This window comes from Dermacentor andersoni, chromosome 6, assembly GCF_023375885.2.
Source record: "Dermacentor andersoni chromosome 6, qqDerAnde1_hic_scaffold, whole genome shotgun sequence".
Taxonomy (NCBI): Eukaryota; Metazoa; Arthropoda; class Arachnida; order Ixodida; family Ixodidae; genus Dermacentor; species Dermacentor andersoni.
Genome location: NC_092819.1, coordinates 123,474,899 through 123,596,794, shown reverse-complemented (window position 1 = coordinate 123,596,794; position 121,896 = coordinate 123,474,899). Strand labels below are relative to the sequence as shown.

The following is a 121,896-nucleotide window of genomic DNA, read 5'->3' as shown; positions in this document are numbered from 1 at the left end:
TATCAGGTCGCTTGTATACCTGTACGCTGGACACACGCAGGCTCCATTATACAGGGCGCGACTGAAACACGGGAATAAAATCCGGTACCAGCTTTGATGCAGCATCGCTATGGTCTCCAGTCACCGATTTGTATTGCTTCGCACAGGTGCGGCGGCGGTCGCAATAATCACGGCGGTTATTTCTTTCTAGTAGATGATACCCTTTGTTCACGACACTCTGCTAAGAACCAAGTATTTCAGTTTGACTAATGTTATTGTACGTTACAAATTTGACTACGCATGACTCTTTCGGTGCAATTCCGCCACATGTGCGGCTGCCAGATGATTTCAACTGGTATACGCACGCGAAAGCTATGTGCAATGAGAACTACTGAATACGGACTAAATGGCACATCGTCCAACACATTTGTCTAGCTACCGCTGGGCGTTTACTTACTACGGCAAAATCAGTCAACATTCAACTACTTCTTTAAATCGTTCGTTAGTGCATTGAATCTCTTTCCTGTTTCGTTTCACGGCTCTCTTAGGTTTCGCGTACTTTCTTTGATCTCATATAGCTACGACGGAACTAGGCCAAATATGACTATAATGGCTCAGGTGTAGGGCTATTTTTCCCATGTAGTAATTTTCTGGCTGCTCAGCATAAACACTTTTGTAAAACAGCAAGTTCAGGTTTATGTCTTATTCGCGAGGCACGGTTCTTCACAGCAGATAAAAATGAGTCGTACAGACCATGTGGGTAAATGGGTAATTGCAGTGTGTAGCGGGGGGAGGGGGGAAGGGGGCTGCGCGCACTATTACTAACCAGAAGTTTTTGTTCACTTCACAGACTTCTCTTATTCCACACGATTGGCTGAGTGCTTCGCTTGTAGTGTAGTGTACAGGTAAGTTGCTTGAAAGAAACAAATTAGCGATGCTAATTCCCATTATAGGTGTGGCTAGGATTCGTTAAATATGAAATGCATTTTCTGGAATCTAATATTTTGAGAAATTCTTGTGATTTTAACAAGTATCCCTAATCATTCATCTGACCTTGAACAGTAGTACCAGTTTATTCTCAATTTCAGCCGGCCTTCTGCTACAGATTGTGCTATTTGACGGAAATGGTGCGCCCCTGAATTTACTCCTGAATTAGTTTTCAGGGCACGGATCTCAAACGGCTTATGAATCGAAAGTAGCCGCACTTGTTTTCATGACCATCCGGCTGCTCACATAATGTTAGTGCTTTCGGATGTAGTCGTGTTTAAATTTTTTTCACGATTCCCTTCGAGAAACGTATTTTTGTTTATATCGGCTATGGTTCTGGCTCACGTTTTTGGTTATTTTTCTTGTGGTTAGCCGCAGAACGTTTCAGTTGAGCAATTATATGCTTAATTCGCGTTCGCAGGTAATTACACTACGTAATTTATAACGCCAGAAAAAGAAAGACTGCATGTTTGTAACACGTGTAGCAGAATTTAAATGACATTTCACCATCAGCTGCTGCTGTTTCAGTCAGTAGGGCGAAGTCAATGTACAGTCAACCACAATAGTTTACGGACTACGGCATCTGAGAAATCATTGAAGTTCCGAGCATCCTGCAATAGGAGTCAGTAAAACCGAGCACCACAATGTTGTTCCCGTATAATAGTAGAGGCTGTAAATGCGAATACTACGCTGCTTTGTGAGGCTGCGGAGATATTCGACTTTTGCTCAGACTTAGTTTTTCGTAATATTTTGTAGTTGAGTGTAGGTCGCTTGTCGAGGGAAGAACAGTGGTGATAGGCGGATGCACAGAGAAGTGCGGCACAACTCTAAATACATTTAAGGCTTCCTACCCACTGTTCATAGCGGTACGTGCATCCTGGGATATTGGACCAGAAAGGGCACATACACGCACACACAAAGTGCCGATGTTATCTCTTCAGGAACATCAGCAGCGGCGCATGACCAGTGTCCCAAGTTGTTTATCCTGCCAAGTAGTTTCCAACAGGGACTTTGCTATTCGTGTACAGACCTAGTCGTTTCACTTGTCTACTCGGCAGGACAGCAGCTATCAGAGTCCTAGTGACCCAATTTTTAAAATATTTATTTTTATATATTCACAAATATATTCATCCATGAAACGAAGATAAACGCCAAGCCCCAAAGAAGAAGCAGAGAAAGCACTGCTTTGCAAATAATCTCCCTTTGAGATTTCGCTTTGAGTCAAGAGAAAAGACATCAAAACAGAGGAATCAAACGAGAACACAAGTTGGCCAAGTGCCACAGGCGCAAACGAAAAAGTCGAAGAAGGTTCAAGCAAGTGCTCAAAAAACCGAGAAGACGCAAACGCAATGTCGTGCTATTCTCGAAAGGCAACATCACCTCATACTAGCAAGATCGCTTCTCGAAATATGCGAAGTCGCGTATGGCGGAGACGACAAAATTAACGCTGATTCGCGAAAAGACTTATTCGCGGCGCACGTTGTCACTATAGTGGTAGATTTCCTTCAATATCTACTGACTGGTTGCTGTGACCGTTGAGGGTCAGAGTTATAGTAGTTACCGAATAATAAGAGAAAGAAAACGTTTATTTCTTGGCAGGCATGAAACAGCATCGTTCTATATATATGTCCAGTGAACACGAATACATCGGTGGTGAGGTGTTTGGCATCGCCCCTTGAATTCTTAGAAACTGGGACACTAGGCGAGGCCAGAGCGCTCCTGACCAACATCGCATTAAGCGGTGTCATGACCGCGCATCCTGCCAGGTACGTGGGGGTTACTCCTGGCGCGTTCCCACGTACTGCACCAGTCCCTGAGCAGGACGAGAGAAAATTATATTTAAACGATCGCTGTAGGGCCCATTAGTGGAAGTGGCCGAGCAGGCTTATTCATTTACCACAACATCTCCCACACAGATTCTTGGGAAAGTTTGACAAAGCGAGGCCACACTAACCGAACTAAAGGAGCCTACAGCGTAGATTAAAATTAAAATTTCTCGGTTTGACATCCCCAATCGGCAGAATGTCTAATGAAGGGCGTCGTAGTGGAAAGCTCTGGATAAATTTTGGGAACCTGTATTTCGTACCGAAAGCATGTGATAAGAGTATTTTTGCGTTCTATCTCCATCGGAATGTGGCCGCCGTGGACGGGTACCGAACACGAGACCTCATGCCTAGCAGCAGAACGTAATAGCCACTGATCTACCGCAGCGAGTGAGCACGGTTGGGTCCATGTGAGCTTCACCAAAAGGAGCAACATTCATCCCCTTATTAGAAGTAGAAGTTTATTTCATGTGCTCTTCAGAACATCTGGAGTGGGAGAAAAATCTGCTTTTAGGCAGCTTGACGAAGCTCTCACTCCTGTATCTTGGACATGGGTCAGCATTATGTCGCAGACCTAATTAATGGCACATCGCGTGGTGAACTACATACCATTAATTGAAATCACAAATGTGCAAGCTGTAATCACATTGAAAAGAAATACAAGAAATAAGTTACACAAGATATCTGGTATTTAATTTCACATGATTCATTTCATGGTACACAAATATCGACATGTTTGCACAGCGCAAATGACGAAGACTGAAGGAAGAGCACAACACAGGCGCTGACTTCAACTGATCTTTATTTGCGAAATCGCCAGAACTATATACATTTCCAAAAGTAATGAAAAAAAACCACTTTTAAATTATGTCACACATGAACCCCTATTGCATCGCAGCCAGATAGTTGATTTCGTCTTGGTGAGGGCTACAGACGGCAGGCTGATGAAAAGGTCACCCAGCCGATGTACATTGTCAGCCTCTATGATTTCACGTGTAAGCTGTTCTCGGTGTTTAGAAATTACGACGCAGTTATCAAATTCAGGGTCACCGTGGCAGTCTCTGCAGTGAATGCCAAGATGACCTTGCACGGCGGTATAAACATTGCGAAAATGCTCTCTCAATCACTCATTTAAACCTGTTTGGCCAACGTATTTCTTTCCGCAAGTCAAGAGAATCATGTAAACCACACCCAGGGCGCATGTTCCAAACCGATTCCTATGTTTAGCAGTGCAGATATTTCGTCGAGGCGCATGAGCATTCACACGCCTACAAAGCACTGATAATTTTTCCGGGGCAGAAAAAAAACACTTTAAAATCTACTTTACTGCCTATCTTCTTCAAGCTGTGCGATATCTTGTGCAAGTAAGGAAGTGCCGCGACTGGCTTATTGTCTCTGGCAGCGCTGTGAGCTGGTCTTTTGTCTCCCAGCTTGATTTTCTTTAATATCTTTTCTGCGACTGAAACTAACAAAAGCGCGGGGTACCCAGCAGATGTTAGGCGGTAGGCTTGCGTTTGGAGACTGGGCGTTAAAGAGTAGAAGCAAGACTTGTTTAGGGCATTTGTGAAGCAAAGATTGACAATGCCCCGTTTAACCAGCTTGAAATGGGCTGACCGATGAGACAAAAGGGGTTTGTTCCCTCTGGGTTCGTACATCCCGCACAATTGATCTGTATAGATCCTAAGTCGCATGTCTCAAAACCTTAACAAGTCATCTACCGGTAGTTCATGCGTCAGGACAAGTGGCGACAAACACTCGTTGAATTGGCTAAGTACATCTGAAACAGCAGGCTCAAAACCTTGACCTTCACACGCAAAATAGCAAGAAGTCATCCACAAAACGGAAAAAATTTAACAACCACTGTGTTATTGAGGCGGCTAGCAAGAAAGTTGGTACAGTAGTTTTTTCTGCCCTGGAAAAAGTATCAGTGCTCTGCAGGCGTGGGAATGCTCATGCCACACGACGAAATATTTGCACTACTAACCAAAGGAATCGATTTGGAGCATGTAGCTTGGTGTGGTATACATGATTCCATTGACTTGTGGATTGGCCAAACAGGCAGATGTTGAAATGAGCGATTGAGAGAGCATTTTTACAATATTTATACCACCGTGCAAGGTCATCTTGACATTCGCTGCAGAGACTGCCGTTGTGACCCTGAATTTGAGAACTGCGTCGTAATTTCCAAACACCGAGAACAGCTTACAAGTGAAATCATAGAGGCTGAGAAGGTGCAGCGGCTAGGTGACCTTTGCGTGAGCATGCCGTCTATTGCCCTTAACAAAAACGAAATCAAGTATCCGGCTCGGATGCAATAGGGGTTTATGTGTGACACAATGCAAAAGTTGTTTTTTCATTACTTTTGATCCCGTATATTTCTCTGGCGCTTTCGCAAATAAAGATCTGTTGAAGTGAGCGCCTGTGTTGGGTTCTTCCATCAGTCCTCGCCTTTTGCGCTGTGAAAACATGTTGATATTGAATCACCAACTCCCCCAAGCTTCCACCTTATCAAGGGACACAAATAACAAAAAAACAATTCCGCTTATCTCAGCATACGAAACTGTGCACACACAAGGAGCATACAAAATAAAATAGAATACAGTATAAAATGAGCGCTGCATATAATACTGCTTAAATTGGTCGAATGTGAAATACTCCAAATTTAAATTTTGTTCATAAAAATCATTTAACAGTCGAGAAACAGTGCAACATAACCTGTCTCCTCTATAGTTAGTTCTGGTGGGACGCACTTCGCAGCACTAGAAATCTCTTGTGTTTTGTGTATGCGTCTTTGCGTTTAGGTGAATTTCGTTTCAGATAAATTGGGAATATATGAGAAAAGATAGAGAAAAGGCGAGTAACGGTGTCGTATAAATTATAGAAGCAATATAACTACCTAGTTTTAGCAATAAACGCAGAAAAGACCCCCCATTTAAACAACCATCAAGGTAATCTGAACATGAAGTGGAAACTGTAAAGGAGTAATGGTACCAGCGTTAACGTTCGAAAATACCATTCCGTACGTAAAATCACGGTACCTGTCGGTGCTGGCATTGCCTGTCCACGGTAAAACCACCAATGAGGCAGTGTAGGGCGACATTGGTTGGGCCACTTTCGTAGTCAGTGAAGCGTAGAGCAAAATTATATTTCAAGATATAGTCAGGAACATGAATAGTGGGCGGTGAAGGTGAACAAATATCTCTACCTCAAAAGCGTGGCCACAGAACAGAGGAAGAGGCCCAGAAAGTTGGCAACAAAATACAGGGTAATTGAAAGTCTAAATAGACTACGCGTATAGTGATATGAGAGTGCAAGAAACAGAAAGAATAAAGTCCACGCAAAGTATCCAAACAAGGACGACCATGGAAATTTGTAATACGGAAAGAATAAAATCGAGGCGGGAAGTCTGTACGATAACAGGAGGGCAGTGCCTTGCTATGTTACGCCTGAGCTGGCTGTATGAGGACGAAAACACATTGGAACAAATATTTGCAACAGGATGCTGCGTGCGTCTGCTGCAGCAAAAGTCCGGAAGCGACTCAGCACATCCTAACGGCGTGCCAAGGTGTTCGTTCTCAACGTTCCTTGGGAAATGTAGCCGTTCCCGAACGGTTCGGATTCAAAGCGGATGGAAGCATAGAGTGGTGCGCAGTCAAAATAAGAGAGATACGTTACGAGTATTGGAGCAACAAAACAGAAAAAAGATCGGTAGAACCGTAGCCATTGCAACTTTTTATTGAAGAGGGAAAGATAGTAGGCTGGTTAGTTGGTTCAGCATACTAAGGCGGCAGCGTAGTGAAATGAGGACTCAAGAAATGTGAAAAACACGTTTTTGAAGTTTGTAAAGTCTTTCCTGCGCTTCTGACGCAGACTGAGAGAGAAAAGGTCAATGAGAGATAGGCAATATGCTAGACATCAATAGATGTATACATATACCTTAATAGCTCAAACAGGCTAACTGACCATGTGCTGACACGTCGTTTCGAAATCGATACCATAAGAAATCCTCTTCACAATAATAAGGAGGGCGTTGAAATGTTTTGTTTGTTAACCAGCGTGTTTTCCTTCACTTGTATAGCGGCCTGAAGAACGCCAAAAAAGGCACAAAAGAAAGACTTTCGCAGCTACCTATAAAGACTCGCAAATAGCTGCCTGTGGATACACACGGGCCAGAACAAGGTAAAATAAATTCGGAAGAGCTAATTTCAGCTCTCTACTTTGCTTCATTTCAACAACTAAGCAGGCGGTCTTATACTTGGGAGACACGAGATGGATAGGTGGGAATCATGTTCAAGCTCATTTCGCGGTTGAGCTAATAGAATTTGAGATATTACAAAGAAGATAACTGTGGGTACGGAGATTCGAAATATTTTCCACACAATAATGACTATAACTTCGAAATAAGGGAAAACACAATCGATATATTTCTCGAGAAATTCAAGAATTAGTTGCTTTAGCCTTTAAGCGCTGCTCCTACGGTGGTAAGCTCCGATGTGAATCAGTTTCGCACAGCTCATAAAGGTAACACAGCGAAGTTAACGACGGACGGAGTGAAATAAACATGGGTCCTGTGCTTCTTTCATCCCTTCCACCGTGTTTCTGGCGCTGTTACCATTACGAATTCTTACGAACTTCCCCACCTTTTACTTTAATCCGCACAACTCCAGCCTTCATGAACATATATGTGCAAATGTGCATGCTATTGAAAACTACGTAAAGCAATAAAAAAATATGGGGTATGCTGTATTGGAGACGCAGCCGCAGTGGGGGTACGTGAAAAGTCTTGTGTGGGGTGCGGAGCGTGTACGGGCTCTAGGGTACAAAAATTACACATACACAAGCGCAAGGGACATTTATTAATGCATTACAAAGCTTACATGCTTAACCTATGATACAGCCAGCGACGCTCTAATCTTTCATTCGTGCTCGCTCTCAATTCGTTGTGGGCCCGCCGTGGTAAAAGGCGGTGGTGGGTGAATTGGCATCCGTATGCCTCGAAGCCCGAGTCTCTTCACCTTATATCCGGACACTACGTGCCGAACGCGGGTACGGCATAAGAGAGCAAGCGGAAAGTTTCTTGTGGAAATTGCATACATGCAAGCCCCAAGTTCTGATATGCGCAGGTATGCATTTGATCAATTAGCAGAGTCGGCTGTCACAAACGTTACCACCCCCGCTTGGATCGAGAAACGTACTGCCGAGTTATTATGCATCTCTCAACGTAGAGTGAGAGGCTAAATTTAGCTCTAGTTGCACCATGCATGGCGCGACTCCGGCGCCATCTGTGCACGCGACTCCTGTGTGATTAAACAATGGCTTTTTTTTCCTCTGCACATCGATCCTAACGTAAGGCACGCGGGTCTTGCGCTTTCAGACATATAAGCGGTAACAGTGTTACGCGTTTCGGTTCAATAAGGTTTTTGCAAGCGACCTTAGGTGAGCGAACTGAAAGACGTGTCACGTCAAAAATTCACGAGACAAAAAAAAAAATGCTCCATTGCCCGCTTTCGAATACGAAAATCGCGGAACAAGAGCGATGTCACAACATGCGGCAATTATCAGGATAATCACTCGCCGCTGCAGCGCAGTGCGGCGTTTCGCTGCTTAGCTAGAGCTGATGAGATTAAACGCAGCTGCGCTGGCCGCTTTTTAATGGGGGCGAGATTCAAGAACGCTCGTGTACATTGTACTAGGCGCACGGGAAAGAACCCGAGGTGGTCAAAGTTATTTCTGTGTACACCCACCTCCGGTCCTTTTACAGGGTGCTTCATAATCAGATAATGGTTCGGGCACCTAAAGCTGCAGCATTTTATTTAATTTTTTGCATCAGGAACGCTAAACGAGTGACTCCAGCGAAGCAATTGACAATGCTGTAAACGAGCTCATTGACACGACATACTGAGCTTTCAATGAAGCGCTATATAGAGAAGGCCAGACTAAGACCGACCACACACGACACTTGTAAAAGCTGCTTGTATGTTAATACGCGCGCGACGACCTCAGAATTATTGTGACGAGATTGGGTTTGTTTAAGTGCGCCCGGAACACGGCACACTAGAGCGGTTTTGCAATTCCACTCCGCCGCGAAGCTGCACAGAAGCTGCAGCTGTAACCTTCTGCTAGGCTGCAGAAGGCTACATATCCACTGTGGTGGGTTCAATGACCTTTTCTGCGCAGCTATGGAGGCAGAAAAAAAAGGTGTAATCCCAGATAAGTTCTTAAATTAGCCGGCACTTCTTTTATAACGCTTTGTACTAAAAAAAAAAAAAAGAAGAGCGGTGGTCGCTTGCAACTTGCAAGACTGAAGAGCGAGAAAGGGAGAAAGCAGATCGCTATGATATATATATATATATATATATATATATATATATATATATATATATATATATATATATATATATAATTTTCCTACCTTCCCTTTCGCCCACATCCCGCGTGTTCTTCTCTGATCGATGGCATATTTCACGCCTCTTCCAGAAATTTTCACCTCGGTTCACCAAGGTTACTCGTTTATTCAACAACTTAGAGCGCCAGTAAACTACAATGATACGGTGAAAAGTGGAAGCCTCTTGAAGTAGGACCAATCGCACGCGCCTCGCTACGTTAGACGTTAGGTTCGCTATATATCTGCCCATGTCAGATACGAGCGTGCGTGCTGCAAGTGGCAAGCTGCACGCTTACATAACGTTGTGGGCATATAAACTTAAGGCACGCCTGCTGATTTAAGTTGATTTTGGCTTTGAGAGCATGTACGTACAAAGTTTTTGTGTTTCTCAATTAGAGAAAAATGCAGTATCCTTCGTCTTGACGAATGAAATGCCAGAAAAATCGCATAATCAAACTCGCAATTAGAATTCTTCAAACCAAAATGGTTCCGCCGAGAGCAACCTACAAGCAGCGTGCTACGCATGATGAAGCGCCCGCTTCGTGCGCCGTATCCTGGTCGCGCTTCCCTTCGTCACAAGCGTATGGACTCAAAATCTGTGAGCTGACGTGTACCCCTAGCCAGACGCCCATCCAGTACTCCGTGTAGGGTCGAGCCTTTATGCCACAGTGACACGCTCGCTTACGAGGACTATTAAAATCCGCGAACTGGCGCGAAGAAGCCATTTAAGAAAACGCGTTGCCATGACCATTGAAAGCGAGCGTTCGACGGCGGTATTTTTCAATCGTTGACGGGTGGTGGTAGCTCCGCGTTCCCAGTCATAGTTAGCATACGCCTAGAAAGTCGCAAAATTAAATAAGCGGCAGAATGTTTAACGTAAATAAAGCTAAACGAGTCCAGATGGACGAGCCCCTGTACAGGCGGTGCTTGTAAGCAGCAGAGACCCGAAAGCCAACAAGTGCAGCCTCGTTCACACGGTTTTTCACGAGCTATCAACGTGGCCCGTTCGCCCACTTCCCGCACCATATGCGCCACATGCCGGTGGCTCCCCTGGGGCGCCTTGGCCTACCAAAAATAAACATGATTGCTCTCAGCCTATGCCTCGCATATATAATGCGGAAACAGCGTCTGAGGCAAGGAGGACTTTAAAAAAAAGAAACAATTGGAAGAAGGCAATAAGGTCGCGTGCCATAGAGTTCTACAATGGTCTGACAGGCGCTGAGAGAAGAGAGTGACACTAAAGAAATTCAGGAGAATAAGACGCAATGGAACATCGTCGAACAAACTCGGCAACGATCACTAGGTCGAACACTACTAGGGTGGACACGCACGCAAGAAATACCGGGTGTCGCCGGGTCATTGCCCTGCTGGAACAATGGGCGATGGGGGGACAATTCTATAGGGTTGTTTCGGATGTGTGTAACGCGAAGCACAGATGATGGCACTAGCCGTGCTTACAACCACGAACGAAACCGGAAACTGAGAGCACGTCCCCTCTCCCAACCGCTATGAAGAAAAGCAGAATTGCCAGGTCACACTGCGGATCGCGCTTACGTCGCGAGCCCAGCGTGGGAGTCTTTGTCGAAACTGCACTGATGAAGGCGCGCGTTACCGTGGTCGTCGCAAGGGCATGCCGAGACTCTTTCAGCGCTCAGAAGACGTTCGGAAGACTCGCGTTGGCCTTATCGTATCCTTATTGTGCGCCTGGGATCTCAAGTACCCTTCCCCCACCCCGAGAAATGTTGAGTACCGTCCCACGTAAATCTCTGCCACCAAGTCTGTCTGTGCTCCGCCGTTCTCTTTACCCCAAACGCTCCTCGACCTCGGCGTGGGGTTAATGCTCATAGAGTGGCTCCGAGACCCTTGATATCCGATGTATAGCCTCTTAGAGTAACGGGCGCCTGAGGAGACATGACGCTATGCTGGAAAAGGGAAGAGAAAATGATGATGACGTAAGGGGGAATGTGCCTAAAGTGAGAATTGAGAGTCCTGTTTTTGTTTCGTCTGAGGACGTATGTTACAAGTACAACTGCGTTTTTGTAAATAGTGAACTCAAATTAGGTGCATACTAACAAAATAACGAAAATGGAGGGTAGGATTCCGGGTACAGAAAAAACCTATAGTACGACAGTTCTAAAACTTGGTATTCTTCTAAAGCAAACAAAGTCGCGCCGAGGGTAAGTCGCAGTATACAGTAAGTAGCACGATACTAGGCGTCCGTATAAGGCCTTACATACATACATGTACAATAGACATACATGGCTTGAAACAAAGAACTGCGTGAGAATTGCGTGGGGTGAGAAATATTAAACGCATCGCGATCATGAACTTGCTCTGATTCATTGAACTACGATATACACTCCCAACGACCTAAAGGTTGCCATTTCCCGCGTAAGCTGGCTGCAAGCTATGCCTAAGAAATTCTAATGTCTTAGCGCAATCATCTGCCAGCCAGTGCTGTGTTTCCTTTCCCTTGACACTGATCGTGTTTACCTTGTGGAGCAAGGTCGGCGCTCGCGGTATTATGTAGACTGCTAAACTTCATTTTAAATTTCTGTTTTTTCGTGCATGTTTGCACCATGTCAGCGAGGCGCGCCAAATAGGCGAGCGCCGTATGCGTCCTGACAAAGGTCAATGTTTCTTGCAGTGCATTAGACTGTTGGCGGTGAGGCAACAAAGGAATATATTAAAGAACCGCTGCTATTGTATATGCAGCTATTAAGGGGGATATTATCTCAAATAAATAATAAACCAGTCAGTATATATCTATAGCACAAATACAATTACATGACTTGCAGAAACTAGGATAAGAGATTTGACTTCGGACGAGTAAGAAAAACTCATGATCTCTTTAATGAAATTATCCTCCGCAAAATACTACTAATGCCGGTTGTAGAATCAGTAACTGTTTGAAAAGCCTGGTCGTGCCAACTGCACAAATAACTAAATAAAATGAACTAAATATAGCGCGACCATTTCTGCAAAGAAAAGAAAGAGAGATGCACGTTCTTCTCCACAGTGGTCGCAATAAGTAAGCTGTTCTTTTTTGTTAATTACTTCTATTGCTGCTTCTCCTTAGACCCACACTTTCACTCTCATATATATATATATTGTCACGGGGTCGTGACGTCAAAGAACACAGTAGCAGTACTGTGGAACACAAAACTAACTTTTATTGGGCGAACCTGTGCCCACAAAAGAGGCTACACTTATAGCACAACGATAGCGGCGAACACGGTCGGCGATCGTCGAAAATCTGATCAGCGGGTCAAGCGCGTCGGCTTTTATAGAGCAGTCATAGAATGTTCCAGACTAAACCTTGGGACCCGCATGCCTTCTACAAAGATCTATACCATTCGTGTCAAGCGATGAAATCAGATAACACAAGGTTCGGCGACAACAGACAGCGGATAGAAGCATCGATAACTTTCCAGAAACTTCGGATACATGCATGCGCGTCCCGCGCTGTGCGATAACATTTGTTAGGCGGCAAAACGTGTCGCCCGATAAAGACAAGTACATGTGTCAATATATACATATATATTGAAGAAACGGTCTGAATTGGCGCTTTCTTTTCTAGACAGTTTAAATACTCTATAAAATTGCCTCGTGTTAATAGCAAGGAAATATTATCATGAAGTGGCGACGTTCGTTTATGTAAAATTTGCGTTATTTATTAAAACTAGCACAGTTTAGCATGCCTGCATTGATCAATAGTAATGTTTTCCTATACTTCTTGTACGTTTTTGCGCATCTAACGCAATGTGACATCACTAAAGGAGAAATTGGCCCTCTTCTTTGGCGGCTTTCCTGCACCACAAGGCATCAAACTTTCTCCAGCCTGCTATTGTCCGGATGCTCAATTCCCTCGCGACGTCACAGGCTGTGAACGTACCACGCACATTTTACGTAACGTCGAGCGGCAGTGCGCCCTTCGCGGACAGATCACCGTGCGCGGGGGGAAAAACATCCGAAGCGAACCCCCGAAAAACTGCAAAAAAAGAACGCCCGCCGCTACATCTAAGCACCAGCCTCTTCGTCGCCACTTCTCGGAGGTGCAAGCTGAGAAGTTAGAAATGCAAAACAAACAGCTTGCAAGAGGAAAGCATCGCAGAGACAAGAACGAGTCGCGCGCATAACGAGTCTAACGTCGGCCGCTGAAACAAGGAGGAAGAAGAAGAGGAGGTCGGAGTGGCCTTGTCCCCTTCCCTCACCTTCCTCGCCACCGATCTCTTCCTCCTCTCTCACGGCGGTACTTCTCCGTTACACCGACCTCCCTCGCTCTTCCCCGCACCTTCCGAAGCCGTCGTCTTCGCGTATCGCGGCGCGCAGCGCGCCATTCAAAGCCAGGCCTGCGGGCATCGCCGACGCGTCTTCTTGTAAACGCGCCCCTCCGACGCTTCTCCTGCCCTTACCCAGCCAAAACCAGAACCAGCAGAGAGGCGTCGCTCGAAGCATCGGGCAGAAGTGCAGTAGACGCTCGCGCATATTGCTGCCTCCTCTTCCGTTCCTTGTAAGAGTATCCACCTCCGTTCCGCATACCACGCAGCGTACTGCGCGCGAAAACGGCATCGGATCGCCTTATTTGATTCGACCCCAACCCCGTGACCCGGAAAAGCCAGATTCGAGAAGAACAACGTCGAAACCCATTCCTTTCTTTGACAAGGTGGACACACGATCAGGCTGCCGTGGATAGTGCGGGAAATACCGGCGGCTACGTCGACTCAGCATCACCGGACGACGCTGCCTTAACATTTGCATAAGTGCACCGCGGCGCCATAAGTGCTCGTGGTGGGAGTGAGGTGTGTGCTGCAGCCCCCCATCACCGACCTGGTTACTCACGTCGACGTTCTCCTTCGAACTCCTACCGGCCTGATATGGACATTTGCCACGGTTGCTAAATAAGATCCACAAACAGGCATCCCTTAACAGGTGAGAAAGAGACGACGTCTTGTGTCTTGTACCTTGTACCTTGTACCTTTCCGTTTCTATGTAGTGTTGATGAGTTCTCCAATGTAATGCCGAAAATCACAGCATTGAGCAAGCAGGACATCCTTATAACGGAAAACTATGAAATACTTCTTAGTTAAGGTTAATTTAGTTTCGTTGGTGGAGCATATATGTGTTTTTTGCCATAAAAACGCAAATATCTGGCAAGGATTATTTCCCAACCTACTGGGAGGGGTGTCATATGGTACTCGTCTTGTAATAGGAATGAACGAGAAAATTTTTTGGCACATACTTCTGTCCCGGATCCCTGAAAAGTTATTAAAACAGGATTACCTAATACATGTGGCACACTTACAACACTATTCTAAGATGCTAGAGAAGAGGCGGACACTGCAATGCACCTGAGAGCAGCTGTTCGCAGAAACGAGTTGCATCTAGTTTCATCTAAACTGGAATCACAAACATTTAGCATATTTAATTCCGTAATTAGGCCAGTAGACAACGAGAGCAATTATGTGAAGCCCGTAATATTGTGCATAGGAGGGACCAGCGCACACATGTTAAATATGGCATTAAAATAATGGCGCCGATAGACATGATGTTGATTAATTTATAGATGTCATTCTTAGGTTTTTCGCGTCAAAACCGGGATCTGATTACGAGGCATGCCGGGGCGGGGATGAGAGGGGGGTTGAGGATTATTTTTGTCTACCTGGGGTTCAATAACGTGCACCCGATGCAGGGTACGCGAGTGCTTTTGCATATCGTTCCCATCGAAATGCGGCCACAGCTGCCGGGATCGAACCCACGACCTCAAGCTCAGCAGCCCGACGCCCTAGTCCCTGGGCTTGCGCGCCTGGTCATGGTGTCAGTCGCATGACCATACCCTCAATTGCTTTTGGTGCTCTACTTTTCCTGATTCCGCCAACCGGGGCGACTCATTGGTTATGTGTTTAATGCTCATTTGAATGAGCAATGCAATGGGAAGCAGAACACTCAAACACCCGTGTAGCGAACGTTGTTTGCATGCTTAATTGCGGTCTGAATGAAGCCGTAGCATTTTATAACGGAAAGCGTTTGTAGATAGTTGATACTCATCATCGAATTTTTTTCCACGTCCTGCTGAAGAGGAGGCTCGCGTGTAGAGAACAGCATTAGGATGCGAAGCCTTTACTGGTTGTGAGTGGGGTCGTCCATGAGCCGAGTAGCGAAAGAAAGAAAATAGACACAAAACCATTAATTTGAAGCAAAAAACATTGAACAAGACAGATACCAACAAAGAACTTGTCTCAAGAAGCGGTGCTGAAAAGAAACATTGTATTTCTGGATGACAGCGTTACTCTTGTTCACCGTTCTTTGGTGGAGTGACGCTGTGCTAACTGTCCCAGGCCTTAAGATAAACAAAATTCAGTGCCTATTTGTGCACATCTTTCCGAAGAGCATTAGCACTGGCTTTTGTGAGGTGTAGCAGAAATGGGTCACGTATGATGACAGATAAAATGACGCCACGGCATCATGGCTTCGTTTTATCTGTCCTCCTACGTGCTTTCCTTACGTTAAGCTTACCACAACAGGCGCCACTTTGTATATATGGTGCAAAGTACCCTTGACACGGTGTTCACCGCCGTGCGGCGCCCAACAGTACGTGGGTGGTGAAGCCCCTTTGCTTTGACGCTTGGCTGCGATGTCCATGCCTCGACTGTTTTCTCCTGCGTCAACTCTGTGCACTTCGGGCAGGATAAGTGCATTTGTGTGTCGGAATTACGACAGAAATGTCAACCTAATGCAGTACAGGGGCCGAATGCACAAAGGGATGTAATTTTCATTGGCTGGTTACCGTCGCTAATAATATGTCCAGCATCAGCATTGACTAGAACTTTCTCTTGCTACCGGCCTACCTTTATTGGCTTCGACCATGTGTATTACGCACCTGTTTAAAGGTTAGAGAAGGTGCTAGTAGCAGCAGGCTCGAACACCAGAGTCTGACTTCCACCTGTCCAATCTGCTACACGTTCATGCAAAGCGAAGTAATCTCTTCGCTTTTACTCTAAATCGGCATTTGCGTAGCACCTGTGAACCAGCTTGAAAACGCGTCATGATTCTATGTTTTGAAATGTTTAAATTTCTTTTTCTTCGGATTCACCCATCTCTTATTATACGTCTCGCGAAAGGGCCAGCAGTCGCCACAAGATGAGCGTGGCTTCTTGCTAGCCAATTGCGAACGCAGATGGAATGTAAAATTAAAATAACCTTTAGAAAATGTTGCCCTTGGTTGGTCAGCCTTCATCGAACACGAACCTGAATAAAATTCTTCGGACCGTTGGAAGCAAGTAACTTGATACACCGTTCGCGCATTGGCCCATTGTACAAGTGTCCATATGCAAAAAAAAGGAGGAACTGTCTTACGCAAGGATGTCTTACGCATAAATAGCAAAGGTCACTCGCAATCGCAAAGAGCACTTATGTAAAAGACTTATGGGAATCGCACCCAAGAAGTGCACTGCAACCACCACAGGCAGCTAAAACGCAAGGAACACAACAAGCTATTTAGGCAAGTCGTGATTCTAGTTCCACAATTTCGGTAGTTGTTCTCCATTTTCTTTCCCCTTATCTCCAATGTGATGGTAAGCGACGAATTGCTTAGCCTCTAGAATACTGCACTTTCTGTTGCGTACATGTTCTAAATTACAGTGACGTTCTCATTAACTGATTGTTTTTAGCGAACACAGAGCTATACTTCCTGTGCGTACACTGCGTTGTAATTTTCCATTGTGATTAGTGAACCCCAACCCGGCGCCATCGATAACTGCTCGCAGCGGGTTTGCTGATAAGGTGCGTGGTGGTGAGCTTGAGTGGTTCACAGAGCACGCTCTGCCGTACTGAACTTTTGATGCGAAGCAACACCGCGTTTGTTGTCTGCAGCTGCCTTTCTGAAACCCGATTCTAAGTAGTTTAACTGGGTGCCATACTCCGTCTCGAGACGCTCTCTTTAAATATGAACATTTAAGACAGAGAATCATGGGAAGGTGGAGACACAAAGTGGTCAACAGTGTTAGAACAAGGTTTGTCGTTTGAGCAAAAGTTTCAACACAGGAACTTGCATTCTCCTTGACGAAGTCAAGTCCCCTTGCCAAAACGTTAGCTGCAGTAACATGCTGACCATGTGATCATGCGCCTTGATTCATGTGACCATGCCTTTTCTGAGCAAGTGGTCATTCCTATTCTGGGATACTTGCCTCCATTTCAGTGACGCGTCCAAAGTCCGGTTGTGACACGCTACAGCTGTCTATACATGTGCATGCCCGTTGCCTCCTGGAGGTCAAAACGTTTCGTTTCATGAAAAAGGTAGTATTCTGGCTGGCGTCGCGCCTTCTAGCGATACCATTCATGACGCGACGCTGACAAACTTCAAAGCAAATTCAGAGGTCTGCACCCTTGCGTCTATTCCCTTGGAGTCTCCGGCTGGCTGACACGCATTTTTCCAAGTTCATGTTTGTGGTCACATTAATTTCTCCGCCTGCCCCCATGCGGCAGCATGGCGTGCACCACAGCCGACAGCGCGTGTCGTGTGCGTGTTGGGACACCACCATTTTCTCAGCTCATTTCTTTCTCGACTTCGCACGAAGCTTGGCTCATAGGCGATTATTGACGTAGCGCTTTGGCCGCATTTGGTTTTCCTCGTGTCACTTGCAACGCAGACCTGCACTTAGTTCACACTTAAGTGTACACACGACAATGAGACTAACTGTGCCATTCTATTCTCTGGCGGTGTTTATATTACTTCTGTTGCTGAAAAAGAGGAAAGAGGCTCTTGTACGCGGAAAGCACGTTGTGTTTTTACGACGACAGATCATATGTGCGCCTTCCATTTTAATGGTTCATTTCATTTCATTTGTTTCATCCTCAAAGTGCAGGACACGTTACAATGGTGGTTGTGGTAAAATATATAAGGGAAAGAAAATCTAGATGACTTACGAAAAAAATGAAACACCATAATCTTGCAAAGATGCATTAAATATGATGCTAAATGCAGAAACACGCAAAAAACGAAACTGCATATCTAGAAAGGTTGCGTATTTTTGTGCTCGCTGGTTTTAAAACCGCACCTTTCATCCTTGAAACGCTTACAGTTTCTGATATCTGCTAAGAGTCCATAAGGGCAGTTGTAACATTTGGGAATTTGGGTAAAAGAAAGAGGAAAAGCAACGTTTAAGCACATAGATCTAACATTGGGCCTCACTAGACAGTTTGACACCACGTCTTCCCGCAATTTTGCTCGAGTGCCCCCTTTTCCCTAATCCCATCCGGACTCAGTAAAAGTTTTACCTCTGTTCCTGTCTCTCTCGAATGACTGTCATCCTGTCATAGATCCACTGTGGAGAGAACATATCTCTGTGAACCGAATTTTAGTTATGCAAACCCTCTGAGTAGGAAGAAAACAAATTAGGCAAATTAACTATCTGCCGCTGCACAAGATGCTCCAACTGTTGCGCACTGTTTTTGAGAAGTAATACAGAATAAATAAGTTAAAAAGTATTACGCGCCAAAACCAGTATGAGACATGCCGTAGTGTGGAACTCCGGAATAATTTACATTTCAGGTCGGTGAACGTGAGCCTTAATCTTTGTAGACGAGCGTTTTGCACTTCCATCGAAATGCTGCCACCGCAGCCGGGAAGCAACCCGAGACTTCAGACTCAGTAGCACAGCGCCGTATCACCTAACCTACCAAGGTAGGCTTTTCATAGTACGTACAACTGATCTGCTTGTTTTCGTTTTGGCAAACTAGTGTCACAAGTATTAGGGACGTAGGGCACGCCAGGCGACGATGAGGCGGTGATGTTTAGAGTAAGGGACTAAGAAAGAGGTGCAAAGTATCAGTGGATCCCATGAATATATGGGGTTGACAATGGAAGTTGTTTGAAATGTTTATTGAAGTGTCTTACCTTCTCTTTCTTCAATTCTATTTACCTAGTTGAACACACCTAGCACAGTGCATGATCTGGTCACATATCACTTTCGACACATTCGACTGCTTCTGTTGCCAACCTTTTTCAAAACTTCATTATGGGCGACGCCTTCAATTTTCTGTGGAGGCTTCAAAACTTCTCACCTTTTGTGCTTTTTTCCCCTTTTGTTCTGCTTGTCTGTTAGGACACCTATACAGTGACAGACACCTATCGTGGATGATTGTAAAAAAATCTTCGTTTACACCGTGAAACGTGGCCAGTTACACATACCCTAGATATATACCGACGGCATACACCCCTGTATATACCCAGGGAATATATCAGTGAACCAACTTGGATACTTGGAAAGAAATCTGAAGTCAGTTACTGCAAGAGCGGGGAGAAGAGACCAAGAAAGCTTCGCTCTAGAATTGTGTCAAAATTTGAAGAATACAGTCCTGAAACTGTCTGAGGAAAGAATAGGGGATGATATTTGACTGATAGGCCTTAAAAAACACGATGCGTTATCGGCAATGGTAAATAACTAGAGGTTGGTGTTTGGCGTACGCTATACTACAAAGCGAAAAAAAAAACAAGACAAAATGCCAGAGAGCGGTTAATGGATTTTCTTGAGCAAACGAGCCACATTAGGTTGGTTAAATAATGTGACTATGAGCACTACTCTACCATTTCACCAGAACCCAGCCTTTCGTTTCGGGTGAACCCTAGACACACTCGGCCAAATTCACAAAAGTTTTTGTCCATAAGTACCGTTCTTAATTAGCTGATCGCCTTCGCTAATAATTTTTCTTACATCACTATTGGCTTGCACGAACGTCTTTAGCGTAAGAACGTTTCGTGAATACGGGCCCTGGTGCCGAATTCACAAAGATTTTCTTTCCTAAATGCTGTTTTTCATTGGCTGATCGCCTTCGCTAATAATATATAAGAAACCACTACTGGCTCGCATGAACGCTTCTAGCGTAAGAAAGTTTTGTGAATACTGGCCTTGGTGTGTATTTAGCGCACACGCGGAGCTGGTACTTTCCTAACTGTATTGCTTTAGCGCTAAATGCTTATCCGTATTGCTGCGTATTTCAGGTGAAAGGCGTTTGCGAGCCAAGGCATGTTATACGACGACTTGCGGATGACAAGACCGTCATCAGCAAGTTGCCGTATAACATATCCACAGAGCGAAAGCTATGGAGGAAAAGAAATTGCAGGAGATGCTACACGCCGAAATAATCCGACCTGCGGTATCACCTTTTGCCTTTCCCATAACAATTACACTGAAGGAAGATGGAACTTTCTGACTCTGCACAGTCTAGTGTCCTCTGTCGTCAGATAGAACTTATACCATTCTCAATGCCGAAGACAGACACGATTATAGATGAGACAGATGGTTTTCGACATTTTTCACATATTGAATAGTGCAAAGTTTCTGGGAGATCCCGCTAACCGAAGAAACAAAAATGTGCGCTGGTTTTATCGCACCCTTCGATCTGTACAAGTAAAAGTGCAGATTCCTGTCTTCTTGTTTGTTCCCTGTGTGCGTCTGTTTCTGGTTGTTTTTTCTTAGTACTGTACGAGTATAACCCGCTTCCTTTCGGCTGGAAGAAGTCGCCAGCATTGTTCCGGAATATCATGAACGAAGTCCGGAAGCCTCTCCTAGTGTCTTCTGTAACGTGTACACATACTATATTGTCTTCTCTAATGCAGAAGCTGTGCATGAAGAACACCTGTCTAAGGTATTAAATGTCTTGAGCTTGGCACACCTCAGGGTTAATCTTAAGAAAAGTTAATTCTTTAAAAAAAGAACTTGTTTTTTTTTGAAAGAGTAATTGATGGTACTACAAAAAGCACGAAACAAGAGTCTATTGAAAGGATCTCCCACCTGGTAGAACCATATATGTCCACCCATCGCGTGTGTTTTTGAGATTAGGAGGACATTTCAGACCTTTCATAAAATACTTTGCCGTCATAACTGGATGTCTCACGCGCCTAACGCAGAAAGAAGTTCAATTTGAGTGGGATGACGAATGTGAGAGAGTCTACCGTGATATAGTGCATAGAATCTCTGCTCACCCTATCCTACGCGCACCAGATATTAATTTACCCTTTGAACTCAATACCGACACCTCACACAATGCGACAGGTGCAGTCTTGCATAAGAAATCTCCAGAAGCATCCGGTCATGGAAAGCGACCCGTAGTAGGTTACTACAGCTACACACTCCAGCCGTCTTACGTTGACTACATCACTACTGAAAAGTACTTCCGTACTTACCTAGCAGGTATGATGTTCACTTTGTTCACCGATTTCCAGGCCCTCGCTCACCTCTTGAATATGACCCAACCTAAAGGATGTATCGCCAGATGGGCGAAACTACTTCCAGAAGTTTGACTTCACCGTCTCCCAGCGACCTGGGCCCATTCTGACTGATGCATATGCTTTGTCTAGACTCATGGTACAATGCAACAAACAGCAACCGGAAGGAAACAATGAGAAAAAATTGTGAGAAGGCACTGAACTGATTATTATTGAAGGTCGGTATCAAGTGCCACCAACGCTGGTTTCTACGGTGCTCTAAGCTTATGCTTATATACAACAAAGAAGAATCCGAAGAAGTCAAGGAACTAAAATTGTAGGAAGGTCGCTAATCTTTATTGAAGTCAGTATGAAGTACCGCCGACGCCTGTTCCCAGGGTGCTTTATGCTTATGCTTATATCCAAATGGTAACCACCTTTCTGGACTTGAAGACATGCCTTCAAACGCTTCGGGTACCACAAATTTAGTGACCGGCTTCTCAGCATTTAGAGAGCTTATAAGGGATGTCACCAGTAAATTCTGTTGCTCAATCTATTCTTGCTGTATCTGAAGAGCCTTCTCCAAAACCAGGTTTACGAGTTTTGCCGAGTTGAGTTCATGAGGTGGTTCCACTGGTTCACCTTGAGCTTGGTATCTCGAAAAAGTGTCTCTGCATAGGTCACCTCAAGGCAAAATGTCACCCGCATGTTGGAGTCAATGTCGGCTGCGCCAAAATAATGTAGCGTTCCTAAGTAAAACAACGCAATAGACTTAAATCTTTGCTGTGGAACTGGCGTCTATCTCGTCTACATTATTTCCAACTTCATCCTCCTTTTCTTACTTCCCCAAATTCCGGCGTGTCTTCATCTTCTATCCGAAGACTCATACCCCTTCAAGTACTGTTGCGCATTGCAGGTGAGATGCGTTTGTGGGCCAATACGGACCAGTCTCTCGAACATGGAGACATTATATGGTGGAATAGGCTTTCGAACACAACAATGCGGTTATTTTTTGAAGCGATATGCTCCACATATAACATGTATGTGCCTGTGCTGTTTGCATTGGTAAAACATGTCACGCAACAAGGTAATCTGTATAGCTTATAAAGGAGGATGCCACTGTTTCGACCCTCCACAACAAGCGTAAAATTCAGTCGACAGGTTTTCCTCGAAATTGTGAATGTGCACTAGAAGACATTCAAGGCGAAAATCATGCTTTCAATAGATTCTTGATATTGAAGTGGTCGGCCAGAGGTCACTATTCGCAAGTTTCGGCACATATGGCGTACAGCGTCACCCTGCAAATAATTCCTTCGTAGACGTCAGGTGGCTGTCTTCTCATTGAGTAACTGTAGTGAATACACAAACTTGTCCCCTCGGCTCATGGGAGCGATGAAACTATAGTTTTTGCGAATTGCGATTATGCCAGCGAAACCGCCATAATAATCTAGTCCACTGCTTTGCAGTTTTACGTTGAGCCTTGTAAACAAACATTGTCAATACGTACGCCACACAAGTTTGGAAGCTCACCGTAGTGGCAGTGCTGCAAGTTTTTGCTAGTTCCCCCCCAAAAAATTTCGTTGTAGCATTTTTTCGTTTGAAAATCGGGTGCCTGAACTGCTCGCAAAATATCAGTCGCTAGCACTTTCAACTACCACGCAACTACCAAACAAAGAAAACTATAACGCGCTACAAGCCGCATCACCACAAAGTCGTGCAGCTACCACAGGAATGCGAGAAGTAAACTCGGCAGCAGGAGCTAAACTTACAAAGTCAGTGATGCAGCAGCAGAGCGACATTAAGTGAAAACGTTTATTCTATGTGCCCTTAGTCCGCAACATCTAGAAACTCAGCGAAAAGAATCCGTAGTACACTAGCGAGGCAACAAATGTCGATCCGATGTTCGTGTACTCACATCGCTCCTACGGTGCTTAATGACATGGAGCACACCTGTGCCAAGTTTAGTAAAGTTCGTATAAAACTCTACAATCAATATCATCGGGGAACGTGACGACGCCAACCCACTTGCTTCACGACTAAGCTACATGCTGCCTTCATCAGTTTTCTTCTGTTTGTTTTCAAAGGTTTCCAATTGCAATGGGTGGTCGTAAGCAGCCGGCAGGTGCATCGCCTATCATCAGTCTTCTCTTCATCACAGCTTGCACTGGTCAGCAGCTGAATGCTGTAGGTAAGGTGCAAGAAATCAGTTTTGTACCGCACGCTCTTCTGAAATGATTTCACGGTTTTTTTCGTAGCTATCCCGAACAGCTATTCGAACAAAGCTATTGTCATAGGGAGGTGACCTGCAAGAGCAGGACACTATCGAACAGATGGAGACAACGGAATTGCCACAACTTACTTCAATCTAATAATATACTGTTAATTATTTCAATATTTTAACATCCTTCAAACCCACATAGAAGCAACTAAAGGAGCTATAGAAGTGCAAACAATGGCGGAGAGCTACTAGGTCGATGCTCTATGCACCGCATGGAGTATTTCTTACGTATACGTAATATATTCATTGTGTTGCACAGTGTGTCTGAAATGCTCGTGAACTTTTTATACAATGTGATGCGTGTTGCTTATACTATAATGCACATTGTGTGGGCTGTGCAAGTGTAAGTGACCCCAGTTCATGCATTGTTGGACATATATTAATGAAAGGCAATTTTTGGTGACCCAACTCCCGGTAGGCTTTGCATGATCCGTTTCTTTTTTGTAGTTTGAAGTGAGCTTCCTGAAATGTTTGCTAGTTATGTACACTGGTAGCTGCTGAGCCTAAACGAATGCCATTAAATTGACACAGAGTGAAAAACCACGAGGGTGACGGCCGATTTGCAACTCGACCACCGACACAGACAGGTTGCTCTGCAGAACATTAACGTAGTTCTAATAAAAATAATTGTGGCCCTGCGGCCGAACGTTTCTACTTCTTCCAGCCAAAAAAATTCAACTTTCGATTACTAGGACACATACACCACTGCATACCAGAAATGTAGACGCCACAAGAGTTGACGAACAGGTAGGGCGACCTTGAAACTGGCAATTTGTGCAGAATTATTGGCGAGAGAAGAAAATACTGAATGCCTGAATCTTTCTTTTTCTTTCGACAACAGGTCCCAATAGGTGCTGCAACCAGCTGTGCACTGTATGTGTTAAACAGAGCACACAGTAACAGAGCAGTGCATGTGTTAAAACGTGCGGAGCAGTGCCGCCAATTTAAGGAATAAGACCTACAGTTATTCAACATTTTCGTGGCAAGAAACGTTGACTAACAAAGTCGAGTGCTTAAAGGCCAGCAACATCCAAATTTTTCGCCGCGTGTAAAGCGTTGTTTAAGATAGTGTACATATAGAATAACCTGCGACAAAGCTGTAGGTTTGGAACACGAGTGGAAGCATAACAAAAAGCTCGGCGAAAATAGTCCTTATCGAATACCGAACTGGAAAAAATAATGTCATTACAGCACGCCGGATATGCCACATGGCCTAGTACGCGCAACTCTTCAGCATTACCTCCGAGATAAGCCTGCGCCCGCGGCTGCCCAAGCCGCGCTGAAAAATCTCGGACTACAACCTTGCGCGTGGGGCGCAAGGACTCATGCCGCAACCGCTGACCACTAGGTGCACGCTTATTGGTCAGCTCAGGTGCTGTTCAGGGCCTGGTAATAGAACAGTTATACAATTATCAACCTTGCGGCTTCGACTAGATCGCTCCATTTATCCGTATACTTATTTACAGCTTCTGAACTAAACATGTGCGAGGAAAATCTAGTTTCGAATTTCATGAAGTACTGGGAAACCTATCACTACGCTTTATTGTTCGATTTAAAACCTAATAAATGCCCCCGCACCACCGTCCCGCCCCCTTAGTTCTTATTCCCGTATTTGATCTCACACCCGTTCTTATGCTTCTTTTTTCAGAAACCAATGGAGTGTTCTTTTCAGGTAAGCTTTCGTAAGAAAACACATTGCATCAGAAGTAGCTGGGTGATGCACTATTCAGAACATAATATATTCATATAATAAAAGCTATACATTTTTGTAGAAACGGAGAGCACCGTGATAGGTACGTTGGATAATTACAAATGTCCAGGGCAATTACAAAAGTCCAAGTTTCATAAACGCTCCGTTTTGAACATCGCTGTGTATATCTTCCATAAAAGCCAAAAAAGTGTACGTCTGTGCTTAGACTGCACGCAAATTGACTCGAGAGATCTATAGGATTTTGCCACTCTTAGCCGCAGAGAACCCTGCGGCACCTAATTGGCTCGAATTTACGTTGCAATAGGTTGCGAAGTCATTGTTAGATTCGAGATCTCGAACTGAATGCAACACATTATGAAAACATTTTCATCATTGTGGCCAAGTTGCTGACCAGCCATCCTGTTAATAAGCAATGTTTCCATGCCAAAAAAAGAAGGCGCCATGGTGATTCCACGCACTATAATTTCAGTTTATTGAATTGCGCCCGTCGGTAAATTGTGGCTTTGTTGCGATGTGGTAAATCCACATAAAAACAATGTGTCTCTGTTTTCAGGACTCCCTAGAGCTCCATCGGAAATCAGTAAGTGAACCAAATCAAATACTCGCTTTTTGTCCCTTTTAACTTCACGTGCATACATTTTGTGAAGACACCTTCAAGAGATTCTCGTAGCTGGTGTCCTGTAAAAGAGCTCTGCTCAGGCTGTGGTCGGCAAAGCTGCTTCTCTGAATAAGCCGCCATCGCACTGCCCAGCTGTATCTTTTTTTTCATCTTGCCATTGAATATAAACTTGGTCAAACTGACTGTGATGAGCCGTCTCATTTTGCCTAACATAGTACGTGGAATATTCTTGTAGCAGTAGCCGTACTAACAGCACTTCGAACATGTAATATCACTTTATTAAGGCCTTAAGGAGCAAAGCATCAGGTTGGGAAAGCTGGAGCAACTTCTTCACTTACCGGCGAGTACACTCCTTATACCAGAAAAATTTCAACAGCAGCCACCACGGCTCCACTAGCTGTAGCTGGCCTTGCAAGCTTGAGCTAGATAGTACTCCATCCCACTGGTCCAAGGTAGGATTAGAATTAGCCCGTCAGCTGGTAACTTCTTCACTGGAGTAACTTCTTCAAGCTGGAGTAACTTCTTCACTTACCGGCGGGTACACTCCTTATACCAGAAAAATTTCAACAGCAGCCACCACGGCTCCACTAGCTGTAACTTCTTCACTGGAGTAACTTCTTCAAGCTGGAGTAACTTCTTCACTTACCGGCGGGTACACTCCTTATACCAGAAAAATTTCAACAGCAGCCACCACGGCTCCACTAGCTGTAACTTCTTCAAGCTGGAGTAACTTCTTCACTTACCGGCGGGTACACTCCTTATACCAGAAAAATTTCAACAGCAGCCACCACGGCTCCACTAGCTGTAACTTCTTCACTGGAGTAACTTCTTCAAGCTAGAGTAACTTCTTCACTTACCGGCGGGTACACTCCTTATACCAGAAAATTTTCAACAGCAGCCACCACGGCTCCACTAGCTGTAGCTGGCCTTGCAAGCTTGAGCTAGATAGTACTCCATCCCACTGGTCCAAGGTAGGATTAGAATTAGCCCGTCAGCTGGTAACTTCTTCACTGGAGTAACTTCTTCAAGCTGGAGTAACTTCTTCACTTACCGGCGGGTACACTCCTTATACCAGAAAAATTTCAACAGCAGCCACCACGGCTCCACTAGCTGTAACTTCTTCACTGGAGTAACTTCTTCAAGCTGGAGTAACTTCTTCACTTACCGGCGGGTACACTCCTTATACCAGAAAATTTTCAACAGCAGCCACCATGGCTCCACTAGCTGTAGCTGGCCTTGCAAGCTTGAGCTAGATAGTACTCCATCCCACTGGTCCAAGGCAGGATTAGAATTAGCCCGTCAGCTGGGAGCATCGTGATAACAGTTAAGTGCTCGAAATTGGGTTTACCTTGTCCATCCGTCCATTCTGTTGCTCTGATGACGACCGCTGCCACCGTAACGTCAGCACCGATCCACGAATTTATTTTTCAGTGGATCAAAATACATATAAAGAGAAAGAACGAAAAAGCGTTATACCTACAAGAGAAACACTTTCTTAAAAGAACGTCGTTTTATATATTCAAGCACAAGAGTAACTGGAAGGCGAATGCAGTTCTCCGCAAAGTTCTGGAATTATTGTCTCGAAATCTGTGTTAACATGAGAATCCATTTCAAGTGGGTCTGCCTTACAAAATGCACGGATAGAATTTGTATATTGCCACACGAGCCATAAGGTAATTAGTTAGAAAGTTAATTTGTTATTTTTGTCAATTACTAGATTATGTAGTTTAAATTTTTTCGCAAGTAGTGTCCGCCGCTTCGAGTAGACCACCTCATGAACTATAATTCAGCTATCTGTCACAGGCAACCTTTAAGAATTTTTGAAAGTGTTCACGTCAACAGCCTGTATAACTGAAAAGGATAGAAAGTTGGGCGAGTTGGTATGGTAACATATTCTTGGATACACAGACAGAGATTAGAAGCAGACCAGACGTCCTGTCTGCTTCTAGTCTCTGTCTGCTTCTAGACGCTCACTGGGGTTCTACTAGAAGCAGACAGGACGTCCTGTCTGCTTCTAGTCTCTATCTGTGTCACATTGCGCTACAATCCATGAATATGTTACTATATAATTCAATCGTTGCAGTGCTCCGTATACTACTGCGTACATTACCCTCAATGTTTCCCTTCCATGCAACGCAGACCTCAGGCCAGACTGCACCGACGCGAAGCGTCTTTTCTGTGTCGGTTGTGGCTGGGAGTTGCCTCCACGAAACCTTACTCAGCATTAATGGAATGGCTGGTAGCCCTGCATGTGATGTTGCGGATTCGAGGAGAACATTGGCCACTTATTGTGCCACTGTCTTCGATTGCAAGCAGAAAGACAATCTTTGTACAACACATTGACGAAACTAGATGATCGTCCTCTGAGTGGATAGACAGTACTAGAGTATATATAGACAGTAATATATATATATATATATATATATATATATATATTGAGAGAGAGAGAGAGAGAGAGCCTCAATGTTATTCAGTTCCGCGTGCGTAATTTACCAGCCCTGAATCCATCTTGAGAACTTTCGCATGTATACGAGCGCGAAGACCGCGCGCGTGTGTGTGAGCTTTCCGGAACTCTCACAGACAGGCGACGCCACCATTTGTATTCTACTCACAGTTATCCGACCACGCGTTACAGACCAGCGTTTCCGGGCGCAGCGTAGATACATCACACTCCAGAATAACCCACAAGCCATGACAACGCATTATGGATCGACACTCTACGAGCACTTCCCGGCTCGGCATTAGCGCTTGCGCACGAATCTCCGCGCATAAATTTCTGTTACACCGCCAACCTCGCTGTTGCAACATCGCAGCAAACATCATGCAAAAACACAGATGTGCAGCATGTATCTACACACATAAAAGACAGCACGCATTCGTGTTGCAGAGTCGCTCGCTTCCCACCTTGACCTTGCGTGTCGCTCCCGTAAACACGAGACCGCTGAATAGCGTATCACGCACGCTCGAGACGCAAATGGTTTCTTGAAGGAGAGGAGCTTCGGAGAGGGGCATGACCGCTCAGGTGCATCAAATTTCATGGACGCTGTGTTCCGCGACAGCGCGCTTGTCGCAAATATCGGACATGTATTTCATTTGCGGAGAAACAGGGCCGCGTTTTGTGCAGCTGAGAGATTGGATGTCTTACTGACGAATGTCAATATGTTATGTTATGCACATAACAAAACATAAAGCCTGCTTAAAGCCTGACATCCAGCTGGCACTATGTAATAAATAAATAAATAAATAAATAAATAAATAAATAAATAAATAAATAAATAAATAAATAAATAAATAAATTGTGGTCGTAAAGCGAATACGAGGAGGTTATATAGACTGATTGATTTTTTTTGTGTGGGTGTGTGCGGCTTACGCGCGGCATACCTGCCCTGAATCACAATGAGCAGTTGTAGTAACCTGCAACATGCTGTGGCCGTCTACTGGAGCACTCAAATTTTGGCCAAGCGTATGCGAAAATACCTTGTCCGAGTCACAGATAGCGATTTCGGGTCAATTCTACACCATCCCTCAGTGTCTTTTTTTTAATGCCATCGATGCGGCTTTTACAGATGGGAGCGCTTGGTGTTGGAGTGGCACCAGTACTTCCTGGAAGCATCAATCGGTGTATGCGTTAACTGCCAACGCGATAACCCCGAAATATCTCTTGCGCCCCTGCAGAGAAGTGAAAATTCTGAGGGCTTTTGTATGGCCATAAGAAAAAACAGGTTTTATTTATTCCTAAGGACAAAACCAAATATCTCGTGAAAGATTAAAAAATGATATACGAGCAAAGCAATAATACTTCTGTGCCTCAGATAAATACTCCAAAATGGTCGAGCAAATTGTTTGATGTATCGTACTAAACAACGTAAATCTGCGAAATCGCAAATATATTACTTTGTTGCATAAGTATTGGTGCTGAATGCGGCTATACGTAGGTAAAATTGAAAAATGGCCGAGGTGGCTTCAACGCATAATTGTTAACGCCGTAATAAACACGGGGCACCGAAAAAGACCAGAAACACATATGCGCATTTGTGTGCCCGGCCTTTTCAGTGTACCATTTCTTGTTGTATGTGTTTTTTACTTTAACTTTGTGCTATGTGCCATTACGTGCGTGTAGCACTCGTCGTTACTATCGCTAAATTCACATTTCCTTATTGCACGCTAGCTCGTTGCATGAGACCCTAGTATGTCAGAATATGTTCATTTGTAGAGCTAATGTTTTCTTGGACATTCTTTTTCTTTTGTTGTTGTTTCGATAAGAACATTAAATTATTCGTTCAACTCATGCCATTAAATGACACCTTTCTGAATCCTTGTAAAACTTTTGTTGTGAATCAGTAAACACCTAGGGCCCTTGTTAGTCCGTATATAACAGTAAATACTGAAAGCTGTCCAAGTCACTCACGTCGGGGCGGCCAGAACAAAACAAATCAAGCATGTCGGGTTCAACGAACGGCCTGTGGTTGTCTTCATCGCCTTCATAACTTTTAGTTCATGGGCGCGGTCGACAACACTGAGCTTCAACGATGCCCTGAAGGTGCAGCGCTTTCTTGCATGATGTCACGGCTTTTCATATCTCACGGTGTATATTTCATACACCCTAATAATGTCCTGAGCTGCCAGAATGGGCTCGAAATATCACTCGTGCGTGGTGACGACCACGGCCGTGCTAATTTTGCCATGTTAATTAGCTCGGTAAAAGTACACAAGTGCATTCTTGCCTCGTTATCTTTAAGTGCACCTCCACTCTTAAGAAACCTAATCATGGATAATCAGCAGCCCACGAATTTCAACTTTATAACTAGCGTACTCCTCGAATTATAGTCCGGAGAATACAGTGCTTATTACGTCCATACCCTTGACATTCGGACGCTTTAGGTCTGCATTTGTACATTCTTGCGCTCCCACTGAACGATCTTACGCGGGCTATCATAATGAGCCTTGCGTACTTCGACTGCTTGATTTCAGTTTCAGGGTATGGATCACGCAATAGTAGCATAAGTAGCATAGTAGCGCGATAACCTGCAATTGTTGTGCAACTCACAATTGCGCAACTATGAGCAGCAGGAGCAGTGCTAGTAGTGGTAGTTGTAGTAGTAGTAGTAAACAGTAGCAGCAGCAGTACACCTGTCACTACACCATCTACAGCTATTGCAACCATAAATACTGCAGTAGGGTTAGAATTATCTGCACTCAGAATGAAGGCGGTGGTCACATTGTCCCGAGAACGAGGTTTAAGGATACAATCCCTCTGCATTCAATTGAGACATGAAGTCGCGTTAACGGTAACTGAATCTCTGATGACAAGGCAATAAGTGTCATTGTCAAAATTTCAAAGTGAGAAAAAAAAAATAAAGCAGAAAGCAGTAAAGACAGGAGCAGTGTTGTCAAGCACACGAGGCTACAGTTTCCGAAGATGCATTTATACCGCAAAACTCGGTCAGTACTGCTCACCAATGGCCGTATTATGTGACGCGTTATTCTTTGTTTTTTCCTACCTCAAAGGCGAAGCAGCCACCTGCTACGTGCGACGCAATAACGAAGTTTCTTGAGTTATTCCGTATGAAGTCCTTCTTATAGATCTCCAATTTGACCTCGCATCAGAGCTGGCAAGCAATGTTCTCAAAAGATGCGAAAAGGGAATTAGGAAAGTTCTCGCACACCGTTAATGCCTTCTATCTTACTGTCATGGCAGTGACCGAGTTGAAGTGTACGAAAGGCACTGAAACGATCTGGTGTACCGCGCACAGGAAACCGTTTACTCGAGGCATGACACGGTAAACAACACGTGCTTACGCTAAATAAAACATTTCACTTTCGGGTGGATTCCCTCCTGCAGCCCAACTACATCTTTTAAGAAATGGTCAAGCTGCAACGATTAGTTTACCCATATTATTATTACGCATAGAATCGTTGTTTCGTTTATTGTGGACGAGGTCGCGTTCGACAGGAGGCCTTCAAGTCGCGCGACCGACGTACTCTGGTTGGTTCCCGTAGTCGAGACCCAGTTTTAAAAACCTTTACTGCAGGGGCTTAAGAGCGGTATGCTTCTCCCAAGGTGATCTCCTACACATTAACTGCTCGTGCTGCCGGCCGCGCGGGCGGTCAAGCTGGCCGTCCACTTTGCATTGCACCTTGCTCGCGAAGAAGCTCGGCGCGGCCGCAGGGCGATGAAACTCGCCACACCACTGGACGCGGCGACCTCCAGCCGCATCACGACGCCGGCGATTACGTTGGCACGGGCTTCGGTCGCGCGAGATCTCGCAAACAGGAAGCGAGAGATGCGTCCGGCGCATTGTGTTGTCGGGGCGCGTTTCACAACTTGGGGCTACTCCCGCCGGCGCTATCTTTGTTCGGCTGGCGCTGAGACGCCGGTCATACCGGAACCTGCCTGGTGGTTCTGGACTTATGATACCCGCCTTTTCTTTGGCGCCATTTGACCAAGCTCTGTAGCCTATTCTTCTTGCTTCTTTAGACCGCGCTTTGAATCTTACAGATTTATCTCGAAGCGGCCTGAACAGAAGGAGGGCCCTCCCATGATTCACACTAGGCATCTCGATTAGATTGCGAGAGTTACTGCTACTTTTGTGAGAACACGTGAATATAATGCCCACACAAAGGACAATAATGGTGCAACACTTCATTTATCCAACGGACGAATCTACAGCGACGCTGCACGCCCACACGGTGCCTGCCAGCCGGAGTAAAGGGTGATTAGAGGTGTGGCCCTTTAACGCACGTTGAATCTTTCCTTCGCTCTCTGCCCGGGGCGACACATGAGAGCAAAGACAAAGAAAGTCCTCTTCGGTATTGAAACCGGTAACTATGGTTCTGTATCCATTCAGATGGCATGAGGGTAGGTTAAAAAGCAGAAAGTCCTCGGATATTGCTGCGAGTAGTTTATGGCAAACCGTTCTCGTGCCTTTAGGTGTCGTACCTCGAAAACACAATAACAATGGCATATATCAGCGCACCGAACCTTCGTGAGGTAGACAGAGAAGTAAAGGCAGCGAGGTTCTACAATAAAGTTGATCTCTTAGAGTTTCCTAACATTAAACCAGGGCACGCTACTTCCGTCGGCGCTGTGATTGTTCGGGCTGGGGAAGACATTCCGGTCATACCGGAACCAGCACAATAGCTCTCAATTTCTCGTACCCACTTTTTATTTTCTTTGGTGCCATCCGACCAAGCCCTACAGGTTACTCCTCTTGCTTCAATATATTTTACATTTTCTTTTATTTTTTTTCGCTTTATTGACTACAACTCCAAAATATCTGAAAAGTTGTGTCATCGAGAAATAACACCCAACGCAATGAGTGTGAAAGACTATTTTATTGAGAACTCCGCAAATAAAACTCAGCGGAAAGATCGCAATATAGCCGGTCTGTCCCCTAGCGTTGTTTCGATCTCACAAGCAGCACCATCACACTCGGAAACCTAACGCAGCAGCCAGTTAAAGTCAGCGACACAATCAGTGCCCCAATGGTATTTCGGTTTATCTGCTTTAGTTTTACTGACTAGAACTGGTTATTTGTTCTAGAATAGTAGCGACGGTTTTCGCCTGAGTCTTCTCGTAATGCTAACATCACTTGCACTATTGACGCCTTCAACATGGGAAATATTGCTTGCGCTTCTTGGAAAATGGTGGCGGGCCTACTGGTGGCGAAGCAGATAAATTCGACCCAGTTATCGGGAATTTGTTACGTAAGGCGTGGCTGTCAGGATTTGCCTTCCCTTGTCTTTTGTTCGACCTTCATTTCTCATTTCCTAAACTATATTAGCCGAAAGGCAAGCTTATTCTTCCCTCTAATTACTGCACAATTTAACGTAATTTTTTTCGCTATTGTTTTATGCTTTACAGTGATTCCTGGCCGTCTGTGTTAGTTTGTTTCTCGCACTTTTGGTCAACGGCACCATTAATTACAGATAAAAACACAGGCATGCTCGGTAACATGCGTCAGTACGTAGTCACTTAACTCAATGTGAACCACAGTTCCGCCATCTATAATGTCGCGTTGCCCTTACTTTGCTCCAGCTTGTGGTACGTTGCGTATCGGTATACACGAAAATGACACTATTTATTTAGTTATATATATCCAATCTCTTTTGCTAAGACTCGTCTTCTAGTTTTCATGTAGTTTGCCCCCTCACTGTTAGAGATTTTGTATGTCTCACATTTCTTTCAACCATGACAATACTACGTGTTTTAGGACAAGGGTTCTCGTTTAAAACAGGATCCGCTGCATTCTTATCAGATGTGACATGAAAATGTTTGGATCTGAAGACCAAGCGTTTATCCCCTGTCGCTCATTAGAACCCGGTCAGACGCACACTGAAATGACGTGTGCATTTTCCTCGGGGCATTTGGCCTTAGATATTCTGTGAATTTGCATCTACAAATAACTGTTCCTTCCGTATTAACTCGTTCAGCGCCATCGGCGCATATGCCATTGGGCAACACCTACTCATTCACCGGTCCGCTACAACTCAGGCTAAGCGTTATATTCCCAAAGGTGCGTTCTTGCACTTTTGGAACATTTCATACCATTGTATAGGCAGCGCTAGATGACATAAAAATATAATTATATGCATCACAGTTTTGTATTTTTCTCCCTCATTATAGATGCCATCACCGCGAAAGGGGCCGACATTTCAGGAAACACACTCGGAAGAGGATTCCTCGAGAAATTCAGTAAGGACATTCTTTTATTGTTCATGTATTGCCTAAAATTATGCGACACATTTCATACCTCGCTTCATTCATTGCAATATAAGGCAGTGCAAGAAGCTGAGCTCAGATTGCTGTTGTTGCTATGGTTACTCTACACAGCAGCGTTCCAAACAGGAGCACGACTGCATTACCTGTACCGAAAGTAAACATCAATTATTGTTTCAGGCATGTTTCTGAACTTTTGTTCGGTGAACGATGCATTTATCTGAGTCATTCGTCATTATAAATTAATGTAGCTGCCATTTGTTTTCTTCTTCTAGTCCGTGCGTTTTGAGGTGGGTCTTACAGGCATTCGTGCTGCAGTAATGTTTACCTGTTTTAGCGCGTACACTTTCTTAAGTCATCTTTACCGCGTTTCAGTAACTGAAGTTCTAGTCTTAATTGTTCCACTAGCGTGTGCCTGTTTTGCCACTGTAACTATTAGATTCTTTGTTTGTTCTCCAGATCTCTTGATTTTTTGATACGACACTAAATATTTCCGTCTTCTATTTCAGCTACACCAAATCCCCTGAAATGTAAGCAAACTCGATTTTTTTCTTTTCTGAGGGCTCATTGAAATTGCAGTCCAGATTTCTGGGTTTGCCAATGAACTTTATTTTCAAGGCCATCCATGTAGCAATGTCTTGTGAAGTGCTTGTTTTATACTGACTAGCAGAATTAAAATATCATTGTTACTAGCTCGAAATTGCTGAAACGATTGAAGGTCTCCATTTGCTGCGGGAATTCTACGACACAAATTATAGAAGTTATAATTGCTGCCAAAGTTTATGTGAAAAGCAAAATGGGCAGTTTAGTTACTCGTAATCGACACTGCTTGCAGTATTTTTATTTGTCAAGACTGCAAGACACAGCGCATAGTTCGGTAACTTCGTGAATTCCTTATATTATTGCATCTCTCAGTGAAAGGCTATTATTAATTTATTGCACTAATTTATCTATCAATACTGCAATTTCTTCTACCCAGATTTTGGACCGGATGTTGGCAGAAGATACAGCAGTAAACAAAATTTACGTAGACAATCAAACAATATAAGTTGCAAAAGCATTAGAGATGAAAAAAATTGTAGTTAACACAATCTAGATACAAACGATGTTAGCATTGGGGCCATCACTAAGTTGTTACTGCGTTTATTATTAATGCGCAGTGATAGCTAACTCACCTCAGAGCATAACTGTACACGTATTTGCGGAAGTTCACATATTTTATGCATATCTTATGGCTAATGTATTGTGAGGCTTGTACTTCATATCAGCTATAGCTTGCAGAATCACCTATAAGTTGATGAATTGAGCGAGTCAATAGTACTTCACACTGAATATGACCAGATGGCGCCATTGTGTACGTGCACTGCATAGTTCGATGTAAATATTAGGACGCTCCATGCAATTACTGTGCTTAAAAAAACTTCTTGATGTAGATTTAGGAAACTCAAGTTGAGTTTATCGCCATCTTTCAGAACTATGGTGTCTATTTTTGTTGATGTCCTTTAGTAAAGAGAACACTGAAAAGCTTTTGGCAGCATGAAGTAACAAGTAGATCACATGCTAACAATAACATTTGTTTAAAAAAGACAGCCTTTCAAAGTTTTTTTTTTAAATGCTGTCTAGGAAGGTTGCTATGCTTAAACTCGAAACAATGCAAACCAAATTCAATGAAATTTCCATAGTGTGATGCGGTGAGTTTCAGTGGGTGTCGACATTCCCGTGCAATTTTTCATGGTGGCTAGACATGGCATGGCATGGCAAGAACTTTATTTTGGTACAGAGAAACCAAGGCCCGAGGGCACAAGCGCCGAGGCTAAGTCGGTGGCTCCGCCCACGTAGGCACCGGTAGGCCAAAGGCTTTCCCGATGTCGTGAGCTCTCCGGAGGGCCAGGAGTTGATCTTGGAGGACTTCGCTGGATATGCGCCGACTCCAGTCCTCCTCACTGTTGAGATCCGAAGCCGTCTGGTTGGGGCACAGCCACAACATATGATCAAATAGACACGGAATGTGTCCACAACTTTCACATTCCACGGGAAAATCCTGGTCAATCTTGTTAAGCACAAAAGGTGTGGGATAAGATTTAGTTTGAATCATTCTTAATGTGACTGCCGGAGCTCGGTTGAGCTTCTGATGGGGGGGAAGAATAACCTCCTGCCGTTCTTATAGTGTGAGGTGATCTCGTGAAAAGTAGTAAGTGGGTCTTTGTAGGAGCCGCTGTCATTCTGGATCAGTTCCTGCTTTGATGCGCGGCATGTGAGATCTTGCAGAGCAGCGTGAGCTTGCTCGTTATGATTGCAGCCATTGCGGCTGACCGAGTGGACTTGATGAGCCGGAAACCAGACTAGGTGTAAGTTATCCAGTTGCTCGTAATTATGAGTATTAAGACTGGGTAAAAGTAACTTGCGTGCTTCCATTGAGACGAAGCCGGCTGAGTAATTCTAATAGCTGTACGGGAATCGGAGAAAATTGTGGAGCCTCTCCTCATTGTAATTGAGAGTGCTATGCTTGCTCCTTCGGCGGCGTGAGTGGAGCTCGTTCTTAGTGACGCCGCGCTTATTAATTTACCGCTCTCATCGACCACGGCAATAGCGTAGCGGTTGCCCGATCCATAACTAGTTGCATCGACAAAAAGAGCTTAGCTTTGTTGTTGGTGCAGTTTACCCAGAATGCCTTTGGCCCTGCCGTCCCTTCTGCCATTGTTGTGGACAGGATGAATATTTATATGTATGGGGTCTACAACTAATTTCGTCTCCACCTCTTTGGGTATTTTAAACTTAGAGACGTCTCCTCCTCGAGGCAGTATTCCGACTTCATCTAGAATTTTGCACCCTGGCTTAGTGTTGGAGAGTCTTGCAATTTGTGACATCGAATGTGCCTCAATGAGCTCATCTATAGTGTTATGAAGTCCTAACTTGTTGAGGAGTTCGGTACTCGTTCCGTGCGGGAGTCCCAGAGCCATTTTGAGTCCGAAGCGTATAAGTGCGTTTAGCTTAGCCTTCTCTCCTTTCCCCCAGTTCAGGTATGAGGCAATGTACGTCACATGACCGATGAAAAATCCATGATATGCTCTTATGAGATTGTCCTCCTTCAGGCCTGCATTTCGATTTGAGACTCTGCCCAAGAGCCTTGAAGTACTGTTGGCCTGATCTGTGAGACGGTTCAGGACCGTAGCATTACAGCTTCTTGCGTCAATGAGAAGACCCAGAATTTTAATTGTCTCTACTCTGGGTATGACCCGTCCTGTGTTGTCTGTGATTTTAATTCGCAGATTTTCTACAGGCGCAAGGTTTCTAACACCTTGTCTCCCCTGTCTAAAGAGCAGCAGCTCAGATTTACTAGGTGATAGCCTGAGTCCGGTGCCCTTAAGGAAGGATTCTGTGGTGTCTACGGCTGCCTGTAGTGCCTTCTCTAGTGCTGCGAGTGACCCCCTGGGGACACACACTGTGATATCGTCAGCGTATATGACGTGCCCCAAGCTCGGGATTTTGGACAATTGCTTCGAGAGCCTGTGCATGGCAATGTTAAATAGTAGTGAGGACAATACTGAACCTTGTGGTGTGCCGTTGTTGCCTAAATTTTTTCCCACTTTCCACGCCCCAAATGTTCTGTGTAAAACACACTGTACTGTTGGTGGTGAAAATAAACTTCATTTTCAACTTCAACTTCAAATTGTATGGACCACCTATGACTATCACGAGTTTGACCCGAGCTGTCCGATTAGCTAGAAAGGACCTCACATAATTGTAAAAATTGCTTCCCAGGTTCAAGGTTGAGATTTCATGTAGGATATGTTTATGTGCCACCGTATCAGATTCTTTGATATGATCCAGACCCAGGAGGCCCTTTACGTCCCTGCTAAACTCGTTAATAATAGCACGTTTGATCATGAGCATGGCGTCCTGTGTGGATAATGCCTTCCGAAAGCCTATGAGATTGTGCCTGAAAAGCTCCTGATTTTCTATGTGTTCTATTATCCTGTTATAAATAGCATGTTTGGCTACCTTGCCAATACAGGATGTAAGTGATATGGGCCTAAGGTTCTCCTTTGTTAGTGGTTTGCCGGGTTTCGGTATAAACGTCACCTTGGCCTCCTTCCATTCCGGTGGGACGGTGCCGGATCTCCAGTGACTATTAATTTTGACCATGATTATGTCTATGGCATCATCGTCCAGGTTTCGCAAAAGTTTATTTGTGATGCCATCCGGACTCGGGGCAAATCTCCCATTTAAATTGAAGAGTGCATGCCTTAGCTCAGCTGCAGTGAAGTCACTGTCCAAGTCCGGTTGCGATATTCCGGAGTAAGGTTCGCTTATTTCTTCTTCGAACCTCAGAAATTTATCTGGTATGAACAAACAATCTACACTGTGCATTGTAATTGCCATTGATGTGTATCAATGGAGGCCTCGTAAATTTTCGTGTGCTTATGTAACCACTTACGGCGTAAAACAAATTTTGTAGTACTTGACTGGTAGCGCGAAGTCGTCGACACAAAGCGCCGATAGCGCGCTCTTTAAAGCTGGCTTCATCATAAAGCAAAGCTTCCTTAATCATAATTGAGGCTGCAAGGACGAAATTTCTAAAAGTAATTCCTCTTTAAACTTGACATCGACAATCAACAAGTGTGCTGGTTGATACGACGGGTCCATGTGATTTTGTTTGCCAATGTGTAACAAAATTCTTTCTTTTTCTGGCAGCTGGGTCGACACCGTCCGACTTCAGATTTAGTAAGTCGCTCCTTGAGAGCTCATCTTTTATGTTTTGTGTGTGTTTTTGTACCCATAGAAGGCAGTGTTTCTGATTAATTATTCTTAGTGATTAGGGGAAGCGCTCGCTGTTGTAGCAGCCCTTTCATGGCTGATCGCTGGTATAGTGACCATATAATGAATGTCGTTGACTGAATTCGACGAGATATTGTGGTCGCAATTCGATGCAAGCTTCAGCTTAAAAAATAATTGTGCTCTGGTTCCAAATAATTTTTTTTTCATATAAGCAAAGTGTAACCTATCTGTTCGTTTAATTCATGTTGTTGACCATTTAAGAACAAACGCAGCACATCGTACTATTATACACTGGGCTGCAGCTGCATATAAAGGAGCTCACGGTAGCACGTCGACACTTGCATCACTCGCTTGACGTACACAAAGAAAAAGCACCTAGAATTAGACCATTGCTGCAACATCCACAATAGACTAGGAAACGACTAAAATGTACAGACCCACATCACGAGAGTAGCTTGTCGGGGCTGCAAGAATAATTAGGTGATGCTTGCACAGTGATTATGAATGGTGGCTGCAGAAGCTCAACCCAATCACTCCGAAGAACGTATACGCTCAATGCGTCCCTTATAAAAATTTCTAGCAACATTTTTTAGACACTCTTTAGACTTTTGTTACTAGAACCTACCAACAGTCAATTGAAATCCTACCAGCTGTCTTTATACATCCTAACAACGCTCTAGTAACATCCTAGAAACAATTGGCCACCAACTTCCAATAGAAACATGTTCATAGGATGTCTTTAAACTTCCTACCAATTTCCTATGAACATTTGTCTTTATACACCCTAGTAACATTCTTTCAAAAGAGAAATGTTCATATATCTTCTGTTAACTTGCTACCAATCCCCTATTAACAAACTTTCTTTATACACCATATTAACATTCTTTCAAAAGAAAAATGTTCATATATTTTCTGTTGACTTCCTACCAATCCCCTATTAACAAACTTTCTTTATACACGATATTAACATTCTTTCAAAAGAAAAATCTTCATATATTTTCTGTTGACTTCCTACCAATCACCTATTAACATTTGTCTTTATACACCCTAGTAGCATAGTGTAAAAATTCGTCAGTATGCGTGAGCATGTTGGTAAAAGGCAGTATGCAACCTAGAAGGTGCATGTACATGGAAAACAAATGCAAGTTTGCACTGAAAGAAGTTTATTCACACAAAAATATTTGCACAGAATTGTGCGAGAAGTAGTAGAAAAATTAATAAAAATAATAAATGAATGATGACTTAGTTGATTACGGCAGGGCAACTGTCGCATAATCTCTAGCAAGCATCGATTATAATGTATTTTTTACATTCATAGCTGATGTCTCAGAATGTTTGCAGAATGAACCAACCCTGCACAGAAACAAGATGGTCAGTGTTAACATCATGTTCAGGTTAGCATATCACATACACAGAACAGCTTTTTAACAAGGTTCACATCAATCCTAAAATTGTAACCGTCATCCCTGTTTACTTGCAGAGGAGGTGGCAAGGATTGGGCACATTTTGCAATGCATATCCTTTGCCGCGTTGTATTTACAACGGGTTATTAAAATTAGGAAAGTGTCCAAAATGTTTTCTCTACCAATTATCTGCATAAATGAGTTACTCACTCTAAAAGTTAATTACATGGTTTATTCATGGTGAAATTTGTAGCGCGCACAATAGACACGGACGCAGAGACGGTGGACACGCGAGCGCTTACTCACAGCTTGTTATTTTTGGAAGGATGGATGGATGGATGGATGTTATGAGCGTCCCCTTTGGAACGGGGCGGTGGCTTGCGCCACCAAGCTCTTGCTACTATGCTGCTTAATATCCTACCTAGGTTAACCAATGAAAGGACTGAACGTAACAGCGCCAGCTAGCTGCACCGAACATGTGCAAAACGTGTCATCCATTTTTATATAAGCAGATTACAGAGCTTCAAGCAGTATACAAGAATACAAATGCTTTGTCAGTGATAGCAACCAATGGCTGACTGACGCATTTTTAAGCACGCCTTATTATATGGAACGCTTCTGTAATTTGACGTGATCCCTTATTTTTACTCGAAAACAAAATATCAGTGTCGAAAAATACCGGTTCACAATGACATTGGTTGCAATGGTTAAACAAGTGCGAATGATTTTCTTTCACATTCGCACTTGTCTAACCAGTGAGACCTATGTCGTTGTGAACCGGTTCGCTGAAACATATGTAATTATGAACCGTGAAACTATACGCTCAATATTTTACTCTCATCCTGTGCAGCCAGAGTAGGAAAGAGCAAAGAATGATTTCATGCCAAAGTGCGGCGTAAGAAACGGAAATAAAATAACATCAAAATAATATGTTTATGAAAAATGATGGAAAAGAACATACCTTTTATTATAATTTGGAGATAGAGAAAACTTCGGCGCATAGCAGTCTTGAGGAACAGCTGTTCGCTATTTGTGCAGTTTAAAACACGGACAGTGCCAATATTAAATCACTTAACACGACACTGCATCGCAGCTGGCAGAGAAGTTCCAGAAACGCTCACATCACGGAACGAAGAAAGCACCGTGGGCTTCGCAAACACCTTGCTGGTTGGCTTGCATCGATGAATTAGCCACAACACAGCATAAGAATAAATAGCAGCAAAAATAGCTAGATTGCTGCTAGAATACGCCACGAAACACCTACAGCGCTCCGACTGTATCATGCCGGCGTCGCAAAGGAACTGATGGCGATTGCGATGGTCTCCCTCTTTGCCTCGACTCGGCCAACTGTCAAATTTGTGCGCATGCGCGGGAGAGGCATGTGACATTCTTTCCATCCACCTGCTTCGCCTTGACCGCCGCGGAACTAAAGCCCCTCCTTTAGCCGAAACATGCCCCCCCCCCCCCTTCCCTCCCTTACTACCTTGGGATGGTTGACTCACACCTAGACATTCGTCGCCTCTCGGTGAAAGCTGTGGCCGGCTTTTGTGTACGCACCCCTTTCTGGGAACTGCACTTGGAGGAATGTACCGCTTGGCCGAGGTTGAAAAAAAAAAAAAAAAACTGACAAGACAGCCAGCTCAATCTTGTTGGGCATTTAGGGGCTGTATAGTTTTATCTTTCGAGACAATTATTGTTCTGAAAACCGACTCATTTCTCGAAATTAAATAAACATAGAAAAATAATATCATATTGGGTAAATTATGTTGTTATTCTATTTTGCGCAAGAGCATCCTGTAGCACTTGCTGCTTTCAAAGACAAAGCTTTGCTCCCTGGCGCCCAGCGGTGAAGCACATTGTAGTACTATTTTTATAGTCAAATACACGTCCAAAGCGTGGCGGCTATGATGTTAGCAGTTTTCAGACGCCCGAAGCACGGCAAAAGCATGGCCTTTGATATCCTGGCTCTTGGTATACGGAATGCCATTATTACGGATATCATGATGACCCGTTGTCGGAGCTCAAAATTTTGTCGTCGTGTTGTGAAGCAAGATCACTGAATGTTAAGAGTGCATAATTATTTCTTCTGAATCTGTTTTAACACACAGCAAGCTACCATCGCCATAAAGCACATCAGTTGACATAGTCACTTTGCCTTCACTTTGATGCAATGTCCTATTTCCTTTAATGTGCAGAAGCCGTCGGTAGGAGGCAGGGACGAAAGCGAGCGAATAGGAACGCGTCGAAAGCTACATTTTTTATACAGTAAGAGTAATTTAATTATCTTTCACAGAAAGGTGTTACTTGCACAGAGTTCAGCTTTTATTTCTATTCGACCTGTGCGCTTCTCAGGTCAATACTCGCTCTCACTCAGCAGCAGCTGTATTTTGCAGCCTTTTGGACATTTGAGCTGCAACGTTCCAGCGCCGTGCTAGCCTGAGTTTCGGCTCTTTTTCTTCTTTTTAACAAATATCCTGGCGCTACTATGCGGACACGTTCCAGCTTAGGGGTCGCCACAGAATGCGGTGACTTGATTATCTCGTTGCAAAGCTAATTGGTGGCATTGCAATAGCAGTGCGTGGTAAGGGCAAATTTACGCTCGAGCCCCATTGCACACCACCCGCCTGCCCGCACGCATGTGGTCCGGTGAAAATTTGCACATTTCGCAGACTGGTACACACATTTCGGTTTACACTGTATGTGCGAGTCCAGTGTATGCCAAAATTTGTGAACCAGTGGGCGAAATGTACAGTTTTCTGCACAACCGCACGCGTCACGGCTCAAGCGTAAATCGGCCTTTAATTAACCAGCCCCAAGGTCAGGATAAAGCTCTGCAGCTGGTGCGCGGCCAGCACAGTAGTCCGCTATCACACCGGTCAGGTGGTGTAGCGCAAGCAAATTTTCTCGGAGTGTGCTGACGTCACCGCACGCTCACGTAGTCCAGTAGAACCTTTAAAAAGATTAGTTCTAACAGTTTACGAACATATTTCTTTACACATTTTAGAAGCACTCCGTCAACAATTGGCTACCGACTTGGATTGGGACTATGATTTAAAACAAAGAGCTTGACTCCTGAGTATGTCATATATCGGCATTAATGTGTGTTAGAAAAATCTATCAAAAACTCTCAAGTTACCTCCCATTCAAAATATTTTTCGGCAAACAGTGCGAGCTGTGGACGTACTGAGGATACGTGTCCTTCAAACAAAAAAATATAGTTCGATTATGTATAGTAAAACATTCTTTACACAAAAGTAACGAGCCTATTGACGCAGTACTAAAGTGGTTACAAAAGCTAGAAAAATACATGTTGATGGGGACCTTAAAATATTCTATGTGCGAAAGTAAGAAGGAAGTCTTTTACGGTCTATTAAAATATTCTTTATAGAAAAGTAAGAAGGAAGTCTATTAACGGTGTATTTAAAACATCCTTTATACAAAAGTAAGAAGAAAGTCTGTTAACAGTGTATTGAAAATATTCTTTATACAAAAGTAAGAAGGAAGTCTTTTAACGGTGTATTTAAAACATTCTTTATACAAAAGTAAGAAGAAAGTCTGTTAACAGTGTATTGAAAATATTCTTTATAAAAAACTAAGAAGGAAGTCTTTTGACTGTGTATGAACAAATGTTACTAGAATGTAAATGTAAATAGACTGTCAATAAAGTAAATAGAAAGTTGGTAGGAGTTCTAAAGAATGTTAACGTTCATTTTTATAAGGGGTCATTACGCGCAGGGAAAGTTTTGGTGCGGCTGTCGCTTAATCCGGCCCGAATCTCTCTCGCAAGGTATCTCAAGAGCGTACTGGACGCAGACCGATGTTTGTACGCCTGGGCGGCAGGCTAAGCTGGGCGCCGAACTCGCTTTCGAGCCCAAATTCTGGCCTTTCTCCAGAAGGAAGAAGCGCCGTAATTGTGACTAATACATCACCGAGAACTCGCTTCCCCGTGCCGTTCAAGGAATAAGCAGCACAAAGTCCTGCCAAATTACCCAATGCACGAACGATGCTCCTACCATGACTCCTTGAGAGCGCGTGCCCACGGTTAGCGGAGGCTGCGTTCGCAGCGGTATAGACAGCAATAGTTGAAATCTTAATTTTCATTCTGCGCTCTGCCTTACGTCGATGGATAAAACATGCGGTTTTTTCAACCACGGAAATAGAAGCCATGTGCCCTATACTACGAGGTACCTGGATGCAGCATTACACGTTAACCTTTTAGGAAACGCGTAGCCGGAGAATAAGCTTCAATACCTCTCAAAGCCAAAACACATACACACAAAACGCACGAAAAAACACAAATAGGCATCTGCTCTTTCCTAAGAAACGATTTTAAACAACTTGCTTATTATCACCTGCTTTTGCACATTGCTTTTTTGCAAGGCTAGTGAAATGATAGATCAAAAAGAAAGGGTGTGAAAAAGTCCCTATTAGACTAGTATATATGCGAAAGTGTACGTACAGAGGCGTTTCGAAGTGGCTCGATTTTCACTGCCCACTGATGAAGCAGCGGAACCGTCATCCTGTGACGTTTCGAAGCCTATTTGTTATTTATTAATATTTTCCTCGAGATTTGCTATGACAGTTGTAAAACTTTTGCATGCAGGGGTGTTCGCAAAATGTTCAGTGCTTCCTCCTACAAACGCAGTGAATGCGGCCGGTGGGGTAGCACACACTTCCTTTTCTTCCCCGTATATTTCGCTAGAGCTGCATCTCCTGCGGAGTATAAAGCCATTAAATAATCCACTTGGTTTCCGATTATTTGGTTCTTAAAGTGACATTATTGTTTATCTATTTATTTATTTATTTATTTATTTGCACACATTCAGGGCCCATAGGGCGTTACAGAAGGGAGTGGTAACAATAAATAGGGAAAAAAAGCACAACGCAAATGTGAGGTAACATATTGAAGCCCTTTTTTAAAGTCACTGCGGTCCGTAATAGATACAGTGGAGGTGGGCAAGTGGTTCCACTCATTACAAGTTCGAGGAATGAAAGAATAAAAGTGTTGGTTTGTGACAACGAGGAGCAAACACTTTATAATGATGATCAATACGAGATTATATGAATGAAGTGTCGGAATGTAGTTCTTGCTTAAGACGAGTAATATGGTACTAAATCTTATGAAATAAGGACAGACGTGCTATTTTCCTACCTAAGGAAAGGGACAGAAGCCGTAACGCTGTTTTGATAGATGAGACGCTGGAAAGGCTGGAGTAGTCAGAAAAAATTAAGCGTGGTCTACGATTCTGCACAGCTTCAAGGTGACTAACAAGACTTTCAGTAAATGAATCCCACCCAGATGATGCATATTCTAGGGTGCTGTAACCTAAAGGTGTCCCAAACTTTTCTACTCCAATTCTTCAATCAACCCATCGCAATTGGTCAAAACATTTTTGGGCCATTCCCCTATCAGTCACGCGACATCACCCAAACCGCGACAGCTCCCCATCTGGTATGATGTGTACACTCTGATTATGTATGATTGGACCGAACAAAAGATAAATAGTTATTTCTGATTCGATGCCTTTTCGCCATTAGCCCTCGGCTATTGGTCAAATGTTGACGGGCTTCACACACTTCGCTTGCCTGTCACGCAACTTCACAAAACCGCGAAAACTGAGCGCGTCAAAGTTACGTGTACGTGTTAAAGAGCAATAATATTCCCAACAAAACTGAATTTCTTGCTTAATAGCTGCAGGTTGCCCCGTTCCGAAAGGAATAAAAGATGGCTGCTGCCGATCGCTTAGGCACTGGCTACTGGCACCCTGCCGGGGATCATGGGTTTATTTGCGTACGGTAAAACTTCTTGCGTGGCCGTGTTACGTTTAGAGCACTTTCGGAACGTTTACGACCTCGCCCTGCCAACTCTTCTTTGCTGAGGATCCGTTTTAGCGGCATTCTTAACCTTCTGTTGCATACCGCCGCGATTTTCGACCACCCACGTCAAGCTAAGGGAAAGCAGACCAATCGCGGATGCTGGCAGTACTCTCTTCATATGGTCATCGATTTTCTGTGCACTGGCTCGGCCCCATCGAATCCCTGTCTTCTTGAGCGTATTCCTCGCCTCTTGTCAGCCAATTAGATAAGAGAAGCCGCTCAGTGTAGGCAATGTTATTCGTTTTTAAGGCAAACAAAAACGACCTCTTATAAACGAGGAGAGCGTTTGATTGGTTTGTTCAGACAACCTTGCCTGTCACCGCCCGATGCTTGCGTCGGTGGTTTCGCATATTTGACGTCAGGAGATTGGAATAAGAAGCTATTGGAATAGTTTTACGTTAAATGGCCCCTAGCTTGGAGCGAACAAAGCGAACAAAGAATAATGGAGGAGTTTAAGAGAAGCCGGGGCCATTGAAAAACTAGGCCGCAGGTACCCAAGCATGCGGTTAGCATTACTGACAATATAATTAATGTGTGGTTGCCAAGACAGGTTAGAATTATTGTGGACCCCTAAGTATATGTAAGTATGTGTAAGTGTATATATATACGATGGCATGGCCACAACCATATGACGACGACGGCGGGATGAGAGTCCAATGTCGAAGTTATAATGCTGATGATGAAACTACCACGACGGCATCCCGACGAAAGTATGACGCTGAATGCATGACGACGACTGTATGACGACAGCATAACACTAGCATGAAGCGAAAGGGATGATGACGAGTCCATGATGACAATGGCATAACGATGACTATCAAGAAACCTGTGTGACGACGATAGCGTGACGACGATGGGTCGCAAGAGTCGGCTGGTGTGGCTCGGGTGATGATGATGACACGATTCCGATGGCATCCCAACGACGGTCTCACAATGGAGGCATGATAGCGACTGACGACGACAGCATGATGAGATTGGTATAATCACGATTGAATGAGAGTGATACAGCGACAATGACGAAGAAAGATTGACGTCGACGGAACGACGACGGCATGACGATAATGATATGATGTTACTGCTGTGGTGAAAGTGACATAACGACAGTCCGATGATGACGTCATGCCGACGTCTGTGTGAAGGTGATGGCGTGATGAAGACGGCATGATGAGAGTCGGGTGGCAAAGCTGGAAAGACGACGATGCAACGACCACGGCGGCCTCACCACCGCCAAGCACATATATCTAGTGAACTAAACTAGTGAACTGTACCACTGGGCCGAAATAGAAGGTGCGACGATGACAGTATGACGAGAGTCAGATCATGAAGCTGGAATGACAACGAATGAGTGACCTTGACAGCATCACTATGGTGGTGTGAAAACAAATGTATGATGACTGTATGACGACGATGGCGCGCTGACATCAGGTCGATGCAGCAACCACGATGACATCATTATATGAGCCCGTGCCTACTAGCTGGCCCACGCTATTAGGCAACTTGAGTGATTGGCTTGGCGTAGAAGACATGACAACGACGGCATGATGAGAGTAAGATGAGAGTGGCCCAAGCAAGTAGACAACTTGGGTCACTGGGCCAGCGTAAGAGGCTGATGGATAGATAGATAGATAGATAGATAGATAGATAGATAGATAGATAGATAGATAGATAGATAGACAGACAGCAGACAGACAGACAGACAGACAGACAGACAGACAGATAGACAGACAGACAGACAGACAGACAGACAGATAGATAGATAGATAGATAGACAGACAGACAGACAGACAGACAGACAGACAGACAGACAGACAGACAGACAGACAGACAGATAGATAGATAGATAGATAGATAGATAGATAGATAGATAGATAGATAGATAGATAGATAGATAGATAGATAGATAGATAGATAGATAGATAGATAGATAGATAGATAGATAGATAGATAGATAGATTCGCGTACAGTCTCGAGCCGTGAATTAGATTTGACGACAGACGACAGTGCTCGCCGATATTGTTGTGGCTTTAGTCTTGCTCGTTTTTCTGGGTGCAATTTCGTCCTTACAGTAAAGGATTCGATATATAACTCATAGTTGAGGCGGTATGATTGATTCTTCACCATTCCTACTAGAACGCAGCAGTATGCTCAATGGTGGAATTTATCTGTCGGTTTTATTCTTTTACGCTGCAGATTCGGCAAAACCGGACAACCGTTTTGGTAAGTAGCTATAAATGTGACCGCCTTTCGGCATCCAATGTGGTACTGTCATTGCTCAAGAATTCATTTCAATGTTCAGTCATGCTTCCAGCGTCCGGCCCAAGAACGCCATCAAATTTCGGTAAGTGTTTAATAAAATGTATTGCACGTTTGTCTTTCGTTCTTTTTTTTCGTACTTCATGAGAGCATGAATTTTTGCTTTCAAGAAATTTAGCTACTGGTCTCGTCAATTTAGCTATCTCATTACGCTCCCCACGCTGCTTACCTCTCTTGCGTTGGACATATATACACTGTATGCTCCAGTTTCGGTGTAGTTTCTTATTAGCAACCTTGATATTTCTCTTAATACATGGTTGCGTATGTATTCGGAGGATTATCAACGTTGTTTTATAAGAAACGAAACCGAAACTTGAGCATACATGAAACATACCTTTCTTCCCTGCAACCGCAATTCTGCAGGCCTCATGCCCAATTGATTGACTGTCTTCCTCAAAATTAAGTTTCACGCCGAAGAAAGCCAGAAAGCTTACTCCAATACAATTTCACGACTAACGTGTTCGATATACTTTTTTTTCAGTGACAAGGCCGACGTTCTTTACCGACAGCCGTAAGTCAACAATTTATCTCCAGAGATAGTCATAATTTTGATTGAATTTGCGGTAGCGAACCGAGCCTTACGACCACCCTGATTGACTGATGACATGCGATGTGTACCGAAATGCAGGCGATTGCATTAATTACATACTTAGAAATTTGTGGGCCACCCGCAAGATGCATGCTATCTTTGAGGAACCTAACATACATGATGTAGCAGTATGCATGCGTTGCACGAAATAAGGATAATTAGGTCATACGTTGGCGTTTGTACCCCCACAGCACCGTCATTCGCCCGTTGTCGTGCCTACGATTGTACATTTGTTTGAAGAATGTATCTTTAGCAGCACATGTTGTAAATCTAATTCGTTCGTGTGAGGACTAGACATAAAGCTTTGTAGAGACACTGTGCTCCTTGCCTGTGATCTGGCGTATGTGTGTACTACACTATAAATGCTAAATGTCTTTACTACTTTCGATCATTATATCAGCTCAATGCAGTGATCGCAGCACCTTCGCACTGTATATGCGCGTGCGCCTACATGTGTGTCTCATACGTGGATGAAATGCTCTGTGTCTTGCGTGACCCGTGGCGTAAAAGAAAGTACCACATTCCTTGTGCGTTCCCTCTACATTGACGAAAGCATAGCCACACCAAACAAATCCACTTCAATGTTACCGATAATCAGCAACAGTGCTGGTAGCAAAATGATATCTGTGGATGACAAGTTTGCACCGTTACGGTGAACCTTTTGTCCAGAAAAAGTACACATTTCAGCCGCTGCGGCTGGAATTGTGCACTTCATAGTTATGCCTCGAAAGCAGAACCACTGCTGCAAATAATTACTTTTAATATGTGTTGCGTGCGTCAAGAACTTATCTATGAACCCATGCACCGAGAGAGCTTACCATGTATAGCCAAAGCGTGCTAGAGGAAATATTTGCGGCATGGAGTTCGAGATGCTCGAGATGCAAGATATTCAAGAAACTGCTAAATCCTCAATAGGCACAAAGAATATTTCGGCCCACAATACTGTCGTAAGCCGGAATATTTTCATGAGCACCAAAATATTCTCAAACGTAACACCAGAGAATCCCACTACTCATGAGTCGAGGAAAGTGCTTGTGTGTGCTTGGAAACAAACAACTTTGAATGCCCAGATTAACGTCCAACAATGTACGCATTATAGCCGTTGCGTTAGAGATTCGCGACGTGGGAACAATAGAATGGAGAACTAGCTGCGAAGCACACAACATTTGTAAGGCGGAAAGGAAGCTTAGAAGACAGCCCACGTCATGACCACAGGAACGTTTAATAGCTCATAATAACTGCGTGCGTTATGTCATCAGTCTAAACCATTGAGGTAATCGTCGCATTGACTAACGATGATAAAGCTAGCAGTATTGAGCCTACCTTTCTTTTTGGCACGACCCTTTCGTGGCGTGATCCTATCCTCAGAGCTTGAGGCAAAACTGAACAAAGGAAATTCATATATACTGTGTTTAAATGAATAAGACGAAGCTGCCGCTAGGAGACCACGCGACAGAATTAATCATACACAGGGGCCCACTCTTAAAGCGAACACGTGAGTGCAATGCGTGTCTAGTTCCTCTCTCAATAGAGCACAATCGCCTAGACTTGCATCACATAACTTCTGATTAGTCGCTCTGACCTCTTTTGAAGCACCTGTGCACTGCACTAAGCAATGTGACAGGCACACATACGAGTGTTCCACCCGCCGTGGTTGCTCAGTGGCTATGGTGTTAGGCTGCTAAGCACGAGGTCGCGGGATCGAATCCCGGCCACGGCGGCCGCATTTCGATGGGGGCGAAATGCGAAAACACCCGTGTACTTAGATTTAGGTGCACGTTAAAGAACCCCAGGTGGTCGAAATTCCCGGAGTCCTCCACTACGGCGTGCCTCATAATCAGAAAGTGGTTTTGGTACGTAAAACCCCATTATTTTGGGACAAAAAAATTCGAGTGTTCCAATTACCCGTGCCCCGCACAGTACGTAAACAAATTTCCACAACCCCTTTCACAGTCTGCGTCCTTTTCGTAAATTCCTTAGGAACGTATCACGTCTTTATATTTCAAGTGTATGTATGTTCCATAGACAAATTCGGCTCATCATGTTTCCTTTCCCCCATTTTTGGTATTCACATGCCCAAATGGTAGATTCAGTAATATCCGTAGACTCTTAAATGTGTGAGGCTATGCGTTCATAGCGTACGTAGGCGTACCTAGATGTATCTAGAGGTAAAATAAAGAAGGCTACAGTCTTCCTTTGCCCCTCAGCCATAAATTTCTCTAAAAGGGCCCTAGATCCTTGCCATTGCTTCTGAGATCGGGCAGCCCGCAGACGCGAGCGATTTGGAAGACCATTGCACTGAATATATGTTGAACTGTACATGCGCTCTCTGAGGCTACTCGCAGCTCTTGGCCAGTGCTGGATAGGGCGCTTTAAGAAGCTTTAGAGGGACGTTTGGTAACGCTCCTTCAAAATCTGACGCGGGCCGCATGCAGGCAACTGAAAGTGTGTCAATCTTGCCGACGAAACTGCGTCACAAAAAAAAGGCTATTAGAGAAATGGATGTTGCGGATGAATGGCATCGTCTCTTCTTGTTTTCTGAAGCCTGCTAGGAGCAATACTTTTCTGATGTTTCGTTCTGCAAGATGCCTCGAATGCGTACTGTGCATAGATCGCGTACACTCGGCATATGGTGGCCCGCGATTCATAATTAAATTGTATGAATTTCACCTCCCGGAACAGGATTCTAGTTTATACAGGACGGCTTAATAGAGCGCTCCAAGTTTAATTTTATTACCTAGGGTTCGTTACCCTGTCTCTAAGTACAAGAACGTTCGTACACTTTGCCATCATCAAAATGCGGCCGCCGCGCCTGGGAATCGAAAGCGCGATCCCGCAATAAGCAGGTTAACGCCGTAGCCATTGACTCACTACGGCTAGTAGCGATTTATAGCAGACTAAATTTGAGGAAGATTGGGAAGTTCGACTAGCTGGCTCAGCATTGATATTCTAAAGACAGCGCTGGATGCGCGACAACAGAAAGAAGGGCAACCTCTGGAGAGCCCGTATCAATAATTTTATTTTGTTTTATATTATTTTAGCAATTTCGCTTGCCACAGGGTCGACGAGAGTTCGAGAGCGCGATTGATAGACAACGCCGTAGGCAATACAGTTAGCAATAAGCGCATACTTGTTCTCTCTACCCTCTAATAAAGAATATCTTCATAACGAACGCATCCCCAAAATTTTGTGGAAATTCATATCCGACGAGTTCGGGTATATCAAATTGCTAGCTATATCGAACTACTCTTAGCGCATAAGCCAGTTTGTTATAATACGGCTTAACTGTAAATTGACTTGATCGAGGCTTATTTACCTCCGCTAACGCCTATATCATGCTTCTGTTTCAGCTCCGCGACCGACTACAGCACCTCGAGTGCTTGTACCGACAAGTAAGTGACGGACCAAATATTTTGTATGAGATATTATTTTATTTCGGATGTGCTTTCTAGGCAGATCTTATATTTCTTTCGACACTTCGAACTTGTTCCATTCCGTTAGAAATAAATTTAAAAAAAAATGTTGCGTAGTTGTTATTCCCAACATACCCGGAAAAAGTAAAGTGTTTTTGAGACATCGTGAAGGAATTCAAAGGAAATGAAATGACATAAATAGACCTGACCAATTACGCTTCCTTTGTTTGCAATAGCACCGTGTTATTTACGCGTAATCTTATTCGTAAATTGGAGCTCATAAAAAACGAAGGATTTTGTCTCGAGAAAAGCGTTCCCTACTTTATGCTCTTTAAATTAGCTTTCAGCGCATCTGCCTTTAAATTGGAAGTTATGAACATGATGAAAAGTGTGTCTGTCAAATAATAAAGCCACAAATGCAGAGTCAACAGCATTCTGACTTTATGCGGCGTTTATGCGGCCGCACACCGTACGAGTGTCCGATTGCAAAATCATTTACTCCGCTCCTTGCATCTGGTCGCAATTCTTCTCCTTCCGATCAGCTCCAGGGCCCGCGCCACCACCACCACCGCCACCACCGCGGCCGCCAGCACCATTCCGGCCTCCGACGTTCGCACCAACCACACCTCAGCCACCGCCGCAAAGGCCGACGAACTTTAGACCGGTGACACAGCGGACGACGACCCTGAGACCTGCGACACTGAGACCTACTACTCAAAGGCCTACGACGGAGAGGTTTACGACTCAGAGGCCTACGACTCAGAGGCCTACGACACAAAGGCCTACGACACAAAGGCCTACGACGGAGAGGCTCACGACCCAGAGGCCCACGACACAGAGGCCGACAACACCAAGACTCACGACATTGCGGTTAACGACGGCAAGACTGACGACTCCGAGACCGACGCTACCGAGCCAGACGACGCCAAGGCCCATAACACAAAGGCCGACGACACAGAGACCCTTGGCGCAGAGGCCTACAGTGCCGAGACCGGCGCCATCTTTGAGACCTACGATTCTGCAGGAGCTGCCGCCTACTCCAAGGCTCGCTTTCCGGCCGGGCAGTACGTACAGTGAACTGTCATAGCTTATAACAAAGTCATAGCGCTGTGACCAAGAGATCATCTGCAAAAATACTTGGAGGACGCTTAAGCTTCGCCTTTAAAAGTGCAACGCGATAGCGTTATCGGGACCCGTTCGCATCGCGTTCTCGTTCACTTGTCATGTTCTTGAGTCAGATAACTACGTAATTACTACGAGTGCTCGCTCCAGTACTTTATGCAGAGTGCGGCGTCGTCGTTCATCCTTGCGGCCTCCGCGAGCAGGCGTTCCTTTCCCTCACAGCACGGTTGAGGTGTCCCCCGAGAAGGAAGACGGTTACTTCGCCTTTCCTTTCGCGAAAAATCTCATTTTTATGTGATGCAAACGCATCCGATTGTTCAAGTACAATAAAGTATCACAATCGCCATTCATTTCGCATAATTCTCTGATTCATAATTAGGATATAAATCATTACTCCTGTACGCATCAGCACATGCCTCTAACACACTTCATGAATTAAAAGACCCACTTACTAGGTCCCACTAGTATCTACACCTAGCGTCTACGGCCACTTAGACTTCAAACGGCAACTGGAAAAGGGGCTTGTGATTGAGTTTCCGCCTGATATAATTATGGTTTCTCGTATATTCAAGTTACAATCTGACGCTATCATGTCTGCAGGTTATGTGTAAGTAGTTCTTTACGAATTTTCTGATGCATATAACCTTAAAAAATTCTATTATTTCAGTAATAGTTATGCGCTCGGGATAATTTTGCTCTAAAGGACAACGACGACACCGACGCCGGATTTTCTGCGACACGGTGCCCTTGATGCTATGGCGTTATTCGCTGCATTTCCCATGTACCGCACAGCTAACGGACACATTGAAGCGGGAAGTGGAATTCTTACATATGGCGCTCTGACCACTCGCGGTAGGATCCGCGTTTTCTTGCATGCCCCGAATTTGTAAGTCGCACATTTAAACTGAAAATTTGTTTTCCTGCAAGTAGCAAAGTTGAAGGGTACTTTATTAGCGCTGTCCGGACCAGTAACAAAGCACTCGCTCCTAATGACAACGCTTATTTAGATAACGCCAACTACGCTCACCTAAAGCACTGTGATAAGGTCTCCTGCTTTTATTATTTTTTCTTAGCTGTTGATATCATGTTTTAGCGGAGAAAGGCAAGAGAATATGCGTCTTCCCGAAAGCAAAGTAAAACCAGCAGCCTTAGCATATATTACAGATTGTCTTTGTGTTATCAATTATTACAAATCTTGAGACTGACGTGGCTATCAAGCCCTAACTCACCCAGCCAAAGTAATGCTATATTTGGGTTTCTCAGCTTTCCAGAACACAGTTTCCAATGGGAGACAACCGACACCATTTTTCCCCATCATCACGTCTCCACCATCCCAACGTGAGTTCAGTTATTGCTTTACGATGTAAGCTTGCTTTGTGCTTTACACTTGTTGTACACAACTGAACACTGCGAGAGAAGAAGCCATGCGACCATTTCGTGCGTGTACAGTTAATGTGACAGAGCGTAAGGGTAGATGAAAGCGCCATTGAAAGGAAGGCATTTCAACGCCTCGAACAAGCCATTTCTGTTGCATATCGTAACTGTTTTCCTGTGCAAATATTAGCTGTTGTGCGCGCGAAAAAAATCTGCCTAACCTTATTTAAGGCTACGATACCGCCTTCTAACCTCATTTACTCGCGTATCGGCGGGCACAGTTAGCAGATGAACAAGCGCAACCACCGCTGATTTCATTCTGCCTTGTCAGTCGTAGATTATAGAGTTCACATGTGTCAGTTCACCTTTTAGACCGAGTGCAAAATTCGCATATTCACTCATTCATATATTGCATACTGGTCAGAAATCAGTGACTTGTTTTCCTACGACAACCCTAGAAAAAAAAAGATAATAGTTTAGAGAGTATAGAAAAAGCAGTGTTCGCTCACAGATTCCAACACACGAAAGGGGGCTCTAGTGCACGTCATTTCAGAACACCATTCGAGTTCTTAATGTTATAGGCAGTGACGCACCCGTGCCAAAAGTAACTAATGTACAATTTTTTCAGGTCCGCCAAGTCCGATTGTTACAACGCGACAACCAACTCCATTTTTCCCCATCAACTCTACACCACCACCGCAGGGTGAGCCTCTTCATTACGATATTCAAATGTTCTTTAAGTCGGTTATGCTGGAACGCAGCGTTTTCTTTACACATAGTGGCGACGTTGCTGGTTATTGTGCAGTAACCGCCATCATAGACACCTTCGTGACACTCTTTGTTAAGGTACAATAATAAGGTGGTGCGCCAGTGTTGTATTCAATTAATTGATTCTAAGCAGAGAGGTGGAAGGATGCTGAGAAAATCTTGCTGTACTAAGTGCCGAACGAAAGAAACGAAATATTCCGATTGATTATAAGCACATATCATTCTGACGATTCACCATCACTTAAATCTAGCTGCTACTTAGCAAAGCTCGAAATCGATTTTATTGACGTCGGGAAACGGAGCGAGTTCTGCACCCCGTAATGTAGATTTTTGAAAGGAAAGCTTTTTAGGCCTCTTTCCCCTCCCTCCCCTCCTTTCGGGGTTCTGGCTACTGGCTGCTTGGCGCTGGCTGTTGTCGTACACTCTTTCCTGCTAGCGGACATAGCGCTAAGCAGATTCGCATGTAACAAACGCGGCTTCGGGAGACAGATGGGGCACGTACGCGCGGACAGCTGCAACAGAAGCACGCCATTGTCATCATGCCGTTGTCGTCAGTCCTTCTTCGTCATTTCATTTGCTTGGTGCCATTGTAATCATTCCTTCGTTGTCATGTCTCCCTCGTCCTTTCGTTCTCATCACTTTGTCGCGGGCATCGTGCCGCCATCGTAGAGCCATCGTCGTGATACCGTCGTCGTAATTCTGTCGTCATCCTTCAGTCATCGTCATACCTTCGTTGCCGTTGCGTTGTCATCATAGTGTCACCGCCATGCTGTCGTGGTATTTGCGTTGTCATCATTCTGTCGAAGTGATTCTACTGTAGTCATGCCAGTCATGCCGTTGTCGTCACGCCCTCGTCGCCATTGTGCCGTCGTCATGATCTCAGCTTCGTCATCCTATTGGCGTCAAAGCTCTCCAACCGCCGTCCGGTACCATTGTAATCATTTAAGCATTGTCATCCCAACATCATCAAGCCTTCGTTGTAATACCATCGCCATCATGATATCGCCGTCGTCTCGTTGTTTTCATGCCATTCGCCGTAACGCTGTCGCCGTGGCTCCGACTTCGTCATGCCGTTGTTGTAATGTAATTGTAGTCCCCGCGTCGTCGTCATTGTCGCTGCATCTTCTTAAGATTGTATTAGTGAGTCAGTTTCGTCGTTCCACTCTCGTCCATTCCATTGTCGTCATTCCATCGTCATCATATTTACGTCATCGCGCATGAGATGCGCATGGTGGAGCGCCACATGTTTAGGTTGAGAAAGGTGGTTTCCGGTGACAATGTGTTCAATTCCGAATATGTTCTGAGATGACGGTATCACGAGGACGATGACGACTGGACAATGGCAGCGTGATGACGGTGATTTGACAACGCAGCTGACGGCGAAAGGATGATGTGGAATGACAATGAAGTAATAATTACAATGGTGTGAAGGCAATGAAAAGAGGAATGACGACAACGGCACAGTGACGACGGAATGTTATGTTTTGCATCACCTGTGCCTTCTCGCATTGCACTATATGTGGCACTTATATGCGGCACTACACGCTGTAATAGTTGATGGTGCAAGACAGCAGCCAGAATCCAGAGCACGAAAAGAACGCAGTGTGTGAGGGCGGAACAAGCCGAGAAGGCTTCGCCTTCTGAAAAAAATAACAGACACAATTGGAGCAGCCTGCACACAAGTCAAGCACTTCTTATTGGTGCGCTCAGTAAACATACTCCGTAAATATTAGGTTGACTTTTCATAATCTATTGTAAGCTAACTGTATTTCTTTATTAAGTATGACGTCGTTTCATTGTGCGCAGAGCTCCGTAGAATATCTTCCGCGTTTTTCTGCGTGCTGACTTAAATATGCTTACTTGACAGGACTATGCATCGATGTGACTGCTTATGTGAGCTGTTCTTAGCGTAAATATTTGAGATGATATTGTCACGAGAGGAAAAGCCAGTATATTAAGGCTGAGTTTTCCACTTATTTATGCGACATAAGTTGAACATTTATTTCCTTTGTGCTGACATTACATTTGATTGTGGAGGAGGAGGAGGTGGAAAGAACTTTATCGGGTCCTGAGGAACCCCTTTCCACCCACTCTTGGTTTAGCGGTCGGCAGGGGTCGCGGGCTGCACCCACGTTGGGACGGGAAACCCGTGAGCCTCCGCCCTTTCGTGAGCCCTCTGGACGGCCCGGAACTGGGTCTGGTGGTCGTCGCTTCGCAGGGCGTCCATCCAGTCTTCTTCTTTGCTGAACACGGTGCCGCTTAACGCGGAGCATTGCCAAAGCATGTGCGATAGCGAGCAGTACGATTCGCCGCAATCCGGACATTGCGGCTCTACGTCCGGTGAATAAAGGCTCATTCTGCCTCTCGAGGGGAACTACCTTGTTTGCAGTATTCTGAATATAGATGACTGTGGTCTAGTGAGTTTAGCGTGGGGGAGCGGGAAGGTCCTCCTTGACAACTGATAATGCGTTGTTATTTCGTTGAAGGTGAGCAGCGGGTCTCGGTGCTCCCCTCCCTCCCCGCCACCTCGATCGCCACGATCGCCGCGGTGCGTGAGTCCTCGCGCGCGTTCGTGTGCCAGCTCGTTGGCGTTGGGAAAGTCGGGGTGCACTTCGGCCCCCATGTGGGCTGGAAACCATTTGAGGATGTGATGACCCGCGGCTCCCTTACTGCCGAGGACGGCCGCCGCTTTCCGCGATATCGAGCCCGAGGCGAATGCTCTGGCCGCCGATCGCGAATCTGTGTATACGTAAGGACGTTCGGGGTCCCTCATTGCCGTGGCTATTGCCACCTGTTTGGCCACCTTGGACGTTACCCCCTTGACCGATGCTGCGTTAATCATCGTACCATCCCAGCGTATCGAGACGGCCACGTACCGGTCGCTGCGCCCGTACTGGGCCGCGTCTACAAATGCCGCCAGTCCCGGACAGTTGGCGGTCGAGTTCAGCAGTGCTCGGGCCCTCGCCTTTCGGCGCCCCTCGTTGAATTGCGGGTGGACGTTTCTCGGAAGCGGTTCTACCTTGAAAGTGCCCCTGACCGCCGCGCTGAGTGCAACGCTGCGTGCGTTGCACTCTGCCTCTGTATTTATCCTTGCTTCTTCTAGGATGCGTCTGCCGGCCCTGGTGGTCGACAGCCGCATGACCTGTGCCTTGGTCTGTGCTTTGATGATTTCTGCTAGCGAATTGTGGACCCCTAGCCGATCGAGCCGCTCCGTGCTTGTACTGATCGGAAGACCTAGCACTCTCTTGATGCTCATGGGCATCAGTGTATCTATCTTGGCCGCGTCTCTCTTGGTCCATTTTAGCGCCGAGGCTACGTAATTTATGTGACTCATGAAGAAGGCGTGGTAAAGTCTGATGAGATTGCTCTCGCTGAGCCCTCCCCTGCGGTTGGTCACCCTGAGGATCAGCCGGAGCATGTTCTCCGTTTTGGACGTGAGTCTCATGACCATTTGCGTGTTACCGCCTTTAGCCTCAATAAGCAGCCCCAGGATTCTTATAGTGTCCACTCTGGGGATCGGCTGGCCGGCACTCGTGTGTAATTTGATTGGTATTTGATTGATCGGCGTCAAATTCCTCATGCCTTGTTTCGAGGGCCTGTAGAGCAACAGTTCCGATTTGCTGCGTGACAGACGGAGTCCCGTTTCTTTCAGGTACTCTTCCGTTGTGTCCAGCGCCTCTTGAAGAGCCCGCTCGACTTCGGCGTCGGACCCTCCCGGGCACCACACCGTAATATTGTCTGCGTACAGGGCGTGATTGACGTTGGTCACTCTCGTCAGCCGGTCCGAGAGCGCTTTCAATGCGAGATTGAATAATAGTGGGGAGAGCACCGCCCCTTGTGGGGTGCCCCTCGCGCCCAGCGTGTACCAATCGGACGTGGCCTGTCCTATTTTGATCGTGGCTTTCCTGTCTCTGAGGAAGGAGCCTATGTAAGAGTGGAATTTCCGGCCGAGCCCCATCACCGAGATTGTTTCCATTAAAAATCTTTGTTTCACCGTGTCGAACGCTTTCGTTAGGTCCAGGGCCAGTATGCCCCTGGTGTCTCTGGTTATGCCGTCGATTATGTGCTTTTTGAATTGTAACATTACGTCCTTTGTGGAGAGGCCTGGTCTGAAGCCCACCATGTTATGTGGGAAGAGGCCCTCTCTCTTTATGTACCGCGATACTCGGTTATGTATGGCATGTTCCGCCGTCTTGCCTACGCACGAGGTCAGCGATATTGGCCGCATGTTCTCCGCCGCAAGTGGTTTACCGGGTTTCGGTATTAGTATGACCGAGGCCTCTTTCCCGACCTCTGGTACTTGTCCCGTTTCCCACGCTCTGTTGATTTCTTCGGTGAGCTTCTCGACCGACCTACCGTCAAGGTTTCTTAACAGTTTATTCGAGACCCCGTCAGGGCCCGTCGCGGAGCGTCCGTTGAGGCCTTGTAAGGCATCCCAAATTTCCGATTCCGTGAAGGGCGCGTCGAGTTCTTCGACCTCTGTGCCGGCGTATTGTGGATAGTCGCCATCGCCTGACGGGCTCAGTGGCAGATACGTCTCCGCCAGCTCCTTTAGGAACTCGCTCTCCGTTTTGCCCTGCTCCTTTTGTTTGTGTAAAATCCTATCAATTGCCAATCTCTGATTGCCTTTGGATTGCTTGTCGTCTAGCAGTTTCTTTAGGAGGTTCCATTTGTGCCCGGTTCTCATTTGTCCGTCTACCGACGCGCACACCTCGTTCCACTGTTGCTTGGAAAGCTCGATCGAGTACGCTTCGATCTCCCGGTTTAGTGCCGCTACTTTCTTTCGCAGTCTGCGATTTAGTCTTTGCGTTTTCCACCTGGCCGTGATGGAATTCTTTGCCTCTAATAGGTGTGCCAATCTCACGTCCATCATTTCCACGTTCAGTTCAGTTTGGACAACCCTCGTCGCAGTGCTAACGTCCTCTTTGAGCCTTCTAAAAAGGCTGTCTAGGTCCGCATATTCGCTTTTGTCTTCCTTCTTTATTTTGCGGAAGGCGTCCCAGTCGGTGACCTTAAATTCTCTCGGTGGTGTCGCCTTGATGGGGATCGTCACCGCCAGTATGTAGTGGTCGCTACCGAGGTTCTCGTGCAGGTTGCGCCACTCGGCCCCTCGCACGTTCTTAACGAAGGTCAGGTCGGGCGTCGTGTCCCGCGCCACCGACGTGCCTAGTCGAGTCGGATAGCGGGGGTCGGTCACCAGCTCTAGCGAGCACATAGTGACTGCCTCCAATAGCCGTTCTCCCTTAGGCATTGGCCTTGCGTAACCCCAGGCTCCGTGGGGCGCATTAAAATCTCCTGCCACTCTTAGCGGGGCTCCCCTGGCCATTGAGGCCGCCTTCGTTATTATTGACGTGAACGATTGTCTGTGGTCAGACGGCGGGCTGTACACGTTCACTACGAATACGCTATTTTTCAGCCAACTGTTCGGTATGATTTCGATCGCGGTTACCTCCGCTTTCGCGTTGCCTAATTTGAAATCTCGTTCCTGGAAAGAGCATTTGTTCGCGACGAGCGTTGCCACTTCGCGCTTACCCTGATCGAATTTCGACGAGGCGACCCGGTAGCCGGGCAAGGTCGCCTCGCTACCCAAAGTTTCTTGTAAGATTATGACGTGCGGTTTGTCGGCCTGTGGGGCAACGAACTGCAGCAGCGGAGCCTTGCGCTTTTTGATGCTAGCGCAGTTCCACTGCCACACGACCAGCTTTCTAGTTGGGTTGTTCGCCATCATTGATACCTTGGATTTGTTTAGCACCTGCAGGCGCCATGTTTGCTTCGATGCGCGTCACTCTTGCCGCGAGCGCTACTATGCTTTCCGCTAGTTGCTGGACCATTAGCTGCAAAGAGCTAATCGACTGCTTAATTCCCAATAGGATGCTACTGGAGTCGTGTTCCGCCAGGTTTCCCTCCTCCGTCAGGGGAGGGGCCCTGCGTTTGACCGAGCGAACCGACTGCTCCCCTTGCGGGGTCGGTGTACTTTGCGCCACCTGCTGCTGCTGTTGTTCGGCTAGCTGAAAAATGGAACCTTGTTTCCGAAACGATTCGATATCCGCTCTCATTTGCTTAATCTCCTCTTTGAGGCGCGCGTTTTCTTCCGCTAGCTGAGCTATTCTAGGGTCTTCCTTGTTATGCTTTGGCAATGCTACCTGCGTTACTTTTGATTGTGATTGCGGTTGCGGCTTTGGCCTAGCCCGGTCCGCCCAGGTCGGCCCCTCTTGAATGCGCACTTGGGAGCGGGAGCGCCCCCTGGAGCGGGAACGGCCTCTCGATCGGCTGCGCTGTCGTAGTGTCGGCGTTGTCGAACGTCCCCGTCTGGGTGCGCTTGCCACGCTGGAATCGCGTGATCTACCTTCCACCTGTTGCGGCTGGCTTTGCAGCCGCGATTTCTTGGCATTTCTGCGTCGGCGCCTCCTGCGCCGCACGACGTAAAGGATTTGGTATCGTTGCTTGCACTTGTTGTCCGCCGTCGGGTGTTAGCCCCCGCAGAGGGCGCACTTGGCCGAGCACTGGTGGTCTTCAGCCGGGTCGTTGACTCTGCAGCCGCGGCACCTCTTCTTGTGAGGATTTGGACACACGTCGACTCTGTGGCCCAAGTCACCGCACCCGTAGCACACGTCGTTTTGCTGCTTGTATAGCGTGCAGCGTATTAGGCTTACGCCACACATGACATAGTTCGGCACTTTCATGCCGTCGAAGAGCACTACCACCGTCGAGGTGTTTTTGATCCGCTTGGCTTCCAAGGCCTTGGGATTTCTTTGGTTCACGATCATGGCCTGAAGCTGGGCCTCGTTGATTTCGGGGTCCACTCCTCTGATGACCTCCTTGCACGTGTTGTCCGGCGCCGCAATGTATGCGGCCACAGTGTATGCGCCTTCTCTTAGGTGAAGCTTGTGAATTCCGGAGTATGCGTTCGCGTTCTTCTCAGTCGGCGTGGACACGACAAGAATGTTCTGGGTTGCGTTCGGACAAACGATGTCTTCCTCGGTCTCGTTCGGCGGGAGCGAGGCTGCCATTGCTAGCGCTTGACTCACTTTTTGACTCACTTTTTTCACGTCGAGGCGTCTCTCGGCCTCACTATGATGCGAATGTGGTCCCTCGGTAGCCGGGGGAGCCTCGATGCGGCGACGAGGCGCTTGATCGCGCTCTGCGGGCCAGCCGTGCGGCGGCCGCCCTTCGTCTCTGCTCGTCCCTCGTTGCCTCGGTCCGGAGCGGTCGGTCCCGGTTTGGCCTTCTTGTTTCTGCCCATAGCCGTCGTCCAGCCTGGGCGATTCGCTTCTTCTTGGGAGATGTCCTCTCCCTCCACGACGGTCTCCATAGCGGGCATCCTGCCGCGCACACGTACGAGCGAGGCCTGGGCCTGCTCGCTCCTCGCCCCCGACGATAGGCCTAGTCGGGTAGGGCTAGCTGAGCCGCAGCGTGGTCCGAACTAAAAAGTCTCGGAAATCGAAAAGAGTTCACTGACCGGAAGAAAAATCGGACATCGGCATGTTCCTTAGAAGAAAGTGCGTTGAATAGTGCACATTTCGTTGCTAGGAATCACATAAATCAGTCCGAAAACGTGTACAGAAGCGGGAGCCGAAAATTCCACATCCGCACAGGTCGACTCTTTGATTGTGCTTTCTAACTTTTCCTTACTTCTATTTCTCTGTAAAAAGGGGTAGCAGATTAAACGTAGATGTTATGGGATGACTTAGTACAGAGAAAAAATAACTTAAGAAAAATGAAATTAGGTCGTCGTAATAGTGACGCCATATATACGCTCTGGTGTAGTTAGGAGAATTCGTGTCTGTGCGTGTTGTAAAATATCCTTTATGAAAACAAAGTGGGCGTCGTTATGTATAGGCTTTATTTTTCATCATTTTGTCTCTTCGCACGTCGAAGGGCGTGGTTTGACATGATGCTGTAAAAGGGAGAAATTGGGAGACAGCGGATATGGTTTTTGAGCAACACCGAGTCCTGTCTTTTTTTCTGGATAACATAGAAAGGCTCTCAATAGTCTTATACAACAGCTTAGTCGTATTACTCACGATCTCTGTCGTTGTTTTATGATGCGGTTCAGTCGTCAGTACAATATATAAACATTACGCATACGGTGAATGTAGCGTCTTTATGGCCATAAGCTGACGATGAACGCCACCAACACTGTGTAAAATCTCGGATAAGCAAACTGAGTAACGTCCTCATGAGTAAAGCCTAGGTGCACTAAGTGGTGGACGTTTTTATTCCATTACCGTAGAAAAAAACAGGATGAAATATTTATTTCAGTCGATCTCATGCTTGTAGTTCTGCTATCGGAACTAGGCCTGGTGCTTCCCTCGCTCGCCCACTATTCATCACTGAGCTTTTATGATTATTACTACGCCGCCACTCATTGTGTACTATAACGCACATTTTCTTCAACATTTACCAAATTAAATTATAACGCGATTAAGTTCCACTGAGTTGTAAGCGTATTTTCTTGGGAACTGTTTTAGTGTATATACGCCACCTGACGGTCTTACTTTTTCATTCTTCTTGCCTTTCTTCTGTTGTGTGTCAGATTGTTTTTTTTTTTTTCATATTTACCATGTATTTGCCCGATGTGAGGAGTAGCCGGCATCACTTAGAGGTCCCAGCATCTTCTAAACATTCGATCGCCAAAGACCATTACGCGACATATTCACCCCAGATGGGATGTCTGATGCATGCGGAACTGCATGAAAAGCGTTTCATAATACTCTTGGCGCCAGCATTCGAGACAATTGACGCTAATTTGGGGCGAGTCGTTGTGTCGTGACAGACAAAGAAGAGGGATGAAGTGCATTCCTACTACCCGGAAATTACTGAAAAATTCAGGATGCAGTGTGAACATGGCACGCGACCACGCGGTGTTCGATCTTGTGTTGTTATGCAGATAAAATGAGCTATTCTCTTATCAAATTTTAATATCAAATATTACTGGCCGGTTGCTTTGCCCATGTGCACAGAGCAGCTGCTTATGGAATTTAACAGCGACATCAAACGAAAGATGGGTTTTCGCGCTCATAGTAAACCAGATATTTATGAGAACAGACTATGAGCTTTTACATCCGTGAGCTGTCTTCAGGTCTGAGTAGTTTATGTTTCAAAAACGAGTATTGCTTTTTTTGTTTGTGAAAATTATCGCTGAATTTTCCTTATCGCCGCCTTTCAACTAACATGCTTAACTTGTGCCTTCGTTTGCAGTCGCCGAAAGGTCTTTCAATGCCATCAACACTGCTCGCGCCTCCCTTCCAGATTCTACAACGACGACGAGGAGACGTATTTTTGGTAACTCCCCTTAATTAAGAAGAAAAACATATATTGTTGTGCTGCGTAGAATTTCACTGCCGTGCTGATAAGCATAACATGCCCTACATTATGTGCATGTTTAATAGCTTCCGAGTGGTTGTAAGAAAAAAATTTCTGGTTCAACATTCATTATTTCGTGCAGCAGGACTGAAAGACAGGGGACAGAAACGAAGCAAACACAACACTGTGACTCTTAAAAGAATTTAACTTGCGATGCAAAAAGCAGAGAAATATAAGCATGTGCCGATTTCCAGGTTTTAAAAAGTACTAATGCTTTCAGGCTGCATGCCTTATGCAAACATTCCTGTAATCTTCTTTTTCCGTGCTGGAATGTTTGCATAACACGAGTAGCCTAACTCTAGGGCCGGCTTTTTCGAACATTCACGTCTGCACATCTTCAAACAGAATTCATTTGAGGGTCAGCTCTGTGTGTTTACTTTATTTTCGTCCATTCTCTTCCTGTCGCGCTGCAGCTAATAATTATCCAACGTCAACTAGCCCACATTCCAGGTTCAACATTGCATAGGCTCTGCAAGTAAATTTCTGCGCTATCTTTAGCGCGAGCTCAAATGTCCGAAGCAGGGAAGATGTGTGAAAACCAAACGACTATTGTTGTGAGGCAATGCAATCTCGTGTGAATCGGAACGTAAGCCAGGGTTTTCTGATGTTTTAAGTGCCATAATCACGATATATGATAATGAGGCAGGCCGCAGTTGGGGACTCCGCATTAATTTCTGTGAAAGCTGGCACCTTCCACTCAAACGAAAGGTCTGCGTGAATACAGATACGCAGAGCTTGCTTCCGTGCGTGCCCGCATTAACGCATGTGATCATCTTATTCGACTATATGCGGCGAGCTCCGTGGAACTACCGTGACAGTGCTGTAACGTGCAGGAACATGGTCCCATTAAACAAGGCGTGGGCAGCTTCACATTTCATTAGCCAGCTCTCTGGCTTGAACGAGACAGTTACGGTTTCTCTGGCAGGGGATGTCCCGTAACCTCGAACCATAAGTACCCAATCTGTAGGTACCCATAAGCTAAGTGGCCTCGCTGTCACCGAACTTATGCGAAACAAACGTCTACCGTTCCTGCCCGTGAACAGTGATGGCCACGTTTTAGCTTTACAAGCACGTCACGTATGGAAGGGGAGAGGCGATGCATATTTTGCCTTTATATGCCAACACGAATTCAAGGGGGCGCTAAGGAACCGCACACCCAAATGAAACTCTCCGCCCGCTTTTGCAAGTGAATGAGGAGTACATGTATACAAGGGTTCATGAGCCCATTTCTCGGTAGCAAGAGATACGCGCATGTTTACGTGCAAAGAAACTAATTTCTCCAGCGTATTTCAATAGGCAGGCATAAAGAGAATCGCTTAAGTCGTCCCTTCCACTGTGGTAAGATTGAATGGCGTTTAACGGTTTCGTTTTCACCTTGATGCAAACGAAGGAGATTGCCGCTTTAGATCCACGCAGACTGACCGAGCAAGTTTGGAATGAACTGAAAAGTGCTAAGCACGCGTGGTCGGCAGACAAAAATATCGGGCTAATTCTTCTCTTAGTTCTGCATCGACAATCTAGGAACCTCTCTCGAGCGCCTTTTCGCCAACCACCATACACCGGACCACAATACTATACCGAGCTTGCAATTTGTCCTGCCCAGGACCGCTGCCAAGGGTAACCTTAGATCTCCGCAGCCCCGCTTTGAATCTTACGTCGAAGATATGAGAACGGCACAGTTCCCTATGCTAAATCTGTGACGACATCTGTGACGCGAAATTTTCATAATTTCATAATTTATTTATTAGCAAAAGTACAGATAATTACATGTGCGTAGTATACATAAGGAGGTCCCATAGTCAAAGACTGTATCGGGACCTCCTGTTAAAGACACTTATGGTGTTATACAATCTTTAAAGCAACAGTAGTACAGATGAGAGCTTAGAGTAATATCAAAACATGTTTATACCATATGGGTAATAAGAACACTTGTTAACAGAGTGATAATATAAAAAAGAAAAAAAATTATCAGGAAATGGACAATTTCAATATGTATTTATTATGAATGATTTTAGTTCTCCTTTAAATTGGTATAAATTTTTAGCATTTTTGATTATAGGCGGTAGAGTATTCCAAAGCGATATCGATGAAAATTCCGCAGTCTGTTTGCCATAGTTAGTTTGCACTTTAGGTAGACGGAAATTATTATTGATTGCAAATCTATTGTGACTATGAGCTATCAGGTCACAAGATGAGAAGCAGATTGATGGTAGTTCCTTAGACATTCATTTTCAGAATAAAATCCCTAGATTATATTTGGTGAGTTCTGAAATGGTTAGGATGTTGTTTTCATGTAGTAAGGATTTTCCATTTGCAAAGCGTGAACTGCTTATAATAATTCTTATGGATTGGTTCTGGATTACCTGGAGAGATGCCAAGTGAATGTTATAAGTGTTCCCCCAGCATAATATGCCGTAGTTAATATGAGAGTGAATGAATGAGTGGTGTAGCGAGATTAATGTATTATGTGTAAAGTAAGGACGAGCTTTAATTAGAAGGCGAATACCGTATGCTATTTTCTTTTTGATGTGAGAAATGTGATCTTTATATTCCAAGCTGCAGTCAAGAGAAATCCCAAGAAAAGATGAGCATGGGCTGGCAGAGATAGAGTGTGAGCCAAAAGTTAAAGAAGGGGAGGAGGAGGAGGAGGAAAGAACTTTATTGGGTCCTGAGGAACCCCTTCCCACCCACTCTTGGTTTAGTGGTCGGCAGGGGTCGCGGGCCGCACCCACGTTGGGACGGGAAGCCCGTGAGCCTCCGCCCTTTCGTGAGCCCTCTGGACGGCCCGAAGCTGGGTCTGGTGGTCGTCGCTTCGCAGGGCGTCCATCCAGTCTTCTTCTTAGCTGAACACGGTGCCGCTTAACGCGGAGCATTGCCAAAGCATGTGCGATAGCGAGCAGTACGATTCGCCGCAATCCGGACATTGCGGCTCTACGTCCGGTGAATAAAGGCTCATTCTGCCTCTCGAGGGGAACGACCTTGTTTGCAGCATTCTGAATATAGATGACTGTGGTCTAGTAAGTTTAGCGTGGGGGAGCGGGAAGGTCCTCCTCGACAGCTGATAATGTGTTGTTAGTTCGTTGAAGGTGAGCAGCGGGTCTCGGTGCTCCCCTCCCTCCCCGCCACTTCGCTCGCCACGATCGCCGCGGTGCGTGAGTCCTCGCGCGCGTCCGTGTGCCAGCTCGTTGGCGTTGGGAAAGTCGGTGTGCACGTCGGCCCCCATGTGGGCTGGAAACCATTTGAGGATGTGATGACCCGCGGCTCCCTCACTGCCGAGGACGGCCGCTGCTTTCCGCGATATCGAGCCCGAGGCGAATGCTCTGGCCGCCGATCGCGAATCTGTGTATACGTATGGAAGTTCGGGGTCCCTCATTGCCATGGCTATTGCCACCTGTTCGGCCACCTCGGACGTTACCCCCTTGACCGATGCTGCGTTGATGATCGTACCATCCCAGCGTATCGAGACGGCCGCGTACCGGTCGCTGCGCCCGTACTGGGCCGCGTCTACAAATGCCGCCAGTCCCGGACAGCTGGCGGTCGATTTCAGCAGTGCTCGGGCCCTCGCCTTTCGGCGCCCCTCGTTGAATTGCGGGTGGACGTTTCTCGGAAGCGGTTCTACCTTGAAAGTGCCCCTGACCGCCGCGCTGAGCGCGACGCTGCGTGCGTTGCACTCTGCCTCGGCATTTATACCTGCTTCTTCTAGGATGCGTCTGCCGGCCCTGGTGGTCGACAGCCGCACGACCTGTGCCTTGGTCTGTGCTTCGATGATTTCTGCTAGCGTATTGTGGACCCCTAGCCGATCGAGCCGCTCCGTGCTTGTACTGATCGGAAGACCTAGAACCCTCTTGATGCTCTTGCGCATCAGTGTGTCTATCTTGGCCGCGTCTCTCTTGGTCCATTTTAGCGCCGAGGCTACGTAATTTACGTGACTCATGAGGAAGGCGTGGTAAAGTCTGATGAGATTGCTCTCGCTGAGCCCTCCCCTGCGGTTGGTCACCCTGAGGATCAGCCGGAGCATGTTCTCCGTTTTGGACGTGAGTCTCATGACCGTTTGCGTGTTACCGCCTTTAGCCTCAATTAGCAGCCCCAAGATTCTTATAGTGTCCACTCTGGGGATCGGCTGGCCGTCACTCGTGCGTAATTTGATTGGTATTTGATCGATCGGCGTCAAATTCCTCATGCCTTGTTTCGAGGGCCTGTAGAGCAACAGTTCCGATTTGCTGGGTGACAGACGGAGTCCCGTTTCCTTCAGGTACTCTTCCGTTGTGTCCAGCGCCTCTTGAAGAGCCCGCTCGACTTCTGCGTCGGACCCTCCCGGGCACCACACCGTAATATCGTCTGCGTACAGGGCGTGATTGACGTTGGTCACTCTCGTCAGCCGGTCCGAGAGCCCTTTCAATGCTAGATTGAATAATAGCGGGGAGAGCACCGCCCCTTGTGGGGTGCCCTTCGCGCCCAGCGTGTAACAATCGGACGTGGCCTGTCCTATTTTGATCGTGGCTTTCCTGTCTCTGAGGAAGGAGCCTATGTAAGAGTGGAATTTCCGGCCGAGCCCCATCACCGAGATCGTTTCCATTAGAAATCTGTGTTTCACCGTGTCGAACGCTTTCGTTAGGTCCAGGGCCAGTATGCCCCTGGTGTCTCTGGTTATGCCGTCGATTATGTGCTTTTTGAGTTGTAACATTACGTCCTGTGTGGAGAGGCCCGGTCTGAAGCCCACCATGTTATGTGGGAAGAGGCCCTCTCTCTCTCTATGTACCGCGATACTCGGTTATGTATGGCATGTTCCGCCGTCTTGCCTACGCACGAGGTCAGCGATATTGGCCGCATGTTCTCCGCCGCAAGTGGTTTACCGGGTTTCGGTATTAGTATGACCGAAGCCTCTTTCCAGGCCTCTGGTACTTGTCCCGTTTCCCACGCTCTGTTTATTTCTTCGGTGAGCTTGTCGACCGACTTTCCGTCTAGGTTTCTTAACAGTTTATTCGAGACCCCATCAGGGCCCGTCGCGGAGCGTCCGTTGAGGCCTTGTAAGGCATCCCAAATTTCCGATTCCGTGAAGGGCGCGTCGAGTTCTTCGACCTCTGTGCCGGCGTATTGTGGATAGTCGCCATCGCCTGACGGGCCCAGTGGTAGATACGTCTCGGCCAGCTCCTTTAGGAACTCGCTCTCCGTTTTGCCCTGCTCCTTTTGTTTGTGTAAAATCCTATCAATTGCCAATCTCTGATTGCCTTTGGATTGCTTGTCGTCTAACAGTTTCTTTAGGAGGTTCCATTTGCGCCCGGTTCTCATTTGTCCGTCTACCGACGCGCACACCTCGTTCCACTGTTGCTTGGAAAGCTCGATCGAGTGCGCTTCGATTTCCCGGTTTAGTGCCGCTACTTTCTTTCGCAGTCTGCGATTTAGTCTTTGCGTTTTCCACCTGGCCGTGATGGAATTCTTTGCCTCTAATAGGTGTGCCAATCTCGCGTCCATCCTTTCCACGTTCAGTTCAGTTTGGACAACCCTCGTCGCGGTGCCAACGTCCTCTTTGAGCCTTCTAAAAAGGCTGTCTAGGTCCGCATATTCGCTTTTGTCTTCCTTCCTTATTTTGCGGAAGGCGTCCCAGTCGGTGACCTTAAATTCTCTCGGTGGTGCCGCCTTGACGGGGATCGTCACTGCCAGTATGCAATGGTCACTGCCGAGGTTCTCGTGCAGGTTGCGCCACTCGGCCCCTCGCACGTTCTTGACGAAGGTCAGGTCGGGCGTCGTGTCCTGCGCCACCGACGTGCCTAGTCGAGTTGGATAGCGGGGGTCGGTCACCAGCTCTAGCGAGCACATAGTGACTGCCTCCAATAGCCGTTCTCCCTTAGGCATTGGCCTTGCATAACCCCAGGCTCCGTGGGGCGCGTTAAAATCTCCTGCCACTATTAGCGGGGCCCCCCTGGCCATTGAGGCCGCCTTCGTTATTATCGACGTGAACGATTGTTTGCGGTCAGACGGCGGGCTGTACACGTTCACTACGAATACGCTGTTTTTCAGCCAACTGTTCGGTATGATTTCGATCGCGGTTACCTCCGCTTTCGCGTTGCCTAATTTGAAATCTCGTTCCTGGAAAGAGCATTTGTTCGCGACAAGCGTTGCCACTCCGCGCTTACCCTGTTCGAATTTCGACGAGGCGACCCGGTAGCCGGGCAAGGTCACCTCGCTACCCAAAGTTTCTTGTAAGATTATGACGTGCGGTTTGTCCGCCTGTGAGGCAACGAACTGTAGCAGCGGAGCCTTGCGCTTTTTGATGCTAGCGCAATTCCACTGCCACACGACCAGCTCTCTAGTTGGAATGTTCGCCATGATTGATACATTGGATTTGTTTAGCACCTGCAGGCGCCATGTGTGCTTCGATGCGCGTCACTCTTGCCGCGAGCGCTACTATGCTTTCCGCTAGTTGCTGGACCATTAGCTGCAAAGAGCTAATCGACTGCTTAATTCCCAATAGGATGCTGCTGGACTCGTGTTCCGCCAGGTTTCCCTCCTCCGTCAGGGGAGGGGCCCTGCGTTTGACCGAGCGAACAGACTGCTCCCCTTGCGGGGTCGGTGTACTTTGCGCCACCTGCTGCTGCTGTTCGGCTGGCTGAGAAGTGGAACCTTGTTTCCGAAACGATTCGAAATCCGCCCTCATTTTCTTGATCTCCTCTTTGAGGCGCGCGTTTTCTTCCGCTAGCTCAGCTATTCTAGGGTCTTCCTTGTTATGCTTTGGCAATGCTACCTGCGTTACCTTTGATTGTGATTTCGGTTGCGGCTTTGGCCTGGCCCGGTCCGCCCAGGTCGGCCCCTCTTGAATGCGCACTTGGGAGCGGGAGCGCCCCCTGGAGAGGGAACGGCCTCTCGATCGGCTGCGCTGTCGTAGTGTCGGCGTTGTCGAACGTCCCCGTCTGGGGGCGCTTGTCACGCTGGAATCGCGTGATCTACCTTCCACCTGTTGCGGCTGGCTTTGCAGCCGCGATTTCTTGGCATTTCTGCGTCGGCGCCTCCTGCGCCGCACGACGTAAGGGATTTGGTATCGTTGCTTGCACTTGTTGTCCGCCGTCGGGTGTTGGCCCCCGCAAAGGGCGCACTTGGGCGAGCACTGGTGGTCTTCAGCCGGGTCGTTGACTCCGCAGCCGCGGCACCTTTTCTTGTGAGGATTTGGACACACGTCGACTCTGTGGCCCAAGTCACCGCACCCGTAGCACACGTCGTTTTGCCGCTTGTATAGCGTGCAGCGTATTAGGCTTACGCCACACATGATATAGTTCGGCACTTTCATGCCGTCGAAGAGCACTACCACCGTCGAGGTGTTTTTGATCCGCTTGGCTTCCAAGGCCTTGGGATTTCTTTGGTTGACGATCATGGCCTGAAGCTGGGCCTCGTTGATTTCGGGGTCCACTCCTCTGATGACCCCCTTGCACGTGTTGTCCGGCGCCGCAATGTATGCGGCCACATTGTATGCGCCTTCTCGTAGGTGAAGCTTGTGAATTCCGGCGTATGCGTTGGCGTTCTTCTCAGTCGGCGTGGACACGACGAGAATGTTCTGGGTTGCGTTCGGACAAACGATGTCTTCCTCGGTCTCGTTCGGCGGGAGCGAGGCCGCCATTGCTAGTGCTTGCGCCAGGCGAATCTGACTCACTTTTTTCACGTCGAGGCCGTCTCTCGGCCTCACTATGATGCGAATGTGGTCCCTCGGTAGCCGGGGGAGCCTCGATGCGGCGACGAGGCGCTTGATCGCGCTCTGCGGGCCAGCCGTGCGGCGGCCGCCCTTCGTCTCTGCTCGTCCCTCGTTGCCTCGGTCCGGAACGGTCGGTCCCGGTTTGGCCTTCTTGTTTCTACCCATGGCCGTCGCCCAGCCTGGGCGATTCGCTTCTTCTTGGGAGATGTCCTCTCCCTCTACGACGGTCTCCATAGCGGGCATCCTGCCGCGCACTCGTACGAGCGAGGCCTGGGCCTGCTCGCTCCTCGACCCCGGCGATGGGCCTAGTCGGGTAGGGCTAGCTGAGCCGCAGCGTGGTTTGAACTAAAACGTCTCGGAAATTGAAAAGAGTTCACTGACCGGAAGAAAAATCGGACATCGGCGTGTTCCTTAGAAGAAAGTGCGTCGAATAGTGCACATTTCGTTGCTAGGAATCACATAAATCAGTCCGAAAACGTGTACAGAAGCGGGAGCCGAAAATTCCACATCCGCACAGGTCGACTTCTTCTTCTTCCTCTAAAGAAGGGGAGGATACCGAATGTTGTTGATGTGAGGAAAATACAACAAATTTAGTCTTGGTGGCATTAATAGATAATAGGTTAGCATTACACCAATTTAAAACATTTTCTAGATCAGTATTTAGGCTGTTAATAAGAGGTGACATGTTTTTATGAGAGGCAAATATGGTAGTATCATCAGCGTACAGAATGCACTTAGTAGACGACAAACAGTTAGGTAGGTCATTGATATAAATAAAAAAAACAGTAGTGGTCCTAAGATGGACCCTTGAGGGATGCCAATGTTAGTGGTTTGTTCTCTGGAGTAGGCATTAGACACAGACACTATCTGAACTCTGTTTGATAAGTAACTTTTTAATAGTGAGAGCGCAGGACCACGAACACCGATAGCCTCAAGCTTAGCAAAAATGATAATATGGTTTAAGCAGTCGAATGCTTTTGTTAGATCATTGAAAACCGAACCTGCAAATAGACCATCGTCAATTATTTTTTTAAGGGGTCAGTTAGACGTATGAGTGCAAAATCTGTGGAGTATCCATTACGAAAGCCAAATTGGCATGACGAGAGAATAATAAATTTAGTGAGATATTTGGTTAGACTCAATGCGATTAATTTCTCCAGAACTTTGCCGAAAAAAGGCAAACTACAAATAGGGCGCTGGTTATGTATTAATGTGCTGTCACCTTTTTTTAGAACAGGAATGACTTTACCGCGCTTAAGCTCATTAGGAAGCACACCAGTCTTGAATATCGAATTAGCAATATAACACATGATACCTGAAATTAGGTGGGCTATCATTTTAATGGTAGCTGGTAGAACTTCATCTATTCCAGCACTGGCGGGTTTTAGGTGACATATAACGCTATATATTTCTTCTGGCGTTGTGGGGAAAAGAAAAAATGAGTGAGGGAGAGGATTAAGTTGAGTTACTTGTGAAGGAGAGGGTGTTTCATTATCAAAAAAATAGGAGCTGGAGGCGTTGGCTATTTGGACAGGGGTGTTATACTCTGAGTAATTGTATATAATTTTTGATAGCTGTTCTGGTTTAGAATTCCTGTTTAGAAAGGAGTTGACGATGTCCCATTTCAGCTTGTTGTTATTGCCGGCTTGTAAGATTTTTTGTTCAATATATAATCGTATTGCCCCTTTTAGCTGTCTGTTTACCGAGTTACGTAACCTTTTATATCGGGCAATTAATTTGGTATTAAAAGGCTGGTTTTTAGTTATTTGTACAGGTTATGGCGTTGGCGCAAAGCTGCTAATAACTTTTTAGACATTCATGGAGTGTGAGAGAATGCAATGGTTTTTTTACATTTCCTTTTACAAGTGAATTTATGAATAAGTGATATAATAACAGTAAGAAATTTAGAAAATGCTCTCTGAGGATCATTAAAAGTTTTTATTTCAGACCAGTCTATATTAGCAATGGCAGTTATGAAGCTCTCTTTGTCCAGAACGTATTTAGAGTGTGGAAGAGGGCAAGGGCTCGAGTTATATTTAAAACGTAGAAGCAATGGGTAATCATCTGTTATGTCAATATCAAGAACTTTCACCTCTGGTGTAGTTATTAAGTTAGAGAGCGCGAGATCAATTAGCGTACCTGAGCCATTAGGAACCTGTCGTGTAGGAACATCAATTAAGCATTCGAATCCGTAGTTTTGTAGTAGACTAGTGTAAGAAATAACTGTTGGTGAAGTGTAATTGAGTAGGTTAATGTTAATATCGCCCAATATAATGACATTCTTATTTTCTAGTGAAGGGTATGTAAAGTATGATCAAGATTATAAAGAAAGTCATCGACTGATGATGAAGGAGAACGATAAATGCAACCAAATATGAAGTCTCTGTCATCATTAGAGGGAGAACAATTAACTATTTCAATCCAGACAGATTCGCAATTAGTGATGGGTAAGTGTAGATCATGTCGTCTGCGATAATTAAGATTAGGAGAGATATATATTGCCGCACCACCATGACTGCTAGTTAATCTCTTTCAATATTCTGAATTGTAGTTGAGGAAGCAATAAAGATTTTTGTCATCGTCTGATAACCAAGTTTCAGTCAAGGCAATTAATGAGATAGCAGGCCATTCAAGGGGAAAAGATCACACGTGACGCAAACACTCTAGGTGATTGTGACGGAGACCTGCTCCCCAAAGTCCACACACTCCTCAAATTATTGAGAGCAGTTGACCGCACAAAACTAAAGACGTATTTGCGGAACTTAACGGTTGAGGGGCTACATAATCAACTTAATTCCCCGAGTGCCAGTTAGCGTCGACGAAGTTGTCTGTGTTTATCGAGAAGCTCCGACGTAGGAAAATTGCGGTGTGGAGTAAATATTCCAACCCAGAACAAAACAACACATTTAAAACGAAAAGTGAACTCTATTAAAGCAGGAGCCATTGTTATGGCCGTACTGTTAAAAGCAAGCAGGTCGGAGAAGGCATGGCGTAGTATAATCACCATGCCGTCTTCTCGTTGAATAATTGTATGTCTTTTAAATCTGGAAGGGTATATCTGGTCGCATCGCTAAATAAAATAACATGTGTGCAGCCAAGCTTGAACTCAAATCTGAGGCTGTCGTTGTGTCCTATTGCTACAATTTTCGCCGAGCTGTTGGTCATATCGCGTTTGCCGGCTGCGTTAAAAATGAAACTATTAAAAGAAAGACTGACGATAGCTTCACATAGCTATTTATTCCATCTTTGGCGCATCTTCACGAATATTTCGGCTATATATAATCAGCAAGACGTCCCAAGTGCTATAATATATAAAACCACACCAAGCATGCAAGAAGAAGCAAGGATGAAGGGTTTGTTATTGACTGCGTTGAATTTAGCATTTCGTTATGAGGCATACAGAAGATTATGCCACACAAACGCATACTGTGAGATGCATGTGACGGGAATAAACATCAAGTGCAATAAGAGGCTGCTTGACCTGGGTGCGAGGTGGTCAAGCAAGATTTTACAAGAGGTACATAAATCAATTAGTTTCGTATATATATATATATATATATATATATATATATATATATATATATATACATATATATTATGGTAAATGTAGCGCCTGCGTGGAAGAAGCGTGGGGTGAGAACCAGGAAGAGCAGATCGACAACATCAAGGACGTTTTGCAGCGTGTCAGGCTCGCCTTGATTCCTTTTAAATAAACCCCGTTTCTTTCGTGGCGCATCAGTTTTTGTGGAGGTTGCGGAGTAATTGAAGTAACGACGGACCCAGAACCATTTATTCTTCGCCGGAGTCGTCGCCTCGCCGGACTACCACCTTTGCCTGCTGACATGTCCAACGACCGAGACGTTCACTGTCCTATGCCTCCTGGCACGAAGACATAGGACGCCACTACCGAAGACTACGGGTTTTCTCCAGGAAAGCAGGTGAAGATGTGGACGAGTGGCTTATGCATTACGAACGAGTAAGCAAGGCCAAAGACTGCGGCACTACCGACAAATCAATCAACGTTGTCTTCGCACTCACTGACATTGCCCTGATGCGGTTTGAAAATCATGAAGAATTATTCACAACGTGGGAGCGTTTTGTTGTTGAGCTAAAGAAATGCTTTCATGATTCAGAGGCAAAAAAGAAACACACAGAGAGCACAGCTACCAGGTGGGACTTGCACTACCGACATTGAAGAGATTTCGAAATTGTGCAAGCAAGCCAACGCGATAATGTCGGAGGAAGACACAAAGTGGGGAACCTATTTAAGGGCATAGCAGAAGATGTCTACAATTTTCTGATCGGCAAGGATAGTCTCGCTTCAGTGTTTGAAGCACTGCCATATGTTCGAGGCACTAGAGATGCGCCGAATAACGCCAGAGTTTGGCCGATTGGCCACTTGTGAACACTTTGTTCAATATCGACATGAGCTCTTCATTTGACCTGCCGTCGACCATAAGACAGACCGTCCGCGAAGAGGCACAACGAAACGGCACGTCGCCTGTCTGATGTCTCTGACACCTCCTTTTCGCAAGCCCCGGCCACTTCTCCACCTGCGAATGTGTGGCATCCGTCGGTTAAATTCACAGATTTATCAGAGTACTGACGCCCACCGGCATCGAGCAGCAAATGCTCTTCGGATACCCAATTTGAACACCGCCCTCGTTACGCCTGTTCCACTGGACGTCCCACGAGTGGCTGTGCTCCGCGTTACGACCCAGTCACTCGTCCTACGCGTGCTGAAGTGCCTGACTGTTCTGACGATTACCGAAGAAGCCGTTCGCTTCCTACGTGCTAAGTCTGCAGTGTTATTGGCCACATATCCTGATTTTGTCCTCATCGCACCAACACCCAGTGGTCTTCAATGGCGCAATCGCCTTCAGGCAGCAACTTTTGGCAAGGAAACTTCCGGAACCACTCTCCCGCTTCCGACCTTAGCGTGACGCCGCCTCTTGGTCGTCGAGTGCACCGGTCTCCTCGACCACGACATCGTTCAAGGTCACCACCACTGGAAAGCTAGAGAGCGTAGCCAGTGGAGGGGAAGTCACTGGAGATTCGCTGTTGAACGAAAGTGGTGGCATTTCGTACGCGCTCAGGCAGGATGCTCCAAGCGAGGACGCTGCATTTCATGCCTGTGAGGACACTCCCGCGCCTGCTTTGTCCGCTCTGTGTTCCGGTGCGCTGTGCTAGTAGCAATCATCAGGCCTTCGATGCTGCAGTAGTCTGCGCATTTAACGTGCACGAAGAACATTTTTCTACCACATTGTCTAACGTCTATGGCTCAGCGGCGCTCTAAATTATAGATTGTCAACCCTTCAGGCGAAAACGCATTGGTGCCCGCTGGAACGAAGCTTGCTTTCTTCAAAGACCTCTACCACGTCAGGCAGACTCCTACAACCACTGACGCCTCCTAGCTCTCAGTTCGAGCAAGTTGGAATTGATCTCATGGGTTGCTTTCCTCGCTCATCGAAAGGAAAGCGTTGCATCATCGTAGCTGCCGAATCTCTGACTCGGTACTGTGAGAAGGCAGCCTTACTATCTGCAACCACCAGCCAAGTTTCCCTTCTTCTGCTGCACTCGATCATTCTCCGTCACGGCCCTCCTCAAGTCATCATCAGCGGCCACGGCCGCCAGTTTACTGCAGATTCGTAGAACAGCTTCTTCGATTGTGCGCTTCCAGCTTTCGCCATTCGACACCGTATCACCCGCAAACAAATGGGCTGACCGAGCGTACGAACCACACACTGGTGAACATGTTGTCCATATACGCCGCATCTGACCATAAAGACTGGGGCAAAATTTTGCCCTTTATTACATCGTGTTTAACACTTCGAAGCATAAAACTACTGGCTACAGCCCATGTTTCGTCCTGTACACTCGTCTGCTGCGCTGCACACTAGACACCATATTTTCTTTCTCTACGCACTACGATCTCTCCATTGGCGAGACTCTGTGGCTCGCTGAAGAAGCTCGACGCTTGGCCCGCATAGGCTTACTCTGGCTTCGCAAGACCGGTCAAAGGCACGGTACGACCGACACAACAGGAATGTCCTCTCTTCTCGAGGGGATCTTGCATTGCTGTGGTGTGCGGTGCGCAAGCATGGCCTGCGTCAGGAACTTCGTACGTTGTTGTTGACAAGCTAAGTAAGATAAAATATCGACTGTCGCGTCCCACTGCAACTTTTCCAAGACTACGGGTGTACACGTAGCTCGTATGAAGGCCTTCACTCGGAGAAAACTGACTCGCTCGGCGGGCTTCGTGAAGGAGGGGAGAAATATTACGGGAAATTTAGCGCATGAGTGGAAGGAGAAGTATGGGGGAGAAGACGAGAAAGAGGAGGAGGACGTTTTACCCCATCTCATCGAAGAAGGATATCCTATCCTATCCTATCTCAGGCTCGCCTCAATTCGCATTAAACAAACTCGGTTGTTTTCGTGACGCATATATATATATATATATATATATATATATATATATATATATATATATATATGAGTGTTTGTTTGTGTCGATAAAAGTGCCGGCGCACTTGTTAAACACTGGATCAGAAGTTAACCTACTTCCTTCACACTCACATGTTTCGTTCTGTACACTCGTCTGCTGCGCTGCACACTAGACACCATATTGTCTTTCTCCACGCACTACGATCTCTCCATCGTGCTAGGGTTCGCGGGGCGAGGCGTCGCTCGCCCACCTCTTCTTGTCGTAGGCTGTTCCACGGACTTTGTAATGGAGTGTGAGGTTGAAGGGGAGTTTTTATCCCCTAAGGACTTCACTAAAGACTCCGGGTGCAGCTCGTTGCCACCAGACGTTCTTCAATGAGCAAGAGAAACGCGGTCAATGCCGGTGCGGCCGACGTTCAGCATAACGCCGGTTCCAACGCTCGGCGTCGCGCCAACTGCGCGGGCATTAAAAGCAATATCATTCGAGGGGCCAGGATGCCTCCGATGCCCAAGGAAGAGGCAAAGATCGTCGTGCGGCCCAGGGGAGGCCTGTGTATCAGCAAGTGTGGACCTACCGCAGTCGCCGACGCCATATGGCAGGCTGCCGGGCTCGATTCAGCGTCGCGGCACACCGACACGATGTGTCCCAACATTCAACAAAACATAATGGTGATCAGCACACCAAACAGGGACAACGCTGCACGCTACATCGGCATCGAGGGCATCTCCGTCGCCGGTCAACGTTTCGAGGTGAGCGCTTACGAGGCCGCCCCCCACTACACGTGCAAGGGCGTCATCCGAGGCATCTCCCTTACCGATGGGCCCGCGGCGATCGACAAGAAACCGAGAAATCCCACGGTGCTGGGCGCCAAAAGAATCAAGAATACCGGCACCGTGGTGGTCCTGTTCGAGGGGTACCGGGCGCCAACTTTTGTCTCCTACGGTGGCACTATCGTCGGGTGCACTTTATTTCGCAAGCAAATGGACGTGTGTTACAGCTGCGGCAGATTCGGGCATCGCTCCGACGTCTGCCCTTCGCCCAACGAAGCCATCTGCAGAGGATACGGAGAAGCACACCCCGACGCTCAGCATAGGTGCGATCAAATGCAAGCTGTGCGGAGGCGACCGCCTTACCGCCGCCAAGGAGTGCAAGCGACGATTTCAGACGCCATATCTCATCAGGCGCAGATGGGGGCAACGCTCCCGCGCCCTCAACGGCGAACACTTTCCGCCCATGGAGGGCGCGAATCAACCCCAGCAAGCATCGCCTAAACGCCAATACGGTCGCAGCCGCTCCCGGTCCAGGGGCCGCTCCGTCTCCAGGGCCAGGTCGAGGTCAAGATCCCTGTTGCAATCCAGATCCAGGTCCAGATCCGGTTCCAGAACCCAGCCAGCATCAGGGCCTCTGCCCACTCCCCACGTTGCGGAAAGCAGGCGACCATTGTTTGGGCCGATCTGGTACGACCCAAGCCCGGCGCCAATACCGAGGCTGCTCCGGCATCTCGTGGCAACCCTCCCACAGAGCAAGCTAGAGACGCGGAAGTCATTCGCTTACGCAAAAAAAACGACAACCTCAAGAACACGATCAAGAGGCTAGTTAGCGAAATGGCAGAGATTAGGAAACTTGTTTCGAATGTGTCGGGTAACGGTGCGTCAGTCACGGCCACCGAGACTCCAATCCCAGCTCCGGTAGACGGTACTGCGACGTCCTCCAAAGGCAGGGCATTACTCAAACAAACATGTGAATCCGGAAGTCAGCGAGATTAAGCAAAGTCTCATTGGGCTAGCAGACGGCCTCAAACAGGTCACCGCTAGCGTCGCTTGCCTCAGTGATAACGTTCGCCAAATTCAGGTTGCGCACGGGGACCCCAACAGGGGCCTCGGAGCTCTCGCAGATCGCATCGACGCCATTGAGGCGCGAATGGCTTCATCTGCCTCCGTCGTACAACCGCTAACCGTTCCCGCCATACTTAAGGAAGCTACACTGCATTATCCCACCAGCGCGGCGACAGGAGGTCCCAATTATTGCGCAGGCCTAACTGCCCCGTTAGGTGGTAGTCCGTCAGGTCAGCCATAATGGATAGATCGAAAGAGAGTTTTCACATTTGGCAATGGAACTGCAGAGGGTTTCCTAACAAAAAAGCCCCTCTGCAGAAGTTTTTCAGGTCTTTCGCTGCGAAACCTCAGGTCATTGCTCTCCAGGAAACATTAATCTCCGCCGCCTCGCTCCAGAGCTACAGGGCCGTGTCGGGCCCGCCCGGGGGGGGGGAGGCGAGGGATTTGCACCTTGATCGATAAACGGCTAACTCATATCACCCACGACCTCAAGCTGGCGAGTGGTAGAATCGAATATGTCATGGTTGAGATCCTGCTCGACGTTCCGCAGCGGAATCAGAGCAGAAACAGCGTGTTCGTCTTCAATGTATATAGCAACCCCAGAGACTCGCGCCAGCAGTTCAAGACCATCCTGAAGAAGGCGACCGACTTGGCCGGCCCTTTACGTCTACGACACTACCAAGGGGCGCAACCTGTGGCAAGACGCCAACGAGATGGACCTCACTCTGGTTACTCACAAGAATTTTCCTACGCGCATCGGCAACTCCGTCACCCGGGACTCGACACCCGACCTCGCCTTCGTGAGGAACGTCGAGGACGTGGGTTGGGAGAACACCGCCATGGAGTTCGGCAGCGACCACTACATTCTCGATACCAACTTCAATGTGTCTTGGAGTAGGGTCAGGGAATTCACGTTCATCGATTGGGACCATTTTCGCAAGATTCGTGAAGAACCAGGGAGAGCCAGGGCACCCGCCACTCCGAAGAATGGTGTGAAGGCATCCGGAACGACGCTTCCGCGGCCACCAAGAAAGTGGAAACAGATCTTGACGTCGAGCGGATGGACAGCAGACTCGCCCACCTGATCGAGGCCAAAACCGCCCTGCTCCGCCGATGGAACGGTCAAAGGCTCAATCGCAGACTCCGAAAGAAGATTTCGGATCTCAACAAGGTCATCGATGACCACTGCAAGGCGCTATGCCAGCAGCAGTGGGACGAGCTCTGCGAATCAATCGACGGACAGATGCGCAACGGCAAATCCTGGGGTATGCTGAAGCACGTTCTCGACGAAAGTGGCTCGAAGTCAAATCAAAGGCATACGTTGACCAGGGCCCTTCACGAAGCCACCAGGTCTCACACGGTCGATGAACTCGTCGCAAAACTCATACAGAAGTACCTGCCTGTCCGTCGCGACGGAGATCCGTCGACCCCACTCCCGGACAACCGAGGCCCTCCACGCCCCTAGCTGGACGAAGACTTCTCCATTGCCGAGGTCAGACAGGCCATCTTCGCGCTCAACCGCAAGTCTGCGCCGGGTCCGGACGGAGTCACCAACAGAATGCTGAGAAACCTCGACGACATGTCGATTGTCTTTCTGACCGACAAGATAAACGAGTCCTGGAAGAGCGGCATTGTACCTGCAGAATGGAAGGCGGCCACCACGGTGCTCATTCCCAAGCCCGGCAAGGCCCCGAACATCGAAAACTTGAAGCCGATTTCTCTGACCTCCTGCGTTGGCAAGGTCATGAAGCGCGTCGTCCTGAACAGGCTTAACGGGTACCTCGAAGACAACGAGGTTTACACGCACAACATGATCGGCTTCCGCGCCGGACTCTCAACGCAGGATGCCATGAAACTAATCAAGCATCAGATTGTGGATGGCCGTTCCAGAGACGTCAAGGCTCTGCTCGGTCTGGACCTCGAGAAGGCTTTCGACAACGTGCTCCATACCTTCATCGTCAAGACCATTCCAGACCTGGGTCTCGGTTCCCGATTCCACAGCTACGTCAGCTCTTTTCTAACTGACAGGAAGGCCAAGCTTCGCATTGAAGACTTCCGCTCCGAAGATGTGCCCCTCGGAGGGCGGGGCACTCCTCAGGGCGCCGTCATCTCCCCGACACTGTTTAACATCTGTATGATTGGTCTTTCCGAGAGGTTGGCGCGTGTCGAGGACGTAAAGCATACCATCTGCGCCAATGACATCACCATGTAGTGCTCCCGCGGCTGCGAGGGCAGAGTCGAAGAAGCCATGCAGGAGGCGATCGACGTGATCGAGGAGTATCTCCGCCCCACCGGACTTCGATGCTCCCCCGCCAAGTCGGAGCTCCTGCTTTTTAGAAAAGAGAAGGGAGGCAGACCCAAAGATTGGAAGCCAGTCTCCGAAAGCAGCATCAGTCTTCGCACTTGTGACGGGCGGATAATATCCAGGGTCGACGTTATTCGGGTCCTGGGCATGTTTGTCGAATTCAACGGCGGGAACGGAACTGCTCTCCGCAAGATCATCGCAAAGACGGACAACGCTTTCCGCCTCGTTCGCAGAATCGCAAACCGGCATCGAGGAATGAAGGAAAACAATCTTCTCAGGCTGATCAATGCCTTCGTACTCTGCCACTTCACGTACACGATTTCTATCCACAACTGGCTCAGAGCGGAGCGAGACAAGCTCAACGTACTTATCCGCAAAATAGTCAAGAGGGCTCTTGGGCTACCCATCAGGACCCATACCGAGGATCTCTTGAAGCTGGGGGTACATAACACCGACGAGGAGATTGCCGAAGCCCAAGAACGCGCGCAACTCAGTCTCCTGGCCACCACAGCGGCAGGTAAACGCATCCTCGAAAAGCTGGGTTACCACCCTGCGGAATTCCCGATTGTCAGTTCCCCGATCCCTAGGTGCATTCGAGACAAGTTCGTAGTGGCCCCTGTGCCCCGAAACGTCCATCCCGTCCACAACGAGGGCATACGCAAGGCCACAGCAGCCGCCATTCTCAAACAGGTCAAGCAACACGACATTAGAGCAAGCTTCGTCGACGCCGCGTGATTTATAGTGATATATAGTGAAATTTATAGTGATTCTAAAACGGCAGTTAGGGCTTTTCAGAAGGGTTGCATCGCCAAGGAAGCTGTTCGTCTTCTTAGCGGCTCGAGTCCACATTCTCTGACAAACCATTCAATTCACTGGTTTCCCGCTCACGTAGGATCGGTCGAGGGTGCTTCCACGAATCTCTATGAGTGCCCACGAGGCTGCGCGTGACCTCACCGACCACGCTTCCTCTATAAGGAGCACTGACTCCCGTCCTTTCTACGGTCACAGGGACGCTCCTGCTACTCATAACGAGATTATTAAATATTTCTACATGTCCAGAAGGGTCTTTCCACCCCCTCACCCCAAGTTGAATAGGGCGCAAGCCGTATCGCTCAGGCTTCTACAAACCAGCACATATCCGTGTCTGTCCGCTCTCCACGAGGCTTACCCCGACGTGTACCGCGACGACGCCTGCCCGTCCTGCGGCCGGATCTCCACTCTACCTCACATGCTCTGGCAGTGCGGTTCGACATACCCCAAGTTCATCAAGGAGGAATAGGACCCGCTTCTGCGTATCCCCGCTCTAGAACAGCAAATCCTGGCCGGCCGGCGTGCCCGCGACCGGGCCGGTGTGCTAGACCTGCCGGTCCCGACGTGGGACTAGCCGGGTGCGCGACGAGTTCGCGTCCTCGCCGGACCTGCAATAAAGTTTGTTCACTCACTCACTCACACTCACAGACACCCAACCTAAATATATATATATATATATATATATATATATATATATATATATATATATATATATATATCGAAGAAAACAGTCAAGAAAATTTGACGCTCGGGTACCCTGCGAGAAAAATCCTGACTGCGCGTCTGATCATATGGGACTACATTCACGTGGCACATTGTAAATTAGCTCGACACACGATTTGCTTGGTTCCTACATAATATTACTAACCGAGTGCAGGTACGGCTACTAGAGTATACGACTACTAAAACCTCCCACGTGTCACGCAGCCGTGCGCACGACAGGCGATGTTCAGGCATAAATAAACGACTGCATGCTAATGCACTTCAGTGAACACCAATCACGGATTGCGTTTCGCGGTAATCGCGATTCCTTATAGCCAAGGTCGACTGTACTTGCAACAAAGGCAACAAATTTAGCTCTCGTCCTCTGATTGTCTTGCTATGGCAACCTGCTATTGAAGTCAGGAGAATCCTACAAATCATTTTGCCTGCGACAAAATCTGCTCCAAAACGCCTCTAGACAATTCCCACTGCTTTATTTACAGAAAAGTAAGAATAACACACCATAGTTCAATAAACGCTCCTAGTACCCTGTATGTCCGGTCATATTTCTCCACGCTGAGGCCTTATTATAAAATAAATTACTCGATTACGAAACATCGATTATTGATATTAGAAACACCTTGATCTCGACGCCACGTTCAGGCCTCAGTCGCGCCTGATTTGCGTCCGGGCCTGGCCATGTCGAGTAGGTGTAATTATTTTTCATGTTCAGACCGGACCCTTGCCTCGCATTGATTCACCGGGTGGGGCTCGGGCCGGGCTCGTAGGCATTTACAATTGCCGGGTCGAGTTACAGAACCACGGGCCATGGAGTCCTCTAAATGCTTACGTCTCTGACTACAAGGAGCACTAAGAATATTGCAAGCTCTTGAAAGGGAAGACTAACTATGCTAAATGCAAGTGCAGTGCGACACAATTCTTTGGTCTCTAAAATTATAGCACGTTGGCTTTAAGTCATACTCGAGTGACGAGACACGAAGCATCATCACTCTATCGGCTCGATAAGAATGGCTAGCTTCGCTAAGTACAAATAATGCAGTTGTCCCTTTTTAATAAATTCACGCTTGCACAAATTCAGTACTTTGAATGTCTGAAAGCATGAGCTGCATGATGAGAACCACAGTTTTGGCAAACTTCCTATTAACCGCTTTTGAATTCTTCTTCCATGGGACAATGGACTCCGCGGCATCACAATGAACTCGCTACCTGGTGATCAGTAGCAGAGCGTCCTAAATACACTGAGCCACTGCACTGGGCTTTTCTACAGTAGAGCTTAAGCGTGTTCGAAATGGGTAGACGATTGCAGTAGAACGGAGAAATTCGATAGGTCATGCCTCTGAGCAGAGAAAAACTGGAAAATGCTATTATTGCTCATCGGCCGCATGGTTGCTGTCAAATCTTCTTGGTTCAATGTGTCCGCACTTACAAGTGTCGAGGAAGATCTGTTGCGCTTCGTCGAGATGCGTGTTACATTAACATTTGTATTTTCTTGTCGTCATTTTCGAACGTCTTCTGTGTTGTTCGCTGACTGCCGTTTCTCGAAGTGCGCGAGGGCGAACTGTCGAAACCTTTCGCCTGACCTAGACTACACAGCCAGCGCGATCGCCTAGACGGCTACCGGGTCGTACAGGCTCTCGTCGTGCGACCTGGCCACAACAGGCGGTGGTGATATCGGTGTGCGGTTTGCGACGCTAACCGCCGGTTGCAGCGAGATCTCGCTTTCGCAAGGCTATTGAGAAATTCCCCGCGGCAGGTCATCCTAAGGCTCCTGCTTTTAATATTCATTCTTCTGCGCGGTTAACACGCGCTGGGCGCCGTGCTCCCTGTCTTGTGTGATTATCTACGCAAGCGGACGATCCGACACGCGGAAACGAGGACATTGACATCTGCGTTGCGCAATCCGAGTCGGCGGGCTGGGGACGGTTTATTACGGCATTGCGCGCTGTATCCATCCTTCGGCGGCAAGTCATATACGGACAACAGTCGCTGTACGTGTGCGAATTTCGGCCGGACAAAACGGCCCCATTTGAAAATTTGGTGCCGCTCAAGATGTTTGACGAAGGACGACTTATTAGGCGCACACTGCACGATCAGCGACTACGTGCCAATAAGTTACACCGACATAGGGATTTGCAATAAAAGCAAATTGTGTTCCAGATGTGTGTTACAATAGCCGACAATGAAAAATAACATGCTTGAAGAACATTGTACAGTGAGCTGTAGAAATGCAGAAATGAACCTGCACAACGTAAAATTCGTTTATTCATATCCTTTGCATCTATGTTTAGTAGCTGAACATTAGGTGTGGTGTATAGTAAAGTCATAGTAAAAACAGGAACATCGCAGCACAGGATGAGCGTGTAAAGAGCACAGGACAGCGCTCTGTCCTGTGCTCTTTACTCGCTCATCCTGTGTTTCGCGGTTCCTGTTTTTACTCTGAAGATGAACCAATGAGCCCCCTTGACCACACTGCTATAGTAATGTCAATTTTAACGGACGTTGTCCGTGTCTTCCCACTCCTTTTAGAGTAAAAGTACACACGCAAGTTTAGATCCGTAGGGGAGTCCATGTGAACCACATACGCTCTAGCGACAAAATAGTTGTGGCGATATGTTACGCGTGGCAACAGACATTTAATTCGGGAGTGTTTACTCTCACTAGTCTTTCCCTCCAGATTACTTTCTTTATTGTGATCAGCAAAGCCGCTGCAAAGAGTCTGTCAATAAGACATCACTACGGATGATTTGATGCTGCTGCTTTCGTATTGGGCATATCATGAAATAAAACATATTGCGGCACATCACCACTTATTGTCGTCTGCGTTACGTCACTTACTTGTGGGAGTTATCTAAGTTTAGGTAAGGTCCGAGGAATTTGTCATTGAAAACAACTTACAGTTCCTTAAATAGAGCTTCATTGCTTGAGAGCTTGCCCAGCGTAGAACTTTTTCTTGCAGCCAGTTTTTGTTCGCCACACAAGCAAACACCAACGACGCTCTGTAGCCTATTTCGGTAGAAATGTGCGCACATTCTGCACCTTTCGACGGCGCAGTGTGTGGCCGTCTAATGTAAAGGTTTCCTGTTCCCCAATTTCAGATATTGCCCACCGCCCTGTCCACACGTTTTCCTGGAGCGCTCTTAGTACACCTAGGCTATGACGACGTCATATAATCCATCATTGCTCAGTGACATGTGTACAGTACCCTTTTCTGCTTTCCTTCAGCGACGCACACAGTACAATCGTATTGATTTTCCAAAGCGTACAGTGCGCAGAAGTTCCGCGTGCCTTAACATAACCATGGTAATATATTTAGTACTGTCGAAAGCCAGTCATTCATGTTGGAATCGCCTTGTTACACGCAAGGCTCTATGCAAGCCATGACACCGTGTTAAGAATATGTGGAGTAATACTTAGCCTTGGCTCCACGAAAGAAATCTTCAAACTTTTGCTGCCCCTTTCCTGTTATAAATGACCAGCTCATATACTCTCTAGCGAAGACTTTACAATGTCTACTTGGTAGGAAGAGCAAGTGAAAGATTGGAACACCTTTTACGTCCTATTCTATCAGCTTTAGACGCGTGCTTTACTTTAAGATAATTGTACTTGGTCATAAAGGGGTCCCGAGTTGAAGTTGCGCTCCTTGACTTAACTACGACTGGGAAATCGGAAGCATATATTCACCACGGAAGATGGCCTGGGTTGCGCCGGTTCTGAAGCCTGATAAAGAAAGGGCAAATCTTACTTCTTGTTGACTGTTATTCCCAACTTCACCACCTGTAGCAAAAAACTGATGGAGTCTTATATAAGGTAAAACTCAACTTGCTGCCTCTGGCCGATTCCATCCATGCGCCTGTTTATTCTAAGCCTACATGTTATTCGTGCAATTACAGATATATAACAAACTAGGGAGAACGTGCGCTGTGTTTTGTGTCAAGTGCTTGCCTTGCGAACTGTTGCATAAATCGTATTGTGAGAAAGCCGATACTGTTGATACAAGTATTTACTCTATGTTGGGATGTCCATTTGTCTGCCTCGTATGACAGCCTGATATGGGTGGCCTTGTGTTCTGCAAAATTGTCGCATGGTCTCGTACTTCCAGATGTGTCACCTTGTTGCGGGCTTCCTTAATATTGGTCCTCCTTATGCATGAATACAGTACAGCACACTTTTTTGTATATGAGGCTCGCGATAGACGCATGTATTCTGACATCTGATTGTACCCTGCTTATCACGTGTTTCAGTGCCAGCTAGTGCTCTGAGCTCCGGCACGCTGCCAACAACAAGTAAGTTGTGTTCAGTTTGCTTTGTCCATGCTTAGAAATGCAGTCACTTGCGTTTTCATTGTAACAATGAAAATTATTTTTTCAACGACTGTTGTCTTGTTTTTTCTCAGATTTCACGACCAGATTGCAATGCTTTAGTGGGCATCGCTAAAAGAAACACTTAGTACGGTCGGCGACCTAGTTTGCTCTGAAATTAAAGGGCTATCTACCGATGGGATTGTGATGAGCATGATAAGTTTGGTTGTTATGTTGACGGAAACAAGCGTGCTTCTAACGAATAAACACGAAATTGTATTTTTGATTTGGCTCTGAATGTTGTACAAGAATGACATGTGGCGTCCATTACGGTGAAACCGTGAAACCCATCCGGGTGTCGTCACTTTACCCGATAGTACCGCAGGGAGTTATTTTCCCATCATACAATATTGTATTGCCTTAAAGTGTATTTTAGGCTCTTCTGCTAACTTTGCGTTGCGCGAGAGAGTAATTTCTTTCATGTTTCTAGCTAGCGCGTATTGAAAAGTGGCGCTACTTTCTGCAAACAAACGGAGTCTAAATGAACGGTGTGGTGCATCGATGCATGGCCTCCAAGATTGCCACCACCTACATCAATCGATGCTGTGGCCGTCTGTAGACAGCTTTAAGATGTTACGCAGGTGGAAATTTTGTTTTAAGCATATTGACTCAGGTTCCAGTAAATGCCCAGAGGTTTAGACGCTTCGAATAATCAGGTTTCTGCTGCGCTACAAAATAGAAACTCCATGAAAAACGGTGGACGGTCCTTTTAGTCGCCGACAGGCAGCGAACGTGTCCCAGTCCCTGGGCGGCTCACTTCGGCATTGACGAGGTGCGCGTACAAGGACCGTACTTTATTTTTTATGGACGAACCAGGCCAGCGAAGACGCCACGTTTTTCATGAGAAGATGTGTAAAAAAAAAAAAAAACGCGGCACATTCATTCTATGGAGATTTGCGATGGAAATTTGTTAAGCATAATTTTTCGCGGCAGATGTTTAATCTTGTGATGGTGAAATTAACCAAAAAGATACCATACTGTGTGACAAACTCAATTGCACAATGTATATTTTTATGCGGAAGAATTGCTTTCCTTAACCATTTGTAGAGTTTAATATTGTATATTTTAATACATACAGATGATATGATATATACATGTGTCCAGTTTAGGATCAAACGTCCATCGATTTCAGCGGTGCTATTAAGAGGAAGCTTTAGCTCGGGCCTGTCTCCGACGCGGCCTATTCAAATAGATGCAAAACGCAAGAACGCTTTTCTGAGATAACCCCTGGACCAATTTTGATGAAATTTGTTGTATTTGAAAGAGAAAGTTAAATTTTAGTGACTGTTGGAAGCGGAATTTCGATTTATGGCTTGAATTTTGTCAAAACAATTTTCAAAAATTCGAAAGATCGAAAAATGTAGTCGCACGACATTTATAAATTAATAACTCGGCATCAAGAACAGATATCGCGGTTCTATAAACGGCATCCATTAGATCCTTTAAAGTGGACAAATTCGATATGTGAATTTACATCTTACGTGAATTTGTTGCGTTGTGTACAAGGGTTCTGCAAAAGCTGCATTTAGATATTACGGAATTTTTCTAGATTCATGTGTAACATATCAATTTTGTCCGCTGTAAATATACTATCAGATGCAACTCACATAATTGTGTTATCGTTTTTTGTTGCGGAGTTACAAAGTTGTAAACTTGATAGCTCCGGTTTTTTTTTTTTAATTTTCGAGATTTGCCACTTTTTAATGAAACATTGACGACCTAAATAAAAAAATTAGAAAAAAACAGGCACTAGATTTTGGGTTTTTCTTTTAAATGCAACAAACCTCGTCAAATTTGGTGCAGTGGTTGCCGAGAAAACGAGTTCTCCTTTTACATGTATTTAGATACGAGCACCCGAGCTAAAGCTTCCTCTTAAGCAGCAGCGCTAGTAGACATCAGTGACAGACGCATTGTTGTTTGTCGCCGATGGCGACGAGCAGAGGTCAATGGATAGAGAAGTACGATGCATACGTGAGAAGTATAATTTGCCTGGTACCGCGGCCAAAGTTGTGATCGGACCCACCCACTTGCCATGGCACTATGCAGGGGGAGGTCCACTCGGCGCCAAGTGCCTCCCTCGCATACTCCGGAAAAAACGCATTTTGGGGCTTCGGGCGAAGCATGCCGGGCGGAATCGTGCGATTTCTTATTTGCTTGCTCCTTATTTCATGGCGCTTACCCATTACGGGGGATTAGTCAAGAAGCCGGTGGTTACAAGGAAGGGGGGGAGAGAGAAAACTTGAAAGAGATAGTAAATCAAGATAACGTAGAAATTTTTGTGAATTAGGAAACAGACTTACTTGACAGAGAATATTCAAGCACGCGATAGCGCTTGCGGACGGAGTCTTCGTCCTCATCGAGCTTCCGTAGCCATTTGCAGCCATGATCAATTGGCAGTGGTGCGATGGTTGGTTTCGGATCCTGTGCTCTCAGAACAGCAACCGATGCTCTAAGGCATAGCCAATGGACTCCACATGGTTGCAGGTTGAAGTTAAAATCGTTAGAGACATAGAGACTTAGATAGATAGATAGATAGATAGATAGATAGATAGATAGATAGATAGATAGATAGATAGATAGATAGATAGATAGATAGATAGATAGATAGATAGATAGATAGATAGACAGACAGACAGACAGACAGACAGACAGACAGACAGACAGACAGACAGACAGACAGACAGACAGACAGACAGACAGACAGACAGATAGACAGACAGACAGACAGACAGACAGACAGACAGACAGACAGACAGACAGATAGATAGATAGATAGATAGATAGATAGATAGATAGATAGATAGATAGATAGATAGATAGACAGACAGACAGACAGACAGACAGACAGACAGACAGACAGACAGACAGATAGATAGATAGATAGATAGATAGATAGATAGATAGATAGATAGATAGATAGATAGATAGATAGATAGATAGATAGATAGATAGATAGATAGATAGATAGATAGCCCCCAGTAAGTCCTTGAAGCACTCTAAGAACGCTAATCGCATTAAAATCTGCCGTAACCTATCTCACGGTGAATGTCGGTGTTAGTGTGATTAGCAATGAAGCAATGCAGCGACAAAGCTTATTACAACTGCGGAAACGCGTCATACATAACTCGTATATTCAGCCGAGCTGCTATGTCGCGCTCTCCACCAGACACATTGCGCCGACTATAGAGCCGCCGCAGCGAAGTCCGCGCATGGAGCGTGTGTGAATATATGTTCAAATGAGATTGTCTGAATACGTCTGACGCGGGTTCGACACCGGGCAGCACTGGAGAAATTGAAATGATTCTAATGCGAATAGCAATATTTGCCTAGTTGAGCCGTTTTGAGCGTATCCATCTATCACTCCACCTAGTTTTTCGCTGACCTCGACTACACTTCCCTTCTCTTGGCATCGATTTTGTAACTCTAATTGTCCGCTTGTTATCTACGTTGCGCAATAAATAGCCTGCCCAGCTCTATTTTTTCTTTTAATGTCAACTACAATATCGGAGATCCCCGTTTGCTCTTTCATCCACACGTCTCGTACATAACGCCTAACATTTTCATTCCATCGCTCTTTTCGCAGGCCTTCGCTTGTTCTCGAGCTTCTTTGTTAACCTCGAAGCTTTGGCCCCATATGTTAGCACCAGTAAAATGGAATGATTCTAAAGTTTGTTTCTTTAATGACACTGGTAAGCTCCCAGTCAGGTTGTAGCAATGCCTGCCGTATGCACTCCAACCCATTTTCATTCTTCTGCAAATTTCCTTCTCGTGGTCAGCGTCCCCTGTGAGTAATTGATCTAGATAAGCGTACTCCTGTACAGACTTTAGAGGCTGACTGGCGATCATGAATTCTTGTTTCTTTCCCAGGTTACTGAACGTTACCTTTGTCTTATGCATATCAATCTTCAAACTTGCTTTTGCACTTCCGCGGTTAAGGTCTTCAATGATTTGTCGCAATCAATCTTCTGTGTTGCTGAACAGGACAATGCCGTCTGCAAACCAAAGGTTGTTTAGATATCCGCCCTTGATCTTCTCTGCTATGACTTCCCAGTCTGATAGCTTGAATACCTCTTAGTCGTAGTGCATCTAATAAGCCAACTAGTCGCGCAATCTATCTACAAATACCAGTTCGCGTGCTTGTCGATGTAACCAGCAGCACGACACCCACACTGTTATAATCGTATAATACGCTTCTTGAACTATTCATTGCTGCCTATAACCAGATCCTCGACAATTTACAGGGCGAATGTTGCAATAAGGGCACATTCGTGAACCAGCTATATACAAATATACAACTTCTCTCCGAGGCTGATTCTAGGTTCAAACACCCGCGCACGTCTCGCACACAGTAATCAGAAATTCCGACCAAGCCACTTAAATCACGGCAGAAGGGGCCCCACAATCTTTTCCACTGAAGACGACATCACGTCATACCAAGTAGACTGTACCAGCCCGAAAGTCAACCATCAGTTACCGTCGCTACGCTTAAATATTCGCCTAAGTCAGCTCAGCGGCTAACCAAACAGCTCATAGATGGCGCCACTGCGTATCCAGTAGGGCGCACTGCAGAAAACTGCCTAAATTCGGCGTTTTTTCGACTTTCTAGTTGCTGTAGTACAGGTAAAGGCACACACATCAGTATAATTTAGTCTTGAAACCTCTGCGCCATCCGCTGTCACATAGTTCCAAAATTTTCTGCAGGAAATATTAGCTATATTTTCCCTACCTCGATGTACTGTTTTCTCGGTACACTCTTAAGCGAAATTACACCCTTTCGCCACACAACAACAATCGTCATCTGTTTTGTCCGCATTTTATTTCTTTAACGCTGCAAGACCGGTACTTCCCACTAACGAACGGTATGCGCGTTATCAGCATGACATAGCGTTGCCGATAGGAAAGTTGAGGCGCAGCGTTTTCAAGAAAGGAAACGCAAGAAAGGCAGATAACGATTATTGGTTTGTGGCAGATACACACCCCAAAGGGTGTAAACTTTCTTAAAGTGAAGCAAGACGGATGACGATTATTGTTGTGGGGCAACCATACGCCCCAAAGTGTATACATTTGCTTAAGCGTGTAGTGCCTAGGGTGTGCTTTAAATGGAGTGCATGTTACAAATTTGGATTCATTGCGTTGCTTACTTATCTCAATGGCGTAATGCATATCTGCGTATAACTTTTTTTTTCTTCCAGCGACATTACGACCACCAACTCGACTTGGTAAGTACATACTCTGCATTTTCCTGGCTGTTCAACGCAGCCGTGCGGGAATATTGACGGTATTATATATCTTTCATAAAACTTACGACTTTTGCGATGCGCAAAGTGCTTATTCCTGCGAGCGAGTTTAATTCCCCATATTAGATGGTTTGATGCATTACGAGGAACATAACACAAAAATGGCTAAACGCTGGATTCACAGAATGCTTCTTACTTGTAGTATATAGTTATACGTTTTGTGTTAGTTATAGCCTAATTGCAGCCTTCACATGCTTATAGTGCTACGACAGCTTTTCTTTATGTCAGGAAGTGTAGCGCCTTGCCTTGAGCGATAGTGATGCGATTTTGGAGGACCCTGCTACAGTTGTTAGAGCAAAAGGGAGAGGTGCCAGTGCTTTGGATGAAATGGTTTTCAGTAGTATGCTACGTTTGGGACTAACCCAAGTAGCCATGGACCTATAGCTACAATGCAAGGTCTCTAAAAACGTATAAATGCCTTACTCAATATAGCTCATTCCTAATCGGTCATACATGGCAGCCTTGCTCATATTTTAGATGCACTAGTTAGATTCAACAATTCTTAGAATATCTAACGCTTCTGACTGCATTCCTAACTTACTTTGCAGCAACGCTCAACTTGGGGACGGCGTTCTGTGAGTAATCATGTCATGTTTAAGGCCGTTGAATTGTTATGCATGTGTGAGCGAGCTCTGTGTGTATATGCGTGTGTGTCTGTGCGAGTGTCTGTGTGCATATTCGTGTCTTTATGCGTGCATGTGATCACCAACCACTGTTTCTGATTTCTGGCTTTGAAGAACGCATTCATCTAGCCTATGCAGCTCAGTTTGCCAGTAACATTTTCAATAAAATTTAACCGCCTGAAATAAATATACGACCACATAATTTTCACAGCTATTTCTTACGCGTGTTATTCAACGGATGCGCTATGTGTTTATTTAACGGAGATTTCAGCAAACACCCCCTGCGGTGACAACCGTTGGGCATTCGATCATGTTTACTTGGAAGTGTTTGCGAAAAAGAAATACCTTAGTAAATAATATTGCTGTAAATGTGTACTGCAATAAACAAAATATGAAATACAATTTGAACAGACCAGGATAAAAAACGAAGACAACCTACTGTCGCTACATTTTGTGCGTTGTCGTCGCGACGATGCCGGGAAGGTAGATGAAGTACGGTGCCGCAACAATGTGTTCAAGTACTCGTGATTACCGCGTATCATATCCGCGTGCAACAATCTGCCAAAAACGCTTAATGACTGCGATCCCGCCACCGGGCTACGTGCATTGCTTTTCGAGTACAAGGTGGCTGTTCAGTTGGTTTTCTTGATTTTGCTTTACTTTTCTTTTGTTCGCTTTCCTTTGCTTCGTGCTTTCTTTTTTTTTTTTTTGTCAATTGCACTATGTACATTGATCCCACGGGCGCCTGAATTATTGCCTTGTTGGCATTGCAATAAGTTCTGCATAATAAATAAATAAAAAAATAAATAACTAAATAATCGCTGAGCTAATGGAACCTTACCAAGCGTTTTCACATACTCATACCAACGATTTGTTTTCAGCGACGTTCCGACCAGCGACAAGACCGAGTGAGTTTACCTCCTTTTTCTCGAACAAGCTTCAGCATGTCTTTTAAAAAATGCACTTTAGTCAGGCGCTATTATAAGGCACCGCCAGCTCTCCACATTATTTGTTGCGTAGTATATAGAGGTGCCAAAACTTTGTGGCGCTATGTCCAGACACTCTTGCTTCTGTCGTGTGTTTACCTGTACTCGTTTACGCGTTTCTATAACATGCAGGCTTGTAAGAATTTCATAACGCATGTGTCGAAACAGCCAGCAGTGCTGTTCCCGAAATGATACGTTTATTCCGTTGCAACCCTTTCTGTCTCTAGCAAGCTTGACGTCCTTTTTCTCTCAGGATGCACGTTTCCAAGGTATATTACATGCACGAAAACAATTTTGACCTATAGATAAAACAATATGAGCATTCGCAGACGCCAATAATCGCAAAACCAGCATTATTAATGGATTTACGAGTGAACTTCATGAGGACCTATCATGTTTTCCTCTGTATTTAGCTTAATGTACTGCAGTGACTGCGATTAACATTTCTAAGAATATAACCTACGAGAAAAAGAGTTGGTTTGTAGCAGCTTGCGAACGGGGCCCTTTTAGCAGTGAGCTCTGCTGGGGATATTTTTCAGTAGAGTTATAGCCGTTCTCGATCGTTATGCTCAGTTTCACGCCTTCGAAAGCAATATTCTTGGCTTTTCTACAAATCCCCATTTGTTTTTTCAGCCACGCCAGCTCCGACCGGTACCGGTTTCTGTAAGTACATTTAATTGGTCGAGATATCTGCCACGGACGCTGCACACACAATTGCATTGGTCGAATTCCTCAGCAGAATGAAACTTGTGTAGGACTGTGCAATGCCGGAAAGAGTCAGCATTGAATATTTGCTCTAGCCGGCTTAAATTTGGTTAAGGGTAGAATTGCGCTATAACTTCACACACGCAGTATTCTTGTCTTGTAAATATAAGTTGGACAAGGGGGAATTTTGCGGTTGTAAGCTTGCAGCAAAGTGACGTATAGTTACTCTGATACGTACAGGAAATCCCGTCCTATTCACCAATGCCCCTCTCCCCCTCTCCACCTTCAGCACCCTTCACATAGCACTTGCACTGGGGATAAACGATCGAAAATTCTTTCACAAGGAAATTACATGTGACAGGACCACCACTAATGGGGTTCGATTAAGACACAGGAAAGTATAAAGCTGGAACCGCGTGATTTTAGGCACGATTTACGCGCGGCGGCGGGGCGGGGGGGGGGGGGGGGGTGGAGGGCGTCGGGCGTCGTTTCGACGAACGCGCCCACGAAAATCACGTAGCCGCGTGATTCCGTGGGGAGTTGCAGAGAACGGTTCGCGTCGCGTCACATTGCCGCGCCTGCGTCCACCAATGACAGCGCAGCGCGAGTTTACGTCACGCATTACGTCACGCATTAGTTCCCTCTACGACACGAGATGGTGTTGCCCTCGGCGCGTCTGGGGCTGAGCAGCTTATCGGGACGCCCGGCCAACGCGGTGCGGCCGGCGCGCACGCGCCGTGCTCATGCGGGCGCCGCCGCCTCAGTGGTGGCGCAGGTGTTCAACGAGCGTCGCGTTTTCGTGAGTGAAAAACGCGCCATGCGGTTCCAGCTTAACGGTGCCGGGTGATAAATCGACGTGTCCTTGTGGCCATAGCCTTAGGGGTGGGCAGTGCTACCCAGACGAAGGACAAAAAGAAAAAGACGCTACGAGCGAAGATTGACAACTGGTTTATTTTTTCAAACAACAACACAGAGAATGTGACGTTGCGATCATGTGACGCGTAGAAGTGGTGAAAGCGTGTCCGCCTATCTTGCCAGTCAAGACTTGGTTTCTTTATCATGCAGATAGATAGAAGTCGGGTTCACTCATGCACCTGGGTTGATACGCATGAAGTAAGCTCTACAATATCGCGGCCTATTTGCTTTTTAGTTTTATACAATATTTCAGTTTCTTTCAAAAAAAAGTTTGCATGGGCAATTTCTATGATGCGCCCCGATTCGAGCATGTTGAATTCCAGATAGCAGCTCGGTGCTCCCTAAGGTGGATGTTAAGCCAGCGACCCGTCTGTCCAAAATACTTTTTGCCGCACAAAATCAACCGCGAGATGGCAGAAGCTTAATTTGTGCACACAAACCACGGATGCGTCAGCCAGACTTCTATCTCTCTGCATGACAAAGAAACCGAGTTCTTGAATGACAAGATAGGCTGACACTCTTTCACCACTTGTACGCGTCACATGATCACATGATCACATTCTTTGCATATTTCATCACTTGTTTGAAAAAAATAAACCAGTTGTCAGTCTGCGCCCGTCTTCGATTCGTTCTTCGTACGGGTTGCGTTGCCCATCTTTCGCAATATGATCACTCACCAACTCGCCCAGCTTGCTCCGTTAATCCTGATGCTCTGCACTATCTCAGAAGTTTCCAACCATAATTCGCTAAAATGACGCACCACAGCTATTACAGATCAGCAAAAACAGCTTGGCGGAAGCCAGAGGGGCAGCAAGGGAGCACTAGCTGTAAAATAATATGCGCACTTAAAAGTGCACAAGGGCATCAATCTGCCGGAAACTCACACCCTTACTTTTAAAAAGGGTGTAACAGACAGATTTAGAATTTTTTTTTTTTTGCTTTTAAGGATGTAAATTATTTTACACCAAAAGGAGGCACACCAAGCACATGGCCCGTCCTACCCCAAATTTTTTTGTGCTCCAGGATACCTAGCATAACAGGACGCGCGACAACACCCGCCAGCCCTGGTTAAGTACGATGCTGAACGTTATCACATCAATTTTGCCCTTTTTTTTTCAGGGGTAGGCTGCAACCTGTTTTAATTAAAATGTTTATTTTCTTTAGCAAGTAGTACTCTATTATTGCGATGTTTTACACAACGGGCAATCTCAATTTTTGCACTAACCCGCCGTGGTTGCTCAGTGGCTATGGTGTTGGGCTGCTGAGCACGAGGTCGCGGGATCGAATCCCGGCCACGGCGGCCGCATTGCGATGGGGGCGAAATGCGAAAAAACCCGTGTACTTAGATTTAGGTGCACGTTAAAGAACCCCAGGTTGTCGAAATTTCCGGAGTCCTCCACTATGGCGTGCCTCATAATCAGAAAATGGTTTTGGCACGTAAAACCCCACAATGTAATTTTCTTTTTCAATGTTTGCACTCGAAACTTTGGCTGTATGTACGCGTATTGCTAAATGACCGACACATGCTTATGGATACACCCACGGCTTCAGCACAAGGCGTAATACAATCACGTACCAGAAACAAAACATCGCACGTAAGTTACCGTCAAGTACTCTGCTAAGGAAACATATTAGCCAATCGTTGTTTTGTTATTCAGCTATATCTAACGTGTAACTGGTGACACTGTCATTTATGACGCCAACTTGCCAATTTGCAGTATTCTGCGACCAAAGGCAGTGCGTGAAGATGTGCCGTGAGCGCTTTGGCGAGAAACTGAACTCTTCCACTTGCCTGGCGAACGCATGCAAGTGCGAGGTTACCCAAAGTAAGTTAGTTATTATTGAAAATGCATTATTAAGTGTCTGCTCTTAATGTCTGCATTAATTATTTGCATATTGACGTTTTGCAAACACTGTTCTCGTTGCTCCCTAATGTTTCACATGCTCATGATGATGATGATTAGCGTTTATAGCGCAAGGACCAGAAGTGGCCAAGGAGCACCAAGATGTGTTCATCATCCCGCCACACTAATCTGAAGAAACAGATGAACCATCTAGCGGGAACATTACATTTTTTCTTTAATGGGCAGTTGTTTTTCATTTCTCGGCCTACAACTTCCCATTCAACAACAACAAAAAAAGAAATTATGCACACCACGTGTACTGAGGGAATGGAAGATATGCGAAGCATATTGCGGATAGCTAGCTATAGGGTCAACCCCACGGCGGTGTCCGTCGACCAGCTCTTTGAGCAGGTCGGGCAGGCGCTCAATGTGGAACTCGCGCATGTTGAGGGTCATAAAGAGCGTGAGGATGCCTAACTGCTAGATCATTACAAATACGTTCATCTTCCTTTGAGCCCAGTAGTATCCGAGTAGTACGCCATCCTCGAGCTGCTCACGGTAGCAGTCCGATTTGACGCCCTTTTCGAAGAACCTGTGGCTCTCTAAAAGCTTCTTTGTTAGCGTAAAAAACATGGTATCGTCGATCCGAGTTGCTGTAATGACGCAGCCAAGCTGGAGTTTGGCACAGCCTTGTGGTACTCAGACCCCATGTTCCCCACGAAAGAGCAGGTTTCGAGGCTCGATTAAGCGGCCTTGTAAATACGCGAATCGTAGTGAAAGTCCAGTGTGAGCGTAGGGAGGAAAGAGGAGGAACTGCGCTGCTGTACGACGATGAGAAATCAACAACCGTGAGAAGCTTGCTTTTGAATCGCTGTTTGTACGGAGGCGACCACAACCCCGTGTTCCGCAGCCGAGACGCCCGGATCTTCTTACGTGCGCCGCCTGGCTCGAGTGCAGGTACGCGAGAATTAGAGGATAGAGGGGGATGGCGAAGCTTGAATGGCGAGATGCAGCGACCACGACGGCGTTGCTAACACTAACATATATTCCCAGCGACTCAGGTTAATAAATACTGCCAGCACTGCGGCGTAGGAGGATGGATGGATGGATGGATGGATGGATGGATGGATGGATGGATGGATGGATGGATGGATGGATGGATGGATGGATGGATGGATGGATGGATGGATGGATGGATGGATGGATGGATGGATGGATGGATGGATGGATGGACGGACGGACGGACGGACGGACGGACGGACGGACGGACGGACACTCTCTAAGTGTCTGAGAGTGACAAAGAATGCTGCGCATGAAAGCGTTATTGCGCTAAATGCGTATGCGAGACGCGTGTAATATGTATAATTACTGTTAGGTTTTCAACTCAATTTGGACTTTAGCCACGAGGGCGCACCGCAAGCCAGCTGAAATAGCGCGCTCTTGCACCCCCGTGCAAGTTAATCATGCATAAGCGTTGAACAACTACGTGTATGTGACATCGTACGACCTTCTCAATGCACCAATAAAAATATTCACCGATCATTTCTTCTTCAATTGAAATTACGAAAACCGCGCAGCGATTATTACGGACATTTTGCCAGTTTTGCCTACGCATGCGTGCCCTGTGGAGCTCTTTTACTTAATAGGCCAGAGAAGGACTTACAAGAATTATTTTAAAAATTAAGCAAGCGATGTTATAGGCACCTGGTTGTCTGTTTTGTTCATCTTGTAATTTGCTCTTTCACACGATTCTACCATAAGAATGTTTTGCGAATATGGACCCAGGCTCTTCCGGACTTTCTGCGAGAATTATTAAAAGCAATACGTGTCTATATCCTTTCCTTCGTACGTGTGTTTTGTGCGCTAACCAAACTACTGTAGGCGCCAACTCGCCCAGCGTTCAGTTCTTCCGCTACAATAACATTCCTGGGGAAACCATTTTTTCGCAGCGTGCAGCCCATCACTGTGCCTTCAGATGTGCCGCAAGAACAATCCCGGCCAAGAGATCCTCTCCGCTGGATGTCAAGGGGAGAACTGCAGATGCGCCCTTAACCAGCGTGAGTTATTGCGTTTACGAGCGCTGTGTCGCGTTCCCTACTGTAACATGCTTTTTCATATATCATTCCTCCGTAACATTTCACCCCTCCATGACCTTTAGTATGTGGCCTACACCACAAATACAGAAACCAGCTTTCCCTCACCTAATAATAATGTGGACGATTTTACCGGCGCGATAATTACACTCTTGCAAAAACTTAGGTTTCAAACGCATGATTTAATGCTTGCATGTCTGTGGTCATGATGCGGTCATGCTCCGCAGGCGGCGCGCAACTTCCGTTTCCGCACTGGTGTGAGAAGCCCTTCTTCGTCATGCACGATCCAAGGGGTTCATACCGCCATATCAATTCGGCTGCCGCTGAAGCACCAAAGTGCACAGGCTGTCCCCAAAGCACCACTTAGGCGACTATAACATCGAAATTTTCAGGTGGCGCGAGACAGCCTAGATGGGTACGACGAGTACAAATGCACAAAAAGGTCGCACTTTCGTTAAGCTCTCCAACCGTCGGGCTGACTAAAGTGATGCAGGCGCATTTTAGGAGACAAGCGCATCTGATATTCGGCCGTATCGCGAATCTGTACGAGAGTTCTCAGACGGAAGTATTTCTAATTGACGGCGGCCGAGAATGACGCCCTAAAAAGCAATGATTATCTGTGGAAAGCTACAAAGGAGTTATCGATCAAGGTTTCATGAGTAATTGACAGATTCCAAAATTTTTCTGCGCATGCGCCAAACCGGCGCGGCGCGAGTCCCGCTTGCGGTGGTTGTCGTAACTACACTTGGTTGGAAAACAAAGTGTGGCAACGCGGCTACTCCGGACGGTGTTGCTACGGAAAGACTAGTGGTTGCGTTCGTGTTCTTTTTCTTTCGAGTATGCCGAGTACTACTGAAACGATAACTTAAGCTTCTTCTGATTTCTATCTGCAAAAATGTAAGAGGCCTCTGTGGATATCTGCAGTGAGGCGTGCAAACCCGGACGACTTATTGTGGCAGATAGCAGAGCATTCTCGAATCTGCGAGGCGCAGTTCATCGCCGGCAAGTTTCCTTAAAAAAAAAAAAAAATTCCGAGTGACCATTGTGTCGTAACCTCCCTCTGTCAAACGTGCGCCGCCCGTCGAAGCTGATAAATCATCCGGACTATATATGTGCTGGAAGTGATCACATACAGAAAGACTCCTGATGACGCTGCTGTATGGCGACACAACCCCTGCGTGAAAAAGCAAAGGGACTGCAATCTTAAGTAGACGAACGTGCTGTGAAAAAATTTGTATTGCTGCCCTGTGGGTCACGATGTTACAATCACTGGGCATAGGGACTGTGAAAGGAGTGTAGGATCCCGTCAGGATGTTTATTGCTTTTTTGTACACACGATTTAGCACTGTGCGCTGCTTTGATTTGCACTTATCCACATTGGTATTATTTTCTAATGTGAACGCAGCATGCGAGTTATATTACGGAGCCGACGCACTAAATCGCGCTGTCAACTGTATTTGCTTCTAACAGAAACATATCAGTACATTGCTGCGCAACAATGTGGTCCACTAGCATTTCTGCTTACTGAAAAGTTATCATGACCTGAAACGTAGAGGCAGCTAAAGTGTCCTATTTCAATACAATAGTTAATGATCTGAGTATAAAGAAATTTTTGACGTTATTTTAACAATTCGTAAAAGTATGTAAACACTGCTGGTTGGCTATGTACAACACATCGTACAGGTTCCGGCCATATACCACGCAGACACCACGTACACGCTGCCCGTCTTCATTGACCACTCGCACGTCGCTCGTGCCAGTCAGTCCACCTTCTGAATCAGCTGTGGGGAAGCTTATAATTTGATTTCCCACGTAGCCTTCGCCACGTAGAGCCCAGCCTCGACGCACCTGACGAACGGTGGAAGTGTTCGAGGACAGATACCGCCAAACGCCGTCGCTTGTTACGAAGTACTTCGAGAAGTCCCGTGTGCGCAGACGGGAGGGGTATATTGTCTTCTTCAATCATTGCTCACGCACTGACTGAAAGCGACCCAAGAAAGCACTGATACTACGCAGAAAGCAGGTCGCATCGATACACGGAGCACGGAGTGCAAGCTAGTCTAGGCCTTATTTTCCAACCAAACGGCGTGGCGCGAGGTTCTGCGTTTTCCCTGCAGGTGGCGCTCACAGTTTTGGAATCGGTGACTTGTCACCACGATCACTAGATATAAGTACACTGCATATCAAGAGGTGTCTACTAGGTGTTTTGAGCTCTCTGCGCCCAGCGATGGCCTTACGTTTTCCGTGCATGTGCAATTCCTAATGTAATTACTCCGCCCCAATTATGGAAGTAATTGATGCTCTGGAGGAACAACTGTACACCAAGCACGCAATCTAACACTTACTGTTGCCACAGCACCACAAAGACATTTGCAATCGGCTGTGGATATTTGAACCAGCAAAGGGACACAAGTCGTGTATCATCTCAGTAACGATGGGAAGGCTTTGTTGGGCGGGAAAGCGTTACGTTGCAAACTGTGCTTGCTCCAATGCGAAAGTACCTCATCATTCTACTTTGGGCATCTTAATAATATGAAGCTTGGCAGTTTAATTGTTCCACGCGCAACCTATTGTAACGAAGCACTATCGATAAGCTTACGCCTGTCTGGAGCCAACTTGCATTAGTGAGCATGGCACTCGCTCCACGCCAGCTGCCTCGCCTTCACCATGCAGCTCATTCGGTAGGGTTCGCCGACATGTCAAGCAAGGTCATGCTCCTTTTAACTGCGCGTTCTTCACGAATGTAATGCTTTCCGCAATTTTCAATCATGTAAACGTAGCTACAGACTAATCTATTACTAAACGGGAAGAAAGCAAAGACTCCGCAGAATTGTTATATTCGCGTCATCGCCTGTCATAAAGCGCGAGTCCGCTCAATACAATGTGATGAGACTTGAAATAAAGAGAAGACAGACGAGGAAAGTACAGGAAAGAGCGTTTCAGTTGAACACATCGAGCTTTCTGTATGACGATGTGAGGGCGCTCAGCACAAATACAGAAAGTCCGCGAATTCCTCCACTACAGTCATTATTTTGACCTTTTACAAAACACCAGTGCACCATGCACGGGCAATAAGTGCGACACCACCGACGCCACTGCGGTGATGAGACGAAATGAGTATCCTTCTTTCGCCTCACTACCAACAGGATGTGTCGGGCGTGATGCGACGAGAGCCTTGCGACGTCCTTTTGCAAATCCGACAAAGTCGTGGGCGCACATCTGCGTAATACCTGAGGCAGCCGATCGAGTGGATCGAAACTGGCGCACACATTTAAAGCGCAATTTTCTACAAAGCTGGATGTGGGGCCAATGTTCATCACTTGGACCCGCCGAATATGACCGGTCGGAGGTGCCACATAACAGAGTGTTGCACAGGACTGCAGCCAAACTACACATTTGGAATAACCAAGTGATTATGCCTAAAGGCATGCTTCCAAAGACAAGAAAAAAGAAAAGAAAAAGATAGCAAAGTTGGTGTGCTCTTTGATGCGTGGTTTTACGATTCAAGCTTGTCGTCAATCATATCAGCATAGTTTTTCAGCAGCAACTGATCTTTAAAAAAAATAATTGAAACATTGACCACCCTTAGCAATGTCGTTTCCCGGTCACATAAACATCTTTTTTTTTTGCACATTTTTTCGGTCGCGATGCAGTCAACACTAGCCAAGCAGAGCCGGCTGGCTAGTGTTCACAACATCGCGACCGAAGAAATGTGCAAAAAAGAATGTTTATGCGATGCAGTCAACACTAGCCAGGCTGTGCAGGCTGGCTATAGATCACGCGCGTATGCAGTGCCAGTATAGACAGCCTAAGTAATGGTGAACGAATGATAATGTGACAGTATTTTCCTTACTTTCCACCTTTTCTGCCGCAGCCTGCGAGCCGGGCGAGTGCCGTCGTCGGTGCCTCCTGGCGCATGGGGACAAGCTCGTCTCGGCCGACTGCGCTGTGAGGAACGCTTGCCAGTGCGTTCACAGTTAGGACGGCGTATCTGGCGCTGAAAAGGGAAAAGTGCCCAAATCTGCACTTCCAAGAGACCTCATTAAGGTGCACAGAATGGTCACCTGTCGCAGCCGACAAGTTTGTTTTACGGCGACAACGTCTACGCTGTTAAGATTGCCTTCGCCGTCGTGTCATGACAACGCAATCAGTAGAGATCACAAGTCGTTTGAAATGAACTGAGAACGTGAAACGTTAGGCTCCTTTTCATTTATTCCGGCATGTTAACCATGGAACTGGCAGTCAGGAAAACGCCTCTACATTGAAAAAAAATTATTGCTGACGTTCTAACATATGAGATGCTCTAAGAGCTTAAAATAAGATATTCTGAATTTCGGAGTATACTGTGACATAGGAAAACATGGGACATGGCAATGATGTATGGTGAACTTATAAATGCAAGATTGTTCAGTTTTCGCAGCCAACGAGCTTCACCGTGCATTGGATCATTGAAGGTGCGCCTCTAAGCATTATTGAAAAGTAATGCGGTGTTGTGCACTCTGCATTCAGCATTGGCGGTCAGGTCGGATGCTTTATGCTGTGCAGCTTGGCAGCGTTCGTTCAATCATACCTTTCAGCATCGACGCAACAAGAATTTCTGCTCTGATTCGACTGTCATTATGCCAGAACACCTCCCGTCACTTCATTGAATGTCATGTGATACTTCCCATCAAACAAAAGCGTGCGGTTCATCAGAATTACTGTCAAGTCCGCACTTCTTATAGCGAGCAATATTAATTTCTTTTATTTTTTGAAGAACGGCAGACTTCGTGAAAGTGTGTAGAAGCCTTAGCTGTTTTTCGCGTTGTTTCATGTTGAAATAAAAACAACAAAAGTTCATACATCGGCCTTGTGAGTGTTGAGCTTCTTCGTTTGGCAATGAACGTACGCACGTTCCCAGGCGCCAGACAATTCCAGTCATTGCGTTTAGTTTGGTTTTGTAGAGGCTTGGCCTGCCACCATAAAAATGTAATGGTGCTGTAGATGATAAAAAAGGCTTGCGGGTCCCGCTCACTGTGGAATTCGACGTAGTTGAAGCTTTCTATGTTGTTCACGTGTATTGACAATAATCGGAAGTAGTGTTTACACGGAGTGTTTAAAGTCATTAGCATTTAGTACAATACTACAGTTGCGAGCTCACGACAAATGCCACCTTGCGGGCACATTTAAGTTTTTCTACACTCTAAGAAAAAAAGTACTAAAAGGGGTGGGGTGATTAGTCCTTTCGGGGACGAACTGACTTGGTATGAACTGTTACTTCCCATGCACTTACTCCTTCGAGGACTAACAGTTGCCCGTGTCTGATGCTCAAGGGACTAACGGTAATTCGTTCCGATGATCCGCAAAGGTAGAATTAATGAAAGTAGGCATATATACCATAAAAAAATGAAGAACTAAAAAGAACATGCCCGAGAGCAGGATTCGAACTCACGTCCTCTGGCTCACAGGTTGGGTACTCTAACCACTTCACAACGACACCCGGTTGAGAGGACGGGATATTTAGACAAGGTTAAGCATGGGAACGCAAGTGCGGCAATATAAAAGCGACTCCGCATTTTGTGCAAGCTATGCGGCAAGAGTTTGACGTTGAGTGTACTTGCAACCATATGCGACTGCGAAAAGAAATCTGCCCCAGTATTCTTAGGGTGATTTAAACTGAGGCACGCCATGTATATGGCGTGCCTCAGTTTACATGGCGTATACGCCATGTATACGTGTAGCGAGCTCAAACGGGGCACCGAAGACGACAGAGAAGGCCAATTTCTCTGTCGCTTAGCGTGTCCCGTTTGAGCTGCACATCGCTTCAGTTCGCAACCTCCTTGTAACGGAAGGAACTTAGGTACTATTGACCAAGAAGTTCCACCCGTCTATGAATGACTTGCGCGTTTAAGGCGTATCGCTCACTTATGGTGTGCGCACGAAGGGCATGGCTCTTCACATTCCAGTTTTAAGTTTCACGCAATTTTCTCACTAAGAGGCAAGGTGCTGCTTTGCATGTAGTTCAATAGACAATGCACTAACTTCGAACCATTCATGATTTATATACAATTCTGTTTTCGCCGCATCGCTCCATGACACGGACGAAAACAGTGAAGTGCCTGGGGAGTAACTGTTGCCGTTCGTCCTCCCATTGCTCTCTTTCCGACCAGGGACTAAACACTTACTCTCCGAAATTTGCACACGGCACGCACATTAATGCAGTTAGTCCTTTGAGGGACGAACGCGCCCTTTTTAGGACTAACGGCCCAGTTAATCCCGTTTTCCGCGGGATTTTTCTTCGAGTGTATGTAGTACATATATAACACACAGTGAGGTTTGGTGGCTTGAGGCTTTGTTGTACGCCATTGTTAATAGCCTGCGAGAAGGTTAGCACTGTCCTTGCCTCGCACGATGCATCGCCAAGTGGCACAAGTGGCCCAAGTGTTAAACTTTAACTAAATTATGGCGTTTTACTTGCGAAACCCGCAATATGATCATGAGGCAAGCGATAGCGGGAGACTGTGGATTAATTCTGCCCACCTGGGATTTTTTAAGCTGCTTTTAAATCGAAGTACACGAGCATTTCTGAAGTTCGCGCCCGTCTAAATGAATTCGGCCCTTCAGCCCTTTCATTACTTCATTGCTTGGGTAATGAAGGTCGTTTCCTTCCCAAATGTATTCTTTCAGCGAGGATAGGTAGGCCTGCTAGCTGGCATTTGCCGCAAACGGTGCAGGTCTGCATGGTACACACTGATTTATCACCATTAGGATTCCTTTTAGAAGGAAGCCACCAATGTTGAACAATATGGCGCATTCAGCCGCTGGTAATTCTTCAATAAACATAATAAAAGGCCTCGGGTTACGAGTGCGCGCCTGCTGTGCTCGCTTTGTAGTCATAAGCACTCACGCATGGAAACGCACGAGCTCTATTAGTAGGACTGGTTACGCATGCGGCACAGTTTGCCAGTAATTACCTTTAAATTCATAGTTTGCGCCAAATGTGTTAATGGGGACTAAATCAGTGTTCGAAGCAGTAAAATGACATACGCAAGTGTAAACAAAATACTAATAAAAATCACCCCCAATACACCCCTATGAATGCAGTTGGTCAGCAATGCTGTGTATATGTTTCGCCTAATGTCGGGAAACTTAACACTGATCCATGATTTGCGACATTACGCACCTTGCTCTTCGAATTGATATATGACACAAACGCACGTTTCATTGCGGTTTACAAAACCTTTATTTTATTTATTACTTTGAAATTACTGCTACTGAGGGCGAGCTCCACCAGTGGAAAGGCTGGCGCCGCCGTCGGCGTGACATGTTATGAGGGATCACGTGGACACAGCGGCCGCGTCGGCTGCTTCGGAGGCGCCGAAGCGTGCTGAAAACGAAAGTATAAAGCCCCACCTGCGCTTGGTTCTGATTAAGTGGGGACGTCCTCCCGCTTCAGATGTCTACTTGACAACATTTAAGAACGCTACAATACGTAGTGGCCGCGTTTCAAGGAATCCAGCATGGCAGGCTACTGCTCAGTGCCTCAGTTCCGGACGTACGCAATGGAGCCCGGTGTCAGCCTCCACACGTACCCGCGGGACAAGAAGCTGCGTGAAGCTTGGATCGCGCAACTTAGAACCAGCAAGCAGCTATTCGCTACTACTCGGATGTGCAGCAAGCACTTCCGCGAGGAAGGTTTCTGCTACGGGGTCCGGGCTGCGGTGATCAGTGAGTAGCAGAAAGCGCGCCCTGAGACGCTCGCCTGCACGCAGCCCGGCTAATGACATGAAGCTTTGATATATGAACGCGTTCATGATACACACTGGCAAGTTCACTGAAATGGAAAGGGAGCGGTAAGAAGCACGTTAAAAAAAAGACACATGACATATGCTCATGTTTGTGTTTGCACCAAACAATGAATGTGTACTGCATTTAAAAAAATGAAGCAGCGGGAAATTACTCGCTGAGAAGACCGATAAATATATTGTGCGGTGCAACTTCAGAAATGATGATACGGTAATGCCCAAGAATTTAAAAGAAAGGAAAAAAAAGATTGAATCGTCGCGACGAGACATCACAAATCGCTGACGCAGGCGTCAAAGTTCCTAGTTATATAATTATTTTTGAACAGCTCTGATAGTGTCGACGTAACAATGGTTGCTTGTGTGCTGCCACATCCTCATATGCAGCGGCCTTAAGTTCACGGCACGGTGCGAAAACGTGCTCGAAGCGAAAGCGAAACATTGTGCATGGACATGGGTGCAGACGCACACTCCTTCGCTGTGAACCCGTGCGATCGCTGCATTGAGGTTTCATTCTGTTATGCTCCATTTGGTTATACAGGCAGCCCACAATAAGAACATACTGCATATAGTTTGCACTCCACGAGTGCCTACCTTTTACGGAAAAACCAATTCGGGGGACTCCATCGCGGCGACCCCGCGCTGTGGGCGTTCGCTGCACGTATTCGGTAAATAGATAGCGTCTGTAAACCATTCTGTGCTTTCTGTTTGCCCCAAGATTAATATTTTGACAGTAAAACACTTCTGTTGTCTCGAGAGTACTTACACAGATGTCCAGGAGGCCTCCCGCGTGTTGTTGTTTCTTACCTGGTTTTTTTTTTTTTTTTTTTTTTTTTTTGAGCGCTGACAGCCAAACTTATGAGGAGCGCGCCGCGTTATCCCGCATACTACGCAAGCGAGGCGCTTCCGATATGTGGCGAGTCCGTAAGTCCTCGCCGCCAATAACTGCTTTGGGGTCGCTGTTATACACGCAATGTTTCTTGTTCTTATTTGATGAATGTTTTTCGCCAAAACTGGTTTCAATGAAGTTTATTCAGTTAGTCAGTCAGTCAAGTTACCTCGATGCGTGACTCGTGCGCGGTAGTTGGTTGAATCGGATCGTTGAAGTAACCTAGGTCGAACTCTTCCACGAAGCGGTTCAACCGCTGCTTTGTTTCCGGTTTCGATATGTGTATTTTAAAGTCTGCGACAACGACCCCCGGCGAGGGCTTCGCGGCACCGTACGTTGATAAACGATGAAGTGCGCGCGCCAACAAGAGGGGATACTCGGCGAAAACTGGCAACAGGAAATACGTCACGCTAGCATTAACGCCGACCGTTTGCTGCCGCAAGCATCGAAAAAAGAAAGACTGTGAGAAAAGGTTAACATAAATTGTTTCGTTTGTTTATTCTTAAGCAGCATAAGTACAAATATCCGCGTATAAATTAAATTAAGCTTTGCGGCTTACTTCCGTCGCCTAGCGACAGACGAGTCGGCGGATGACGAGCCAGATGCATGCGCCATTTGTCAGACACACCGCCGGAGCGAGCGAGACCGGCTGCTCACTTGAGCGTTGGCCTGTCCGGCGACCCGTCTGCCTGTTTTTCTATTTTTTTTTTTATTTAGCCTGGTTGGCGGGCGCTCGGCGCATTCTTGCGTTCCTTCTGAACTTCGACATGGCACCACTCCACTATTGAGCTAACAGCAAGATGAGAAATTTTGTTCGACAGTCTGCGACGCATTTGAAGCAATTAGGCTTACATCATGGCACCTAGGCTAGACTTTTGATGCAGTTAACGAAAAACAGCGCGGCCGGCTTGGCGCAGTTAATTTGTATTAATGACTCGTACTGAGAGATGGCTGCGATGCTTTCTATGAGCCCCAATATTATTTTAACTTATTTCAGTAGTTTTTCGTCACGCTAATCGCACAGGGCGCTGTGACGCAGTTTCGCGCGTACTGAATCTTGCCAGGACAAGTTTTGGCGCTTTCTCTGACCCCCAACATTATTTAACTAATTTCGCCACTTTTGGGGGCACTTTTCAACAGCAGTGGGCGCGCCTGGCGCTTTGCAGCGGTGAGCGAAAAGCAGCTCGGCCGTGGTGCGCAGTTTCGCGCTTTAATGCACTGACTAGACAAGTTCGTGGTGCTTTCCCTGACGCCAAACAGTGTTGAAAATTTTTTTCGGTACTTTTTCGGTTACGCTTGCCGCGCCTGTGGTGACGCAGCGAAAGGAAGCTCGGCCATGGTGACAAAGTTAGTGTGGCGCGTACTGAATCTAACTGCGACAAGTTTGTGACAATTTTTATGGCCCCGCAACAATTTAAGCCTTCTTTCAGTAGTCACGCTTGTCTAAAACGCCACTAGCAACTGCCAAGAGTGATAACACGGGAGTGTGTCGCTTGCGCCAGCAGAACGCGCCAAATATAACTCGAGAGTTCTGTCTTTTGAGCGACTGCAAACAGGCTTCGCACTCACGCATTTGCTCATGGAGTGCAAGTAGAAGGAATTCTGCGAGCGTCCAGCATCTTCTGGTTGAGGGCCTGTGTTGTGGCCACCTCAGTGTATTCGCAGCGTACTATCACGTCGGTTGTAGCCATGTTCTCCTGGAAACGCGCAGTAGCCCCTGTATTCGTGCTCTTAAAGTGCAGGAAATAAGGAACAGGAAGAGGGGAATGCTTGTAAATGGGATGTTTTCGTGGTATGTACGGTATTGTTTAGGATGAGTAATGCATTTTCTACGCCGTGTATGTAAAAGCGAACTGCTTTTATTTGTAACACTGCCTATTGATACTTTCGCCTCTACACTCATTATTCGTACATGTTAATACCGAAATGAGACTTGCTTGTAATTAAATTTTTTCAGCTGACGTCATCCGATGGAGCTTCTTACGGGAACTACTGCTGCTTACCTGGTGCCACAAGGTTGAATGAATGCACAAAAAGCCCGCAACGAGCATTTATATAGAATAAAAAAAAAAACATTTCCTCATTTGACAAGACGTCCTGCGCCTTTATGAAATGCACGTGGCACATATTCGATGGAGGCTTGTCAAGATCGTTCGCAATCAATTTTACTTTATAATAAAACGATTTCGCACGAAGGTCGCGCACGGTTGAGCTTCAGAAGCGCAAAAAAAGAAGAAAAAAAACGACGATCATCGCAGCAGGCGTAACGAGTACTAGCTAGCGTTCAAAACGCGCGCGCCCAAAATCGAAACCAGAAGCGTGGTCAAGGTATTAGGTCCAGGTAGGTCCAGGTCCAGGTCAATTCGGCCGCTGGGTCTCTGTGGGAGTGTCCGCTCTTGTTGAATTCTCTCGCTTTTTATTTGTGCTTTTTATTCTCTTATATCTTTACGCTTTTTATTTGTGCATTTCGTCTTGATGATGATGAAAACGTTTTATTTAAATTAAAAGGGGAGGGAGTTAGGAGAAGGGTGGTCGGATTCTTATTCCGGAATTCCGTTGGCTAAGGCCGCCGCCCTAGCCCTTTCGACGAGGGCCCGCTGGCCCTCTAGGGTTGAGCTGGACAGGGCTACCTCCCATCCTTCCCACGTTGGCTGTTGTATAATTTCTAAGGCACTATTAGCCTGGCAGGCCCATATCATACGGCACATACCTGCTTTCTGCCCGCAGAATTTACATTCGGCTGAAAAGAATTGTGGCTCAATAGCACGTAGCTTGACTGGGTTATTAAATGACATGGTTTGTAATCTTCGTAAATGACATTCTCCTGACTTATCTAATCCATTGGTCGGGCGCGGGTATTCTCGTCGCGATAAGCGCAAGTGCTGTAATACGTCTGCATAAGTTATTAATGGCACTGGGAAGTCCGAGTCTTCGGGGAGGGAGGAGGAGGGACCCCGGAGGAGAAAAGCTCCTGCGGCAGCGTGTGTACACTCATTTCCTCTACACGCTCGTGACCTGGCACCCAAATCAGCTCTATGCGCGAGGCGAAGCGATTTCTATATGCCGTTTGCGAGTGTGTAATGATGTATTCGGAACTAGGATGTGAAGCCGCCATGACGAAAGCCACCTCTTCCAATTCTGCAATTTCCCCGTGCCGAAGAGAAAGTCCATTGACCATCTGCCCTTGATGCACCACCGATATTGTAGAGACTCCTCCCACCGGACCCGCAGCCTCTACGAAGAAGGCTCCCTCTAATTTAAAATAGATCTGGTTCATCTTCTTGGCTCTTGCCCTCCTCGCTTTTTGATATTCTGGGTGCATGTTTTTAAGGAAGGGGCAGTGTCGCGAATTTGCCCCTCCACTCTTTCGGGATGTCTTGCCTTGTTGCCGTATAGTAGGGACAGCTGATATTCAAGTCCTCCAGTACCTTGCGTCCCGTTTTCGTTCCTGCCAATCTGGCATATTGACTTAATAGGTGGGCCTCAATTATCTCATCTGTTGTATTTTGCACCCCCAACAGCAACAAGCGCCCTGTCGATGTTTTGACCGACCGTCCTAGTGCATTCTTACATGCTGTTCTGACCATGACATCGAAATGCTTTAAATCGCACCTCCTCACCCGAAGGTACGGAGCCATGTACATAATTCGGCTGTGTATAAAGGCTTTGACCAACCTAACAGTGCCGTTCTCCATCATCCCTCTCGTCTTATTGGTGACACGTGTGATCATTGGCATTACTTGTTCGCATGATGTGCGTAGTTGAGTAATCATTGCTGCGTTGACGCCCATGTTGTTAACCAATTGACCCAGGATACGCATTGTCTCCACTTCAGAGATCGCAGCGTCGTGCACCCTAATTTTCACCGGGGCTTCATCTTCTCGTCTGCGCATGATTAGAAGTGCCGATTTTTCCGGATAGCAGCGCAGTCAGCACTCCTCGGCATATCTTTGGACCGTCGAAGCAGCCTCTTGGAGCGCCTCTTCCATGTGCCCTAGACTACCCTTCGTCACCCAGACCGTGATGTCATCAGCATAGAGGGCGTGCCGAATTCCCTCTATGCAATCGAGTTGTTCAGGTAAATTTATAAGGGCAATATTGAAGAGCAGAGGGGAGAGGACTGCTCCCTGTGGCATACCCCTAGTGCCCATAGGGATAGGCTGGGGCCTAACATCTCCAATTTTTACATAAGCCTGTCTGTCTAGTACGATGTCTCTGATGCATTCAAAAGTCCTTCTTCCACACTGTCTTCCGTAGGTTCTCCAGCATCTTTGAGCGCTTCACATTATCGAAAGCGCCCTTGAAATCCAGGGCTAAGATGGCTCTGCTACTGCGATTATTTGGTGGGTCAATGACTTCCATCGTGAGCTGCAGCAGTACGTATTGCGTGGATAGGCGCTCCATGAAGCCAAACATGCTGTGGGGAATATAATAGTTTTCCTCAAAATACGCTGAAAGTCTCGCATGCACAGCTTTTTCCATCAGTTTGCCGGCACATGAAGTGAGCGAAATCGGGCGGAGGTTGTAAATATTTGCTTTTTTGCCCGGCTTAGGGATAAAGCTGACGTCCGCCGATTTCCACGCCAGAGGCACCTTGCCAACTCTCCAGCACTCATTGATATAATCCGTCAGCTGGCCTAGCATCTTCTTGTTCATGTTGGTGAGCAAGCCAACCGTAATTTTGTCACGTCCTGGCGTCGTGCCTCTTCTCATAGTTAGTAGCGCCGCCTGTATTTCTTCTACTTCGAAGTCTCTGTCGAGTTCTGGATTATCTTTTCCTTGATATTGCAACACAGACTCGTCATCTTTGGTCGTACAGATGTATTTGCTCGTCAGGGCTGCCACCAGCTGCTCATCCGTACCCTCATAGCCGTGGAGGGCTCTTGAGGTTCCGCTGCTGCTCTCCGCTCGTCTTGCTGGGCTTGATGAGGCATCGCAGGAGGCTCCACGTGGAGTTGACGCCAAGCCCGCCTCTCAATGAGTCACACTTGATTAGCCAGTTGTTCTTCAAACGAAATCTGTGCTGCATGTTGGGTGCACGCCTCTGCCTTAAGCGGGTATGAGCCATTGCGCATGGCCCTGCACTTCCGCCGCTACCGACCCACAGGGTTTTCTGTCGACTGACGGAAGCGAAAAATATCCGGGAATCCCAGCCATACACAGCTTCGCTGTAAAACGAACGCGTCCACCACGAGGAATAGGCGGAAACAAGAATCTATACCCTATAAACGCGTCCTAGCGCGGAGGAGACACGCGAAGCGACATGTACACCACGTAGCGCCTATATGTGCGGCCTGTGCATTGCAGTTGCATATGGTTACACCAGGTGGTACGCCATGTAGCAGTTACAAAGGTTGCGGTACAAGGCAGACAACGAAGTGTTGAGGAAGAAAAAGAAGATTATAGAGATAAGTAAATATTGCTCTAACGACATGTACGGCGTACTTGATTATATCGAGTAGGCTAGGTGACCGCGGCCGCTTTGTTTCAAGGGAGGTGCCAATATATCCTCCTCCTCAGCATCATCATCACCTTCATTAGCATCATAGCACGCCACTTGTCGCGCGATGTGATGCGCGCCGCGTAGGGTCGTCACGTGCACTCTTTGTATTGTGCTTGCGTATTATTACACCAGGTGGCACGCCATGTAGCAGTTACATAGGTGGTTGCACAAAGTATACGATGTATACGTTACAATGTATACAGTTCCAGGAAAATTATCATCCGTCCTGCACATAAGACAAGCCCTCTATGCGGATGAAGGGACTATTTAGACGCGTGCAGGATTTACAGATGAAGTGGTGGATGCGCTGCAGAGCTGCGGACGAGATCGAACAACATGTTCGTAAGAACGGACTCGAGGGCCCTCCGGCAAAGTGAAAAGTCTTCTTAAAGGTACACTAAAGACAAACACTAAGTCGACGTGGATAGCTTAAATACCATTCCAGAAACCTCGTAACGCTTGTATTGGGCCAAGATTAGTTTACGAGAAAAATTGCATCTGAAGGGTCCGAATAGCTTTTTTACGAAACTCAAATCTCACGCCACCCAACCGGGGAAGTGGTGACGTTGCACAGGCCATCACCACCTTTTTCTGCCGTCCGTGAGTAAAACGGCGCCCGACAGATGGCGGTACCGAGCGAAGACAGAGCGGTGGATTCGCCGCTGCAGCTGCTTTTTGGTCAGGTGGCCTATAGGCCGTTAGGGAATCCCTCGACATCACATGGACATTGAATTCTCCGCTACTTGTAGTTTCTGCGTGTTTCGCGAGCCAGCAATACCAGCGCAGCACTGCGCAATAACCAAACTACGGAAACGCGAAAGCGTCGCCGGCGCGGAGTCGAGTGAAAATGAAACCTTTCGACCGCTCGCGTCGTTGTGAAGGGTAACATAATTGAGTTCCTTTTTCTAAATATGAAATAGAGCTGAACAAGTAGCATTTTGTTTCGTCTTATGATACAAGGACGTTTTTTTGCAACGAGTGGTTGAGTACTAACGACAAAGTAGGACTGAGAAGTGCTTCCGTCATCGGGAAAGTACTTGAATGTACCGGGGGATGTCTCTAATCATGTCCTGCATTTACCTCAATTTCTCGGTTATTAAGGTTCTGTTCGCGATAATATTGACGCCTTAGAGATTCTCGAGCACTAATCTATCACTTTAGTTAGACCTAATATCTGCCGTTAGTGTCCCTTTAAGGTGCAGGAAACTCCCTAACACCATAGACAACTATAAAATTCTAATCGACGGGCACGCTGGTACCAATCGTACCAACCGTCCGAGTACTCGGTTTGTACCTCCCAAGCCCAGAATTCAGTAACCTTAAGCAAGCTACGAATTACAGTGCAACCGCTCGGTAATATGGTCAGAAGGGTGACGAATCGGAACCAGGGAGGGAAAGGAGACATACAGACTAGTCCAAGCCTTCTTGATCGGAAGGCTGGCCTATGCGGGCCCATATCCCTACCTCCGAAAATGTGACTTGACAAGACTCAATATAAAACGGCATTTGGAATCCCTAAAGGCACTAGTAGCCGGCGTCTCCTCGACCTCGGCGTGCATAACATTATAGAAGAAATCATTGAAGCACATAAGGCTGCACAACTGGCAGCCGAGGGACTCGACCGCCGCCTTAGCAGCAAACCAGCTGCACACGTGGACGCTGCATAGGAGAGCGCTCACACATTCACAATTACTGCAGTCAATAAGGAATGCCAGACAGTGAGCACACGTAAAATAAGCGCAGACATTATTCACAAAGCCCAGGAAACCACCATTGCGCTTGACAAAGCAGCATCCGATACAGCTTCCTAACGTCGAACTCCATGTCCACTATTAGAAGTTACATGCAAGGTCGGTAGGCCCACGAGCCTCCGAAATACTCACTGAAACATTTGGCCAGGCTACGCTTATCTGGATGCTGGCCCACTCTGTGAATGGTGGGAAGGAAATGGCCCGCCCTGCTGCCCGATAATTAATTAACCCCGAGGTGGAGCCATGTCAGCGCCCCCACAAGGTGGAACGACACCCAGCCACAGCTACAACGAATTTGTCACCGCCTACAGGGAGGACCGGCGTATATGTCCACCACCTCGTTCGTCCCTTAATAGAACGTAAGCCACTGATCTTCGCAGGGCTCAAAAAAGAACTGGTATGTCTCCCAAATTTCCATCTTTTATATATACAAAGCCGGCTATAATTCGAAAAGTAAATATTGCCACACAGATCCAGCCACTCAGCATCATATGCTATATGAGATTGCGGGAATAATTCTTCCCCAAGAAATGTCCTGCGCGAAGATCCCTCTGTAGTAAAATCCACTAACCTTGAAACCAAAGCCGGGCTGGTGGACAGGGTGGCGGAGGTCGCGGCCAGCTGGACGTCACGCTATACGCGCGGACAACTTTCAGCGGCCATGAAGGGAAAGCTACGAAGGCAAAGCGCGCACAATTGAGAGCGCTTCTGAAAGCACTCCCACGTTTTCATTCACGTTAGTGTAGCTGGGGAAGAGAAAACACAAATGCCTTATCATCATCATCATCAGCCTGGTTACGCCCACTGCAGGGCAAATGCCTCTCCCATACTTCTCCAACTACCCCGGTCATGTACTAATTGTGGCCATGTTGACCCTCCAAACTTCCTAATCTCATCTGCCCACGTAACTTTCTGTCGCCCCCTGCTACGCTTCCCTTCCCTCGGAATCCAGTCCGTAACCCTTAATGACCATCGGTTATCTTCCCTCCTCATTACATGTCCTGCCAATGCCCATTTCTTTTTCTTGATTTCAACTAAGATGTCATTAACGCGCGTTTGTTCCCTCACCCAATCTGCTCTTTTCTTATCCCTTAATGTTACACCTATCATTCTTCTTTCCATAGCTCGTTGCGTCGTCCTCAATTTAAGTAGAAGTAGAAATGCCTTATAGCCACAGTTAAACAAGATAAAACACACCACTGAATATAAAAGCTTGCTTATTTTGCGGCTTTTCCCTTCCGCGTTTGGGTAAACACGAAACTGCCGCACGTGGATGCTGCCCCGATTGAGTATCCGTTCCGAGCAACCAAAAGCACTGTCAAACACTGGCGGACTACTTGGCGCGGTAACACATGTCCGGAAACTCCGTCCCCGTTGCTTTCCCTTCATACCCACAGAAAGTTGTCCGCGAGTACAGCCCCTTCCGCCTGATCTCGGCTCCCACCTCCCCCTACCCTCCTCTTCAATAAAATTTATTTCCTCCTCGAGCGATGTGTACAAAAATGCTACAATCAGAAAAATATAGCCTCGCCATCCCGGTCCTGCGAAAGTAGATGGGTAGCGAAGCTGTGGAAAACCACCACTACAACTGTTGAGGGGGTTGTGCACTTCTTTATAGCTTTAGGGTAAGGGTAGTAATCGGAGTATGCTAATTTCGACAGCAAGCTGCCTCCCATAACGATGCTGCAACAACACAGAAATCAGTTTCTACGATGATTCTTATATACTGAATGCTAGGGACGTAATTCCCCACGTCCCAAGCTGCCGTGGACGCGGCAGCTTGCGCAACATTGATCTTTACCGGGAAATGTATGCGGGGAGACCTACGTGTTTTGAAGTGTTATCAAGAGCACCTTATCGTTAATTATGTGGTTTGGATGATTGCTTTATGCTTGTTCTTTATTGAAACGTGCGCTGTTCTGCATGTTATATTTGTGATTCCAAAGAATTTAGGCACTGCTCGCTTCACTTTGCTAAGTGCTTGAAGCCTCAGCCTTGAGAGGAAGCTTTAGCTCGGGTCATCATCATCATTATCATCAGCCTGGTTACGCCCACTGCAGGGCAAAGGCCTCTCCCATACTTCTCCCACTACCCCGGTCATGTACTAATTGTGGCCATGTTGTCCCTGCAAACTTCTTAATCTCATCCGCCCACCTAGCTTTCTGCCGCCCCCTGCTACGCTTCCCTTCCCTTGGAATCTAGTCCGTAACCCTTAATGACCATCGGTTATCTTCCCTCCTCATTACATGTCCGGCCAATGCCCACTTCTTTTTCTTGATTTCAACTAAGATGTCATTTACCCGCGTTTGTTCCCTCACCCAATCTGCTCTTTTCTTATCCCTTAATGTTACACCTATCATTCTTCTTTCCATAGCTCGTTGCGTCGTCCTCAATTTAAGTAGAAGTAGAAATGCCTTATAGCCACAGTTAAACAAGATAAAACACACCACTGAATATAAAAGCTTGCTTATTTTGCGGCTTTTCCCTTCCGCGTTTGGGTAAACACGAAACTGCCGCACGTGGATGCTGCCCCGATTGAGTATCCGTTCCGAGCAACCAAAAGCACTGTCAAACACTGGCGGACTACTTGGCGCGGTAACACATGTCCGGAAACTCCGTCCCCGTTGCTTTCCCTTCATACCCACAGAAAGTTGTCCGCGAGTACAGCCCCTTCCGCCTGATCTCGGCTGCCACCTCCCCCTACCCTCCTCTTCAATAAAATTTATTTCCTCCTCGAGCGATGTGTACAAAAATGCTACAATCAGAAAAATATAGCCTCGCCATCCCGGTCCTGCGAAAGTAGATGGGTAGCGAAGCTGTGGAAAACCACCACTACAACTGTTGAGGGGGTTGTGCACTTCTTTATAGCTTTAGGGTAAGGGTAGTAATCGGAGTATGCTAATTTCGACAGCAAGCTGCCTCCCATAACGATGCTGCAACAACACAGAAATCAGTTTCTACGATGATTCTTATATACTGAATGCTAGGGACGTAATTCCCCACGTCCCAAGCTGCCGTGGACGCGGCAGCTTGCGCAACATTGATCTTTACCGGGAAATGTATGCGGGGAGACCTACGTGTTTTGAAGTGTTATCAAGAGCACCTTATCGTTAATTATGTGGTTTGGATGATTGCTTTATGCTTGTTCTTTATTGAAACGTGCGCTGTTCTGCATGTTATATTTGTGATTCCAAAGAATTTAGGCACTGCTCGCTTCACTTTGCTAAGTGCTTGAAGCCTCAGCCTTGAGAGGAAGCTTTAGCTCGGGTCATCATCATCATTATCATCAGCCTGGTTACGCCCACTGCAGGGCAAAGGCCTCTCCCATACTTCTCCCACTACCCCGGTCATGTACTAATTGTGGCCATGTTGTCCCTGCAAACTTCTTAATCTCATCCGCCCACCTAGCTTTCTGCCGCCCCCTGCTACGCTTCCCTTCCCTTGGAATCTAGTCCGTAACCCTTAATGACCATCGGTTATCTTCCCTCCTCATTACATGTCCGGCCAATGCCCACTTCTTTTTCTTGATTTCAACTAAGATGTCATTTACCCGCGTTTGTTCCCTCACCCAATCTGCTCTTTTCTTATCCCTTAAAGTTACACCCATCATTCTTCTTTCCATAGCTCGTTGCGTCGTCCTCA

General features: G+C 46.4%; 1 protein-coding gene across 2 annotated transcripts; it reads left to right on the top strand.

The window, feature by feature from the left end:
* The first annotated feature begins 13,484 nt into the window (after window positions 1-13,484).
* On the top strand, window positions 13,485-107,171 carry LOC126523330 (uncharacterized). 2 transcript variants are annotated; one of them, XM_072288842.1, is made up of 23 exons: window positions 13,485-14,106; window positions 23,464-23,567; window positions 25,306-25,329; window positions 25,922-25,948; window positions 34,614-34,682; window positions 35,216-35,236; window positions 39,402-39,431; window positions 48,956-48,982; window positions 49,074-49,103; window positions 49,560-49,589; window positions 53,018-53,059; window positions 53,623-54,144; window positions 55,466-55,540; window positions 56,205-56,279; window positions 65,546-65,629; window positions 89,751-89,792; window positions 95,060-95,086; window positions 95,713-95,739; window positions 96,669-96,695; window positions 97,407-97,436; window positions 100,112-100,219; window positions 102,187-102,294; window positions 106,205-107,171. In XM_072288842.1, exons 2-23 carry the CDS (start codon window positions 23,477-23,479, stop codon window positions 106,309-106,311), a joined length of 1,623 nt encoding a protein of 540 aa, XP_072144943.1. In that variant the 5' UTR covers window positions 13,485-14,106; window positions 23,464-23,476; the 3' UTR covers window positions 106,312-107,171. The 2 variants fall into 2 exon arrangements, with proteins under 2 accessions (XP_072144943.1, XP_054922866.2); XM_055066891.2 differs by having other exon boundaries at window positions 49,062-49,103.
* The last annotated feature ends 14,725 nt before the right edge of the window (window positions 107,172-121,896 follow it).

Coding starts and splice junctions, on each gene's coding strand:
- LOC126523330 (XM_055066891.2), top strand. CDS start 23,477: ATGGGTGGTCGTAAGCAGCCGGCAGGTGCATCGCCTATCATCAGTCTT. Junction 23,568..25,305: donor TCAGCAGCTGAATGCTGTAG/GTAAGGTGCAAG, acceptor TTCTTTTTTCAG/AAACCAATGGAGTGTTCTTT. Junction 39,432..48,955: donor ACCGTCCGACTTCAGATTTA/GTAAGTCGCTCC, acceptor TTTACGCTGCAG/ATTCGGCAAAACCGGACAAC.